Source organism: Hemitrygon akajei, chromosome 7, assembly GCF_048418815.1.
Source record: "Hemitrygon akajei chromosome 7, sHemAka1.3, whole genome shotgun sequence".
NCBI classification, from domain to species: Eukaryota; Metazoa; Chordata; class Chondrichthyes; order Myliobatiformes; family Dasyatidae; genus Hemitrygon; species Hemitrygon akajei.
The window spans coordinates 16,626,039-16,770,217 of NC_133130.1; the positions used below are offsets into that span (position 1 = coordinate 16,626,039).

Here is a 144,179-nt window from a genome sequence, read left to right on the forward strand (position 1 = left end):
TTGCTGGGATTGTTGAGGGCAGCTCGAATGGCCAGAAGGGCCCACTCCACACTGTACTGCTAAAAAAAATAATGAAATTACCATATGGAGCTGAATCATGGACCACCTACAGCAGACACCTGGTAAACTTGGAACAAGTTATGAAAGATTCTGAGGATCAGCTGGAAGGAGAGGCGCGCTAACACCAGTGTGTACTGGAAGAGACCAACTTAAACAGCATCTCCACCTTGATAAACGATGATGGATAGGTCATATCATTTAGACGTCTAACTGACGTCTCCCCAAACAGATCCTTTACTCTCAGTTGAAGGAAGGTCAGTGCGCCCCAGGTGGGCAAAGGAAAGGCTTCAGATTTAATATGAAAATGAGCCTTCAATCCAACATTACATCTGAAAACTGGGAAGATATTGCACTCAGTAGATACACCTGGAGGAAATCTGTTCATGAGGGAGCTGTGCTACATTGGAGCAACCTCCACTGTGTAGCAGAGAACAAGTGGCAGCTGTGAAAGGAGAGAGTGGACAACCAAAAGACCCAGCCACTCACCACAGCCACCACTTACTCTTGTCCACACTGCACCAGACTATGGGGAACCTGGACTGGCCACTACAGTTCCCTGAGAACCCACCAATAGACAACCCATTAGGACAGGGATTGCCAACTTTTTGACCCTTACCCTTACCAGGTTGGAAGGGTAAGTTGGAACTGCCAACTTACCAGATCGCCAGTTGGAAACCCTTGCCTTAGGAGAACATCAAGTGATCGCATGATGTATGGAATGATCTGTCTGGATGGCATGCCAACAAAAGGTTTTCATTGTATTTCATTGGCCGTGACAATAATAAACTAATTCCAATTCGGAGAAAAGTTTGCTCATGAATGACACAAACAAAATGCTGGAGAAACTCAGCCGATTGGGCAGCATCTCTGGAGAGGAATAAAGAGTTGATATTTCAGGTCAAGACCCTTCATCAGGATTTGGAATTGGTCCAGCATTGTGTGTGTGTGTGTGTGTGTGTGTGTGTGTGTGTGTGTTAGTTAGCCTGGATTTCCAGCACCTGCAGAATCTCTTGTGCCTATGATTAAGATCCCGTAGCAACAATGTGGGCCAAATAACCTCAGTTTCTGGTGGAAGGCAGGCAAAGAGTTAATAAAAATTCCCCAATCACAGAATCCAGGCTCTTGATCCTTCCTGCTTCAGGCATTGGACTAGAACAGAGAGATTTGCAGGAGTAGGCTGTGTTCACGTTGTGCAAAACATGGATATATGATGAATGTGGAAAATCTGCCAGTCACCACCCCACCACTTTCATTTTCTCCTACACTGGGAAGATTTATTTTCCCTAGGCCTAGGAGTGATTGGATAATTGTACCCTTTTCCTTTCTTGCAGCTGTATATCTCAATGGAATTAAAGACTTGAATGCAAAGGTGTCATCAAGCGGTCTCCTCCCTAACAAGGCAATGTGTAACACCAGAAGATAAAAAATGGTGAATAAACATCTGCGAAGGTCAAAATTTACATCTGTCATTTTTCCCCCCAGATTTCTCAAATCATTCTATATATAGGAGCCCAGGTTACATTCTCCCCGTACACGTTGTTGCTTCTCTCCTCTGCCCAACAGACCTTCTCAATTCCTCAACTCCACACCCTTCTTGACTGTCCCCTCCCACTGTCCCTCCCTCCTGCTCTACACCCTCCCCGCCCACGGTTTGCACTCTTCTCCCTGACGATAGCTGCCTCTGCAGACTCCGCCCTCCGTCACGTACTGCCCCAGTGCGAGTGGGGGAGGGTGAGGGTTACCGGCAGACAGTTGAGGAGGGTGGGACGGAGGAGGGGATAGGAGTCCCCCTGCGTGCTATACAGCTCCAACCACCGCCATCTACCATTGCCTTCTGGCAGGGATCACTCAGTGCAGGAGGGAACTGGATCTCTGCTTAAAAATGGGCCGTGCAAACAAAGCTAGGCCTTGCACCATTTGGACTAGCCTTCCACAGGGCTAGAACAGCATGACAGGTGCTGAATGGTCTCTATAACAGTTAACCAGAACATAGAACACAGAGCATAGAATATACAGAACATAGAACATAGTACAGGACCTTTGACCCATGATGTTGTGTCAAGCCTTTAATCTACTCCAAGTGGCAGAGTGGTGTAGTGGTTAGTGCAATACTTTACAGGCAACCCATGTTTAGCTCCGCTCCTGTTGCAGCCCGTAAGGAATCTGTATGTTCCCCCTGTGATCGCTTTGGTTTCCTCTGGGTGCTCCGGTTTACTCCCAACGTCCAAAGATTCACTGGTTGGTACATCTATGTGACTATCCAAGAGTAACTTAAATATCCCTAATATATCTGCCTCTACCACCACCCCTGGCTCCTATGGATGATTTCCCCTTACTTTGCTCTCATGATTTTTTGGGTGCCACAGTGGTGTACCGCTTAGCACGATGCTCTTACAGTTCAGGGCATTTCGAAGTTTGGTGTTCAATTCCAGCACAGTCTGTAAGGAGTTTGTGTGCTTTCCCCGTGACTACGTGGGTTTCCTCCGGGTGCTCTGGTTTCCTCCCACAGTCCAAAGGTGAACTGGTTAGTAGGTCAATTGGTCATTGTAAATTGTCCTGTGATCAGCCTAGGGTTTAACCAGGGGTTGCTGGGAGATGCAGCACTGGAAGAATGGACTGGAGGGGTGGAGTGAAGTCAAAGTGGTGCTAAACAGCAACTCCTTTGCTTGCATCTTGGGAAACAGCTCTAATTCTATCTTTGATATCTCTATTTCCCTTCTCAAGGCTCTTTTGAAGACCCTGAACTGGATTTACACTCTGACTTTGGTTCTTCGCGGGAATGGAACCCACAATCAGGGCCTCACGACCGGCAGCTTTTTGATATCCCAAGGATGTGGCCTAGAAGGTGAGCGAGCCTGCAGGGTGCCGAATTTTCGTGGCTTTGGATACGTGCTGATTCTAAGCCACTGCCCCGACTGAAACGGAACATCGGGAGCAGCGGGTTAGCTGCCACGGGTTGTGCGTCTAGAGAGCTGCGCCATTTTGGTGCTGGTTCTCTGGGTGCAGAGCTCAGAAAAAGTGATGCAACAGACTTCTAACATTTCAAATGAGCGAGTTGTTTGTTATGTCTCCATTCTCACTGTGAAATGGGAACACCTCTTTTTCCCTTATTAGGGAGAGAGAGAGAGCCTGTGGTATGTCAAATACCGGGTGAATGAGTAGTCTTTGGGGTGCTGCAAGTCTGTATCTTTATTGATGCTTTGCTGCACGCTTGAGAGCTCGGTGGGGGGTGCTGATGCTTTTTTGCTGGTGGGGGAGGGCTTATCGTTGCTTTGCTGCTGCTTGTGCATGAGAAGGGGGAGCTGGGGGGGGCTTTGGGGTTCTAACATTTACCTGTCATTCATTCTTTGGGGCACTTCTCTGTTTCCGTGGATGTTTGAGAAGAAAAAGAATTTCAGGATGTATATAGTATCCATTTCTCTGACATTAAATGTACCTTTGAAAGAGCCTGTTCTGAGCTGTATCTCTAAATAAATAAGCAACATTTCTCTCTTTTCCATCTCATTATCCTCCCCCCTGTATCCAGAGATACCGGCCACGTGATAGACGCACTGCCACCTGGCTGGTCGGAGGACACACCACATGCCAATCAACATTTGGTCCCTCCCAACTAATCAATGCACACCTAAATTATTGGTCACCTTAATTGGATAATCTCGCTCAGCTCCATGCTATAAAAGGTAAGACTTGGCCCTGGCTCGGTCTCTCTTACAGACCACCTCATTGGAGGTAAGTGCATTGATTTATGTTTGGGAAGGTCTATCGTTTGTCCTGGTAAGGGAGCTGCAGCTATCCAAGGTCAAGGGGGATAGCTGTTGTAGTGTTTTTCCCTTGTTCTTTGTATGTGTAACCATACCCTGTCCCCACACCACTTCCTCTGTATTGTAGTTGCTTGTGTTGACCCGACTTCCCCTTTAATAATAAATTCCTTATTGTTAAAACTGTGTGTGTCCAGGCCTCTACTGTTGAGACTCAAAGAACCAGTTATTTCCATCACAACACCCCCCTCTCTCACTCTACATCTTGCTTTCTTTCCCCTCCCATCACTCCCACTGTGCCCCCTTTCCCCCTTGTGGCTCACTGTACCTATCACATTCAGTCTCTTTCTCTCTTGTCCCCTCATCCTGGAGGATGTTAGCCAACATCTCAGAGGATGGGAAATTTTGTTGACCCCCTCGGGGGTGCAACTCCAACCCAACTACTGATTGTAAGTGTCGGAGGCTGAGGGGAGACCTTACAGATGTGTCTAATATGATGAGGGCCATCGGACAGCCGCAGTCTTTTCTTTCACTGGTTGGGGAGGCCATAACCAGGGCAGAGGCCTGGAAAAGACCTGAGGGGTAACTTCTTTAAACCGAGGGAGCTGCCAGAGGAAGAATCAGGTTTATTGTCACTGACATTTATCTTTTATTCAGAGATACAGAGCAAGATGCCCGGATTGCCCAGTTACACGCATGTGACCAATTCATCCACTAGCCATTGGTCTTTGGACTGTGGGAGGAAACCAGAGCACCTGGAGGAAACCCACATGGCCACGGAGAGTATGTACAAACTCCTTACAGGCAGTGGTGGGAATCGAACCCAGGTCACTAATAGTGTTACACTTCCCGCTATGCTACCTGAAAATCTGTGGTGAAATTTGCTTTGTGGTAGCAGTCCAGTGAAAATCAAAGAAAAAGTTTGAAGAGTCAGCTAGTGTTTAAAGCTTCATGGACAAATCAGAAATCTGTGGTGGGGGAAGAAGCTGTTCTCAAAACATTGAATGGGGCCCTTCAGATAGGAATGAGAAGAGGGCATGAAGTAGTTGATAAGAACAAGGGATTCTGCAGATGCTGGAAGCCTTGAGCAATGCACACCAAATGCTGGAGGAGCTTAGCAGCATCTATGGAGTCCCTAACCTGGTCTCACTTATAGGCGACCAGCTTGTGCCCCCTCCCTCCCAACCTTCTTGTTGCACTCTGCCCTCTTCCCCTCCAGTCCCGATGAAGGGTTTCCACCTGAAACATCGTCTGTTTACTAAATTCCACAGATACTGCCGGATCTGCTGAGCTCCTCCAGCATATCATGTCTGAAGTAGTTGAGACGTTCGCAGGTAGACGGATGGGTGAAGGTGGTGACGTATACGTTCTTTGAGGGTAAACTTACTTTGAACTTTTGAAACTTGAGGAAAGGTTATGGGTAAATGGGACTAGCTTAGGTAGGCATCTTGGTCGGCAGCGACTAGCTGGGCGGAAGGGCCTGTCCCCTGTGCTACCTACCCCAACGTCGCTAGGGGAGTCGTGAGACAATACACGCCAGTTTAGGGCCGGAGTGAGTCGGGTCACCCGGCCGCTCTGGGAGAGGTAAAGAGAGGAGTCGTTGTCCCATGAACTCCTCCCCTCCCCACCTCTTCAGCGCTCCCTCCTGCCCCCTACCCTGACCATAGCAGGTGGCCCTCGGTATTTCGCAGTGGGTGGGTTTAGAAAAAAAGTTACTTAGAGATAGGGTTACTGCTGAGGGAGGAGCTAAAAGCGAGCTGGAGGGATAGTGGAGAGAGAGAGAAAGAGAGAAGGAGCTTCCTGTTTCTGGGAATCGCTTGGATTAAAACAAAAATCACCGAAGTCTGCCCTGGTGCACGATCTACAGATGTGTCGAGCGAAGGGGAAGAGAACTTCCATAGCGAGAACTTCGGTGTAGAGCAGGGCTGTCGGTGCAGCTTCACTCCATTCTGACAGCTCTTTCATCGCGCGTGTGCTTATCTATGTGGTCGCGATGAATGTCTTCATCTTCATCTTCTACGCGCAGGCGATCGCTTGCCTACTGGCCACGGGAGGTGAGTTGCTCGGGGGCTGGGGCTGGGGGTGCCCAGTCGTCGAGATTAACCGGCCAAGCGTTTTACCCACGCCGCTCTCCTCCCCCCCCCCTCCGAAGTAGTCGCGTTACATAAACGACCTGGCGTGATGAAAGTTTGGAGCAATTGCGCACAGTTTTTTTTCCCGAGCTTCGCTGCTGTTGAATGAGTTGTAGCAGGTCATCTCGTTAAACAATGACAAATTATCCTTCTGGTCGTTTTCTGTCAGAACTTTGCAACTCAATTCTGTGTCTGCATGTAACTGGGTCCAAGTGTTCATATCCTTGTCGCTTAATGCGAACAGCTTCGAGATGTTTCAGACTAATTTTACACTCCCCCCCCCCCCCCAGTCCATTAATCCGCGCACCTTTGAGATACCTGTAGTTCTGTGGGTCGTCTCTGTTCACACGGTCTTTCCTTTGATGTCAGCGGGAAAAGACTCCTTCTCTTCCCCCGCTATGGAAGTGCGATATATATCTGAGAGAGCAGGCGGCCCGGGGGCTGATCTTTCTGTTAAGAGGGAGAAAGAGAAGAAGGAGGGGTGGGGGAAGCTTTTGAAACCGCCACGTTCCGGATGCAAAAAAAGCCGATCGTGTTTCGGCGACAGGTGACAGTCCCTCGTTGCCATTCCTCGAGGCCCGAGGAATGCGTCTGCCAGAGGCTACACATGTCCCGGGACGGGTGCCTGGCTCAGTAAGCCTTCTCCACCGACCCCCACACCCCTCCCTGAGCAAGGATCCCGTGATATCTCTCCCTACCTCTGCTGCACGAAAATAGTGTGTGATAATGGGAGTGGGGACTCTGTGTGTGTGTGTGTGTGTGTGTGTGTGTGCTTGTCTGTGTAGGTGTGTGTGTACCTGCCTGTGTGTGTAGATGTCTGTGTGGGTGTGTGTGTGTTAAGAAGGGGATGTCCCCTGAAACTAGAGCTACACCACAATGGAATCTTTCTTAGATTCTCAAAATTGTGAATTCCAGCCCCCCCCCCCCCGCCCATAAAATGTCCCCTGACACCTCACCTTTCCAAACAGGAGTCTGCTTGAATGTTTGGTTCAGTGGGATTTTTATGTGAGTATTGTTGTCCAAGGGAGCTGGTGAACTGTGAAGATCCCATTCTGGTCCGCTTCTGTTAAGTGAAATGCAATGCTTACAGTGCCGATTCTGCTAGTAATGTGGCCAGAGGAAAGCAGTAATAATTGTGTGTGTGTGTGTGTGTGTGTGTGTGTGTGTGTGTGTGTGTGTGTGTGTGTGTGTGTGTGTGTGTGTGTGTGTGTGTGTGTGTGTGTGTGTGTGTGTGTGTGTGTGTGTGTGTGTGTAGTTTTGCATGCCTTGTGAATCAGTTGAAACTAGGACCTTACACATGAGAGTTAGAACACAGGCCATTTGGCCCAGAATGTTGTGCTGCTATTAAATGTCTAACTAAATTAATCCCTTCTGCCTACACAATGTCCATATCACTCCATTCTCTGCACTGTCGTGTATCTTCTGAATGCTTCTATTATATCTGCCTTCACCACCACCCCCCAGGCAGACTCTTCCAGGTGCCCACCACTCTCTGTAAAAAGTAAACTTCCCCCACACATCTCCTTTGAACTTACCCGTCTCACCTGAATTCCATGCCCTATGGCTTTAGGCATTTTGACCCTGGGAAAAAGATACTGGTTCTCTATCCTAACTATGCCTCTCATAATCTTATAAATCTCTATCAGGCTCCAATGCTCCAAAGAAAACAGCCCAATTTGTCTGACCTCCTTGTAGTTCTAACCTAGGCAGCATTCTAGTAAACTTCTGCACTCTTTCCAACTCCTTCATATCCTTCCTATGATGGGACAGCCAGAATTAAATGCAATAAATCAAATTGCAATAAAGATCAGCTTTATTTGTCATTTGTACATCGAAACATACAGTGAAACCCGCTGTTTCTATCAGCAACCAGTACCAACCGAGGATGTGCCGGGGGCAGCCCGCAAGTGTTCCCAAGCTTCTGGTACCAAAGTAGCATGGCCACCCTAGCCTGTACTCCTTTGGAACCGGAGGAAGCCCACTGTGTCATGGGGAGAATGTACAAGCTCCTTGAGAATCACTATCAAGTTTACAGAATGTCGTGAAATTTGCTGTTTGCTGCAGTACAGAGAAGTACATAAAATATGCTCTAAATTACTGTAAGAAATATAAAATTCATAAGAAATTTCTTGTCAAAGTACATGTATGTCACCTTGTACAACCCTGAGAGTTATTTTATTGAGGGCATGCTCAATAAATCTATAGACTGCAACCATAACGGATTCAATGGGGCATTCAAATGGAGTGTAGGAAATCCAAAAAGAAGGAAAACTAATAATAAATAAGCAATAAATATTGACAACATGAGATGAAGAGTCCTTGAAAGTGAGCCCATTGGCTGTGGGAACATTTCAATGATGAGGCAAATGAAATTAAGTTTTATAGATATTTAGAAAATAAATAATTTTAGGATAAGACCATTTAACTCATATGAAAATGTTGAATAAGTGGTCTCCAGGTTTCTTCAAATTTAACTGAAGATTCAAAAACCACGCTTCTAATTTTTTCTAAACTCAAACAAGAGATAGTTTGAGAAAACCACTGAAATACAGTTGGAGGGTTAATTTCTTTCCAATTCAGTAAAATAGATCTTCTAGCCATTAATGTAACAAATGCAATCATTCGTTGAGATGATTATTATAGATAGATTATTATAGACGATTATTATCTATCATTGGTAAACCGAAAATTGCAGTAAAAGGATGCGGTTGGAAATTGATATTTAAAACTCTTGAAATAATATTAAAAATATCTTTCCAATAATTTTGTAAACAAGGACAAGACCAGAACATATGAGTCAATGAAGCAACATCAGAATGACATCTGTCACAGGTTGAATTAACATGAGAATAAATCTTACTTTTATTATCCCTAATTATTTGGATGGAGGTTCGGAGTTATTGGCACTACTGTATGTATTTAACATTATATAATGGCCCATGTTGGTTAGTTTTTCTCTTTTTTTTAGGGGTTTTTTTTTCTCTCTTTTTCGGTTTCTTTTACATAAATACTATGAGTTTGGGAGGCCTTATATATTGATTATTATATATCTGATTGTCTATTTAAACTATTAATTATGTGCTCTCAAATGCTTTGTATTCATATTTCATCTATGTTTTTCTTAAAATTAATAAAAATATTTAAAAAGAAAGAAAGAAAATAAATAATTAGTGCAAATTTTACACAGCACGGGAATTGAACCCTGATCTTAAACCTGGTGCTGTAAAGCATTACACCACTTTGCTGTCCTCTAGGTCGGCTGCATCTGAAACACAAAGCAAAGTTTACATGGATATTGCTGAGACTTGAGAACCAAAGTTAAAAGTAAAGATTGGCTAGGTTAGGACTTTATTCCCTGGAGCGGTGGAGAATGAGAGGAGATTTGATAGAGCTATACAAAATTAAGAGAGGTATACATTGAGTAAATACAAACAAGCTTTATCCCCCTGAGGTTCGATGGGATGAGAACTAGAGGTCATAGGTTAAGGGTGAAACAAGAAGTGTTTAAGGGGAACATGAGGGAGAATTTTTTTATTCATCGTGAGAGTGTGGAATGAGCTGCCAGTGGAAGTGGTGGATGTTGGTTTGATTGTAACATTTCAGAGAAGTTTGGGTAAGTACATGGATGAGAGGGGGATAGGGTCCCTACTTTCCAGCCCTGAAGAAGTGTTTCAGCCAGAAACATCAACTGTTTATTCATTTCCGTAGACTCAGCCTGATTTGCTGAGTTCCCCTAGCGATCCGTGTGTGATTGACCAGGAGTAGGCAGAAAAACATTTTGCCACAGACTAGATGGGCAGAAGGACTGGTTTCTGTGCTGTGGTGTTCTCAGTCAGAGACCCGGGCTCAATGCCAACCTCCAGTGCTGTATGTATGGAGTTTTCTCGTCTGCCTATGACCAGCCGGTTAATCCCCTGCTGCCTCAGTTTCCTTCTAAATTTCCAAAGAAGTTTAGGTAGGTTTATCAGCAACTGTACACGGTGTGCAGATAAGGGACAGAATCCATGAGACATGGGGGAGGATAAAATGGGATGAATGTAAGTGCGGCTTGATAGCACAGACTTGATGGGCCGAAGGTCCTGTTTCCCTGCTGCATGACCCTGTGACAAGTAAATGGACTGCAGACATTCTATGCAACACACACAAAATGCTGGAGGAGCTCAGCAGGCCAGGCAGCATCTATGGCAAAAAATACAGTCGATGTTTCAGGCCGAAACCCTTTGGCAGGACTGGAGAAAAAAAGATGAGGAGTAGATTTAAAAGGTGGGGGAGGGGAGAGAAAGACACACAAGGTGAAAGGTGAAACCGGGGAGGGATGAAGTAAAGAGCCGGGAAGTTGATTGGTGAAAAAGATACAGGGATGGAGAAAGGGGAGTCCAATAGGAGGGAACAGAAGGCCACGGGGAAAAGAAATGTGGTGGGGGGGAGCACCAGAGAGAGGATGTTCTATACCTGGAGCAAGAGACATAGGAGCTGGGGGAACTCCGCGAGTCAGGTTGTCAGTGCTGCGGAGTCTGCACGCTCTTGCAGGAGGCAGCTGAAAGAAGACGGCAATTACAAACATGAGAATGCACATATTCCAGCCAACTAGAGTTCCTTTATATTGTACTTAACTCCCTTCCCTCTTGTCAAGTCTTGAGTGATATTAGACCACGCCCGGGAAAAAAAGTTCTGTGATTTTGAAAGACGCTATTAAAGGAGCTGCACAGGGGAACTAAATTAGTTGTAGGTTACTGCTTTCGTGCCGCAGTGACGGCGCTAGTTTGAGAGTTTTTAATGGGTGGCCCTGTTTCTGTGCCTTGTGATGCATTGGGCGGCATCCTTCCTGTTTCTTTAGCAATTTTGTCTGTTTTTTAACAAGGCCAAGATGGTAGCTCAACACTTGACCCAGCACAGATGAGAAGCGTGCAAGTAGATGACTGGATTTGAGACCAACACTACATCTCCTCAGGGTCCGGTGTAAATGCCACTACATCACCGGCTGGCTAGTGGCCCTCTTGGCCTAATGTTTATTGTTTTCCAAAGTTCAGTACAGTTCGTATTAAAACCTAATAAACAATTAATTCCATGTCTGTGTCCCTCTATCTGTATTTGGGCCATCACTGAACTGTCACAGGTAGCATAATGGAGGCAAGTAAAGGTTATCTAATCTTATAGGGTTTTTTAAGGCAGTTTCCAGGAATGTTGATGAAGGCAAGGCAGTGGATGTTGTCTACATGGACTGTTGTAAGGCATTTGACAAGGTACCACAAGGGAGATTGGTCAAGAAGGTTCAGTCGCTTGGCATCCAGGATTAGGTAGTAAATTGGATCAGGCATTGGCTTTGTGGGAAAATCCAGAGAGTGGTAGTAGATGGTTGTGTCTCTGACTGGAGGCCTGTGACCAGTGGTGTGCCTCAGTTGTTTGTCATCTCCTGTCAGCGATCTGGATAATGTGGTTAACTGGATCAGCAGTTTTGTGGATGACTCTAAGATTGAGGGTGTGGTGGACAGTGAAGAAGGCTATCATGGCTTACAGCAGGATCTGGACCAGCTAGAAAAATAAGCTGAAAAATGGCTGATGGAATTTAGTGCAGACAAGTGTGAGCTGTTGCACTTTGGGAGGACCAACCAGGGTAGGCCTTACACAGTGAACAGTGGGGCACTGAGGAGTGCGGTAGAACAAAGGGATCCGGGAATACAGGTCCATAATTTGTTGAAAGTGGTGTCACAAGTAGGTAAATCACAAACAAGAGAAAATCTGCAGGTGTTGGACATCTAAGCAACACACACAAAGTCCTGGAGGAACTCTGCAGGCCAGGCTGCATCTATGGAAAAAAAGCACAGTCGATGTTTCGGGGTAAAACCCTTCATCTGGACTGGAGAAAAAATGCTGAGAGTAGGTTTAGAAGGTGGGGGGAAGGGAGAGAGAAACACAAGGTGATGGGTGAAACCTGGACAGGGAGGGATGAAGTAAAGAGCTGTTTGGTGAAAGAGGCAGAAGGCCATGGAAGAAAGAAAAAAAATGGGGTTAGGGAAAGGAGCACCAGAGGGAGGCAATGGGCGGGCAAGGAGATAAGGTGAGAGAGGGGAAAGGGAGGGGTGGGGGCATTACCAGAAGTTTGAGAAATCAGTGTTCATATCATCAAGTTGGAGGCAACCCAAATGAAATATACTGTGTTGTTCCTCTAACCTAATTGTGGCCTTATCACAACAGTGGAGGAGGCCAAGGATGGACATATCGGAATGGGAATGGGAAGTATCTTCCATTCATTCAGAGCGCGCGCTCTCTCTCTCTCTCTCTCTCTCTCTCTTTTTTCTTCTTTCCCCCCCCCCCCCCCACTCCCTCTCTGACCGTCTGAAGTTTGCATCAATGGCTAGATTTTCCCTTTAGGAGTCTTTCTGGATTTTTGGAGGGTCTTGAGAGTGATTTCCATGATAGTTGCCAGGACTTGGTGTATGAGCATTTCTGAAGATGTTAGCATAGTTAGATAGAATAGAAGGCATGCATGATGCTTGCCTTTTTCGTTGTAATCTGAGCTCTGAAGCAAGCATGCCATATGTCTTCTTTACCATCCTATCTTCCTGTCAAAGTCAAAGTTGAGTGCTTCATGCACAGGTAGAGGTGCAATGAAAAGCATACTTGTAGCAGCGTCACAGCATGGGGTGAGCAGCATTCACAAAAAACATCTATTAAACTTAAATTACACGACTTTTACAAGAAATAACAGAATTAGTGCAAAGAAAAATGTTAGTTGTAGTCCAAAATGGTCAGTGTTGTTTTGCTGAGGTAGTGATTAGGGTTGCATTTGTTGGTTCAAGAACCAAATGGTGGAAGGGAAGTAGCTGCTCCTGAACCTGGTGATATGGACTTCAGGTGTCTATACCTGGTGCCCTGTAGGAGCTGTGAGAAGATGGCATGGCCCAGATGGTGGGAATTGTTGAGTTGATGATGGATTTTCCCTCTTGAGACAATGCCTCCTGTAGATACAGCCGATGGTACCATGATTTATGGGCTAGAGTCCACTCCTCTCTACAGCTTCTTACATTCCTGAGCATTCGAATTGTTCTGCACATTATGTAACCAATCAGAAAACTTCCAGCAAACAGGAGAAAATCCGCTGATGCTAGAAATCCAAGCAATGCACACAAAATGCCAGAGGAACGCAACAGGCCAGGCAGCATCTATGGAAAAGAGTACAGTCATTTCGGGTAGATCTGTAGGTATTTATTTTTTCTCCAGTGCTGCAGAAGGGTCTCAGCCTGAAACGTTGACTGTACTCTTTTCTATAGATGCCGCCTGGCCTGCTGAGTTCCTCCAGCATTTTGTGCATGTTGCTTGTGTAACACCCTGGGAAAGGTTTCACTGCTAATGTAATGGTCTTTCCGTAGAAGCAGTGTTTGGGTTATAGTTAGAGATAACAGGTACTTTGGAATGTGAGGAGGGTGTTTTCGTGCCATGTGCCTGACCCCAGGGTGATCTGGGTCTTTGGTTTGGTGGGTGATGAAGAGGGAAGGCACTGGAACGGGGCTGTGATGCGACGAAGGCTGGGGAGATCGAAGGAAGATTGGCAAAGGGGACACTGTGAGCTCCAACTTGTGCACATTAGACTGTTCATTAAAATGGGCCCTTTGCTTTTTCTTCACTGACCCTGTAGTTAAACTAAGACTTATAAAGCTGTTACGTACCCCGTAACTGGGTCACTTACCAGCAAAGATAGAGAGGTCCGTTGAAGTCTGATGGTACTATTTTTAACAGTATTTATTGATAAAAATACACAAAAATAATATCAATGCAAACACACAGATAAGATACGTCGTCAATACTAAATCTAAAAGCGCGGGTATAATAATAATCACTAAGAAATAGCTCTATCGTTGTCTAGGGGATAATGTATTGTCCGATGGAAATATAAAAGTCACTTTAGTTCATTCCAGCTGCAGCTCTTTGGTTAGAGCGAAAGACGGGTTAAAACTTGCCCATTCCTTTTATGATGTCAATCCTTCAAGAGTCGTTGGGAGTTGATTTCCCCGTTGTTAGCTAAAAACCGTTCTTCCGTGGTAAAGGCCACCGATTCTGGGGCAAATGGAAACGGACGCACGTGACCCTCCCACTGGCTTTCGCTATTACGGGATCGCTAGCGTTTCTTCTGGTGCGTCTGAGGGGCTGTTCCCACAGACCCTCTTTTTATCCTGACTCACGGGGTCTCAGATGTCAATCAGGTTGGGATGATGCAATCCTTCCACCAACCTCCCCCTCGGTTCATTGCCTGGGGCTTCGATGCATCGTACAGGATGCAATACACAAGTCCGTCTCCAAGAGACAATAGCCGGTATCAATGGGTCCGCCTTTCGGAGGCCAGGACACATTCCAACTCTTCGTGGATTCTGCATGTCTTTCTCTCATTTCCTGGGTCTCCCGAACTGACTTAATAGTGATCTTGCGATTCTCAGAAAGAAGGGGGCTACCCCGCACCCTTCGGCCCCTCAGAACTGTGGCACATTCGTAACAAAGCTAAATTGTTTAATTGTATGCGGTGTACTGTCTGTTATTTCGTGGTACTGATTTGTAATTGGGTAACAAATCTCACAGCATCCACACAAACAGAGGGGTTTTGGGGTGGACTCACGACTCACATCTCAATCTCACCCGTTTGGCAGGGCCAGAGATTGTCTTCCCCAGACTTACACAGCCAAAGGAACCTGAGGGTTATACTTGGATTTCCAGAATCTGTAGATTTTCTCGTGTTTGAGATACTTGCTGGATTGGTGTCCAGCCAGACCTCCTTCACTTTGTTAGCAGCAACAAGTTGCTGGAAGAGCTCAGCAGGTCTGGAGGGGAATAAACAGACGATGCTTCAGGCTGGGACCCTTCACCAGGACTGGAAAGGGTGGGGGAAGAAGCCAGAATAAGGTGGTGGGGGAAGGGAAGGATCACAAGCTGGCAGGTGATAGGTGAGACCAAGTCAGACGGGAAGGTAGGTGGGTGGGGGAAGGAGGTGGGATGAAGTGAGAAGCTGGGAGGTGATAGCTGGCAGGGGTAAAGGGCTGATGAAGAGGGATCCTGATAGGAGAGGGGTGTGGACCATGGGAGCAAATGAAAGAGACGTGGCACCTGAAAGAGGGGATGGGCAGGCGGGGAGATAAACAGTCGACACCAGGCCAAGACCTGTCAACAGGACTGAAAAGGAAGGGGGCAGAAGCCAAAATAAAAAGAAGTGGGGGGAGGGGAAGCTGATAGGTGAGAACAGCTGACGGGGAGGTGGGTGTATGGGAGGGGGAGGGATTTTGTTTTGCCAGTTTAAGGGTGTCTGAATCACAGCCAGCAGCCGGCTCTGTAGTGACTTCCCCTCACGTGACTTTCCTCTTTCGGTTTCCGCAGGAACCTGCAGACCACTTGCGGGCGTGGTGGTGGAGTCCGCAAGAGCCGGTGACCAGCAGCCGGGACAAGTGCACATTCCTGCCCGCCGGGAGAAACGATGCTCCTGCAGCAATATGCAGGACACAGAGTGCGTCTATTTCTGCCACGTTGGCATTGTCTGGGTCAACACACCAGGGTAAGTGACCACTGCAGCTGGTCAGGCGACTATACTCAGTGCCTTTGGATAGCTCTGGTGTTATCGCTCTAAAGATTTAAAGATTAGCTTTATTTGTCGCATGCACGTTAAAACATTGTGAGTAACATTTTGGATACGTCTCTACCAAAGGAGCTGTAAGGTGCTCCGTCTCTCTGCCAGCCTGCAAGTCATCCTTGGGCAAGGTGTAGCACCTGATTAACTGCCCCCCACTCCCCCCTGATCAGGGTCACATGAAGCCATGGGAGCAGGTGGTGGATGGTTGAATAAACAGCTGGTTCGTATCACAAGTCCTGGTTATGTGACCACTGATGCCAGGCTGACAATCTCTGAAGAGTATTGATAATGGCTGGGGTCACCCATCTTGTAAAGACACTGCCCCAGAAGAAGGCAATGGCAAACCACTTCTATAGAAAAAATTGCCAAGAGCAATCATGGTCATGGAAAGACCTCGATCGCCCACATTTAATGGCATGGCACATAACGATGATGACGTACATTGAACCATGCTGTGAAATGTGGCTTTTGAGCCAGCAATCAGTACAGTGGCCTCCACAGCTGCCTGCGATAATTAGTTCCACAAATTCACCACCCTCTGGCTGAAGAAATTTCTCCTCATCTCTGTCTTAAATGGACACCCCTCTATCCTGAGGCTGCATCCTCTTGTCCTTGATGAGCTGGGGGCAGCCCGCAAGTGCCACGATGATTCTGGCGCCGATGTAACATACCCATAACTTGGTAAACCTTACCAATATGTCTTTAGACTGTGGAGGTAACCTGGTCTCAGAGAGAACATGCAAAATCCCTGCTGACAGCAGCAGCAATTAAACCCCAATCAGTTATCGCTGATGCTGTAAAACGTTGCGCTCATCGCTACACTACTGTGTCACTCTGTGCATTTCTGGGATCTTTCGACCGGCCTCTCACCTTTCACCTGCCTGATGTTGACTGCAGCTTATCGTTCTGCGTACCTTTCACTCTACACTGCCCAATCCTGATTAAGCTATGCCTCACTTTCAAAATTTTCATACCCACTAGATTTACAGAGATACTGTCACGACTCAAGAGACCGTATTGGTATTGGGTTGTTGTTGTCACAGGTACAGAGATACAGTGAGAAGCTTGTCTTGCATACTCTCCATACAGATCAGATCATTACACAGATAGAACAAAGTAAAAGAATAATAATGCAGAATGAAGTGTAACAACTCCAGAGGAAGTGCAGTGCAGGTAAATAATAAGGTGCAAGATCATAACAAGGTAGATTGTGAGATCAGGAGTCCATCTTATTCTTCTCAGGAACCATTAATAGTCTGTTAATGAAATATCATTTCTAATGCTGACACAATCTCTAACACTGCCTCTTTCAGAACCCTAGGGGGCACTTCATCTGATCCAGGTGACTTATGTACTTTGAGATCTTTCAGCTTTTTGGCATCTTCTCCCTTATAATAGTACCTGCACCCGCTTCTCTTCCTTCACACACTACAATATCTGGCACACTGCTAGTGTTTTCCATGGTGAAGACTGATGCAAAATACTCATTTAGTTGATCTGCCATCTCCTTTTCCCCTGTCATTATTTCTCCTGCCTCATTTTCTAGCGGTCTTGTATCTATTCTCATCTCTCATTTATTTTTCACACACTTGAAAAAGCTTTTGCTATCCACTTTGATATTATTTACTAGCTTGGTTTCATATTTCATCTCTCCCTTCTAATGATTCTTTTCGTTGCTCTCTGTAAGTTTTTAAAAACTTCCCAGTCCTCTGTCTTCCCACTAATTTTTGTTTTGTTGTATGCCCTCTTTTTTGTTTTTACACTTTGACTTCTCTCATCAGCCACCATTGTACTGTTTCGCCATTTGAGTCTTTCTTCACTTTTGGAATACACATGTCCTGCACCTTCCTCATTTTTTCCAGAAATGCACACCATTGCTGCTCTGCTGACATCTCTGCCAGCAGCTCCTTCCACTTTTCTTTGGCCAACTCCTCTTTCATACTACTGTAATTTCCTTTACTCCACTGAAATACTACTATGTCAGACTTTACTTTCTCTCTATCAAGTTTCAAGTTGAAATCGATCATATTGTGATCATTGGTTCCTAAGGGTTCTTTTACCTTAAGCTCCATTATCACCTCCAGTTCATTACATAACACCCAATCCAGTATAGCTGATCCCCCAGTAGGCTCAACGACAAACTGCTCTAGAAAGCCATCTCTTAAGCATTCAAAGACTCACTCTCTTGAGATCCATTACCAACCTGATTTTCCCAATCGACCTGCACATTAAAATCTCCCATGACTACCATAACATTGTCCTTTTGACACGCCTTTTCTATTTCCTGTTGTAACCTGTGGTCCACCTCCCAGCCGCTGTTCGGTGGCCTGTAAATAACTGCCAGCCACGTCCTTTCATCCTTGCAGTTTCTTAACTCAACCCACAAGGATTCAACATCTTTTGATCCTATGTCACATCATTCTACTGATTTGATACCATTCTTTACCAGTAGAGCCATGCCTCCCCTTTTGCCTACCTTCCTATCCCTCTGATACAACGTGTAACCTTGGACATTCAACTCCCAACTACAACCACCCTTTAGCCACGATTCAGTGATGGCCACAACATCACACCTGACAATCTGTAATAGTGCAATAAGATCATCCACCCTATTTCTTGTACACCACACATTGAGATACAACACCTTCAGTACCATATTTGCTACCCTTTTTGATTTTGTATCCCAAATGTTTTGATACTCAGCCTGTTGGCTGTGACTATGTCCCATCACCTGCCTGCCCTCCCTGACAGTTTGACTGCACGCTATCTTTACTTTGTCCTATCCTGAGTCCCATCACTCCGGTTCCCACCCCCTACCAAATTAGTTTATACCCTCCCCAACAGCTCTAACAGACCTTCCTGCGAGAATATTGGTCCTCCTCAGGATCAGGTGCCACCCGTCACTTTTGAACAGGTCACACCTTCCCAAGAAGAAATCCCAGTGATCCAAGAATCTGAAGCCCTGCCCCCTGAACCAGCTTATCAGCCACACATTTATTTGCTAACTCATCCTGTTTCTACCCTCACTGGCACGTGGCACAGGAAGCAATCCAGAAATTACTACCTGAGAGGTCCTGCTTCTCACCTTTCTACCTATTCCTCTAAAATCTCTTTTCAGGACCTCTTTGCTTTTCCTTCCTATGTCATTGCTACTAAAAATGTACCAGGACATCTAGCTGCTCTCCCTCCCTCTCCAAAATGTTGTGAATGTGATCTGAGGCAACGTACCTTTTGGGTGTCCCATTCACATCCACAGAAACACGGATTTTATTCCTTAGAGCATAGGAATCCGAGGGATGACCTTATAGAGGAGTGTAAAATCACGAGGGGCATACATTGGGTGAATGTGCACTGCCTTTTTCCCAGTGTGGGAAATCAAGAGTGACAGAACATAAGTTTAAGATGAGAGGGAAGAGATTTAAAAGGGTGCCAACATCTTCATACAGAGGGTGGTTTGCTAAAGGGAGTGGTTGAGGCAGGTACATTAATAACATTTAAAAGACATTTGGATAATTAGATGGATAGAAGGGGTTTAGGTAGAGATGGGCCAAACACAGGCAAATGGGACTGGCATGGTAAGCATGGACAGGCTGAGCTGAAAGGTCTGTATTACTATGAGTGTGTTCTTTTACTATGATCTCTCTCCTCTCCATCTCCTCCGGTTATACAACCCCTCGGAAATCTTGATTTCTGCCTTTGGATCATTCGAATTTTCATCGTTCTGCGCCACTCCTGGGCTCGAAATTCCCACAGCACACCTCTTCATCACTCTCCCTCCTGTATCCTTCAAAGACAGTGGATTCCAGTTAGCTGGTACACCAGCACCAGTACATTTTGGCCCAATTAAGTAGCCACCCCAATTAGCCGAAGTTTCATAGAAATAGTTACTAAGGTACAAAAAAGGCAAACTGAGTAACAGATTATGTATTTAACTGAAATGCAAAAATTAGAACACTACCGACACTACTACTGTATATCGAGAAGATTACAAGGCTAATAGGAAGGAGCTCAAGAAGGGAATTAGGAGAGCCAGAAGGGCCATGAGAAGGCCTTGTCGGCAGGATTGAGGAAAACCCCAAGGCATTCTGCAAGTATGTGAAGAGCAAGAGGATAAGCCATGAAAGAATAGGACCTATCAAATGAGACAGTGGGAAAGTGTGTACGGAACCGGAGGAAATGGCGGAGGTACTTAATGAATACTTTACTCAGTATTCACTATGGAAAAGGATCTTGGTGATTGTAGTGAGGACTTTCAGCAAACTGAAAAGCTTGAACATGTAGATATTAAGAAAGAGGATGTGCTGGAGCTTTTGGAAAGCATCAAGTTGGATAAGTTGCCAGGACTGGATGAGATGTACCCCAGGCTATTGTGGGAGGTGAGGGAGGAGATTGCTGAGCCTCTGGCAATGATCTTTGCATCATCAATGGGGACGGCAGAGGTTCTGGAGGACTGGAGGGTTGCAGATGTTGTTCCCTTATTCAAGAAAGGGAATAGAGATAGCCCAGGAAATTATAGACCAGTGAGTCTTACCTCCGTGGTTGGTAAATTGATGGAGAAGATCCTAAGAGGCAGGATTTATGAACATTTTGAGAGGTATAATATGATTAGGAATAGTCAGCATGGCTTTGTCAAGGGCAGGCCGTGCCTTACGAGCCTAATACAATTTTTTGAGGATGTGACTAAACACATTGATGAAGGAAGGGCAGTAGATGAAGTGTATATGGATTTCAGCAATGCATTTAATAAGGTACCCCATGCAAGGCTTATTGAGAAAGTAAAGAGGTATGGGATCCAAGGGGGCATTGCTTTGTGGATCCAGAACTGGCTTGCCCACAGAAGGTAAAGAGAGGTTGTAGATGAATCATATTCTGCATGGAGGTCGGTCACCAGTGGGGTGCCTCAGGGATCTGTTCTGGGACCCTTACTCTCCTTGATTTTTATCAATTACCTGGATGAGGAAGTGGAGGGATGGGTTAGTAAGTTTGCTGATGACACAAAGAGGTGTTGTGGATAGTGTGGAGGGCTGTCAGAGGTTACAGCAGGATATTGATAGGATGCAAAACTGGGCTGAGAAGTGGCAGATGGAGTTCAACCCAGATAAGTGTGAGGTGGTTCATTTTGGTAGGTCAAATATAATGACAGAATATAGTATTGATGGTAAGACTCTTGGCAGTGTGGAAGATCAGAGGGATCTTGGGGTCTGAGTCCATAGGACGCTCAAAGCTGCTACGCAGGTTGACTCTGTGGTTAAAAAGGCATATGGTGCATTGGCCTTCATTAATCGTGGAATTTAATTTAGGAGCTGAGAGGTAATGTTGCAGCTATATAGGACCCTGGTCAGACCTCACTTGGAGTACTGTGCTCAGTTCTGGTCGCCTCATTGCAGGAAGGATGTGGAAGCCATAGAAAGGGTTCAGAGGAGATTTACAAGGATGTTGCCTGGCTTAGGGAGCATGTTATGAGAATAGGTTGAGTGAACTCAGCCTTTTCTCCTTGGAGCGATGAAGGATGAGAGGTGACCTGATAGAGGTGTATAAGATGATGAGAGGCTTTGATCGTGTGGATAGTCAGAGGCTTTTTCCCAGGGCTGAAATGGTTGCCACAAGAGGACACAGGTTTAAGGTGCTGGGGAGTAGGTACAGAGGAGATGTCAGGGGTAAGTGTTTTTACTCAGAGAGTGGTGAGTGCGTGGAATGGGCTGCCGGCAACGGTGGTGGAGGCAGATACGATAGAGTCTTTTAAGAGATTTCTAGATAGGTACATGGAACTTAGTAAAACAGAGGGCTATGGGTAAGCCTAGTAATTTCTAATGCAGGGACATGTTTGGCACAACTTTGTGGGCTGAAGGGCCTGTATTGTGCTGTAGGTTTTCTATGTTTCTATGTTTCTAAAAAATTGTGTATTAGTTTCTGTTATTGGAAAATGAGTTTGTTCACACTGTGTTCCATTTACTGAAAGTAAAGTAAACCAGTCCAGACACCTAGTGTAAATAATGGACTGCCTTCAAACACTGCTGTCGACAATTGTATCCTCCTGGTCTTCATTTTCATTGTAATTTTCAACATGATTATCGATACCTTCAAACCCTTTGCAGTTCCTAACTTGGTGAAATAGTGAAATCCTTTCACTTTCACTCCGGGTTTTTTCTGGCATCTCCAAGTCTGGAAGCTTGAAACAGCAGTGAACAAAATGGTTTGGAATTGTGTTTCTGCTTATTGCTATCAATTATCGGTGAAAAAATTCACTGCTTGTTGAACACAACCATGCAAGTGACACTATTTGAAAGCTAATTGTTCCAAACACAGTGTAGTGTCCAAAGGCCACACGACTGATGCTAGTTAGAAGCCTTTCGGCAAAAGTCTCCTGTTCCAATTAAGAGGCATAATGTTCCAAATAAACATAAGGAATCTTAGCTATTTTCTGAATTAGCCTTGGTTCTTTAAGAGTTATCCTGAATAAGTGGCTGTCCCGATTAACCAATGCCCCAATTAACCGGAATCCACTCTATTCTGTAATATTGAACTCATTGTCCAAGCCTTGGTCTCTGCCCTGAGCTCTTTGTATATAACTCAATGTTGGATTGTTTGTAAATCTGCCTGAGTTTCTTTCATTGATCATTTAGTTCAAAGTTCAAAGTATATTTGTGATCAAAGTTGTTTTTATTATAGTTTAGTTAGTAATGTCACATTCTCAAGACACAGTGAAAAGCCTCATTTTGCAAGCCATCCCGACAGATTAGTGGGTACATAAATACTCATCTACTCTGTGCCGACCCATTTAAACTGCCCAGGCCCATCGACCCGGGATTATATCTCTCCATACCCCTCCCATCCATTTCATCCAAACTTCTTTTAAACATTGAAATCAAAATTCCATCCACCACTGACAGCTTGTTGCACACGCCCATCATTCTTTGACTGAACAAGATTCCCCTCATGTTCCTCTTAAGCACCTTTCACCCTTAAAGGCATCAAAGTTTATGGTAAGAAGGCAGAAGAATGGGGTTGAGAGGGATAATTAACCAGCCATGATGAAATTACAGAGCTGAGTAGCCTAATTCTTATGATCTTACGAATTATACTCTCATTCCTGTTTTTATTGTTGTATGAACATGTTGAAGGGTAACACATTCACACTCTGTGGGGTCTGAGGCTAGGTTTCAGGTTAGCCCATCAATGCAAGAAAGGCTAAACTGTTACCACTGACAGCTCTTTGTTTCATGGTGGACACATCACATGAACGGGGTACTCTGTCAGTCTTGTAGGATCATAGAGAGTCACTTACTCACTCGCCATGCTGCTCCTTGGGCATTGTGCCAACCACCTCTGACGAGAGGTATGAAGGGTCTTGGCCCAAAATGTCGACAGTTCATTTTCCTTCAGAGATGCAGTCTAACTTTCTGAGTTTCTACAGCATTGCATGCGTGCTGCTCAAAATCTCCAGAATCTGATGAATGCCTTGCATCTCTGAAGAGGGACACTTCCATTGAAAGAGAGGAACTCAAACAGAACCTAGATGTCCACGACATGGATCTATGCCACCATACAGAGGCAAAACTCAGAAACTGTGACAATAGAGATGAAATGTAGGTGGAACTCTGCAAGTCAGGCAGAATCTACGAAGTAGAATAAGCAGTCGACGTTTCAGGCTGAGACCCGTCATCAAGACTCAGAATCCATTGTCACAGAGTTATACAGCATTGGAAACCTCACCAGTGGCCCACCAACTCCATGACTGTAAACAAATTCCTGTGGTGAGATGGAGATACGTCTCTACCAAAGGAGTTCTAAAGTGCTCTTTCCCTCTGCTAGCCTGCAGGTCACCCTTGGGCAATGTATAGCACCTACATAGCCCACCCCACACTCTGATCAGGGTCACATGAAGCCATGGGAGTAGGGGCTGGATGGTCACATGAGTGGCCGGTGCATATCACAAGTCCTGGTTATGCGACCACTGACACAATCTCTGAAGAGTATTGATAATGGCTGTGGTCACTCATCTTGTAAACACAGAAGAAGGCAATGGTAAACCACTTCTGTAGAAAAATTGTTCATACAGATCAGATCATTACACAGTGCATTGAGGTAGAACAAGGTAAAATAATAACAAGGCAGAGTAAAGTGTAAACGCTCCAGAGAAAGACTAAAGTCATAAATTTGGGGACTGCTTCATCAAGCACCTCTGCGCCATTCACCACAAGGGAGACTTCTTGGTGGCCAAAAATTATAATTCCGATTCCAATTCTGGTTCCGATGTGTCAATCCATGGCCTCCTCTCATGCCAAGGTGAGGCCATCCTCAGGGTGGAGGAGCAACACCTTATATTCCTTCTGGGTAGCCCCCAACCTGAATACATGAATATTGATTTCTCTTTCCGGAGAATAGATTCCCTCCCCCTCTATTCCCTGCTCTGACCTTTCACTTCTTCTCACCTGCCTATTACTTCACCTGGTCCCCTCCTCCTTCCCTTTCTCCTAGGGTCCACTCTCCTCTCTTATCAGATTCTTTCTTCTCCAGCCCTTTACCTATCCCACCCACCTGCCTTCTAACTAGCCTCCTTCCCCTCCCCAACCCATTTTAGTATCCCCCCCCACTTCATTCAGAGTCCTGAAGAAGAGTCTCGGCCCGAACCGTTGACCGTTTACTCTTTTCCATAGATGCTGCCTGGCCTGCTGAGTTCCTCCAGCATTTTGTGTGTGTTCCATCTAGCAGGTATTGTTTTATTATTGTCACGTGTTCCAAAATACAGTGAAAGAACTTGTCTTGCATTCTGTTCATGCAGATCAAAATCATTTCACAGTGCAGAGTCACACACAGAAAACGCTGGCGGATCTCAGCAGGCCAGGCAGCATCTATGGAAAAAAAGCGCAGTTGACGTTTCGGGCCAAGACCCTTCGGCAGGACTGAAAGCAGAGTAGAATGTTAATGGTAGGATTCTTAGCGCTGTGGAGGAGCAGAAGGATCTTTAAGTCCACATCCATAGATCCCTCAAATTTGATATGGTGGTTAAAAAGGCTGCAGCACGCAGTGCTCTACTATTCGATGTTCTGTTTCCAGATCCTGAGAGGTTATCTCCCCTTGTGGGCAGGCTAGAACTCGGAGGGGGGGCATCATTTGATACGGGTTGTCCATTTGAGACTGGATTGAGAACTAATTTCTCCTCTCAGAAACCTTGCAGGGAGGCATAGAAGCAGAATCTCTGGATATTTTCAAAATCAGAATCAGGTTTAATATCACCAGCATATGTCGTGAAATTTGTTAACTATGCGACAGCTGTACAATGCAATACATGATAATACAGAAAAACTGAATTATAGTAATTATGCATTATGTGTATCTTAAATAGTTAAATAAGTAGTGCACAAACAGAAATAAAAATATGTTTTTAGCGTTCTTGGATTCAACGCCCATTTAGAAATCAGATGGCAGAGAGGGAAGAAGCCTTTCCTGAATCGTTGAGTGTGTGCCTTCAGGCTTCTGTACCTCCTTCTTAATGATAATAGTGAGAAGAGGGCATGTCCTGGGTGGTGGGGGTCCTTAATGATGGACGCTGCCTTTCTGAGACACTGCTTACTGAAGATGTTTTGTCAGATAGATTTCTGATCTTTTGGGAAGTCAAGAGTAATGGAGAACAGGCAGGAAATTGGAATAGAGATGAAAACCAGTTTGGTCTTGTGTTTATTCGATGTAGGAGATGATAATCCTTCTCCTACTGCTTGTGCTGTGGTAGGGGGTAGTCGGCTCCAGATCTGTAACTTAAACCATCCAAGCGTGTCGACGTGAAACTCTGAGAGAGCTGAACTGTCACAGCAGAGGGCAGAGAGCCTCAGCACGCATGTCTGAAGCCACTGTGTTTAACCAAAGCTATTCCAAGACAGGCAAATCCCCCACGTTGCTATGGAGAGGGGGAGGGTGTGCCAATGTTACATTCCCAGAAAAACATCTGTATTATGTATTTCTGCAGTGTGAGGTCACATCATCAGCATGAGAGCCAAGATAGGGAATTAAAATTGACACACAACTTCAGAATCAGAATCAGCTTTAGTATCGAAGATTATATCCTCGTATGTCTTATGCAATGAGAGCGCGGAGCGGGTTTACCAGGACGTTGCCTAGACTAGAGAGCTTGCCTTATGAAAATAGGTTGAGGGAGCTAGAGCTTTTCTCTTTGGAATGAAGGAGGATGAGAGGGGACCTGATAGAGGTGTAGATGATAGATTGAGTGAATAGCCAAAGACTTTTTCCCAGGGAGGGAATTGCTAATAAATATAGGCATAATTTTAAGGTGATTAGAGGACAGTATGGGGATGGGGATGTCAGGGGCAGTTTTGTTTAAATTACACAGAGAGCGGTATATGCATGGAATGTACTGTTAGGGTGATGGTAGAGGCAGATACATTAGGGACATTTAAGAAACGTTTGGATAGGCACATAGATGAGAGAAGAATGGAGGGCTATATAGGAGAAAAGGGTTAGATTGTGGCGACCCACTTCCCAGCGCACTCGAACCGGCTCACAAAGTGGCGCGCGCCGGCATTGAGGCCGGTCCCAAAGAGGGCGCCAAGCCTTCTTCACCAGCAAGGGGAAAAGCCCGCGCGCGGGACGGGACTGTGAATACGTGCCCCCTACAGCACTCCCGCCCGGGGAGGGCAGGAGCAGGAAGGCTTTAAAGCGAGGCCGCGAAGTTTGAATAAACCTCTTTTTGCAACTGCAGCTCACCGACTCCGTGTCGTTATTTCAGCGCTGCGTGTAGCACACCACTACAATTGGTGACCCCGACGGCCCAAACGCTATTTGGACCGGAGATGAATGACACCACATCTGTTCATGCAGTTTCATTAAAACTGCCAAGCTTCTGGAAGCTGCGACCTCACCTATGGTTCCAGCAAGCAGAAGCCCAATTCCACGTTCAGCAGATAACCTCGGATGCCACACGTTACTACTACATGGTGAGCTCCCTCGACCAGGAAACAGCAGCCCAGGTTGAGGAGTTCATACAGTCGCCCCCGGAGGACAGCAAATACACAGAATTCAAAGCCCTGCTCATAAGGACTTTTGGACTCTCAGGGCGCGAGCGAGCTGTCCGCTTACTGCAACTGGATGGTTTGGGAGACAGGCCACCGTCGGCCTTGATGAGCGAGATGCTGTCCCTGGCCGGAGGACACAAGCCCTGCCTCGTTTGAGCAGGCATTCCCGGAGCAGCTGCCCGAGGACATACGCCTGCTGCTGTCCGACGTGGATTTTAGCGACCCCCAGAAGGTGGCAGCCCGGGCGGACTTGCTGTGGAAAGCCAAGAAGGTGAGTGGGGTGTCCGTCGCACAGATCACCAGGCCACGCTCCTGGCAGCAGACCAGACCAGGCCCGGCAGCAGAGCCCACTAACCCCAGAGGCAGGAGTGAGGAGACCAACGAACAATGGTGCTTCTACCACCAACGGTGGGCCACAGAAGCCCACTGCTGTAGCCCACCCTGCAAGTTCCCGGGAAACACCAGTTCCAGCCGACGCTGATGGCTACGGCGGCTGGCCATCGGGATAGCCTCCTGTATGTCTGGGACAAGCGGTTGGGATGCCACTTTTTGGTCGACACCGGAGCTGAGATCAGCGTCTTACCTCCGATGAGTTACGACACCCGCAACAGAGAACCAGGTCCCACCCTGAGGGCCACGAACGGCAGTACAGTAAGGACCTATGGCACCCGTATGATGCGGCTACAGTTCGGCTCCAGCCGGTTCATGTGGAACTTCACACTGGCTGCCGTAGCTCAACCAAGATTGATTTTAGAATAGGTTTAAACATTGGGACGACATTGTGGGCCAAAAGGACTGTGCTCTCTATGTCCTGTCACTGACATGTCATGAAATTCATTTTTTGCAGCACTACAGTGAAAGACATAAGCATTATTTTAAGTTAGAATATAAAAGAGAGATAATGAGTTAGTGTTCCTGAGTTAATGGATTGCTCAGGGATCTGATGACAAAGGGGAAGTAGCTGTTCCTAAAATACTGAGTGTGAATCTTCAGGGAATAAAAATTCCCTGAATTAAACAAAATTGTTTTGTTGCTTGTTGTGTTCTCTTTTGCTGTGTTCTCTGTTGTTCTGCTAGCATTGTGAGAAGCTGTGTTGGTGCCAGATTGTGTGCTCACACTTACAGCCTGCCCCTCCTCGTGCATCCTTGGGTGTGTTGGTTGTTAACGGAGATGAAGAGGAATTTCTTTTGCCAAAGTGGTGAATCTGTGGAATTTGTTGCCATGGACGGCACCGGAAGCCAAGTCTTTATGTATATTTAAGTCGAGGTTGATAGCATGACGGGATACGGGGAGAAGGCAGGAGATTAGGGCTGAGAGGAAAATTGGATCAGCCATGATGAAATGGCAGAGCAAATTCGTTAGGCCAATTGGCCCAATTCTGCTCCTATATGTTACGGTCTTAACACAAATGACACATTTCACTGTAGGTTTTGATTTCCATGTGATAAATAAATCTGAAGTTGAATCTGAATCAAGCATTGATATAATTTCACTTTATTGCTTTATTGTTGCCAAACAATTGATACTAGAGCGTACAATAATCACAGCGATATTTGATTCTGCGCTTCACGCTCCCTGGAGTACAAATCGATAGTAAATACAATAAAAATTTAAATTATACATCATAAATAGAAAATGTAAAGTAAGGTAGTGCAAAAAAAACAAGAGACAGGTCCGGATATTTGGAAGGTACAGCCCAGATCCGGGTCAGGATCCGTTCAGCAGTCTTATCACAGTTGAAAAGAAGCTGTTGCCAAATCTGGCTGTATGAGTCTCCAAGCTCCTGAACCTTCTCCCGGAGGGAAGAGGGACAAAAAGTGTGTTGGCTGGGTGGGTTGTGTCCTTGATTATCCTGGCAGCACTGCTCTGACAGCGTGTGGTGTGAAGTGAGTTCAAGGACGGAAGATTGGTTTGTGTGATGTGCTGGGCTATGTTCATGATCTTCTTCAGCTTCTTCCAGTCTTGGACAGGACAACTTGCATACCAGGTTGTGATGCACCCTAGAAGAATGCTTTCTACGGTGCATTTGTAAAAATTAGTGAGGGTTTTAGGGGACAGGCCAAATTTCTTCAGCTTTCTCAGGAAGTAAAGGCACTGGTGGGCCTTCTTGGGAGTGGACTCTGCTTGGTTAGACCAAGTCAGGTCATCTGTGATATTGACCCTGAGGAGCTTAAAGCTTTTGACCTGTTCCACCTGCGCACCACTGATGTAGATGGGGTCGCGCAGTCCGCAACTCCTTCTGAAGTCAACAACCAATTCCTTCATCTTGCTGATGTTGAGGGATAGGTAATAATAGGAATCCATGCAAAAACGAGTTCATGGATACCCACAGGGATTGTGGTGTAGCAGCAAGTAGAGGCACTGCCGCATAACTCCCAAGTTCAATTCTGCCTCTTGCTACTGTCTGTGTGGGATATGTACATCCTCCATGTGAGCATGTGAGATTCTTTGTGCTCCGGATTCCTCTTGCATCCAGACAAACAGTCTTTGATTATGCCGACTGCTTTACTGAGGTTGTGTAGACGGAGTCCATGGAGGGGCGGCCGGTTCCTGTGATGTGCTGAGTTGTGGTCAGAGCTATCTGCAGTTTCTTGTGGTCACGTGCAGAGCAGTTACTATAGCAACCCTATTACATCCAGGTAGAATGCTTTCTGTGGTATATATATAAAAATAGGTAAGAGTTGACAAAGACATGCCATTTCTTTTTTAGCTGTCTGAAGAAGTAGAAGCATTCATGAGCTTTCTAAACAGTGGCTTCAGTGTGGTGAGACCAGGAGAGTCTATTCATGATGTTCACATCTCAGAACTTGAAATTCTCAATTCACTGGAAGAGTCGAGGGAGTTAATGAGGTATACGAGTGGGAATAGGTTGCAGAGAGGTCTGTGGTTGCTCTGACAGCTGGCATAGATTGTAGAGGCAATGAACTGTAGTTGGTTCCCCTGTCGGAAATTTGTAATGAGAACAAGGATAGCCTGCAATAGTATGTTACCGGTCAGTCAGAGATGGGACGTCTCTTGCAATATGGCCTACTATTGGCTGAATCCCAGAAACATCATCTCCAAAGTAGATGCATGAGAGTGTGACTCCAGAGGATATATAAAGATCTTAATGAAATGCAAGCAGCGAGCTAAGACAGCTCAGTATGGGATTGACATCCAAAAATATTGTGGTTTAAACTTTAAATCTATGGCAAGGCAACACTGCCAAGCAAGATATATCTTGCACAAATCAACAAATGCTAAAACAAATGAAGTCTCCATGACTAGGCAAACTCAAAGGTCTTAAGTTGGATAAGTCACCTGGACCAGATGGACTACATCCCGGAGTCCTGAGAGAGGTGCTGAAGAGACAACTGGAGCGTTGTTCATGATCTTTCAAGAATCACTCGATTCTGGCATGGTCCCAGAGGACTGGAAGATTGCAAATGTCACTCCACTCTTTAAGAAGGGAGGAAGGCAAAAGAAATGAAATTACAGGCCAGTTAGCCTAACCTCAGTGGTTGGGAAAGTGCTAGAGTCCATTATTAAGGATGAGGCTTCAGGGTACTTGGAGACTAATGATAAAATAAGTCAAAGTCAGCATGGTTTCTGTGAACGGAATCTTGCCGGACAAATCAGAGTTCTTCAATGAAGTAACAAGCAGGGTGGACAAAGGAGAGGCAGTGGATGTCAGTTACTTGGATTTTCAGAAGGCATTTGATAAGGTGCCAGACACGAGGCTGCTTAACAAGTTAAAATCCTATGGTGTTACTGGCTTGATAGAGGAATTGCTGACAGGCAGGAGGCAGTGAGTGGGAAGAAAGGGGGCCTTTTCTGGTTGGCTGCCAGTGACTAGTGATGTTCCTCAGGGTCAGTATTGGGACCGCTACTTTTCACATTGTTTGTCAATGATTTGTATAATGGAATTAATGGCTTTGTGGCAAAGTTTGCAGATGATATGAAAATAGGTGGAGGGGTAGATAGTGCTGAGGAAGCAATGAAATTGCAGCAGGATTTAGACAAATTGGAAGAATGGGTAAAAAGTAGCAGATGGAATACAGTATTGGGAAATGTATGATAATGCATTTTGGTAAAAAGAACAATAGGAACAACTATTATCTAAATGGGGAGAAGGTTCAAACAACAGACTATAAATAAATAGCAATAAATAATAAGCATGAAGTAACAATATAACAGGGTCCTTAAATAAGTGTACCTAACCCCGTTTGTTCAAGTGCCTGATGGATGAGTTATTGAACCTGGTGGTGCAAGTCCTAGAAGGTACCTTAGTACCTCAAGTCAAGTCAAGTCAAATCACTTTTATTGTCATTTCGACCATAACTGCTGGTACCGTACATAGTAAAAATGAGACAACGTTTTTCAGGACCATGGTGTTACATGACACAGTACAAAAACTAGACTGAACTACGTAAAAAAAAAACACAAAGAAAGCTACACTAGACTACAGACCTACACAGGACTACATAAAGTGCACAAAAACAGTGCAGGCATTACAATAAATAATAAACAGGACAATAGGGCAAGGTGTCAGTCCAGGCTCTGGGTATTGAGGAGTCTGATAGCTTGGGGGAAGAAACTGTTACATAGTCTGGTCGTGAGAGCCCGAATGCTTCGGAGCCTTTTCCCAGATGGCAGGAAGGAGAAGAGATTGTATGAGGGGTGCATGGGGTCCTTCACAATGCTGTTTCCTTTGCGGATGCAGCGTGTAGTGTAAATGTCCGTAATGGCGGGAAGAGAGACCCTGATGATCTTCTCAGCTGACCTCACTATTCGCTGCAGGGCTTTTTGATCTGAGATGGTGCAATTTCCGAACCAGGCAGTGATGCAGCTGCTCAGAATGCTCTCAATACAACCCCTGTAGAATGTGATGAGGATGGGGGGTGGGAGATGGACTTTCCTCAGCCTTCGCAAAAAGTAGAGATGCTGCTGGGCTTTCTTTGCTATGGGGTTGGTGTTGAGGGACCAGGTGAGATTCTCTGTCAGGTGAACACCAAGAAATTTGGTGCTCTTTACAATCTCTACCAAGGAGCTGTCGATGTTCAGCGGGGAGTGGTCACTCCATGTCCTCCTGAAGTCAACAACCATCTCTTTTGTTTTGTTCACATTCAGAGACAAGTTGTTGGCTCTGCACCAGTCTGTTAGCCACTGCACCTCCGCTCTGTAAGCTGATTCATCGTTCTTGCTGATGAGACCCACCATGGTCGTGTCATCGGCAAACTTGATTATATGGTTTGAGCTGTGTGTTGCAGCACAGTCGTGGATCAGCAGAGTGAACAGCAGTGGACTGAGCACACAGCCCTGGGGGGCCCCCATACTCAGTGTGATGGTGTTGGAGATGCTGCTCCCAATCTGGACTGACTGAGGTCTCCCAGTCAGGAAGTCTAGGATCCAGTTGCAGAGGGAGGTGTTCAGGCCCAGTAGGCTCAGCTTTCCAGTCAGTTTCTGAGGGATGATTGTGTTGAATGCTGAACTGAAGTCTATGAACAGCATCCGAACGTATGTGTCTTTTTTGTCCAGGTGGGTTAGGGCCAGGTGGAGGGTGGTGGCAATGGCGTCATCTGTTGAGTGGTTGGGATGGTACGCAAACTGCAGGGGGTCCAGTGAGGGGGGCAGCAGGGTCTTGATATGCCTCATGACGAGCCTCTCAAAACACTTCTACCCAATGGCAGCAGCAAGAAAAGAGCATGGCCTGGGTGGTGAGGATCTTTGATGATTAATGCTGCTTTTCTTCAGCAATGTCGCATGTAGGTGTGCTCAGTGTTTGGGAGGGTTTTACCATGATGTACTTGACCAAATCCACTATTTTTAGTGGATTTTCTACTCAAGGCATTGGTGTTCCTGTACCAGGCATCCAGTCAGCACACTTTCCACCACACATCTATTAAGGGTTTGCCAAGGTTTTTGATGGCCTGCCAATCTCCGCAGACTCCCGAGGATGCAGAAGTGCCGTTGTGCGTTCTTCGCAATTATATATATATATGATGAGCCCAGGACAGGCCCTCCGAGATAGTGACACCCATCTCATGACCCTGTCCACCTCTGATCCTCTGATGATTACTGGCTCATGGACCTTTGGTCCATCTGGAAGTGAAGGTCTGCTGTCCTCTATGTCACAGGATTTAGTTTTGTAGGAGGTTATGGTGAGGCCATGGTAAAAAAAATGGAAATCTTCACACATTTCACACAAATCTTCACACATTTGTCATTATTAAACTGGCTGCCTGTATCCTTTAGGGTCAATTTAAAAAATACTTTTAATTGTATATAAGGCACTGAATATTCTAGCTCCTCCACATATTTTGGATTAGGGATCCCCTTACATCCCTAATCGTAATCTTCGATCTGTGAATATAGGTTTGCTTAGTGTTGGTAGAGCAAAGCATATTAGAACTGGTGGTATCTCCTTTTGCTCGTATGCAACAAAAATCTGGAATAAAGTACCAACTGAGATACGTCAGGCTTGTACCATGGAGTGTTTCAAAACACTTCTAAAAACCTACTTCAAATTTGGCTTACTTATAGGATTGCATAATCCCTGTTGATTACACTTATATATTGTAATTTGGTACCTTTGATTACATTTTATTCTATAGAATGATTGTCTTTACTTGTGATTTTTAATTGTCTCATATTTGTATGACTATATTGATTTTTCTTTAAAACCTATGTAAAATACTTTGAGCCTGCGTCTTAAAAGGTGCTATATAAATAAATGTATTATTATGCCTTTTCAACTCAAGCTGGTAAAAGCTGAGGGACAGGCTTAGCCAAGTACACTTATTTGCCAATTAGCACTTTCAGACTAGTCTAATGGTGTTTAGTATTGTGGCTCTCTGGAGGTTTATATGGATGTTACTGTGTAGCCTGAATTGTTTAATGCTATTGTGTAGTGACTTTGTGATGATACCAGTTGTCAATATTAATATTGGGACAATGTTTACCCTGTTCATGTTCCATAATCTTTCAATTTCCTCTTTTAATTCAGCATATTTCTGGCGTTTTTCACTTACTGATTTTTGTATGTGTGTTTGAATGGTTTTATCTATTAAGTAAGTTGTTTTTGCTTCTTTATCCTGTAATATTTCATCCGGACTGTTGTTATGGATTGTCTGATCTGTAATTGTGGATCAGTCGCAATATAATTTGTAGGACTCTTGACTCTAAAACAGGATCGGGCTGGTGTTTATAGTAAGCTACAGTGTCTTTTATGAGTTTGTATTTTGAAGCAAGATTTTGGTGAACGATGTTTGCCACTAGATTGTGCTTGTGTAAGATCAGGGAGGAGTTAAGCTGCTGCTGGATCCTGTAATGTGATGGATTGTTTCTGGTTTTTCTTTGCATTTCCTACATTATTATAATTGTTAGAGGCCTTTCAGCTCACAGTGTTGTGTCAACCATTTTAAAAACTCTAGGATCAACCTAACACATTTTACTTTCATCCATGTGCCCATCTAAGAGTTTCTTAAATGTTCCTAATATATCTGCCTCTACCACTACTTCAGCAGGGTGTTCGTATGCCCACCACCCTCTGTGTAAACATAATTTCCTCCAGTCACCTTAACGTTTTGCAGAGTCCCTGGTCTAGGAGTTTGGAGATGAGTTTGCTTGGAATTATTCAGTACTGTGCAAAAGTCTTAGGCACGTTAGGATTTGTCAGTGTGGAGCGGAGAGTGAGTTTGTAAATCTGGTGGGAGCAAAGGACATTGGGAATGGTGGGAGTGGAGTGCCACAGGAGGGGTGTGGGACAGGTGGCAGAGGAGGAGTGCTGGGGAGAGTGGGTGGTACAGGTACAAGCACACCCATTCCTAAGAAATCAGGCAAGGTCATTTGATTCCAAACAATTGATTTATTGTTCAGACACTCTATTGATAAGTGTAGGGTAGGAGCTCCCAACCTGGGGTCCACAGACCCCTTGGTTCATAGCAGGGGTCAATGTCATAAAAAAGGCCAGAAGCCCTGGTGTAGGGCCTAGGTGAGCTCAGGCTTTTAGCAGAAACATCGATATGCAAAACAAGCAGATCCTTCTTTGTTGCAGTCGCTGTGCACACATTTCTCCTGAGTTAGTTAAGACTCGGTTCATGGAATTATGACCACGAGTATTCACCATACTCCTTCTTAATTCGCTCAGGTGTGCTGTGTGTTCTGACACGTTGAGGAATGAAAGAATTTGTGCGTACAACCAGCCCAGGAGACAGCTTCTTAGTGCTTCTTGGCTTCCAACTCTGCCTTCCTGAGTTTGGCTTCGCTCCATCGCCATTCCAAATATAACTACTACTCTTTCACTTTGTGAGGCAATTGTCTGAACTTAGTTGGAGCCCTGGACTTTCTAGAACCTTCCACTGCTTCCAAGTGATCTCAGTCATGGTCTTTGCTATCCACTCCACAATTCTAAAAGTCTTCAATGAGAGGGTCAGCACAACATTGTGGGCCGAAGGGCCTGTAATGTGCTGTACTATTCTATGTTCTATGTAGATGAACAGTAGCCTTAGGGAGTATACACTCAAGGGCCAGTTTATAAGGTACCTCCTATACCTAACAAAGTGGCTATTTAGTGTACGTTCAAGGTCTTCTGTCGATATAAGCCATTCCTTTCACGGTTTGGCATGTTGTACACTTAGAGATGCTTTCTTACACACCACAGTTGTAAAGTGTGGTTCTGTTAATGGCAGCTTCCTCCCAGTCTGGCCATTCTCCTCTAACCTCTCTCATTAACAAGGCATTTTCACCCTCAGTACTGCTGCTCACTGGATAATTTTTATTTTTTTGCACCATTTTGCATCCCTGTAAGTTCTAGGGATTGTTGAGTGTGAAAATCTGAGGAGACCAGCAGTTTGTGAGATATTCAAACCACCTCGTGTGGCACCAACAAACATTCCACAACTCAAAGTCACTTAGATCACATCTCTTCTCCATTCGGATGTTTGGTCTGAACAACAGCTGAACCTCTTGACCATGTCTTCATGCTTTTATGCATTGAGCTGCTGCCACACGATTGGCTGATTAGATACTTGCATTAACGAGCAGGTGTAGCAGTGTACGTGGTAATGCAGCCGCTGAGTGTGTGTGATCTTGGATGTGTGCATTATGTTCACTGGTACTTTATGTCTGATGCATTCAGTACACATTACATCACTGAGTGAGCACATGGTTTGGGGACGTGTAAGAATAAACATGTTCTGAGCTAACACATCAGAGTGTAAAAATTTAATTAACAAACAGTGCTTCGGAAAACAAGATGGAACATGATCACAGTCGTTATCGGAGTCAAACATCCAGGGAAAGAAATGTGGTAACTGTCTAATATAAATCTACACTAGCCTGTGATATTGACAGCACTGCATCTTATAGAGCATGGAAACAGGTCCTTCGGCCCATCCTGTCCATCCTAACCACCGAGGTGGTCCCATTTGAAAGCGTTTGGTCTAAACTCCTCTGAAGCATTCCTATTCATACACCCATGCAAAAGTCTTTTAAATGTTGTGTTGTACCTGCCTCAACCATTTCCTCTGGTGGCTCGTTCCTCAACACTACCCTTTGTGTGGCATTCATTAATGGTAGGGGTCCATAGCATTAAGAAGTTTGGGAAACCTGCTCTAAGGAATAAAATCAAAGCCTCTTGAGTTCCAGCAACTTAATAGAGACCTAGAGACTTAGAACACTGAAGCACAGTACAAGCTCTTTGGCCCACAATGTTGTGCCGACATTTGAACCTAGTCTAAAATCAGTCTAACACTTCCCTCCGACAACCCTCCATTTCTCTATCAGCCATGTGCCTATCTAAGAGTTTCTTAAATGCCCCTAATGTATCTGCCTCTACTACCATCCTTGGGAGAGCGTTCCACACACTCATCACTCTCTGTGTTTAAAAAAAACCTACCTCTGACATCTATCACTTTAAATTTTCTGAGGATGTGACTAAACACATTGATGAAGGTAGTGCCATGTAGTGTATGTGGATTTTAACAAGGCATTTGACAAGGTACCCCATGCAAGGCTTATTGAGAAAGTAGTGAGGCATGGGATCCAAGGGGACATAGCTTTGTGGATGCAGAACTGGCTTGCCTACAGGAGGCAAAGAGTGGTTGTAGATGGGTCATATTCTGCATGGAGGCCGGCGACCAGTGGTGTGCTTCAGGGATCTGTTCTGGGACCCCCACTCTTTGTGACTTTTATAAATGACCTAGATGAGGAAGTGGAGGGATGGGTTAGTAAATTTGCTGATGACACAAAGGTTGGGAGTGTTGTGGATAGTGTGGAGGGCTATCAGAGATTAAAGCGGGACGTTGATAGAATGCAAAACTAGGCTGAGAAGTGGCAGATGGAGTTCAATCCAGATGTGTGAAGTGGTTCATTTTGGCAGATCAAATATGATGGCAGAATATAGCATTAATGGTAAGACTCTTGGCAGTGTGGAGGATCAGAGGGATCTTGGGTCTGAGTCCACAGGACACTCAAAGCTGCTACGTAGGTTGACTCTGTGGTTAAGAAAGCATACGATGTATTGGCCTTCATCGATCGTGGGATTAAGTTTAAGAGCTGAGAGTTAATTTTGCAGCTATATACTGTAGGATCTGGTCAGACTCCACTTGGAGTACTGTGCTCAGTTCTGGTCGCCTCACTACAGGAAAGATGTGGAAACCTTAGAAAAGGTGCAGAGGAGATTTACAAGGATGTTGCCTGGATTGCGGAGCATGTCTTATGAGAATAGGTTGAGTGAACTCGGCCTTTTCTCCTTGGAGTGACGGAGGATGAGAGGTGACCTGATAGAGGTGTACAAGATGATGAGAGATATTGATCATGTGGATAGTCAGAGGCTTTATCCCAGGGCTGAAATGGCTAGCATGAGAGGGCATAGTTTTAAGGTGCTTGGAAGTAGGTATAGAGGAGATGTCAGGGGTAGGTTTTTTACGCAGAGAGTGGTGAGTGCGTGGAATGGGCTGCCAGCAGCGGTGGTGGAGGCGGAAACGATAGGGTTTTTTAAGAGACTCCTAGATGGATACATGGAGCTTCGAAAAATAGAGGGCTGTGGGTAAGCCTAGGTAGTTCTAAGGTAAGGGCACATTTAGCATTGCTTTGTGGGTCAAAGGGCCTGTATTGTGCTGTAGGTTTTTTATGTTTCTATGTTTCATACATCTTTGGAACGAGGGTGGAAACCCATGCAGTCATGGGGAGAACGTATAAACTACTTATGGACAGAGGCGGGAATTGAACCCCGACTGCTGGCACTGTGAAGCATTACGCTAACTGTTACATTACCTATATCCTGCCGTTTCAGGTATGAAGGATTTGAATATTTTCAATAGCTGGGAGGGAAGTGAGTCAAAAGAAAGAACTCTGATAAGATTTTTGAAAACTGCAGCACATAACTTGAACTGAGACACCAGGAGATAAAGTAGACAGGAAATGCTGGAATCCCAAGCAGCAACAGAATAAAACAAATTGCGGGAGGAGCTCACAGAGAGTGAAGCAACATTTGTGGAGGCAGATGGACTGTCAATGTTTTGGGTTGAGACCCGACATCTGGACATCTTTAAACCGCAATGTTTGATGGAAGCAAGTGGTGGGGCTTCATTAGAAACATGGAGCTTGCTGCTCACAGCTACAAAAACCCAAGTTCAATCCCCACACCAGGTGCCACCTGCACTGTATTTGCACATCTTCCCTGAGATTGTGTGCGCTTCCCACCAGGTGCACTGATATCCTCCAACATTCCCAAAGATGTGTTTAGGAAGGCCCCTTAGGAAGAGTAAATGACAAAATGATTAATTTGGAGTATTGACTGCAGTCTGGTCATCTACAGGAAAGATAACAATTAAGTTTGAAAGAACATAGAGAAAATTGACAGCGATGCTTTCGAGACTTGAGTCATAGAGTCATAGCAAAATACAGTACAGAACCAGCTCCTTCGGCCCATCTAGTCTGTGCTGAAACCATTTTAAGTGCCTAGTCCCATGGCCCTGCACTGGAACTATAGCCCTCCATACCCCTACCATCCATGTACCTATCCCAACTTCTCTTAGATGTTGAAATCGAGTTCGCATCTACCATTTGTGCTGACAACTCGTTCCATACTCTCACAACCCTCTGAGTGAAGAAGTTTCCCCTCATGTTCCCCTTAAACTTTTCACCTTTCACCATTAACCCATGATCTTTAGTTGTAGTCTCACTCAACCTCAGTGAAAAAAGCCTACTTCCCTTGCCCTATCTATATCCCTCATAATTTTATATACTTTTATAAAATCCCTTCTCAGTCTTCTACATTCTGAGGACCTGAGTTATCGGAAAAGGTTGACTAGATTAAGACTTTATTCCCTGGAGTGCAGGAGAATGTAGAGTGTGTAACAGAACACTGCAGGCCCATTGGCAAATTGTGTTGTGCTGACCTTTCAAGCTACTCAAGATCAATCTAACCCTTCCCCCTCACATAGCCCTCCATTTTCTTCATCTATGTGCCCATCTAAGAGTTTCTTAAATGCCTCTACCATCATCCCTACATTGTGTGCCACACACCTTCCATTCGCTATGTAAAAAAAAAGACCTCTGACATTGTCCCAATCACCTGAAAATTATACCCTTATTTTACTAGCCCTTGCCACTCTGGTAAAATACATTGACTGTCCACTCTATCTGTGCCTCCTTACATCTAGTACACTCTTATCAAGTCACCTCTCATCCTCCTTTGCTCCAAAGAGAAAACACTAGCTTCCTCAACCTACCTTCATAAGTCATGCTCTCTAATCAAGGCAGCATCATGGTAAATCTCTTCTGCAGCTACTATAAAGCCTTCACATTCTTCCTATATTGAGGCAACCGGAGCTGAACACAATACTCTAGGCGTGGTCTACCCAGAGTTTTGTAGAGCTGCAACAGGACCTCACTGCTCTTGAACAGTCCCCTGACTAATGAAGGGCAATACACCATACCTTTTACATCTTAACATCATAAATCTGTGAGTTGTTTATTATGTCTCCCCTCTCACTGTGAAACGGGGGCACCTCTTTTTCCCTTAATAAGGAGAGAGAGAGAGAGAGAGACTTGTGGTATGTCATATTACCTGGTGAACGAGTAGTCTTGGGCTGCTGCAAGCCTGTGTTTTTATTGATGCTTTGCTACATACTTGAGTTCCTGGAGGAGGGCGTTGATGTATTTTTACCAGTGGGGGTGGGGGGGCCTTGCTGCTGCTTGTGCGTGGGAGGGGGGAGCTGGGAGGGGCCTTGGGGTTCTAATGTTTAACTGTCATTCAATCTTTGGGGGCTCTCCTGTTTTTATTAATGTTTGTGAAGACAAAGAATTTCAGGGTATATATTACATACATTTCTCTGCCATTAAACGTACTTATTGAACCTAGACCTCTTAACCATCCTATCAAGTTGTATGGTGGACTCTAAGCACACCCCTCCCCAACATCGATAGTAATTACAGGAGGTGCTAGCTCAAAAACAGTTATTGAAGCAGTTATTGAAGATTCCCATCATCTGTGCCCATGCCATCTTCTTACCACCACCATCGGGCAGGAGGTACAGAAGCCTGAATTCCCACATCACCAGGTTCAAGATGAGCTACGCCCCTTCAAACCTTCAGTTCTTGCCCAACCGGCAAAACCCTCATCCCTACTGCAGTACACAACCATGAAGACCTCTTTTCACCACAATGGATTTTGTTTATCCTGTTCCACAGTATGTTCTTACTTGCTGAACTTCAATGGTTCCATTTAATATCAGAGAATGTATACAGTATACAATCTGAAATTCTTACTCTTCACAGATATCCTCAAAACAGAACAACATCCCCAAAGAATGAATGACAGAAAACAATGTAAGAACCCCAAAGCTCGCTGCCCCCCTCTCGTGCACAAGCAGCGGCCAAGCAGCATCACCCCTCCTTCACCCCCTCTCCCTACTTATTCTAGCAGAAAGTATCAGCACTCCCACCACCCAAGCAACAGCAGAGCCCCAGAGAGTAGTTTCCAAACTACAGTCCATCAAAACTCTAATGTTCATCACAACAGTTTGACATCCTTCAGGCGCTCTCTCTCACTGACAAGGCTTATCAACGAGAGGGGAGACAAACAGTTGCTGTTTCAATATTACAGTCTGTCTGTGCTGACACTTATACTTACCCCGACTCAGGAATTGGCAGCAAACTCTCACTCACCATCGAGAGATCACCCGAGTACAGAGGCTTCCGTTAGATCATATATGTCAAACTCAAGGTCCGCGGGCCAAATCCGGCCCGCGGTGGAATTATCTTTGGCCCGCGAGATAATATCTAATTACTATTAAAGCTGGCCCCAGTAATCGAAGCGCCTATGGCGTATGATATGGCTAATGCTGAGTTTATTCAGGTACCAGGTTTTCAGGGTTTTTAGTGTCCATTCGGCAGTCTTGCTCGGCAGTCTTCTTCATAAGAAACGGAATTTGTAAAGTGAAACACTTTGTAGTTATATCAGAGACTGAGACACATGAGAGCAGGCTGAAAAAACGGAGGCAACGAAAGCTGCATTCGCACGCGTCCGACTGATCCGGCCCGCATGAAGCTGCATTTTGCTCAATCCGGCCCGTGACCTAAAATGAGTTTGACACCCCTGCATTAGATGCACCTGCTGTCTCGATATTCCGGTACCCGCAGAGCTTCAGTTCACAACACTGCACAACTTAGGTTCGATTCATGTTTCTCAAAATGCTAGAAGGATTCTATATGCATTGTCTGAGGTCAATCCTTGGCATCGTTGGCAGGATCAAGTTGCAATCCTTGAGGTCCTCAACAGGGCAGGGACCATGAGTGTGGAGGCTATAATGGTAAAAGCTCAGCTTCAGTGGACAGGGCATGCCATACACATGAAGGATTTCCGAATCCTAAAGGGGCTCCTATATTGTGAGCTTTCAATGGGCAAGAGGAATCAAGGCAGGCCCCAGAAGATGTTCAAGGACTGCATAAAAGCTAACGTTGGACACACTGGGCTTGTATCTAAATGGTGGAACAAAGTATGCAAGTCTGGAGTGGCTGGCAAGCCTTGGTTAAAACTACTCACAACAACCTGCAGGATGCTGAGCTGCCCAACAGGGAAGGAAAGGAAAACATAGAAACATAGAGACATAGAAAACCTACAGCACAATACAAACCTTTTGGCCCACAATGCTGTGCCGAACATGTACTTACTTAAAAATTACCTAAGGTCACCCATAGCTCTCTATTTTTCTAAGCTCCATGTACCTATCTAGGAGTCTCTTAAAAGACCCTATTTTATCTGCCCCCACCACCGTTGCTGGTAGCCCATTCCATGCACTCATCACTTCCTGTGTAAAAAAACTGACATCTCTTCCATACCTACTTCCAAGTACCTTAAAACTGTGCCCTCTCGTGTTATCCATTTCAGTCTTGGGGAAAAGACTCTGACTATCCACACGATCAATGCCTCTCATCATCTTATACACAGGAATAGCAGCATCTCCACTTCCAGATCCATCACAGTTTTCATCTCCCTATTGTGGACATCTATGTTGCTCACAGCTTGGACTCCCAATGACCCTGGCCTCCACAGCTGCCTGTGGTAATAAATTCCAGAATTCAACACCCTCGGGTTAAAGGAATTTCTCTGCATCTCTGTTTTAAACGGATGCCCCTCTATCCTGAAGCAGTGTCCTCTTGCCCTAAACTCCCCCACCATGAGAAACATCCTTTCCACATCTACTCTGTCTAGATCTTTCAACATTTGACAGATTTCAATGAGATCCCTCTTCATTCTTCTAGATTCCAGTGAGTACAGACCCAGAGCTATCAAATATTCCCCGTATGATAACCCCTGCATTGCTAGAATCATCCTTGTGAACCTCCTCTGAACCCTCTCCATTGCCAGCACCTTTTCTCAGATGAGGAGCCCAAAACTGTACTCAAGGTGAGGCCTTACCAGTGGCTTATAAAGTCTCAGCATCTCATCCCTGCTCTTGTATTCTAGATCTCTTGAAATGAATGCCTTCCTCACTACTGACTCAAACTACAAGTTAACCTTTAGGGTGTTCTGCACAAGGACTCCCAAGTCGCTTTGCATCTCAAATTTTTGGATTTTCTCCCCATTTAGAAAATAGTTTGCACATTTATTTATTCTACCAAAGTGCATGGCCATGCATTTTCCAACATTGTATTTCATTTGCCACTGTCTTGCCCATTCTCCTAATCTGTCTAAGTCCTTCTGCATGCTACCTGTTTCTTCAACACTACCTGCCCCTCCACCAGTCTTCGTATCATATGAGTCTGTGATTCTGTTGCAAGTATGTTTTTCCTTGCACCTGTATATACATGTATTTGTGCATCTGACAATAAATTCTACTTTGAATGCCTTTTCATTTTTTCATTGTCCTATAGAGGACTACAGAACAGAAATAGGCCCTTTAGTCCATTCAGTCTACACTGGCAAGATCTTCTGCCTGGCCCCATCTACTTACACCCAGACTGCTCTCATCCATGTGCTCATCCAACCTTCTCTTCAGTGCTACAATTGAACACTCACCTACCTCTTCTGTTAGCTGCTCAGCAGGCAGCACCTGCTGCAGTGTGGAGAAACAGAGGGCAACAGAAAGCAGGAGCAGTCAGAGGAGGAACTGGATAGATCAGGAGGTGAGAGAAAAAGGGACAGAGGGGAGCAGCTTTCAGCCCTTCCAGCCCTTAAAATCACAATGCCCAGCAACCCCTGACAATCCTGATTTAATTGCGGGGCAATTTATGATGACCAATTATCCTGCCTGGTATCTCTTTGGACTGTGAGAGGAAAACAGAAGACCCAGAGAAAACCCACGCATTCCACGGGGAGGTTGGACTGACTCTTTACCCGGGATGCTGGGATCGAACTCCAAACTCCGATGCCCTAAACTGTAATGGTGTCCCAGTTACTGCTACGTTACTATGGCACCCTTATTTCTTGCAATAAATAAGTCTCATCGCAAGAAACAGCAGAGAGATGTGGACACAACTCAGCACATCAAAGTAACCAGCCTTCCCTCCATGAATACACTTTTTACTCCCTTAGTAAAGCAGGCAACCAATGAACATAATCAAAGACTCCTCCCATCCTGGATATTCTCTTTTCTCCCCTTTCCTATTGGGCAGAAGACACAAAAGCCTGAAATATGTATCACCAGCCTCAAGGACAACTTCTATCCCATTATTATCAGACTGTTGAATGGACCTTTAATGCAATGAGATGGACTCTTGACATCACATTCTACCTCATCGTGGCCTTGCACCTTATTGTCTACCTGCACTGTGCTTTCTCTGTAACTGTTTTACTTTCTTCTACACTTAGTTACGTTTTCCCCTTGTACAAGCTCAGTGCGATGATCTGATGAAATGATCTGTATTGGCTTGCAGTGCGAACTTTTTTCACTCTCCCTTGGTACAGGTGACCATCATAATCCAATTTACTTGTTCAGTTTTTAAACTTATTTTGCTAAGGTTTTAATGATCCTCCTTTCCACGATTCTATTACTCAGCAAATTTCCTGCCTCCTTTTGCTGTTATTGCGGGATCTGGCATCGTCAACAAAAAATAAAATCGTGCCACATCTTGGTAGTGACTCACCAGGTTTTATAACAGGTGTGATTCACTCGGATGTGAACTCCTCCAAAATGGCATTTATTTGCATGTGCTTCTTTGCTTTAGTTACGCAAACGTTCTGATATTTTCAAAAGCAGCGCATTCTTGTCTGTAATTTTCATTTGCGATACATTGATGAATTATATTTTACGGTGGTACATTTTCAGACAAAACATTACATTTATCATTCTGTGATAATGTGACATACTGAGGCAAGACATTTTCCGGTGTGTTTTTGTATGTGATGTTCAAAGGACACCGAAGATATTTTCAGGTGGAATATTTAAGCATGGTCTCAACGGTTTCAGATGTGTCATGTACTCTGTGATGCAACAGTCTGTAAGCAATCTTTTTCATGCCAATACCATTAAACAAGAGGTCCCTGGACCCCAGGGTGGCACCCTGTGGTGAACTACATATACCTGTCTGGACACGCTGCTGACTGCTCCTGTGGCTCCTCCCACTGACCGTGGCTCCTCCCACTGACCCCGGTATAAAGGCGATTGGCACCTGAGCCCTGCCCTCAGTCTCCAGGATGTAGCATGTTGGTCAATTGCTGCTTGTTCTTTCTTCCAGTCAATAAAAGCCGATATCTCGCCTCACGTCTCAGAGAGTTATTGATGGTGCATCACACCCCCTGCAAGTTTACAGTGAATGGAGTGAGAAACAAAAAAAAAACATCCAGTGAGCGGCAGTTCTATCGGCAAAAATGCCTCGTTAATGAAGGAGGTCAGAGGAGAATTGGAAGACTGGTTCAAGCTGACAGGAAAGCAAGAATTACTCAAATAACCGTGCGTTGTTACAGTGGTGTGAAAAAGAGCATCTTTGAATGCACAACACGATGAAATGTCAAGTGGATGAGCTACAGCAGAAGAAGATCACGAAAGTACCACTTTGAAAGTGACCACTTTGTTAGGAACAGGAGTTATATAATAGAGAAGCCGCTGAATGTATATTGAATTGAATTGAATTGACTTTATTACTTACATCCTTCATATACATGAGGAGTAAAAATCTTTACGTTACATCTCCACCTAAATGTTAAATGTGCAATTTATAGTAATTTATAATAAATAGTATGTACAATTGGATAGTCAATATAACATAGAAATACAGTTGTCAGCATGAATTATTCAGTCTGACAGCAGGTGGAAGAAGCTGTCCCCGGAGCCTGTTGGTCCTGGCTTTTATGCTGTGGTACCGTTTCCCAGATAGTAGCAGCTGGAGCAGTTGGTGGTTGGGGTGACTCAGGTCCCCAATGATTCTTTGGGCCCATTTTACACACCTGTCTTTGTAAATGTCCTGAGTAGTGGGAAGTTCACATCTATAGATGTGCTGGGCTGTCCACACCACTCTCTGCAGAGTCCTGCATTTGAGGGAAGTACAGTTCCTATACCAGTCAGTGATGCAGCCAGTCAGGATGCTCTCAATCTTGTCCCTAGAGAAAGTTCTTAGGATTTGGGGGCCCATACTGAACTTCTTCAACTGTCTGAGGTGAAAGAGGCGCTGTTGTGCCTTTTTCACCACACAGCCGCTATGTACAGACCACGTGAGATCCTTGGTGATGTTTATGCTGAGGAATTTACCAGTAAAGCTGTTCACTCTCTCAACCCCAGATCCATTGATGTCAATAGGGGTGAGCCTGTCTCCATTCCTCCTGTCGTCCACAATCAGCTGCATTGTTTTTGTGACATTGAGGAAGAGGTTGTTTTCTTGACACCATTGTGTCAGGGTGATGACTTCTCTATAGTCTGCCTCATTATTATTTGAGATTAGGCTAATCAGTTTCGTGTTGTCAGCAAATTTAATGAGCAGTTTGGAGCTGTGGGTGGTGACAGTTATGGGTATACAGAGAGTAAAAGAGGGAGCTTAGTACACAGCTCTGAGGGTCAGAGGGGCAGAGGTGAGGGAGCCCACTCTTATCACCTGCCGGCGATCTGACAGGAAGTACAGGTTCCAGCTACACAAGGCAGGGTGAAGGCCGAGGTCTCTGAGCTTCTTGTCGAGCCTGGAGGGAACTACGGTGTTGAATGCTAAACAGCATTCCAAGAACAGCATTCTCCCATAAACATCCTTCTTCACCAGATGTGTAAGGATGGTGTGCAAAGCTGTGGCTAGTGCGTCATCTGTCAATCGGTATCCAAACTGTCTTTTAAAAGTTTTGGCTAAGCAACATGAAGTGGATGGGCTGCAGCAGCTGAAGAATACGGACATACACACAATGGGCACTTTGTTAGGTAGAGTGGGTAATGAACTGTCCACTGAACATGTGCAAAGGGGCATGGGTGCATTCCAATAACAAAACACAGAAGTGACAGAGGCAAGACCTTTGACGAGTCAGAAGTTTGGCCCAGGAGGTAGAATTGGTTCGGTGGGAGTCGTCTGTGATTACCCGATACCATCAGATGTACATTGGCCACCAGTGTGGCAGCCCACCTTCGTCCAGTTTCCTTTGCTCCATGTGGTGTAAAGAAACAGACAAAACCCCTGGCTTTGGGATTAGGCAATCTTGCAGCGGTGAAGAAGATAAAGGTTAAAAACTAGTTTTATTGGTTACCTGTACTTTGAAATATCGAACCGTAAAGTGAAATACGTCATTCTGAATCAACAACAAACACAGGCTGAGGATGTGCTGGGTGGTACAGTGAATGAGTCACCCTGCTTCAGTTGCCAACATAGCTTGTCCACAACTGACTAACCCTAACCCTTACGTTGTTTTGGAAGGTGAGAGGGAATCGGTGCACTCGGATGAATCCCATCAATCGAGGGATGAACGTACAAACTCCTTACAGACAGTGGAGAGTTGAGTCCGATCGCTGGTGATGTAAAATTGCTATGAACTGATACCAGCAGTGAACTTCAAGTTCTGCCTCCAGCTAAGCTGTTCATGTACAGTCACAACATTGGCATCTTCTTGAAAATGTGGGAGATGTTCAGGCATGTCCTGTTCCCCCGTTACTGGAAGAATCCAATCCAGCTAATTGCTGCCCAGTCAGTTTATTTCCATCATCCACATGGGGATGAAGCATGTGGTGGACATTACTATCCAGGGGTACTTGCAATCACTGTTGTCCAGTCTGTGTTTCCCCAGGATTTTGTAGCTTCATCCTCTCCCTATAACTCCCTATAGACCTCTTCCTATAACTCTGACCTTCTAGCGCAGGTGACATCCTTGTATATCTTCTCTGCACTCTTCCCAGTTTAACCACATCTTCTGCATAGCAGGGCGACCAACTCTGTAAACAGTACTCCCAAGTGCAGCCTCACACTCTGGACATTGTCCGTTCTCCCCTTTCCTTTCGAGTAAAAGATATAAAAGCCTGGAAGCATGTGCCACCAAGTTCAAGAACAGCTTCTATCAATTGCTATCCGAATCATGTGCGATAAGATGAACTCTTTGCCTCACAATCTAGCTGGTTATGATTTTGCTCTTCATTGTTTTCCTGCTCTGCAATTGTCTTGGTGGATGTTGACTGTTTATTGTTTTACCTCAATGCACTTTGTAATGATTGGATCTGTATGAACCACATGCAAGACAAGCTTTTCAATGTAAACAAGAGATTTTACAGAGATACTGGAAATCCAGAGTAACACACAAAATGCTGGAGGAACTCAGCAGGTCAGGCATCAGCTTGGAAATGAACAAGCAGTCGACGTTTTGGGCCGTGACCCTTCATGTCCTTTGTTTCACGGAACCCTGGTTAACCCCTTCCATACTGGATGCAGTGATTCAGATCGAAGGGTTTACTATACACCGTCAGGATAGATCTACAGAGTCTCTCAAAAGCAGAGGTAGAGGAGTATGCCTCATGATCAACTCTTCTTGGTGCACAGATATATCAGTGTTGTCCCAATTCTGCTTATCAGACCTGGAATATCTAGCAGTTAAGGTCATCCTTTTTACCTATCACGAGAGTTCTCCAGGGTCATTTTGGTAGCGGTATACATTCCACCTCAGGCCAATGTCAAACAGACTTTAGATGATCTGAACAATGAGATCAACATGCATGAAACAACGCACTCTAACGCCTTCACCATTGTTTTGGGAGATTTGAACAAGACCAGTCTGAAAATGTCACTAAGCAATTATCATCAACCGATCACTTGCAATACCAGAGGAAACAACACACTGGGCTATTGCTACACCACCATCAAGAATACCTACTGTGCTATTCCATGCCCTCACTTCAGTAAGTCTGATCACCTGGCTGTACTTCTGCTCCCTGAGTATCGGCAGAGACTGAAGACTGCAGCACCAGCAGTGAGGACCAAGAAGTTATGGACAAGGGAAGTACAGGAGCACCTACAGGACTGCTTTGAATCGGTGGACTGGACTGTATTCAGGGATTCATCTTTGAACCTGGATGAGTCTGCTGGAGTTGTTACTGACTTCATTAAAACCTGTGTGGATGAATGTGTCCCTACAAAGACTTACTGTACATTCCCAACCCAAAAGCCCCCGATGAACCAGGAGGTACGCCGTCTGCTGAAGGCTAGATCTGTGGTATTCAAGTCTGGTGACCTAGAACTTCACCAGAAAACCAGGTATGATATGCAGAGGGCTATTTCAAGGGCAAAGAGACAATTCTGAATGAGGTTGGAGGGACATCGGATGCACAACTCAGGCAGGGTTACTTCCTACAAAGCGAAACCCAATAGCATGAATGGCAGAGATACTTCACTACCAGATGAACTCAATGCCTTCTATGCCCGCTTTGTAAAGGAGAATACAACTACAGCTGGGAAGATCCCTGCTGCACCTGATGACCCTGTGATCTCTGTCACAGAGGTCGATGTTAGGCTGCCTTTAGAGAGAGTAAACCCGAGTAAGGCGGAAGGTCCCAATGGAGTACCTGGTAAAGCTCTGAAAACCAGTGCCAACCAACCGGCTGAGGAAATTCAAGGACACAACTCTCACTGCTACAGGTGGAATTTCCCACTTGTTATACCAGTGCCTAAGAAGAATAATGTGAGCTGCCTTAATGACTATCGCCCAGTAGCACTCACATTGACAGTGATGAAATGTTTTGAGAGGTTGGTCATGACTAGACTGAACTCCTGCCTCAACAAGGACCTGGACCCATTGTAGTTTGCCTATCGCCACAATAGGTCAACGGGAGATGCAATCTCAGTGGCTCTTCACACAGCTTTAGACCACCTGGACAACACAAACACCTACATCAGGATGCTGTTCATCAACTATAGCTCAGCATTTAATACCATCATTCCCACAATCCTGATTGAGAAGTTACAGAACCTGGGCCTCTGTACCTCCCTCTACAATTGGATCCTTAACTTCCTAACCACAGATTGGTGATAACATATCCGCCTCGCTGACGATCAACACTGACGCACCTCAGGGGTGTGTGCTTAGCCCACTGCTCTATTCGTTATATACCCATGACTGCATGGCTAGGCATAGCGCAAATATCATCTATAAACTTGCTGATGGTACAACTATTATTGGTAGAATTTCAAGTGGTGATGAGGGGGTGTACAGGAGTGAGATATGCCAATTAGTGAAGTGGTGCTGCAGCAACAATCTGGCACTCAACATCAGGAAGACGAAAGAGCTGATTGTGGACTTCCTGTAGGGTAAGACGAAGGAACACATACCAATCCTTACAGAGGGATCAGAAATGGAGAGAGTTAGCAGTTTCAAGTTCCTGGGTGTCAAGATCTCTGAGGATCTAAACTGATCCCAACATGTTGATGCGGTTATAAAGAAGGCAAGACAGCGGCTATACTTCATTTATAGATTTGTATAGATTTGGTATGTCAACAAATACACTCAAAAACCTGTATACTGTAGTTGTACCATGGAGAGCATTCTCACAGGCTGCATCACTGTCTGGTATGGAGGGGCTACTGCACAGGACCGAAAGAAACTGAAGAGAATTGTAAATTTAGTCAGCTCCATCTTGGGTACTAGCCTACAAAGTACCCAGGACATCTTCAGGGAGCGAGCGGTGTCTCAGAAAGGCAGCATCCATTATTAAGGACCTCCAGCACCCAGGGCATGCCCTTTTCTCACTGTTACCATCAAGCAGGAGATACAGAAGCCTAAAGGCACACACTCAGCAATTCAGGAACATCTTCTTCCCATCTGTCACCCAATTCCTAAATGGACATTGAACCCTTGGACACTATCTCAATTTTTTAAAATATACAATATTCCTGTTTTTGTGCATTTTAAAAATCTATTCAATATATGTATACTGTAATTTATTTATTTTTTATTATTATTAATTTTTTTCTTCTATATTATGTATTGTATTCAACTGCTGCTGCTAAGTTAACAAATTTCACAACACATGCCAGTGATAATAAACCTGATTCTGAGTGTTGGCATGATTGGACATGATGGATTCTAAAGGGATTGGACAGGCTAGATGCAGGAAGATTGTTTCCGCTGTTGGGGAAGTCCAGAACGAGGGGTCACAGTTTAAGGATAAAGGGGAAGTCTTTTAGGACCGAGATGAGGAAAAACTTCTTCACAGAGAGAGTGGTGAATCTGTGGAATTCTCTGCCACAGGAAACAGTTGAGGCCGGTTCATTGGCTATATCTAAGAGGAAGTTAGATATGGCCCTTGTGGCTAAAGGGATCAGGGGGTATGGAGAGAAAGCAAGTACAGGTTTTGAGTTGGCTGATCAGCCATGATCATACTGAATGGCGGTGCAGGCTCGAATGGCCGAATGGCCTACTCCTGCACCTATTTTCTATGTTTCTATGATCGTTATGAGTGCCAGCTGATTTTATTGCAGATGCCACAACCGCCTGGTCGGCATCTCAACAGCATGCCTCCCTCCTCAGTACATTCAATTCCTTCGCACCTATTCCAACCTCCCATCAGGCGTACAGCACTCTTGGGTCCCTTCTGACCTACTTTCCGCCTTGTTTGTTTCCATCTGCCATGATGCACAGCAAAATCCCCTTAAACCCATTTACATTAGCTCGTTTTGCATTTTGGAATGAGAGAAAAACTTTTATCATTAATAAGAGAGGAAAACTTGAAAGTGTTTCATTAGATCACATTGAACCAGCCAGACTAGATTTGAAGGATTCCACGACCATTTCCCTGCCATCATGACATATCAACAGACCTCTGGACGAGCCAGGGGCAGCTGCTGGTCCCCCGCCCATGGAACACAGAACCAAACACAGAGAGCTCATCCAAACTCCAGACAAGCTCACAATGCCGGTTTTAGTGAATTCTGGTGGGGGGGGGGGGGGGTCATGTGTTGGGTAATGTAATTGGTGAAAATGTACATAATTTACAAATTCACAACCACCAACGTTGAGTTGTGGTTACCAGGGGTCCAGTCATACGCACTATGAAACAGCAAATCAGGAGTCCAGTCGTACTCAATATCAAACATCAAACCAGTGAACCAGTCGTACTCAATATCAAACATCAAACCAGTGATCCAGTCGTACTCAAGATCAAACATCAAACCAGTGATCCAGTCGTACTCAATATCAAACATCAAACCAGTGATCCAGTCGTACTCAATATCAAACATCAAACCAGTGATCCAGTCATACTCAATATCAAACATCAAACCAAGGGTCCAGTCGTACTCAATATCAAACATCAAACCAGTGATCCAGTCGTACTCAAGATCAAACATCAAACCAGTGATCCAGTCGTACTCAATATCAAACATCAAACCAGTGATCCAGTCGTACTCAATATCAAACATCAAACCAGTGATCCAGTCATACTCAATATCAAACATCAAACCAAGGGTCCAGTCGTACTCAATATCAAACATCAAACCAGTGATCCAGTCGTACTCAATATCAAACATCAAACCAGTGATCCAGTTGTACTCAATATCAAACATCAAACCAGTGATCCAGTCGTACTCAATATCAAACATCAAACCAGTGATCCAGTCGTACTCAATATCAAACATCAAACCAGGGGTCCAGTCGAACTCAATATCAAACATCAAACCAGTGATCCAGTCGTACTCAATATCAAACATCAAACCAGTGATCCAGTCGTACTCAATATCAAACATCAAACCAGTGATCCAGTTGTACTCAATATCAAACATCAAACCAGTGATCCAGTCTTACACAATATCAAACATCAAACCAGTGATCCAGTCATACTCAATATCAAACACAAGTCAGAATAAGAACGTGTGGGAGGGGAGGAGGAAGCACAAGGTGGCAAATGATAAACAGAATTTGAAGGGGGAGGGAATGGAGTACTAGTTAGAAGACAACAGATAAAGCCAGGTGGGTGGGACAGGTGAGATGAAGTAAGAAGCTGGGAGGTAATAAGTGGAAAATGTATAGGAATCTGACAGAAGAGGAGAGTGGACCATGGGAGAGAGAGGCATCAGGGGAGGCGATGGGCAGGTGAGAGGTGGCAAAGAGATAAGTTGGGGAGTCCTAGAGTGGGGAATAGAAAAAGAAGGAAGGTTGAGGGGGAAGTATTTCCAGAAGTTGGAGAAATTGATGTTCGTGTATTCAGATTGGAGTCTACCCAGATCCAATATGAGATGTTGCTCCTCTAACCTGTGAGTGGCAGTAGAGGAGGCCATGGACCGACATGTTAGAATGGAACGGGGATTGGAATTAAAATGGTTGGTCACTGGGAAATCCAGCTTTTTCTGGATGGAATGAAGGTACTCGACAAAGTGGACCCCAATCTATGTCGAGTCTCATCAATGTAGATGAAGAGCTTTTCACTGTGCCTTGGAACATGTGACATTTCCTACACCAATGTCTTAGACATAATCAGAATCAGATTTAATATCAATACTTACATTGTGAAATTTGTTAACTTCACGGCGACAGTGCAATGAAATAAATGATTGTAGCGATGTGCTACACACAGCGCTGAAATAACGACACGCAGTCGGTAAGTCATTTCAAGACTAGTTTATTCAAACTTCGCGGCGCTGGCATTTAAATCCCTAGCGCCCACCCTCTCCAGGCGGAAATGACGTCAGAGGTGCATTACCAAAGTCTCTCCCCGCGCGCTGGCTATTTGTGAGCCGGTTCGCCTGCGCAGAAAGTGGGTCGGCACATAACCCCCCCCCCCCCCAGAACTGGCGATACACCCCAAAAATGTCCACAGTCTGGATCAGCCTCTGTTTGGGAGGTCTGCCTCTGCGCCGCGGTGCCTGAACCTCGACCGGCTGCGCCAAGTCCACATGGGCTGGTTTGAGTCGGTCCACCGTGAAAACCTCCTCTTTCCCCCCAATGTCCAGAACGTACGTGGACCCGTTGTTGTTGATCATCTTGAACGGCCCCTCGTACGGCCGCTGTAGCGGTGCCCGGTGTCTGCCCCTTCGTACAAACACAAACTTACAGTTCTGCAGGCCTTTGGGTACATGAGTCGGGGTCCGTCCGTGCTGTGAAGTTGGTACGGGGGCCAGGTTGCCGAGCCTTTCGCGTAGTCTGTCCAGGACTGCTGCAGGTTCTTCCTCTTGCCCCCTTGGGGCTGGTATGAACTCTCCCAGGACGGCCAGGGGCGCGCAGTACACCAACTCAGCCGTCGAGGCGTGCAGATCCTCTTTGGGCGCTGTACGAATTCCAGGCAGGACCCAGGGAAGCTCGTCCACCCAGTTAGGTCCTCTCAGGCAGGCCATGAGAGCCGACTTCAAGTGACGGTGGAAGCGTTCCACTAGTCTGTTCCACTATGGGTGGTAGGCAGTTGTGTGGTGTAGCTGCGTTCCCAACAGGCTGGCCACAGCCGACCACAGGCTGGAGGTGAACTAGGCGCCTCTGTTGGAGGTAATGTGGGCTGGTACCCCGAAGCGTGCTACCCAGGTTGCGATCAGTGCTTGGGCGCAGGAATCAGCAGATGTGTTGGTGATTGGGACTGCCTCTGGCCACCTCGTGAACCGGTCTATCATAGTTAGGAGGTACCACGCTCCTCGGGACACCGGTAGGGGGCCCACGATATCCACATGAATGTGGTCGAACCTCCGGTGGGTGGGTTCGAACTGCTGCGGCGGGGCTTTAGTGTGCTGCTGCACCTTGGCTGTTTGGCACTGCGCGCACATTCTGGCCCATTCACTGACCTGCTTGCGAAGTCCGTGCCACGCAAACTTGCTGGAGACCAGCCGGACGGTTGTCCTGATAGATGGGTGCGCCAAACCGTGTATGGAGTTGAAAACTCGCCGCCTCCAGGCTGCCGGGACGATGGGGCGAGGTTGGCCGGTAGCCACGTCGCACAGGAGAGTCCTATCACCTGGACCTATGAGAAAGTCCTGCAGCTGCAAACCCGAGACTGCAGTCCTGTAGCTGGGCATCTCGTCGTCTGCCTGCTGCGCCCTCCGCCAGTGCTGCATAGTTCACCCCCAGGGACAAGGCCTGGACAGCTGGTCTGGAGAGTGCGTCTGCCACGACGTTGTCCTTTCCCGAGATATGCTGGATGTCCGTCGTGTACTTGGAGATGTAGGACAGATGTTGCTGCTGGCGAGCCGACCAGGGATCGGACACCTTCGTGAATGCGAAGGTCAACGGTTTGTGGTCCGTGAATGCGGTGAACGGCCTGCCTTCCAAGAAGTACCTGAAATGCCGGATTGCCAGATACAGTGCCAACAGCTCCCGGTCGAAAGCACTGTACTTGAGTTCGGGTGGTCGTGGGTGCTTGCTGAAGAACGCCAGGGGTTGCCAGCGCCCCTCGATGAGCTGCTCCAGCACCCCACTGGCTGCTGTGTCGGATGCATCCACCGTGAGTGCGGTCGGAACGTCCGTTCTGGGGTTCACCAGCATCGCGGCATCTGCCAAGGCTTCCTTGGCTTTAACGAAAGCGGCCGCGGCCTCCTCGTCCCAAGTAATGTCCTTGCCTTTATCCGACATCAGGGTGTACAAAGGGCACAAGATACGGGCTGCTGAGGGGAGGAAACGGTGGTAGAAGTTCACCATACCAACAAACTCCTGCAGGCCTTTGACCGTGTTGGGCCGGGCAAAGTGGCAGATCGCGTCTACCTTGGCGGGCAGAGGTGTTGCCCCGTCTTTGGGAATCCTGTGGCCCAGGAAGTCGATGGCATCGAGACCGAACTGGCATTTGGCCGGGTTGATCGTGAGGCCGAAATCACTCAGGCGGGAGTAGAGCTGGCGGAGGTGGGACAGATGCTCCTGACAACTACAGCTGGCTATAAGGATGTCGTCCAAATAGATGAACGCAAAGTCCAGGTTGCGTCCCACCGCATCCATTAGCCGCTGGAACGTCTGTGTGGCGTTCTTCAGGCCGAACGGCATTCAGAGGAACTCAAACAGGCCGAACGGGGTGATGGGTGCTGTTTTGGGGATGTCTTCAGGGTGCACCGGGATTTGATGGTATCCTCGGACGAGGTCTATGTTGGAAAATATTCTTGCCCCGTGCAGGTTTGCTGCAAAGTCCTGTACGTGCGGCACGGGGGTAGCGGTCTGGAGTTGTAGCCTCGTTCAGTCTGCGGTAGTCGCCGCATAGTCTCCAACCCCCTGGCTGCTTTGGGCACCATGTGCAGGGGGGAGGCCCATGGGCTGTCGGACCTCCGTACGATCCCCAATTCCTCCATCCTCTTGAACTCCTCCTTCGCCAGGCGGATCTTTTCCGGGGGGAGCCTTCATGCGCGGGTGTGGCGGGGTGGTCCCTGGGTCGGAATGTGGTGCTGAACCCCGTGTCTGGGCATGGCTGCCGTGAACTGCGGTGCCAGAATCGATGGAAAGTCCGCCAGGATTCTGGTGAATTCGTTGTCCGACAGCGTGATGGAGTCCAGGTGTGGGGCCAGCAACTTTGCTTCACCCAGGGAGAATGTCTGGAAAGTCTCGGCATTTACCAGTCTTTTCCCTTGCAAGTCGACCAGCAGGCTGTGAGCTCGCAAGAAGTCCGCCCCCAGGAGTGGTTGGGCCACGGCGGCCAGTGTGAAGTCCCACGTGAACCGGCTGGCGCCGAACTGCAGCTGCACTGTGTGGGTGCTGTAGGTCTGGATTGTGCTGCCGTTTGTGGCCCTCAGGGTGGGTCCTGGCTTCCTGTTGCGGGTGTTGTACCCCGTCGGGGGCAAGACGCTGATTTCCGCTCCGGTGTCAACCAAGAAGCGACGTCCCGACTGTTTGTCCCAGACGTACAAGAGGCTGTCCTGGTGGCCAGCTGCCATAGTCATTAGCGGCAGCTGGCCCTTGCAGGGCGGGCGACAACGGCGGGCTTTTGTGCCCCACCGCTGGTGGTAGAAACACCACTGTCCACTGGCCTCCTCACCCCTGCCTCTGTGTTGTGTGCGCCCCCCTGCTGGGTCTGGTCTGGTCTGCTGGTGGACGCGTGGCCTGGTAATCTGACCGATGGACGCCACGCTCTCCCTCTTGGCTTTCCACAGCACGTCTGCCCGGGCCGCCTCCTTCCGGGGGGTCGCTGAAATCTGCGTCAGCCAGCAGCAGATGTATGTCCTCAGGCAGTTGCTCTAGGAATGCTTGCTCGAACATGAGCCAGGGCTTGTGTCAATCATCCAGGGTCAGCATCTCATTCATCAATGCTGACGGCAGTCTGTCTCCCAAACCGTCCAGGTGAAGCAGGCTGGCACCTCGCTCACGCCATGAGAGGCCAAAGGTCCCAAAGAGCAGCACTTTGAATGCTTCATATTTGCCTTCTTCCGGGGGCGACTGTATGAAATCCGCAACCTGGGCGGCCGTCTCCTGGTCAAGGGCGCTCACCACGTGGTAGTAACGCGTGGAATCAGAAGATATCTGCCGAATCTGGAACTGGGCTTCTGCTTGGCTAAACCACACGCGTGGTCGCAGCATCCAGAAAGTCGGCAGTTTTAGTGAAACTGCGTGAGCAGATGAAGAGTCGGTCATCTTTGGTCCAAATACCATTTGGACCGTCGGGGTCACCAATGTGGCAATGTGCTACACACAGAGCGAGAGACAATGACACGCAGTCGATAAGTTGTTTCGAGACTAGTTTATTCAAACTTCGCGGCGCTGGCATTTAATCCCTAGCACCCACCCTCTCCAGGCGGAAATGACATCAGAGATGCATTACCGAAGTCTCTCCCCGTGCGTTGGCTATTTGTGAGCCGGTTCGCCTGCGCAGAAAGTGGGTCCCCACATGATAAATAAATATTGAGAATAAAAAACTGTGTAACATTAAGTATATATATCTTTATTAAGTAGTTAAATTAAAATAATTAGTGTAAAAAAAGAAAGAAAAAAGTAATGAGTTAGAGTTCATAGGTTCATTGTCCATTTGGAAATCGGATGGCAGCAGGAAAGAAGCTGTTCCGGAATCACTGACTGTGTGCCTTCAGGCTTCTGTACCTCCTTCCTGATGGACTATTACCTAAATGGGGAGAAGGTTCAAACATCAGAAGTACAGAGGGACTTAGGAGTCCTCGTGTAAAACTCCCAGAAAGTTAATTCACAGGTTGAGTCTGTGGTAAAGAAGGCAAATACAATGTTGGCATTTCTTTCAGGGGGAATAGAATATAAAAGCAAGGAGATAATGCTGAGACTTTATAAGGCACTGGTCAAGCTGCACTTGGCGTATTGTCAACAATTTTGTGCTCCATATCTGAGAAAGGTTGTCATTGGAGAGAATCCAGAGGAAGGTTGTAAGGATGATTCTGGGAATGAAGGGGCATTTGGCAGCTTTGGGACTGTACTCATTGGAATTTAGAAAAATGCATGAGGATATCATTGAAACCGATCAAATTTTGAAAAGACTAGATAGGGTGGATGTGGAGAAGATGTTTTTTAGAGTGGGGGTATCCAGAATTAGAGGGCACAGCCTCAAAACTGAGGGGTGGACTTTTTAGAACAGTGGTAAGGAGGAATTTTTTTAGCCAGAGAGTAGAGAATCTGTGCAAAGCTCTGCCACAGACTTCGGTGGAGGCCAAGTCTGTGGGTATATTTAAGGCGGAAGTTGATCATTTCCTATTCGGTCAGGGCATCAAAGGATACGTCGAGAAGGTAAAGGGTGGGTTGGCGAGTTTGCAGATGACACAAAGGTTGGTGGTGGTGTAGATATTGTAGAGGATTGTAGAAGATTGCAGAGAGACATTGATAGGATGCAGAAGTGGGCTGAGAAGTGGCAGATGGAGTTCAACCCGGAGAAGTGTGAGGTGGTACACTTTGGAAGGACAAACTCCAAGGCAGAGTACAAAGTAAATGGCAGGATACTTGGTAGTGTGGAGGAGTAGAGGGATCTGGGGGTACATGTCCACAGATCCCTAAATGTTACCTCAAGGTAGATAGGGTAGTTAAGAAAGCTTGTTAGCTCAGTACAAGAGGACATGGCTTTAAGGTAAGGGGAGGAAAGTTCAAGGGGGCTATTAGAGGAAGGCTTTTTACTCAGAGAGTGGTTGCTGTGTGGAATGCACTGCCTGAGTCAGTGGTGAAGGCAGTTACACTAGTGAAGTTTAAGAGACTACTAGACAGGTATATGGAGGAATTTAAGGTGGGGGGGTTACATGGGAGGCAGTGTTTGAGGGTCGGCACAACATTGTACTATTCTATGTTCTATGTTCTAAGGTAAGTATTTGGGGCTGTGTGGGATCCAGGATCAGCCATGATAGAAAAGTAGAGCAGGCTGAATGGTCTTATGATAACAATGTGAAGAGGGCACGTCCTGGGTGGTGGGGTCCTTAATGATGGACACCGCCTGCTTGAGGCACCTCTCCTTGAAGATGTCTTGGATTCTACAGAGGCTAGTACCCATGATGGAGCTGACTAATTTACCATAACATGCCAGCTCCTATAATCAAAGCCCCAACTAGTGAAGGCGAAGTTCTGTGTAATGTCCATGTTTAATTGATAACCCTGCTGATGAAAAAGATCTAGGGCTTTTCTCTTTGGAGCGAAGGAGGATGAGAGGTGACCTGATCAAGGTGCACAAGATGATGGGAGGCATAGATTGTGTGGACAACCAGGGATTGTTTTCCCAGGGTAGAAATGATTAATATGAGGAAGTAAAATTTTAAGCTGATTGGAGGACAGCATAGTGGGTGTGTCAGAGTTAAGTTATTGGTAGTGGTGGTGGTAGAGACAGATACATTAGGGATATCTAAGGGACTCTTAGGCACATAGATGATAGAGAAATTAAGGACTATGTAGGAGGGAAGGTTATATTGATATTAAAGTTGTAGGATCAACACAACATTGTGGGCCGAAAGGCCTATATTTTGCTATTCAGCTCTATGTTCTCTGTTTGATACTCTATGAACCTGCAGAAAAGAGTAATAATAACATGTTAAATTTTCACATTCAGTGTGAGAGACAGTATGCGTGACTGAGGTAGTAACAGCAAAGCACCTGGGAAAACATAATATGGTTTAGCAAAGTCTGTGGTTTTACTGAAAATGAAATCATGTTTGTTTTTCCTTGATAGTGTCAAAAGGATTTTTCCATTAGTGTTAACTGTAATTACAATGTGACATTTTTCAGTATAACTTTTCTCGAGTAATGTGCTTGACTAAGAGGGATAAAGGTGTGATTGTTGAGATATTGATGGATACAGTGCTTTCAAGTGTGTAAGTGTACACGTTTGCTGGTAATCTCAGATGCAACATGTTCTGACAATTCATCCAGCTGAAATAATTTAAGGATTAATATACATTTACCTGAAACACTCTGTAGGGGTGTCAAGCTCATTTTAGGTCATGGGCCGGATTGAGCAAAATGCAGCTTCATGCGGGCCGGATCAGTCGGAAGCGTGCAAACGCAGCTTTCGTTGCCTCCGTTTTTTCAGCCTGCTCTCATGTGTCTCAGTCTCTGCTATAACTACAAAGTGTTTCACTTTACAAATTCTGTTTCTTATGAAGAAGACTGCCGAGCAAGACTGCCGAATAAACACTAAAAACCCTGAAAACCTGGTACCTGAATAAACTCAGCATTAGCCATATCATACGCCATAGGCGCTTCGATTACTGGGGCCAGCTTTAATAGTAATTAGATATTATCTCGCGGGCCAAAGATAATTCCACCGCGGGCCAAATCCGGCCCGCGGGCCTTGAGTTTGACATATATGCTCTATAGGCACTTTCTCCTGTGTTTTACGAGCAAGCGAGTCACAGAGTGCAGCAGCACAGAACAGGCCCTTCAGCCCATTTAGTCCTTGCTGACCTGTTATTATGCCTAGTCCTATTAACTCGTACTGGGACCATATCCCTTCCTATCCCTCTCATCCTCGTACTTATCCACCACATGTTGAAATCCACCGCAACCACTACTTCCACTGGCAGGCTGTTCCACACTAGCTTCACTCCCTAAGTGAAGAGATTCTCTCTCATGTTCCCCTTAAATATTTCACCTTTCACTTTTAACATATAATCTCTATTTATTGTCTCATCTAACCTCCATGGAAAAAGCCTGCTTACATTTACCCTATGTGTACCCTTCATAATGTTGTATGCCACTATCAAATCGTTCTCAGAACAGATCCCTGCGGAGCACCTCCATGCAGAATACGAACCATCTACAACGCTTGTATAACCACCCTTTGCTTTCTGCGGGCAAGCCAATTCTGGATCCACAAAGCAAGGTCTCCTTGGATTCCGTGCCTCCTTACTTTCTGAAGGAGCCTTGCAAGGGGAATCTTATCAAATGCCTTACTGAAAAACTAACACTACATTCACTGCCCTACCTTCATCAATGTGTTTTGTTACATCATCAAAGAATTAAATCAGGCTCGTAAGTAATGACCTGCCCTTCACAAAGCCATGCTGACTATCCCTAATCAGATTATATCTCTCCAAATGCTCATAAATCCTACCTCTCTAGATCTTCTCTAACAACTGTCCCACCATGAAAGTTAGGCTCACTGTTGTATAATTTCCTGGGTTATCACTACTCCCTTTCTTGAACAAGGGAACAACATTTGCAACCCTCCAATCCTCCGGTACTTCTCCCATCCCCATTGCAAAGATCATTGCAAGAGGCTCAGCAATCTCCTCCCTCACTTCCCACAGTAGCCTGGGGTATATCTCATCCAGTCCCGGTAACTTATCTAAGTTAATGATTTTCAAAAGCTCCAGCATGCCCTTTTTCTTAATGTCTATATGTTCAAGATTTTTAGTCCACTGTAAGTCATCCCCACAGTTGCCAAAGTCTTTTCCCTGGTGAATACTGAAGCAAAGTGTTCATTAAGTACCTCCACTACATCCTCCAGCTCCGTGCACATGTTTCCACTCTCACTCCTGATTGGTCCTTTTCTCACACAGCTCATCCTTTTGCTCTTCACATACTTGTAGGATGCCTTGGGGTTTTCCTCAATCCTAACTTTATAATTTTCTAGGGCTCTAATATTACCTAGTTTCATGAACCTGTGGTAAGCGTTTCTTTTCTTCTGAACTAGATTTTTCTACATACTTTGTACACCATGGTTCTTTAACCCTATCATCCTTTCCCTGCCTCAATGGAACATACCTATGCTGAACCCCATGTAAATATTCCCTGAACATTTGCCACATTTCTGCAGTGTATTTCTCTGAGAACGTCTGCTCCCAATTTGTGCTCCCAAGTTCCTGCCTAATAGCATTATATTTACCCCTACATCAATTAAATGTTTTCCTAAATTGTCTGCTCCCATCCCTCTCCAGCGCTATGGTGAAAGGGATAGAGTTGTGGTCACTACCTCCAAAATGCTCTCCCACTGAGAGATCTGACACTTGACCAGGTTCACTTCACAATACCAGATCAAGTACAGCCTCTCCTCTAGTTGGCTTATTTACATATTGCGCCTGGAAACCTTCCTGAACACACCTAACAATCTCCACCCCATCAAAACCCCTTGATCTAAGGAGACGCCAACCAATATTAGGAAAGTTAAAATCTCTCACCACAACAACCCCATTATTATTGCACCGTTTCAGAATCTGCCTCCCTATTAGCTCCTCAATATCTCTGTTACTATTGAGGGGTCTATAAAAAACACCCAGTAGAGTTATTGCCCCCTTCCTGTTTCTGACTTCCACCCACACTGACTCAGTAGGCCATCCCTCCTTTCCTGCAGCCGTGACACTATCCCTAATTAGCAATACCACGCTCCCACCTCTTTTGCCTCCCTCTCTGTTCTTTTTGAAACATCTAAAGCCCGACACACTCAGCAGCCATTCCTGCTCCTGAGGCATCCAAGTCTCTGTAATGGCCACTATGTTACAGTTCCACGTATTGATCCATGCAGTAGTTTGTGGTATTTTGAAAGGTTAGAGAATGATTAGCTTTATTTGTCACATCTGCATAAAAGCGTCAAAACAAGCAAGGGTGTGACGCTACGGCTTTATAAGGCATTGGTTAGACCACACTTGGTAAATTGTGAGCCGTTTTGGTGTTACAAGGGGGCGTTGGGAGTGGACCCAAGTGCAGGACACAGACACAGGGGTGGTATAAACAGAACAGTGTTTATTTATAGTTACTAGGAAGGCCAGAAAGCGAGGACAAAAGTTTCAACATGGACGTAAACGCTGGATAACAAACTGGTAAAACCTGGACTAGGACTTGGACTCAGACTCGAAACTTGGATCTTGACTTGGACTCGGAACATAACTGGGACTCAGGCTGAACTCGGAGCCTAGAATTGGAACACAAGGCCTGGAACTGGGACATGGACCACGAGCCTGGAACTGGGACACGGCTTGGAGCCTGGAACTGGGACATGGACCATGAGCCTGGAACTGGGACATGGACCATGAGCCTGGAACTGGGACATGGACCATGAGCCTGGAACTGGGACATGGACCATGAGCCTGGAACTGGGACATGGACCATGAGCCTGGAACTGGGACACAGCTTGGAGCCTGGAACTGGGACATGGACCACGAGCCTGGACTTGAAAGACTTGGACAATGAGGAGACAGAATACCCAACTCAGAGTAGCGGCCAATGGCCGAACCTAATCAGCTGGAAAGACTAGGACAGCAGGCTCTCAACTCGACCCAGGAACAGTGGACAGCGGACGACAGGTTCTCGACTCTACCCAGGAACTGCGTGTGGCAGGGGCCCCACTCAACCTAGACTCAGCCGGCCATAAAACCAACAGAATTTGTATCTTACTTGGAGTAGCGGCAAAATAGCCAGCAACTCAGCTGGACACGAAAATGACTGAATTCACTAAGTGGCCATGGCACTGAAGCAACCCGAGTCCACGATTCTCAGCGGCCCTGAGACAAGCATAGCCACCTTGCTGAGATGACTGGCTTCCGGTGACTGGTTACCGGTGACGAATTTCTGATGACGGTCCAGCAAAACTCAGTAGCTGTAACCCGGAGCCTTTTACGCTGCCGGTTTGAAATGAAGATCAGGTGCCCAATGGAACACAGGGAAAAGGAAATAACTGGAATGCAGAGTCCATGGACCGGACCGTGACATTTGGGCCCTGTGTCTAAGAAAGAATGCATTGGCATTGGAGAGGGTCCAGAGGAGTTTCACAAGAATGATCCCAGGAATTGAAAGGTTAACTTAACATTTAACGTCTCTGGGCCTGTATTCATATGAGTTTAGAAGAATAAGGCATGATCTCATTGAAACCTATTGAATATTGAAAGGTTTTGATAGAGTGGATGTGGAGAGGATGTTTCCAAAAGTGGGAGAGTCAAGAACAAGAGAGCATAGCCTCAGAATAGAAGGAAGTCCCCTTAGAACAGAGTGAGGAGGAATTTCTTTAGCTGAAGAATAGTGATCCTGTGCTTGTCTTGCTTCTTGTAGGCTGCCCCAACCCATCCTTGGACTATGTGGGTCATTGAAGCAATCAATGTATTTCACAGTATGTTTCGATATATCAAGGTACATGCAACAAATAACAATAATCTAATCATTCAGAATTAGAGTCAAAGTTAAAAGTAAATTTATTATCAAAGTACACACAGTACCAGATACAATCCTGGGACTTTTTTTCTTGTGGGCTTATTCAATAAATCCATACCTGAATAATAACCATATCAGAATCAGTGAAAGGCCACACCACAAACTGTGCAAATACCAAAAAGAAAGAAGTGATAAATAAATAAATACACAATAAATATTGAGAACATGAGATGTAAAGTTCTTGAAAGTGAGTCCATGGGTTGTGGGGACATTTCAATGATGGGGTAAGTGAAGTTATCCCCTTTTTTGGGAGCCTGAGGGGTAATAACTGTTGCTGAGCCTGGTGGTGTGAGTCCTGAGGCGCCTGTACCTTCTTCCTGATGGAAGCAGCAAGAAGAGAGCATGGCCTGGGTGACAGGGGATCCATGAGATGGATACTGCTTTCCTGTGACAGCGTTTTGAGTAGATGCACTCAGTGATGGGGAGGACTTTACCCGTGATGGACTGGGCTGTATCCACTACTTTTTGTAGGTTTTTCCATTCAAGGGCATTGGTGTTTCCATACCAGGCTGTGATGCATCCACTAAATATACTCTCCAACACACATCTATAGACATTAATGAAAGTTTTGGATGTCACGGCGAATCTTCAGAAACTCCTAAGGAAATAGAGGCACCACCACGCTTTCTTCATTGCTTGGCCCAGGACAGGTTTTCCAAAATAATAGCAGTGAGGAATTTAAAGTTGCTCACCCTTTCCACCTCTGTTCCTCCGATGAGGACTGGCTCATGAACGTCTGGTTTCCATCTCTTGAAGTCATTAATCAGCTCGTTGGTCTTGCTGACATTGAGGGAGAGGTTTTTGTTGTGGCACCAACCAGCCAGACTTTCTGTCTTCCTCCTATCTGCTGACTCATCACTATCCTTGATTTGACCAATGACAGTAGTGACAGCAGTGTCACCAGCAAACTCGAATATGGCAATGGAGCTGTGCTTGGCCACGCAGTCATAAGTGTAAAGTGAGCAGAGCAAGGGGGCTGAGCACACAGCCTTGTGGTGCATTTGTGCTGATGGAGATCATGGAACAGATATTGTTGCCAATCTGAACTGACTCAAGTCTGCAAGTGAGGAAATCCAAGATCCACACCCTTGGTTGTTAACTCAAACAACACATTTCACTGTTCTGAGTCTGAATCTGAATCTGAGTCCATGAGAGTGCAAGAGTCGGTCTGGAACGTTCCATTGCTGAGGTAGAGTTAGGGTCATGCGGGTTGGTTCAACAGCCTGATACTTGTCGGATAGTAGCTGCTCTTGAGCCTGGTGGTGTGGGACCTCGGGCCTGGTGGCAGTGAGGAGAGGACAAGGCCTGGATGATGGGGTTGTCTGATGACAGAGGCCATCTTCTTGAGGCATCTTCTCCCGCAGATGCTGTCCCTGGTTGGGAGGGTTGTGCCCATGATGGACCAGGCTGTGTCCATGACTCTCTGAACCCTCTTGAGTTCCTGTGTATTGAAAGTGCCCATACCAAGCCATGACGCAACTGGTCAGGATAACTTCAACAACATCTCTGTAGAAGGCAGTTAGAGTGTTTGGTGATGTACCAAATCTCATTAAAGCTCTAAAAAAGTAGAGGTGCAGGCCTCCCTTCTTTCTGAGCGTATCTCTGTCCTGGGCCATCTGAGGTGTTAACTCCCTGGAATTTGAAGCCACTTACTCTCTCCAGAATAAAAAGACATCTTGAATATGCACTCAAGGAGAAGCAGGCATATTTTTGTTCTACGGGGGTGGGGGAATTGGGCAGGAACGTGATCTAAAACTAAACTCAGCAAGTCTGGAGGTAGAGTTCCTAAAGGTTGAGTCTGCATGCATGAGCCAGAGAGATGGTGAGTTCTAAGAGTCAGGGGCATCTCTGAGTATAGGCCCAGAGATGGCCTGTCGTGGGGTTGGAGGCCTGTCTGTCTGTGTGTGTAGAGGGGGGGGGGAGCTGGTTGAGTGGGAGAGGGCTTAATTTGCTGTTTTATTTAGGTCTGTTGTTGTTGTTGCTTGTGTTGTTGTGTTGAATGTTGTCGTCGTTCTATATTGGCTCCAGGATGTGTGGAGGCACTTACAGGCTGTCCCCAGCGCATCTCCCTGCCTCCTGGTGCATTTCGCTGTATGGTTTAATGTACTGTACATGTGACAGATAAATCTGAATCTGAAATCCTCACTGATCCTAGTGGCTCAGTGGGCCACGTAGTTCCTGCTCTTATTTCCTTTGCTATAATCTTCTAAACCCAACCCTCAGGCCCTAATTCCCTCCCAGAATCCTTTATGTAAATACCTTTTCATGATCCATAATCTCCCTTGGTTTCCCTGATACCTCCTGCTGGGTAGAGTCTCAAAATTAGTCAACCATGGTTTTCCCATCATAAAACCATGCCTACTGGGTTTAATTGTTTACCCCATTCCAGGTGATGAATTCCAGCATTCTTCAGAAACCAACGGCAGAGTAACTCCAATATAATTCCCTACAGTTTCATCATTTTGGAGTCAGATTCAGAATTATTTACCAAAATAAACAGTTAAATGCACCATTTGTGTTAACAACCAACACAACCTAAGGATGTGCTGGGGGCAGCCTCCAAGTATCACCACATGTTCCGGTGGTAAGCGTGCCCACAATGCTCAACAGAACAATAGTATGACTTTAACTGTCTTGTATCCTGCCTGGACTGTTTGAGAGCTGGAGGATATCAGAGGACAGTTTCAATCAGATTCAGGTTCATTATCACTAACATACAGTACTTCATGAAGTACGTTATATAAATATTATATATTTATATAATTTAAATTATATAATATTAAATTAATAATATTTAAATATTATATAGCTTTGTGGCAGCTATATAATGCAATACATAAAAATGCTGTAAATTACAAATATAAATATAGAAAAAAGTAAATTAAATATATCATCATCATTATGCGCCATGTTGCATGACATGGGTACATGGGTGATCAGGGTCTTGGATTGGGTCCAGGATTGCTCTTGGCAAATTTTTCTACAGAAGTGTTTTGCCATTGCCTTCTTCTAGACAGTGTCTTTACCAGACGGATGACCCCAGCCATTATCAATATTCTTCAGAGATTGTCTACCTGGCATCAGTGGTCACATAACCAGGACTTGTGATATGTACCAGCTGCTCATACGACCATCCACCACCTGCTCCCATGGCTTCACATGACCCTGATTGGGGGGGAGGGGGCTAAGCAGGTGCTACACCTTGCCCAAGGGTGACCTGCAGGCCAGCCTTACACCTCCTTTGGTAGAGATGCATCTCCACCCCACCACCTGTTTAAATAAGTGGTGCAAAAGAACAGCAGAAGTAGTGAGGTGTGTTCATGGATTGGTTCATTGTCTGTTCAGAAATCTAATGGCAGAGGGGAAGAAGCTGTTCCTAAAGCCTGGAGTGTGTTTCTTCAGGCTCCTGTAGCTCCTCTCTGATGGTAATAATGAGACTGGTGTTGATGGTCCTTAATGATGGATGCTACCATCTTAAGAAAATGTATTTATAAAATGTTCTCGATGCTGGAGAGGCTAGTACCCACGAGGGAACTGGCAGAGTCTACAACCCTCTGCAGCTTTCTCCAATCCTGTGCGGTGGACCTTCCATACAGTGATGCAACCAGTTAGAATGCTCTCCACCGTACATCAGTAAAACTTTGTTATGGTGGTGACACACAAAATCTCCTCAAATTCCTAATGAAATATAACTGTGGGTACGCCTTCTTCATAGTTGCATCAACATGTTGGGCCCAGGATAGACTTTCAGAGATGCTGACACCCAGGAACTTGAAACTGCTCACCCTTTCCACTGCTGATCCCTCAAGGAGCACGGGTGTGTGTTCCCTCAAACTAGAACTAGTTTGCTGTCTCAAACTGGAGTCAGTGAAAAATGTAGATTGGAAGCAAGTCCTTTGGCCATCGAGTTTGTGTTGACCGACAACCACTGGCTCACACTAAATGCTACAATAATCCCCTTATTAGTCTCCTCATGGAGGGTCTCAGCAGGTCAGACAGCATCTACAGAAACGAATAAACAGTTGACGTTTTGGGCCGAGACTCCATTTCAGGACTGGAAAGGAACGGGGAAGACACCAGACTGAAAAGGTGGGGGGAGGCAAAGGAGGACAAGCTAGAAGGTGATAGGTGAAGCCAGGTGAGTGAGAATAGTCAAGGACTGGAGAGGAAGGAATCTGATAAGAGAGGAGAGTGCACCAAAGGGGAAAGGGAAGGAGGAGGGGACCCACAGGGAGGTGATAGCCAGGTGGGAAGAGATAAGAGGCCCTAGTGGAGAATACTTTTCAGCAACAGTACAATGCATTGCCACAAAAATTACTATGTTACAAAAAGAATATATTAAGAATAGTGCAAAAAGAACAAATAGTGGTGTTCATGGGTTGTTCAGAAATCTGATGGTAGAGGGGAAGAAGCTGTTCCTAAAGCGTTGATTGTGTGTCTTGAAGCTCCTTTATCTCCACCGGGGGTAGTAGGCCTCCGTTAGTCTCGATAGACCATGGATTTGTGCCTTGGAAAGTTTCCAGGGCACAAGCCTGGGCAAGGTTTTTTTTATGGAAGACCAGCAGTTGCCTAAGCTGCAAGTCTCCCCTCTCCACGCCACCAATGTTGTCCAAGGGAAGGGCATTAGACCACCAGAAGTACATGAGTAATGAGAAGACAGCATGTCCTGGATAGTGAGGGCTCTTAATGATATATGCAACCTTTTTGAGGCACAGCCTTCTGAAAACATCCCTTGATTGTGGGGATGGTAGGGCCCATGCTGGCGGAGTCTACAACCCTCTGCTGCTTTCTTTCAATGCTGTGCAACAGAGCCTCCATATCAGACAGCGATGCACCCAGTCAGAATTCTCTCTGCAGCACAGATACAAGCCTTTGGCCCAACCGATCCATACCAACCACATTTTCCATCCAGCTAGTTCCAAAATCCTGCATTCGGCCCATATCTTTCTAAACCAGGGGTTGCTTATGCCATGAACTCCCTATCATCATAACTGAGGGGTTGTGGGCCCCAGTTTGGGAACCCCTGCTCTAAGCCCTGTCCCTCCATGTACCTATCCAAGTGTTAATTGATACTGTTGCACCTGCCTCAACCATTTACTCAAACATTCAAAGGTTCAAAGTAAATTTGTTATTAAGGTATATTTATTTCACCATATACAATCCTAAGATTCACTTTCTTGTGGTGACTTAGTAAATCCATAAAACCATATGTCAGTACCCCCAGTTGAACTCTTGTCTTTTTGTGTGTTTCCCCCTTGCTGTCAGTCTGTGGTTTTGTATTGCCATGTGCTCCTGTCCCCACTCCTGCTCTACTCCAGCCCCTGTATCACTGAGTACTCCGTCTCTCATCTGTTTCTCATTACTACCTGTTTTGCTGCCACCCGTGTCTCATTGTGCTCCACCTATCATCTGCCTCTCTGTTTACTGCTCAGTGTATCTCAGTCCTGTGTTTTCACCTGTTTGTTGCCAGATTGTGCCAGTGAATTTTCCTGAGCCTTCCCAGCATTTGTATCTAGACTCTGGCCATCTGAATATCGACTCTGCCTGTTTCCTGATTCTGGTTTTTGGATTTCTCTGGATGTTTTGATCTCTGCCTGAACTTTGATGCCAACTTTGTTTGCAACTCGGGATTGTACTCTATCTGTCTGAGTATTGACTCTGCCTGTTTCCTGATTCTGTTTTTTTTATTAATATATTTTATTATTTTATGTGAACAGATTTGGGAAAAACTAACAAAAAAACTAACATTAAAAAATACAGCACATCCACAAAAACCACAACCATAGCAAAATCAAATTAAAGATGGAGCAGCAAAAGAGAAAAAAAATAAAGGCAAAAAGTAAACATACACAGCAGAGGTGCACCACACCAAAAAACTTCAGTCCTCACCCCGTAAGAAAGTCCAATACAGGGCCCCATATCCTTTCAAAGATGTCCCCTCTGTCCTCAACCCCTCTCTCTCAGTCTCTCCAAATGTAAAGTATTTGCCAGTTCTCTCAGCCACAGATCGTACATAGGCACAGAGTCCATTTTCCACATTTGCAGGATTAAATTCTTAGCAATCACCATTCCAAACAATAATAATAATAATAGACATCCGTTAGTCTCGTGAGACCGTATGGGAGACCGACAGTTGCCCATGCTGCAAGCCTTCCCCTCTCCACGCCATTGATGTTGTCCAAGGGAAGGGCACTAGGACCCATGCAGCTTGGCACCGGTGACATCGCAGAGCAATGTGTTGTTAAGTGCCTTGCTCAAGGACACACCGCGCTGCCTCAGCTGAGGCTCAAACCAGTGACCTTCAGGTTAATAGTCTGATGCCTTATCCACTAGGCCACACGCCAACACTATTCCAAACAATACAGCCACTTTTTCATACATATTGGCTGAAGATAAGGAGCTTGTTGCTCCAAGGATGGCTATGAGTGGGTCTTGTTCCCACCGCTTCTCAAAAGCCTCAGAGAAACAGTGAAAAATACTTTTCCAGTATGCATAAAGCTTACAACATGACCAGAATGAATGTGACAAGTTACTGTTCACAGATTTACATCTATTACAAATTGGCAAAACATCTGAGTAGTAACTATGCAACTTTTCTTTAGAATAATGGAGTCTATGTAATGTTTTAAACTGTATGAGTCTGTGTCTAACGTTGACCGAACAATTACGTATACTCTTTAAACACTCATCCCAGATCTCCTCTGTCAGTACTATACCCAATTCATTCACCCATGCCTGTTTAAGACCTGCAGTATTCACCCGAGCTCCATTATGTAGGATCTGATAAAAATAGGATACCGCACTGCGAGTAACTGGATCAAATTTATTTATTGCCTGCAGGGACTCATGTTTGTCTAAAACCTCAAAGTTAGGTATATATTTCCTAACATAATCGCGAATTTGCAAATATCTAAAAGAACTAGATGCAGGGATATTGTAAACTGCCCATTTTTTGTTGTAATGAAATGTAGATAATTTCTCAAAGGACACGTGGGTTGGCAGGTAAACTGTAAACTGCTCCTTGTGTATAGGTGGGTGGTAGAATCTGTAGGAGTAGAGGTAACCTGATTTCTAAACAGAGAACAAGTTGAGAATGACTTGGGATTCCCTAAAGGTTAACTTGCAGTTTAATTCAGTGGTGAGGAAGGAAAATGTAATGTTAGCATTTATTTTGAGAGGACTAGAATACAAGAGTGAGGGTGTGATGCTGAGGCTTTATAAGACATTGGTCAAACCGCGCTCAGAGTATTGTGAGCAGCTTTGGGTCCCTTTTCTAAGAAAGGATGTGCTGACATTGGAAACAGTCCAGAACAGGTCACAAGTAGAATTGTGGGAATGAAAGAGTTAATGTATGAGGAGCGTTTGATGGCTCTGGACATACACTCACTGAAGTTTAGAAGAATGAGGGAGGATCTTATTGAAGCCTATCAAATATTGAAAGGCCTCTATCGAGTGGACATGGAGAGTGTTTCCTATAGTGGAGGAGTCTAGGGTCAGAGCACACAGCTTCAGAATAGAGGGACATCCATTTAGAACAGAGATAAGGAAGAATTTCCTTAGCCAGCTGGTGAAGAATCTGTAGAATTCATTGCCAAAGACAGCTGTGAAGGCCAAGTCACTGGGTATATTTATAGCTGAAGTCAATAGGTACTTGATTAGCCAGCGTGAGAAAGGCAGGGTTGAGAGGGAAAATAAATCAGCATTGAAGAAATGGCAGAGCACACTCGATAGTCCAGATAGCCCAATTCTGCTCCTGTCTACTGGTCTATTACTTTATGTACCCATTCTGACTGTCCCTGGTTTATCGGTGAAATAAAATTCCACAAAAAGGGACAAAATTAGTCTTCCACCATAAGTGTTGTATCCAGGGAGGAATAAAAAATGATGGTCAAGCTCCCAACAGTCTTCCCCCTCACATCAGGGTGACACGGTAGCATAGCTAGTGGCCCAGGTTCCCCAGTGGGTCTTGTATCTTTAAATAACTAAATTCTATGCAAACACCTTAGTTCCTTTATTATGAATAAAAGAACAATTTAAATTTAATCAGGAGGAGGCCATTCAGTTTCCGCAGTTCTCTGCAGACTTAATAAGATCACCATATACACAGGCCCCTCAGCCCATCCAGTCCATGCTAACCACAATGACCACCCAGCTCATCGCATATCCCTTCATGTACCTATCCAAGTGCCTCTTCAATGACCTGCCTCAATCGCTTTGTTCCATATACTCAAGGTTCAAGGTACATTTATTATCAAAGTATGCATGTAGTGTACTACTCTGAGATTTGTCTTTTCCAGACCGCCACGAAACAAAATAAAACTCAAGCCCCCAACCCCCTTTGTGCAAAAAAAAACAAATAGCGCAAACGGCAACAAGAAAGAATGGATGAAAATACAGAATATAAAAACATAAAACTGAATAAGTCCAAGTGAACTACAGTTCATTCCATAATTTGCAGATCCTGAACTTCAGTACCACCCTCTAACAGCACCAAGGGCAAGAGAGGCCACTTGAATGCAGACACCTTCCTCTGGCAGCAGAGAGTGAGAGGCTGATTGACGGTGCTGAACACTTGCCCGCCTTCCGCACTCACTTTGTAGTTTCAGTCTTCCTCGATTGGGAAGAAATTAAGTCTATGACGGGCTTGCGCCCCATTCTCTAAGATTCTAGGCTTTGAGGGTGCTCACCTCCTGGAATCTCCCCAGAGACAGCAAAGCACCAGATCACTCAGTCAATCTTCAAACTGTAGATCACAGGAACTGACAGTAGCAGAAACACATTGAAAATGAAACCGAGATGTAAGAAGGGTGAAAGAAACAGTTTTGTGGACTATCTGGTAGACATCATCCAAGGTAGTGTTGCTGGCTGACTCCATCTTGACCGGAAATATACTCACCACCCTCTGTGAGGAGTAACCACCCTACCTCATCACAACTCTCCCGCTAGTAGAAACATTTAATCGCCTATCCTGTTATATCCCCTCAGCATTCTGAATGTTTCAATCAGATCACTCCCTCATTCTAAACTTGAAAGGAGATAGAGCTGCAGCAATCAGATTGCATGTGGTGTCAACGTTCTTGGCATTGTAACCATAGCCGGTTCACTTCAGCCCACTGGGTCCTTCAACCCTCCGGTTAACTTTCACCCTTTCCTCATTTTAACCCTTACATACTGTTCGGGTCAAATTTACCCATTTTGACATTTGACAGCAATAAAAACACCCTAAATGCCATTTTTTTAGCCGAAATTTGATGACTTTTCCTAAAGTGACCCAAAATGCGCAAAAATGAAAATATTTTAAAATTTTATACTTTTGTACAGGTGCTACAAATTTTTGTACATTGAGGCTGTTCTGGGTCAGATATGACTATTATTGAAATGGATTTTAGATCTCTGAAACATATATTAAGAATTAATGACCCATTTATTAATGTCAGATAGGCTATTTATACATTCTAAATAGATCTGTGGTTCAAAATATGGTATAGACACTTGTTATGAGGGGGTTCTTGGGCCAGGTTAAAATTGACCCAGACCATACTGTGAAGGTATAGAATATGAACAGGTTGCCTGGGTTAGCTCATTCACAATATTTATGTATGTTTGTTGTAACTTATAGTAATGTGCTATTCCTGCATAGTAGTAGTGCGATCATTCGATTCCAAAGGAGCTGTTTATTGGTTGGTCCTCAAATGGCTGTAGAAGCCGATCCGGGATGACCACATAACCAGGATGTTAGGGTGTATTCCCCTCATGAAGAATACTTGTGTGTGACTTTAATGTGGGGTGGGGGAATTCATGGCCAGCCGCCACACAGTCCTTCATAGATCAAGGTCAGGATCCAGTTCCTTGGAATGCAACATATCTGGGGACCCTTCACTGTAGCAGTTCCACTGAAGAGTCATTATCTTCTGCCAGCTCCACTGTTGAGGCCTTGTCTGGATCCTCCCCCTTGACCTTACCCTACATGGAGCCAAGTGCCAGATGACCAAACTCCAGACAACACCGCTGTTGGGATCTCAAACTCATAACCTTCTCCATCACGACAAGGAGACAGCCATTGGCGAAGATTACCTGCATTGTCCTGCCTCTGTAAAACTACAAGTTACGCGACTTCTGCCAGTAGCAATGATGCTGATTCTGATCATTCCCAGTGGCACAGTAACATAGAAGCTCTTGTAGTGCTGTACATGCCAGCAGTAAGGTCAGGGTTCAATTCCCACCACTGTCTGTAAAGAGTTTTTGCATTCCCCCCCGTGAGTTATGTATTTCCTCCGGGTGTTCCAGTTTTCTCCCACAGTCCAAACACACATGGGTTAGGGTTTGTAAGTTGTGAGCATGCTATGTTGGCACCGGAAGCATGACAACACTTGTGGGATACCCCCAGCTCAGCTTTGGACTGTGTTGGCCATTGACGCAAATGACGCATTTCACTGCATGTATTGGTGTTCCTCAGGTCCCTGTTAAATCTTTCCCCTTTCACCCTAAACCAGTGTTTTGGATTTCTCTGCCATGGGGACAAGACTATTACTGTCCATTTTCTCTATACATCTCACCATTTTACGCATTTCTATGAAGCTGCCTCTCATTCCTACTATCACAGTCCAATGCTTATGATGGTGTCCAAAATCAGCCATGATCAAATGGTGGAGCAGATCTTTTGGGCTAAATGGCCTAATTATGCTCCTATGGACTAAAATTCCATTGATCCCAGCCCTGAATAAGTCCTCTGGGATGTAAATCTCTGAAGATTCACAATACTATACATAAACAGATTTCTCCTCATCTCCCGCAGTCCAAGTCTCTCCAATCAACTATGTCGTTTCCTGAAAATGGGATACAGAATCTGTCCCCTCATTTGCCAATGTCCTGAGAAAGAGATGTTGAGACAGCATGTTATAGTTGTACAGTTCATTGGTGAGACTGCATTTGGACTCAGCTGTGAGCATTTCTGGTCACTGCACCATAGACAAGGCCTGGTTAAGCTAGAGAGGGTGCCAAGGAGATTCACAGTGATCTTTCCTACATTTGAGGGCATGAGTGAGCAGGAGAGATCGGAGAAACTGGTCTCCTTCTCCTGGAGTGTACGCAGTTGAGAGGTGACATGATAGCAGAGTATATTGGGGTGGCACGGAAGCTTACAGGGGCAGTACAGTAGCATTTGAGGCAGAAAGGTAGTGTAGCAGTCAGCGTAACATTTACCAACACCAGTGATCCAACTTCAAATCCCTCCACTTTCTGTACATTCTCCCCATGACTGCACGGGTTTCCTCACACGCTCAGGTTAGTAGGTTAATTGGTCACATGGGTGCAATTGAATTGAATTGAATTTATTACTTACATCCTTCATATACACAAGGAGGAAAAATCTTTAATTACATTATGTCTCAGTTTAAATGTGCAATGTGTAATTTATAGTAATTTATAATAAATAGAATATATAACATAGAAATACAGTTGTGTCAGCATGAGTTAATCAGTCTGATGGCCTGGTGGAAGAAGCTGTCCTGGAGTCTGTGGGTCCTGGCTTTTATGCTGCGGTACCGTTTCCCGGATGGTAGCAGCTGGAACAGTTTGTGGTTAGGGTGACTCGGGTCCCCAGTGTTCCTTTGAAAGCACATGCTTGTTTGGCCGGAAGACACTGTTATCATGCTATATCTCTAAATAAATAGAAATAAAATAAATAAATAATAAAATTTTCAGAGGCACAGCTAGACCAGAAGGTATGAATCTGTTCTTATGGTAGGGCAGTCTAATGCTACAAGGCACAGGTTTAAGGCGAGAGGGAGCAGGTTTATAGGAGGTTGAGTCATAAGTTTTTCAGACAAGGTATAGTTGGTATCTGGAATAAGCTGCCAGAGGAAGTGATGGAGGTGGGAACAGGAACAACATTTAAGAGACAACTAGACAGGCTTTGGAATGAACAGGACATCGGCAGGTAGGAGGTCAGAAGTTGAGAAGTCAGGGTACAGCTGTACAGGGTGTGGGTAAGGTCACACTTGGAGTATTCCATTCATCTTTGGTCTGCTGGAACAGCAAGGATGTTATGAAACTGGAAAGAGCGCAGCAGAGACTTACATTGCCAGTTCTTGAGGGACTGAGTTTTAGGGAGAGATTGGGGACACTAGGACTTCATTCGTTAGAGCGTAGGAGACTGAAGGAAAATCTTATAGTTTGTGTGTGTGTGTGTGTGTGTGTGTGCGTGCGTGCGTGCGTGCGTGCGTGCGTGCGTGCATTTTTTTTCCTCACCCCTTATAGGTGGTGTGTATGTGTATTTTTCCCTCAATCTCAGGTCCCCAACAGAGGCCTGTGAGCTTAGCTGTTTGGCACAGTATTCTTGCTGTTCTAGTAGTCCACCCTTCTGGACCGAGATCTCAGAGTTTGTTCCTGGGATTTATTGGAGACACTCTCCCAGTTCAGGTGTCACAGCTCCAAGTGCTCCTGTCCCCACCGGGATTACTCTGGCTTTAACATTCCACATCCTTTCTATCTGCTCTTTCAAGCCCTGGTATTTCTCCAGCTTCTCATATTCTTTCTTCCTAATGCTACTGTCACATCTATTACTGTTGCTTTCTTCTGTTCCTTGTCCAGTATTACAATGTGTGGCTGGTTGGCCAGTACCTGCGTATCAGTCTGTATTTGGAAGTCCCACTGGACCTTAGCTCTGTCATTCTCCACTACCTTCTCGGGTGTTTCCCATTTGGACTGGGGAGTGTCCGATCCATACTCAGTGCAGGTGTTCCTGTACAATTCCTGCAACTTGGTTGTGCTGTTCAGTGTATGCTGTCTCTGCCTGCATCTTGCACCCTGTTACTATGTGCTGGATGATTTCTGTATCTTGGGTCGTGTCTGGTGTGACAGACCCCTGCTTCTATCGCTTGTGCTCAGTGCCTGTCTTGTGCAGTCATGAGCAATACCTCTGTGCCGTCCCTCAGCCCTGCCGTTTCCAGCCACAAACCAGACGTACAGGACAGCTACGGATACCTGGGGATCCTACAGGTGCATGGAAGCCACGATGGGGACACAAGGAAGGCTGCAACAACCAAGTACCTCCAAAGAATGAGATCCTAAAAAGCCATCTGAATGGGAAGAACAATATCAGAGCCATCAACACATTCGCCTTACCAGTCAACAGATACCCAGCTGCAATAGTGCACTGGCCGTTGATATCAAGACCTGGAATCTTCTAACCGAAAGTCCAATGTTGAACGATTGTATACCCACTGGAATAAAAGAGGACGGGGACTTGGAAGTGTCAAGGTCACAGTCCTGGAAGAAATGCGAAACATTTCTGAGTATGTCAGGAAGACATACTAAGGACGACCTGCTAGGAGAAACCTCAGACAGCAGGCAGGGGACATGGAAATGGAAGTGGGTGAAGCAGAGTCAGAGGACCAGAGGCCACGTCAGGACAAGCCACTGCACAGGATGTACCATCGCCAGATGGCAGAGGTGGCTGACGCAAGAAAGTCCTACCAATGGATGGAAATCACTCGGCTCAGGGACAGCACAGAGGCTCTGCTCATGGCTGCACAAGAAGATATATTCATATACATATATATACATGAAGATATATACATTAGTGCCTATAAATAGTACTCAAACCACCCCCCCCCCCCCCGCCTTGGAAGTTTTCATGTTTCATTGGTTTACAACATTGAATTACAATGGATTTAGTTTGAACTTTTTGACTCTGATCAATAGAAAAGATCCTTTCATGTCCAAGTGAAAATAAATTCCTACAAATTGTTCTAAATGTATTGCAATTATTAAACACAAAATAATTCATTGCATTAGTATTCACCCCCTTCAAGTCAGTATTTAGTAGATGCACCTTTGGCAGCAATTACAGCCTTGAGTCTGTGTGGATAGGCTTCTATCAGCTTTGCACATCTGGACACTGCAAATTTTTCCTCATTCTTCTTTACAAAACTGCTAAAGCTCTGTCAGGTTGTATGGGGATAATGAGTGAACAGCCCTTTTCATGTCCAGCCAAGATTCCCAATTAGATTGAGCTCTGGACTCTGACTAGGACATTAACTTCGTTGTTTTTAAGCCATTCCTCTGTAGCTTTGGCTTTATGCTTCAAGTCAATGTCTTGCTGGAAAACAAATCCTCTCCCAAGTTCCAAGTCTCTTGCTGATTGCATCAGGTTTTCCTCCAGGATTTCCCTGTATTTTACTGCATTCATTTTACCCTCTACCTCCATCAGCCTTCTAGGGCCTGCTGCAATGAAGCATCCCCACAGCATGATGCAGCCATACCATGCTTCATGGTAGGGATGGTGTGTTTTTGATGATGTGCAGTGTTTAGCTAACGCCAAACATACTGTTTAGTCTGATGGACAAAAAGCTCAATTTTGGTTTCATCAGATGACAGAGAATGGGCCACTCAAGGCAGATTTACAGCTGTGTCATATTATTTCTATTTCTTGATGATTGACTTAACTGTTCTCCAAGGGATATTCAGTGACTTGAAAATGTTTTTGTATCCATCTCCTGGCTTGTGCTTTTCAATAACCTTTTCACAGAGTTGCTTGGAGTGTTCTTTTGTCTTCATGGTGTCGTTTTTGCCAGGATACTGACTCACCAGCAGTTGACCTTCCAGATACTGGTGTATTTTTACTACAGTCAATTGAAACACCTTGACTACACATGGTGATCTCCATTTAACTAATTATATGATTTCTAAAACCATCTAGCTACACCAGTGACGATTTGGTGTGTCATATTAAAACAGGCAAATAACTATGCAATCAATTATTTTTTGTTTTATATTTGCAATTGATTTAGCTCACTTCTGGGGAGGGGAGGTGAATACTTTTTATAGGCCCTGTGTATACAGTACTGTGCAAAAGTGTTAGGCACATATATATACATAGGCCATGAAATTTGTTTTTTTTTTAAAATATATATATAGCTAGGGTGCCCAAGATTTTTGCACAGTACTGTAGTAATTTTACGTATTGCACTGTACTGCTGCCCCCCAGAAAAAAAAACAAATTTCATGGCCTATGTGAGTGATGATAAACCTGATTCTGATCTGGGTCTCTATTGTGGACTGAGAGTGGGAAAGGGGCCAGGGAGAGGGGAATCATGGTTAGAAAAGGGGAATGGAGAGGGGAGGGAGCAGGAAACACCAGAGACATTCTGTACTGATCAATAAACCAGTTGTTTAGAATCAAGTTACCTTGCCTGTTGTCTCAGGGCTGGGGGAGTCTGCCCCTGTACTCTTTCTCTGCCGCCTGTCCCACACTCCTTCCACAGTGCTGCACCCTCACCATTCCCAACATCAGGATTTTGGATTTACAAACTTGCCTTCTGCTCCATGTTCACAAATGCATTACTGTGCAGAAGCCTCAGGCACCTTAGCTATATATATGTATGTGAGATTTTTGCACAGTACTGTGTGTGTGTGTGTGTGTGTGTGTGTGTGTGTGTGTGTGTGTGTGTGTGTGTGTGTGTGTGTGTGTGTGTGTGTGTGTGTGTGTGTGTGTGTGTGTGTGCGTGTGTGTGCACCTCACCACCATTCAGGGCCCCAGACAGTCCTTCCAGGTGAGGCGACACTTCACCTGTGAGTCGGCTGGTGTGCTATGCTGTGTCTGGTGCTCCTGGTGTGGCCTTTTATATATTGGTGAGACCCGACACAGACTGGGAGACCGTTTCGCTGAACACCTACGCTCGGTCTACCAGAAAAAGCAGGATCTCCCAGTGGCCACATATTTTAATTCCACGTCCCATTCTCATTCTGATATGTCTATCCATGGCCTCCTCTATAGTCAAAATGAATCCAAACTCAGGTTGGAGGAACAACACCTTATATACCAGCTGGGTAGCCTCCAACCTGATGGCATGAACATTGACTTCTCTAACTTCCGTTAATGCCCCTCCTCCCGTTCTTACCCCATCCCTGACATATTTAGTTGTTTGCCTGTTCTCCATCTCCCTCTGGTGCTTCCCCCCTCCCCCTTTCTTTCTCCCGAGGCCTCCCATCCCATGATCCTTTCCCTTCTCCAGCTCTGTATCCCTTTCGCCAATCACTTTTCCAGCTCTTAGCTTCATCCCACCCCCTCCGGTCTTCTCCTATCATTTCGCATTTCCCCCTCCCCCCACTACTTTCAAATCTCTTACTAGCTTTCCTTTCAGTTAGTCCTGATGAAGGGTCTCGGCCCGAAACGTCAACAGCGCTTCTCCCTATAGATGCTGCCTGGCCTGCTGTGTTCCACCAGCATTTTGTGTGTGTTGTTTGAATTTCCAGCATCTGCAGATTTCTTCATGTTTAAAGACAGTTGGGCAGGTGTATGGATTGGAAGTATTTATCATCTTCCAGCTTCTTACCTCATCTTCCCTCACCCACCCACCTACCTTCCCCCTCATCTGACTTCACCTATCGCTTTCCAGCTTGTACTCTTTCCACTTCCCCCAACTACTTATTCTGGCTTCTGTCCCCCTTCTTTTCCAGTCCTGATGCAGGGACTCGGCCTGAAACTTTGACTGTTTACTCCTCCCTATAGATGCTGCCTGACCTACTGAGTTCCCTCAGCAATTTTGTGTGTGTGTTGGTCTGGGTTTACAGTATCTGCAGAACCTCGTGCGTTGGTGCCCTGCTGTACTCCCCCGTTCTGGAAATGTTCAGAATATTATGGGCAAAACACTAGCAATTGGGATTAGCTTAGAAGGAGCATATTGGTGGCGTGAGCAGATGGGGCAAATGGTTGTTTCTGTTACTTGTAACTCCAAGGACTTTCTACAGGGGCATGATTGAGAGCACCCTGATTGGCTGCATCACTGCCTGGTATGGGAACTGTACTTCCCTCAATCGCAGGACTCTGCAGAGAGTGGTGCAGACAGCCCAGCGCATCTGTAGTTATGAACTTCCCACTACTCAGGACATTTACAAAGACAGGTGTGTAAAAAGGGCCCATAGGATCACTGGGGACCCAAGTCACCCGAACCACAATCTATTCCAGCTGCTACCATCTGGGAAGTGGTACCACAGCTTAAAAGCCGGGACTAACAGGCTCTGGGACAGCTTCTTCCACCAGGCCATCAGACTGATTCATTCATGCTGACACAACTGTATTTTTATATTATATTGATTGTACTGTTGTTCATACTATTTAGTATAAATTACGGTAATTGGACATTACACATTCAGATGGAGACGTAACATAAAGATTTTTACTCCTCATGTACAGTATATGAAGGATGGAAGTAATAAAGTCAATTAAATGCAATGACTCTGTAGGTGAAAGAGCGACCACTCTATCAATCGCGTTCAGGATTTATTTCACTGAGATCGTAGATTATTCCTTCCTGCCTCAAAGACAGACAAAACTGATGAAATTTAGCACATTGCATGACTAATGATATCATAGGAACAATGCGCTGCTCTCTTAGTGTTGACAGATATAATCAGGACGTGCAAAGGTTCAAAACTCTCCCGAAGGGCTGCGCTCAGAAATCTGTGTATTCAGCTGGTGAATCTTTGAGTCAGGCACTTTTGAGTTATCACTGTTGAGATGTTGATTTAAAGCAGAGAAGAGACCCGATATCCTTGAAGAAACAAAAAAAAGAGGGATTGAACCTTAATGGCAGTCACGATGTGACCTGTGTCACTGAAGATTTATGGCTTCTTCATCACTCCTTAATTGCAGGAGATGGGAAAAGGTATTTCACTAACATCCTGAGATGTTGTTTTGAACCCAAGCTGTGGTCTCTGTTAAAGTTATGACTGAGAAATACACTCAATGCCCATTTTATTAGGTACACCTGCTCATTAATGTAAATATCTAATTAACTTATCATGTGGCAGCAACTCAATACATGTAGACATGGTCAAGAGGTTCTGTTGTTATTCAGATAGAATGGAGAAGAAATGTGGCCTTAGTGAGTTTGACTGGACTGATTGTTGGTGCCAGACAGGGTGGTCTGAGTATTTCAAAAAATGCTGATCTCCTGGGATTTTCGCGCACAACAGTCTCTAGAATTTACAAAGAATGGCACAAAATACAAAAAAAAACATCCCGTGTGCACAGTTCTGTGGGCAAAAATGCTTTGTTAATGAGAAGGGTAAGAGGAGAACGACCAGACTGGTTCAAACTGACAGGAAGGTGGCAGTAACTCAAATAACCATCTGTTACAACAGAGGTAGTGTTTCCATATTATGCCATGACGCAACCAGTGAGTATGCTCTCCACCATCATACTCTATTGCAGTGCTCTATGTTCTATGCTGTATTTGAATAGGTGCTTTCTTGGGCCCTTAGCTCCCAGTGGAGCATAGGCTCCCATCTCCATTATCCTCTGGAGTCAATATATGCTTGGGATTCATCAGTGCTTCCGCAATCCATGACATCCACTGTACAGGGAATTGGCTTATACAGCATCACATGAGCCTTGTTGGCTGACCCTACCCATTCCCACCTCTCACGACAGGGACACGGGGTTGGACTTTGAGAGGCTACTTGGGCAGGTTTATGGATAGGAATGATTTGCAGGGGTCCTTAACAGAATTCACAGATCCTGTGTTAATGGAAGGCGTCCATGGCATAAAAAAGGTTGGGAACCCCTGGTTTAGAAGGATATGGGTGAAAGGAAGTCAAATGGGACTACAACACACACAAAATGCTGGTAGAACACAGCAGGCCAGGCAGCATCTATAGGGAGAAGTGCTGTCGATGTTTCGGGCCGAGAGAAGGGTTTTGGCCCGAAATGTCGACAACGCTTCTCCCTACAGATGCTGCCTGGCCTGCTGTGTTCTACCAGCATTTTGTGTGTGTTGTTGTTTGAATTTCCAGCATCTGCAGATTTCCTCGTGTTTGCTCAAATGGGACTAGCTTGGATGGGAATCTTGGTGAGTAGGGACTAAATGGGCCAAAGGGCCTGTTTTGTGTTGCATAAATCACTTCAGGAGTTAAAGCATTAACTGTTTCTCTCATCACAGTTGCTGACTGACCTGCTGAATACTTCCAGAACTCGATACAGTTAGTTCACTATTATTGATACTAGCTGTTAATTTCTGGTACAATTAACAAACATAAATGCCGCAGCTGTTAATAATGCGAGTGAAATTTGTAAATCTGGATCTGGGTCTCAACATGTTTATCCAATAATTGAATGTTTCTGTGATTCTTGTATTCCATCAGGGAGTGGTGTGGTCATGACTAATTGACAAGCAGTGTGCAATTAGGAACATTGCCAGAGCATGAACCTTACTCTTTGGGATACTGAAACACAGGAGGTTCTGCAGATACTGGAAACCCAGTGCAACACACACAAAATGCTGGAAGAACTCAAGAGGTCAGGTAGTATCTATAGAGAGGAGTAAACAGTTAATGTTTTTGGCCGAGGCCTTCATTGGGACTTGAAAGGGAGTAGAAGCCAAAATAAGAGAGTGAGGGGAAGGGGAAGGAGTAAATGCTGGCAGGTGATAGGTGAAGCCAGGTGAAACCAGTCGAGGGGGAGAGTGGGTGGGTGAGGGAGAGGGAATGAAGTAAGAAGTAGGGAGGTGATAAGTGGGAGCAACCCAGAGGTCAGCAAAGTTCGGAGGGCAAAGCTGAAGGTCAAAGTCCAAAGTGTGATGAGTCTGGAAGTAGAAGGCCGAAGGTGGAAGACTAAAGTCGGCAAGTTGGAAGGTAGAGGCTCAAAGGTCAAAGGTAGTCCAGGGCTAAGGACTGGAACCCTCACTGATCCACCCACTTCCCCTCACCTGGTTTCACCTATCACCTTCCAGCTCTTTACCCATCTTATTCCCTTCCTTTCCAGTCCTGATGAAGAGTCTCAGCCCAAATCGTCAACTGTTTGTTCCCTCTCCAGAGTTGCTGCCTGACCTGCTGAGTTCCTCCAGCAATTTATGTGTTGGTTGGGAAAAGAGGTTGGCCAAGATTGAATGGTAGACCACCTCAATGGGCCGAATGGCCTGATTCTACTCCTGTATGTTACAGTCTGATGGTTGTTCTCAACCTGAGAATACATGACAAAAATCTGCAGTCACCTGGCATAGTGAACTCTAACCACCATCTTCTTCTTTGCAGGCAGGTTGTTCCGTATGGTCTGGGGCACCCAGTGATGCGCCGAAAGCGGGAACTGAGGCGGTGTTTATGCGCTAAGAGCAGCGACGCCGAGTGCCAGAGTTACTGTCGGTCGGTGAGCAGAGAGCCACGGTACGGAGCAGGTTTCAGCCGGAAGCGGGAACTGAGGCGGTGTTTATGCGCTGAGAGCAGCGACGCCGAGTGCCAGAGTTACTGTCGGTTGGTGAGCAGAGAGCCACGGTACGGAGCAGGTTTCAGCCGGAAGCCTGTATCATGTTTATGGTCTTTGTAAATTATTTGATTACTGTTAAAAGTCATGCAGTGTAGGTCTGGACAGTGGGAAAAGCCCATTAGATCGAGGATAAGACATTGAACACTGAACATGGAACATTACAGCACAGTGCTGGCCCTACGGTCCTCAAAGTCCTGCCCAGCTCAATCTAATCCTTCCCTCCAGCATAACCCTCAATCTTTCTATCATCCATATTCCTATCTAAGAGTCTCTTGAATGTTCCTAATGTATCAGTGTCCACCACCACCTCTGGCAGCCCATTCCGCACATCCACCATTTTCTGTGTGAAAATCTTACTTCTAACCTCCCCCTGTACTTTCCTCTGCCTCCCCCTCTAAAATAGGTGTCCTCTGGTTTTGGCCTCTGCTGCCCTGGGAAAAAGGTGTTGGCAGTCCACTCTTTGTGTTTGCCTTTCCTAAACATATACACCTCTATCAAATCACCTCTCATCCTCATACGCTCCAAAGAGAAAAGGCCCTTGTTTGCACAACCTATCCTCATAAGACAGGCTCTCTACTCCAGGCAGCATCCTGGTAAAAGTCGTATGCATCCTCTCCAAAGCTTCCACATCCTTCCTATAATTAAGCAAGTGGTGTCTTTAAGGAGAGAAATACCAAGATGCATCACCTGCAGCAGAACTGACCAGTTGTAAATCAACACGAGTTTGATAAGTAACACTCCATCTTCTGCCTGGGCTCATTTACAGTCTTCCAGAATCAATATTTAATTCTGCAAATTCAGATATTTCACTTCCTCTATTGTTATTGTCAATACTATGTTAAAATTTGATTTACTAATTAAAGAACTAGTCATATTGAGAGTCAAATAAATGAAGTTTTCACAAAAAAAGCATGATGGAGACATAGAGTCATAGAAAAGCACAGTACAGAAACAGGCCCTTCAGCCCATCTAGCTCATGCTGAACCATTTAAACTGCACACTTCCACCAACCCACACTAGGACTATATCCCTCCATACCCCTACCATCTATGTACTTATCCAAATTTCTCTTAGATGTTGAAATCGAGCTCACATGCATCACTAGCATTGGTAGCTCATTCCACGCTCTCACAACGCTCTGAGTGAAGACGCTTCCCTCATGTTACCCTTAAACTACACACCTTTCACCCTTATCCCATGAGGTCTAGTTGTAGTCTCCCCAACCTCAGTGGAGAAAACCTGCTTGTATTTATCCTATCTATGACCCCTCATAATTTGTATACCTCCAGCAAATCTCCTCTCAATCTTCTATGTTCCAAGGAATAAAGTCCTAACCTATTCAGTCTTTCCTTATAACTCAGGTCCCCTAGACCCAGCAACATTTTGGTAAATTTTTGCTGAACTCTTTCAACCTTATTTACATCTTCCCTGTAGGTAGGTGACGAAAACTGCACACAATATTCCAAATTAGGCCTCAGCAACGTCTTGTACAACTTCAACATAACATCCCACCTCCTGTACTCAGTACATTGATTTAAGAAGGCCAATGTGCCAAAAGCTTTCTTTCTGACCCTGTCTACCTGTGATGCCACTTTTAATGAATTGTGGACCTGATCCCTTTGTTCTACCGCACTCCTAAGTACCCAGCAGTTCACTGTGTAAGACCTACCCTAGCTGGTCCGACTGAAATGCAACACCTCACACTTGTCTGCATTAAATTCCATCTGCCATTGTGTGATGTGAATTGGTAAGCTGGTTTATTATTGTCACCTCAGCATCAGAATCAGGTTTATTATCACTGTGTGAAACCTGATGCTTTGTGGCAGTGGTACAGCATGAAGAATTAAAATTACTGCGGATTTCAAAAGAAGTAAATGGGCCAAACAAATGAACGACGAGGTAGTGTTCATGCATTCATGGACCATCGAGAAACCTGCTGACAATGGGAAGGACACTGTCCCTGAATGGTTGAGGGAGGACTTCAGACTCCTATACCTCCTCCCTGACAGTAGGGTGCCAATAAGAGGACATGTCCTGTGCGACAAGTTACACAGGAAGTGCAGTGCAGACAGACAATAAGGTGCGAGGGCCCATAACGAGGTTGATTGTGAGGTCAAGAATTCATCTTGCTTTCCTTGGAGAAGAGGACGTGGAGGGTGAATCTGATTCAAACAAACAATAACATATGACAAATATTTATTCAGTGGCCACTTTATTAGGTACACCTGTACATACGTACTTTATTGTAAATATTTAAGATTTTTGCATAGTTGGGGAATTAGGTTATGGGGAAAAGGCAAGTAGGTGGAGATAAGTCCATGGCTAGATCTGCCATGATCTTATTGAATGGCGGAGCAGGCTCAACGGGCCAGATGGTCTACTCCTGCTTCTGTTTCTTATGGTCTTATGTTCTAATCAGCCAATCGTATGGCAGCAACTCAATGCATAAAAGCATGCAGACGTGGTCAAGAGGTTCAGTTGCTGTTCAGACCAAACATCAGAATGGGGAAGGTGATCTAAGTGACTTTGACCGTGGAATGATTGTTGGTGCCAGATGGGTGGTTTGAGTATCTCAGAAACTGCTGAGCTCCTGGGATTTTCACACACACACAGTCTCTAGAGTTTACAGAAAGATTCAGTGAGGGGAAGATCTGTAGGTGAAAATGTTTTGTTAATGGAAGTTCAGAGGAGAATGGCCAGACTGGTTCAAGCTGACAAAGAGGCGACTGTTATTCAAGTAACCACGCGTTACAAGAGTTGTGTGTGGCAGAGTGTCTCTGAATGCACAACATGTCAAACACTGAAGTGGATGGACTACAGCAGCAAAAACTACGGAGTACACGCAGGGGTCACGTTATCACATACAGGAGGTATCCAATAAAGTAGCTTCTGAGTGAATGTTTCTTATTGTAATCTCTTGATTATGTACTGCTGTTGCAAAACATCAAATTTCACAACATATGTTAGTGATAATAAGCCTGATTCTGATTCCTAATGTTTGAAGGGAAGTAACTGTTCTCAATCAGTCAAACTGAGTGCTACAGAACTACCATTCCACACCAGCAATTTACCAGACACATTTTTTTGCCATCTTTGGATAACTGTACGCATGGAAACAGTCAGTGTCAAGCCTGAATATGCAGTCTCCTCCCAGACTCCTTCCAGCTACCAGGAGTCACCTGCCATTCAGTTCCTAATCATCACCCACAGCCTATTTAAACCAAGCTCTCATTCACAGTCCTTGGTCACTATCGAACCAGCCAGTTTCTCCTAGCCTTCGGTCACCTTGTTGCCTGTGGTGTTTAGTAGCCGTTCTCTCTTGTTTCGTGGCCCATTGTGGCTTGTTGTTTTGAAGTTTATTAGTAAAGTTATCGATCACCACTAAGTTGTCTCTGCTGCTCTGCATTTGAGTCAAGCCTCTTCGACAGCTCCTGACAGGATGGGTGAACTGTCGATTGACCCAGCAGAGTTTGCTAGCCTAAAGGAAGTTGTCTGCCAACACAAGTACCAGGAAACCACTGACCACCTGCTTGTCGCTCTCTTCCAACTCTCCGTCATGATACAGCCACCCAGTTCCAGTCAGCCTCCTCCCTCTGAGCCCTGGATTCTGGTGGCTGAACACTACGACGGAATCCCAGCAAAATTCCTGTCCTTGTGTGCCTTGCAGTTCAATTTCCCGTCATCCCTGTATCCTGCAGACCAAGCCAAGATTGCCTTCCACATCTCCTTCTTGACTGGGTAAGCTCTGAACTGGGTCACCACTAACTGGGCCAACAGAACCTCCATTTGTAATAACTACGGGGAATTCACCATTGAGATGCACCGGGTTTTAGACCATCCAGAAAATGTAAGGGGGTAGTGAATCAGATACTTCACCTGATAACTCCATGGAATTCAGGCAGAGGTGCAGCTGGATTGTGGAAGCACTGCTGGCCTGTTACCATCACAGCCTCTCAGAGCACTTGAAAGATGAGCTGTCTGCCCAAGAGGTGCCCACTGACCTTGAAATCCTCATAACTCAGGCCCTCCGAACTGACAAGCTTCCTGTGGAACTACCCCCCAGATCAACCACCAGAACCCCTGGTCCATTCCCAGAACCGCTGCAGGCTTCACGCCCCTCATCATAAACACCTCCAGAACCCCAGCAGTTTGGGAGAGTGCCCTTAATTCCCAAGAGCGTGAGCGTCTGTGGAGAAATAACTTTGTGCCCTTACTGCCTCCGATCACCCACATAAGGGGCCTTCTATCTGATAAGCTCCCCTGGTCCTTCATTCTAGTACCATAGCCCAAGTCACTCTCTCTCTGACCTCCTCCACACCTTGATGGCTCTACACACACAGGAGACTCTGGAGGGCTTTGCGCAGCAGGCAACTTTCTGGACCGGACTCTGTGTGTGCAGCTCTGACTCCCTACTGAGTCTATCTCTCCCCCTTCCACACCATGGCCGTTGAAGGACATCCCTTGGATCTGGGATGATCAGAGCGTGCACATGGCCAGAGTACATGATTATCAGAGAGCGCTGCATGTCCACTCAGTCCCTCCTGATTGACTCACCCAACACTCATCTCATCTTGGGCTACCCCCGACAACCCTCACATTGATGGTCAATCCGGTTCACTGCTGAGTTGGGTACCCATCTGCTGGAATACTTGCCTGCAGACTTAGCTGACTGTACCCCATAAATCTGTAGAGCAGGAGGAAACCCTTGACCTCATCAAACTCCCACATGACTTTGTCATCGTCTTCAGTGAGAGGGAGGCTAGCATCCTGCCACCTTACAGACAACACAACTGTGCGATCAGCCTCCTCCGAGGCACCACCACTCCCCGAGGTTGCCTGTTCTCCCACTCCCCTCCTGAGTCACAGGCCATGAATGAGTACATCATCAAAGTGCTACAGCGGAGTCTTGTTCACCCATTCCAGTCTCCAGCCGATGTTGGATTCTCTTTTGTCGAAACGAGTGATGGGAGTCTTTGTCTCTGCATCAGCTAGTGTGATCGTAACAAAATCACTAGCTCTGTCCCCTTGATGGATAATGCATTCGAAGTACTCTGGGAGGCTCAGATCTTTACCAAACTGGATCTAAGGAGCCCCTGCACTGTGGTCCACATTCCCCAGGGGATGTGAGTGGAAGATGCCATTCATAACACCCAGTGGCCACTACAAATACTTGGAGATGCATTTCAGTCTTTCCAACCCTCCAGCCATTTTCCAGATCTTCATTGAGATTCTCTGAAACTTGCGACGCAGATCCGTGTTCATTTATCTTGTTGACGTTGTCGGCTTCTCAAGGGTCTCCCAAAGTCACATCTCTTCAGTACTTCAGCATTCCTTTGAAAGCCAGCTGTACTGCAAGTTAGAAAAATGCCAATTCCACACCCCAGTCATTTCCTTCCTTGGTTACGTTGTTTCATCCCAAGGCATAACCAGTCACCCAGAGAGAGTGAGCACCATGGCTGAATGGCCCTGAATATGCTCCCTCAAACAGCTCCATCACTTCTTGGGCTCCTCCAGCTTCTGTTCCCAACTGCTGTTTCATCAGGAACGGCAACAAAATTACTCCTCCTCTCATCTCCCTCACCAAATCACCTACCTCACAATAACAAAGAGAGAATCCACAGGTGCTGGAAACATTTTTGGCTCAAAATGTCAACAATACTCTTTTCCATAGATACTGCCTGGCCTGCTGAGTTCCTGCAGCATTTTGTGTGTGTTACCTGGTCTGTTGTAGCAGATCATGCTTTTGAGCAGTACCACCACTCAAATTCTCTGCCTCTCAAAACCCTCTGGACCTTTTGTGGTAGAGGCAGATGCATTTGATGTTTGCATTGAGGCAATGCTTTCCCAGCAAGGACTGGGAGGAAAGACACACCCTTGCAACTTCTCCTTTATGCAAGTTAAACTCTATACAGTGCCATAATGGACTAGGAAGCAGGGAGGCTACTCGCCACTAAATGGGCCTAGGAGAAATGGAGATATTAGCTGAGCCCTTCCTGATTTGGATTGATTATCAAAACTTCATATCTATTTAAAAGACCCAGCAATTCAACACAGATCAGGGTAACTGGTCCCTCTTCTTCAAGTAATTCATCTTCACCTTCCTCCTTCTTTGAGCAATTCATCTTCACCTTCCTCCTTCTTCGAGCAATTCACCTTCACCATCTCCTACTGACCCGGCTCCGAGAACACTAAAGTAGATGCCCTGTCATGACAGTTCAACCCAACAAAAATGGAGATCGCCCCACAGCCCATTATTCCATCTTCACAGATATTCTCCCCGATCGTCAAGGATTTTGAGGACCATATCTGCCAGGCCTACAGCATGTGCCTGCTCCGGCTGACACACCTGACAACTGTATGTGCTGGCAACCGTGCACTCTGAGGAACTCCAGTGGGCCCACTCCTCACCCCTCTATGGCCAACCAGACACATGACAGACTCTGGATTTGTCTACCAGTTCTGGGGGCTCACCTTGATCACAGGTGTATGTCAGTACATCGCTGCCTGCTCTCAATGTGATCAAATTCCTCCAACTAGTCTGCCCTCAATGTGCTCAAGTCTAATTCCTCCAACCAGTGCAGCCCCTACTGATCCCCTGATGTGATGGTCCCAGATCGGCATGGATTTCATCACGGGTTTGCCATGGTGAGGCTTCGGTGATCAGGAGTGTGGTGGGCTGGTTCTCCAAAGTGGCCCATTTCACTGCCCTCCCCAAACTTCCATCAGCCCCCGAGACAGCGGGCCTGGTTCTTCAATACATAGTTCACCTCCGCGGGTTCCCTCAGGACATTGTGTCAAACCGGGGCCCACAATTCATCTCCAGCTTCTGGTGAGTCTTCCTTTGCACCTCAGTGAGTCTGTCCTCTGGCTATCATCCACAGACCAATGGTCAGTTACAGAACCAATCAGCAAGTGGAGAAGTCTAACCCTTCCACATGGAAGAAGTATCTGCTCTGGGCTGAGCTGTGGCACAAGCTACACACCTCGGCCCCAGGTATGTCCCCATTCAAAGTGCTTCCTGCCACCAATCTCCATTGTCAACCGCGGGGGATCCAACCATGTAGGTCTCATCTGCCAGGGGTTTGGTATGCCGATGCCAGAATCTTTGAAAGAGGACATGGAGGGCTATCCTAGCTGCTAACCGCACCAACTGCCACCAGGTTTATCGGCGCTCAGTCAGACTACTCCAGCCTGGGGACTACTGTCCACCTGAGGTCTGTCCATGTTCATCGAATCCTGCAAACTCTTTATTGGCCCCTTTAAGATTATGCATCACATTAGCCCAGTCACTTGTCTTCAGCTGCCACCATCCCTTGGGATCACACCAACCTTCCATGTTCCCTGCCTTAAGCATGTTCATGGACTGTCAACCCTCCCGAGCCTGCACCTATGGAACCAAGGATGGTTCACTAACGGATGGATTCGCACCATTGTGGACGAGGTGTGCAGTACCTTACTGAATGGGGAGGGTATGACCCGCAGGAGAGGTCTTGGGTGCCGTGCAGTTGCACCTCGGGTCCATTGCTCATCGAGGAGGTCATCCAGATCATCGTGGGTCATCGGGAGCCAGCTGTGTGTTGGGGGAAAGGATCCTGTCAGGCCAGCACATGCAGACTCCACCCAGCTAACAGGAGTCACCAGCCACTCATTTCTAACTCATCGCCAGCATCCTATTTAAACCCAGCTCTCATCCGCAGTCCTTGTTCACTCATCAGACCAGCCAGACTCAACCAGTTGCTGCTAGCCTTTAATTACCTTGTCGTCTAGTATCTGTTCTCTCTTGTTTTGTGGCCCCTCGTGGCTTCTTATTTTGCAGATTTTCTTAAAGTTATCACTGCTGTCAGCTCCATTGCTCTATATTTGGGTCAAGCCTCCTCTACAGCTCCGGACATCCAAGCAGAAAAGGCCAAGGAGGGGTTAGTTGGCATAAGCGACTGCTGTTCAGCATGGATGTGATAGACCAAAAGATCTCTTTCTATGCTCTCCCTACTTTCTCCTACTCGATCAGTACATCACAGGAACAAACTGGCATTGCTATGTCAGTTTAATGAAGATATGGAAGCCTCATCCCTTCCCACACAATATCCATATCCTTCCATTCCCTACACATTTATGTAGGGTATGCGTTTGAGCTGAGAGGGGGCAATTTCAAAGGAAACATGAGGAGTGTTTTATTTAAACAGAGTGGTCAGTGCCTAGAGGCAGAAACATTAGAGATTCTTAAGAGATGTTTCAATGGAGATGTGAATGTGAGGAAAAAGGAAGCATATGGACACTGTGTAAGCAGAAGAGATTAGTTCATTTGATTACTAATTTAATTGGTTCGGCATACCATTGTGGGCCAAAGTGCCTGTTCTGTTCTGTGTCTTAAAACCTCTGTCATGTCAGCCTGTACCACCACCCTGGCAGCACATTCCAAGCCCCCCAGCACCCTTCGTGTTTCTGTTACAAAAAAGCGAGTCACACATATCAGATATGAAAATGGGCTTGAGGGGGAAAATCAATCAGCCATGGTCAAATGGAGGAGCAGACTCAATGGGCCAAATGGAGCTAATGCTGCTCATATGTCTTATGGTCTTATCTCCTTTTAACTTCCCCCTCTCACTTTAAAACCGTGCTGCCTGGTATTAGACATTCCAACCCTGGGGAAAAGATACCTATCTATGTCTCGTGTCATTTTACACGTTTCTATCAGGTGTGCATTCATTCGTTATGATGAAACCACATGGTATTTTACTTGGAGTCGGGGATTCAGAAACTAGGCTTAAGGTGAGGAGGGAGAGATTTAAAAGAGACCTGAGACACAGTGGATGCTGTGTATCTGAATGAGCTACCAGAGGGACTGGAATTGGTTCACTATTGTCTTTCGTACTGAGATGCAGTGAAAAGCTTGTCTTGCAGACGGCTCACACAGATCAGATGATGACACAGTGCACTGAGGTAGAGCAGGGCAAATCAATGTCAGAATGTAGAATGAAGCGTGGCAGCTGCAGAGAAAGTGCAGTGCAGGTAAAAAGTCAAGTGCAGAATCATAACAAGGAAAGTTGTGAGGTCAAGAGTCCATTTTCTCGTACTAGGGACCTACATAGTTGTCCTACAACAGTGGGGTAGAAGATGCCCTTTAGCTGGCGCTGTGAGCATCCAGATTTTTATATTGTAAGTTCAACCAGATAGGAGAGGGGAGGAGAGGGAATGACTGGGGCTGGTGGAGTCTTTGATTAAACCAGCTGCTTTACGGAAGGGCCGCTTTCTGTGCTGTTTAGTCTATGACTCTATTCTCCAGTGGTCTTGCATCACTATCTTATTCAAGTTTAAAACCAGGCTAGAAGTAGCAAGGGGAAACTGCCCAGGAGTGCATGTCATCCCACTGAGATTTGTCTCTTGTTCCTGGATGAGAAAAGACAGATGCATTTTACCCATAAGCCCAGGCGATTTGCCAATGCAGAAGATGCAGGTGGGCCTGCAGTAGACTATAAGACATAGAAGCAGAATTAGGCCATTCGGACCATTGAGTCTTGTCCGCCATTCTGTCATGGCTGACTTATTATCCCTCTCAACCCCATTCTGCTGCCTTCTCCCCAGAACCATTGATGCCCTGACTAATCAAGAACCTGTCAATCTCTGCTTTAAGTATACCCAATGTCTCGGCCTCCACAGCTGTGTGTGACAATGAATTCCACAATGGTCCGCGCTCTGCTTGCTAACTGAGATGCCTTCTGTTGTGCTTTGCAGACACGTCAGAGACACAAGAGTCAGAATGCTCTGGAAGCTGGCGGGAAAGCGGGCGCGGAGAGCGACGGGTGAAGCTGCCCTGCAAGGGGACTTGTGGCATGTGGAAGAATAAATGAAGAGCCTGTTGAAACTGGAATGGCACAGTTGATGGGGTGGTGGGGGGGTGGGGTTGGGGTTCGGGGGGGTTGTTGCAGAGTTGGGGGAAGAGATGGTGGGAGGGAGTGGGACAGCATGGTGGGGGCGGGGGCTGTTACCTTGGTCCAATGAGGCAGTATCTCCCAGGATCCTGCACCTCGGTCAGACGTGTCTCTGGCACTATTGTTACCCCTCTCACCTCCCTCCCCTTACCCGAGCCCGAGATGTCTTTACAGATATGCAGCAGCACCCTATAACTGGCACTTTAACATAACCCAGATAGAACAATGTTACAACAATCCCAACATCCCCCAGAATAGACAAGGAACAGAAGGCCAACTCTTCCATCAAGCCCTCCCCACCTCTACTGCAGCTTGGAATACTGTGAATGGACAGTTCTTATTCCCTCATCCAAATGCTCCCAAAGGCACAGGACATTTCTCCTCTCAGAGTACAGAAGGAGCCTGCGTTTCCTTAAACTTCAACACAATGCGCTCTCAATCTGTTCGTTCTGTGCCATGTCGTATGATGGCGATGCTCTTTCCATGACCATGATTGTTCTTGGCAAATTTTTCTACAGAAGTTGATTGCCAGTGCCGCCTTCTGGACAGTGTCTTTACAAGACAGGTGACCCCAGCCATTATACATAACCAGGATGTGATAGGCACTAGCTGCTCATAAGAGCATCCACCACCTGCTCCCATAGCTTCACATGACCCTGATCGGGGGACTAAGCAGGTACTACACCTTGCTCAAGGGTGACCTGCAGGCTACTGGAGGGAAGAAGCACCTTACACCTCCTTTGGTAAAGGCGCATCTCCACCCTAGCAGCCGGCACTCTGAAAACACAAAAGGAAGCCCAGTAGATCGCTGCTAGCATTGTAACTCTGATCTCACCATCTCAGCTTCCCCCAATGCCAATCAACTTAACCACTCTATCAATACAAATTCCATCATCGCCCGGGCAAAGAAAATTCTCCAAAGTTTCCTCTTGGCAAACGGGTTCATTGTTGCCTCACGTGCCAAGGTGCAGTGAAAAACATATCTTCCATACCATTTGTATGGATCATTTCGTTACAACAGTGCTTCAAGGTAAAGCAATAACACAGTGCAAAGTGTTCCAGTTACAGAGGAAATGCAAAGCAGGTAAACGATAAGGTGCAAGGTTGTAATCAGCTCAGCATCCTTCTTTAATTAGATTCTGGCTACGTCAGTCATCTGTCACTCTACTAATCTGGCTTGGGCAAAATAGCTCTTGGTAAATCTTTTGTCATTATTATTGTCACATGTACTGAAGTACAGTAAAAAACTTATATAGAACATTATAGCTCCGTATAGTCGGCCCTTTGGCCCATGATTTTGTGCCAAACTTTTAACCTACTCTATGATCAATCTAACCCTTCCCTCCCATATAGCATCTATTTTTCTATCAAACACGTGCCTGTCCAAGGGTCTCTTAAATGGCTCGAATGTATCTGCCTTCTCCACAACCCCAGACAGCATGTTCCATGCACCCACCAATCTGTATATAAACAGAAACTTACCTCGAACATCCCTCTCTACTTTCCTACAATCACTTTACAATTATGCCCCATGGTATTAGCCATTTCTGCCCTGGGAGGGCGTCGCTGGTCATTCACTTGACCTCTGCCTCATCATCGTGTACTCTCCTGTTAGGTCATCTTCGCTCCAGAAAGTAGAGCCCTAGCTTGCTCAGCCTTTCCTCGTAAAGCTGCAATCCAGGCAGCACCCTGGTAAATTTCCTCTGCACCCTCTCTAAATCTTCCACATTCTTCCTATAAGAGATGACCAGAACTGTACACAATATTCCAAGTGTGGTCTAATCAGGGTTTCATCGAGTTGCGACATTACCTCATTGTTCTTGAATTCTATCCACCGACTAATGAAGGCCATCATACGCCTTTGACCAGAAGATATAGGAGCAGAATTCGGCCATTTGTCCATCGAGTCTGCTCTGCCATTTCATCACGGCTGATTCAAGTTTCCTCTCAGCCCCAATCTCCTTTCTTCTCCCCATATCCTTTCATGCCCTGACCAATCAAGAATCTATCAACCTCTGCCTTAAATATACATAAAGATTTGGCCTCCACAGCTGCCTGTGGCAAAGAATTCACAGATTCATCAGTCGATGGCTAAAGAAATTCCTCCTCATCTCCATTCTAAAAGGACGCCCCGCTGTTCTGAAGCTCTGTCCTCTGGTCTGAGACTCTCCCACCAAAGGAAACATGCTCTCCACATCCACTCTATCAAGGCTTTTCACTGTCCGATAGGTTTCAATGAGGGCATCTCTCATTCTTCTGAATTCTAGTGAGTGGTCAGACACTCTTCATATGTCAAGCCATTCAAACCTGGAATCATTATTGGAACCATAGAACCATAGAACATTACAGCACAGAAACAGGCCTTTTGGCCCTTCTTGATTGTGCTGAACCATTTTTCTGCCTAATCCCACTGACCTACACCTGGGCCATATCTCTCCAAACCCCTCTCATCCATATACCTGTCCAAGTTTTTCTTAAATGTCAAATGTGAGCCCGCATACAACACTTTTTTGTGAACCTCCTTTGAATCCTCTCTAGTTTCAGCACATCATTTCTAAGATAAGGGGCCCCAAACTGCTCACGATACTCCAAGTGCGGCCTCATCAGTGATTTATAAATTCTCAACATTACATCCTTACTTTTATATTCTAGTACTCTTAAAATGAATGTTAACATTGCAGTTGCCTTCCTCACCACAGACTCAACCTGAAAATTAATCTTTAGGGAATCCTGCACAAGGACTTCCAAGTCCCTTTGCAGCTCCGTTTTTTTTTTGTATTTTGTCTTCATTTAGAAAATAGTCAACTCTTTCATTTCTTCCACCAAAGTGCAAGACCGTACACTTCCCAGCACTGTATTCCATCTGCAGTTTCTTTGCCCATTCTACTAATCTGTGTAAGTCCTCAAATCTACCTGCCCCTTCCGCTGACTTCATATTGTTTGCAAACTTTGCAACAAAGCCAGCAATTCCATCATCCAAATCATTGACATATAACGTGAAAAGAAACAGTCCCAACACAGACCCCAGTGAACACCACTAGTCACCAGCAGCCAGTCAGAAAAGGTTCCCTTTATTCGCACTCTTTGTCTCCAGCCAATCAGCCACAATTAGCTTCTCCTCAAACTTCAGCGTGAATTTGATGATATTATGGTCACTTCCCCCAAGGTCTCTTTTACCTTAAACTCTCTAATCAATTCTGGTTCATTGCTCAACACGCAATCCAGAATAGCTGATCTTGTAGTGGCTCAAGCACAGGCTGATCTAATAAGCCATCTTGTAGACATATTAGAAATTCTCCCTCCAGAAATCCAGCACCAACCTGATTTTCCCAACCTACTTGCATAATCGGTTTCCCCTATGATTACCGTAACATTGCACTTTTGGCGTGCATTTTCTTAATCCTATTATAATTTGTGGACCACATCCTAACTACTCTTTGGAAGAGTCTATAAACAACTCTCTTCAGGTCCTTTTTACCCTTGCAGCTCCTTAGCTCTATCCACAATGATTCAACCTATGTCACCTCTTTCTAAAGATTTGATTTAATTGTTTTATCAATAGAGCAAAGCCATCCCCTCTACCTTCCTTCCGGTCCTTTTTATACAGTGTGTATCCTTTGGTATTAACCTCCCATCTATAATCTTCTTTCAGCCATGATTCAGTGATGCCTACAACATCATACCGGCCAATCTGAAACTGTGCTGCAAGTTCATCTACCTTATTCCATATACTGCACTCATTCAGATACAACACCTTCAGTCCTGAATTCACCCATTTTGATTTTGTCCACCTTTTACGTTTCAACTCATCGTATTGACTGCAAATTTGTACTAAACTCACTCCACATTGTCTCTGTTTGTAAACCAGCTACCTCATTTTTAGCACGATTATCTGCCTTTCCTATAGCAATTCTTGCATTGAAATATACACAGCTCAGGACACTAGTCACACCACGCTCAACCTTTTGACTCCTAACTTTGTCTGAGGTCTTACCAACATCTGCCTCCAGAACCTCTCTGGCACTCTGGTTCCCATCCCCATGCAACTCTAGTTTAAACCCCACTGTGCATTATTAACAAACCTTCCTGCTGGGATATAGTCCCCCTCCAGTTCTGTTGTAAACTGTCCTTTCTACACCGGTCCCACCTTCCCTGGAACAGAGCACAATGATCAAAAATGTTATGCCTTCCCTCCTACACCAATTCCTTAGCCCCTTGTTAAACTGCATAATCTTCCTTGTTCTAGCCTCACTAGCACATGGCACAGGTAGTAACTCTGATATCACAATCCTGGAAGTCCTGCCCTTTAACATAGCATCTAATTCCTTGAAATCCCTATGCAGAACCTCGTCAACTCATCTCACCCATGTTATTGGTACCTACATGGACCACAGCTTCTGGCTGTTCACCCTCCCACTTAAGAATGCTGAGGACTCGATCTAAGATATCCCAACACACCATCTGGAATCTCATTCTCGGGCACAGAACCTCCTGTCCGTTCCTCTAACTAACGAATCCCCTCTCACCACAGCATGCCTCTTCTCCCCTCTTCCCTTCTGAGTCGCAGAGGCAGACTCAGTGCCAGAGACCAACCACTGTGACTTTCCTCTGTTGGTTCATTCCCCCCACCCCCCTCCCCCGGACAAGATCCAAAGTGTTATTGAGAGGGGTGGGTACAGGGGTACTCTGCAATGGCCCCTAACCCCTTTCCCCTTCCTGACAGTTACCCAGTTTCCTGTGCTCCACACCTTGGGTGTAACTACATCTCTATATGTCCAAACTATCACCCCTCAGCCTCCTGAACGAACCAGAGTTCATCCAGTTCCAGCTCTAACTTCATAACATAGATTGTTAGGAGCTGCAGCTGGATGCACTTCTTGCAGGTGTAGTCATCAGGGACACCGGAGGTCTCCCTGCCTTCCCACATCCCATAAGAGGAGCATCCCACTATCCTGCCTCTCACTTCTACGTCCTAGCTGAGCAAATATAAAGACCACAAGACATATGAGCAGAATTAGGCCATGTGGCCCATCAAATCTTCTCTGCCATTCAATCATGGCTGATCGTTTTTATTCCCTCTCAGTCCCACTCCCCGGCTTCTCCCCATAACCTTTGATGCCGTGTCCAATCACAAACCTATCAAGCTCTGCCTTAAATACACCCAACAACCCGGCCTCCACAGCTGCCTGTGGTAATAAGTACCATAAATTGTACCTCTGGCTAAAGGAATTTCTCCGCATCTCTGTCTTAAATGGATGTCCCTCTATCCTGAGGCTGTGCCCTCTTGTCCTAGACTCTCCCGCCATGGGAAACATCCTTTCCACATCTACTCTGTCGAGGCCTTTCGACATTCAAAAGGTTTCAAAAGATCCCTCCTCATCCTAAATTCCAGTGAGTACAGACCCAGAATATTTAAACGTTCCTCTTATGATAACCTTTTCATCCTTATGAACCTCTTCTGGACCCTCTCCAATGCCAGAACATCTTTTCTGTGATGAGGAGCCCAAAACTGTGCACAATACTCAAGGTGAGGCCTCACCAGTGCCTTATTAAACCTCAGCATCACATCCCTGCTCTTGTACTCTCGACCTCTTAAAATGAATGCTAACATGGCATTTGCCTTCCTCACCACTGACTCAATGTGCAAGTTAACCTTTAGGGTGTTCTGCACAAGGACTCCAAAGTCCCATTGTTTCTCAGATTTTTGGATTTTCCACCCAATTAGAAATTAGTATGCATGTTTATTTCTACAAAAGAAGGGAAGAGAAAAATATTTCACTTAGAGCTTTCCTCTCCTTTTCTTCCTTGGACTGAAGCCTCTCTTCACAGAAGCCTTGAAGAGCCAAAGTCTCATATCACCACTCTGACTCTGTCCACTCGGACAATGGCCTCTGCACTTGCCCCTGCCTTCCTTTAACTTGCTCTTGCTATTCAATCCCAAACACTGTTTGATCGCTGGTTAAAGCTTTTTTTCCCATTGTAGTGACCAACCTGCTGCTCCCTTTTATACTTGGGCAGTGAAGTTAATTCAAGTCCCCTCCTCTCAAAATTTCCAGTGTCAAGATTGGTCGCTGGTCAAAGCTCTGCTTAGCCACCCTATCAACCTGCACAACATCTTTGAGGGATCTATGAGTATGAGCCTAAGATCCCTCTGTTCCTTCATAAGACAATGAGAGGTTGAGCGAGACTGTTGCCATTTGAGTTCTCCAACAAATCGAAACGTTTGTCAAAAACGTCAAAAACGTGTGTCAAAAACTCTAACTCCTTCCTGAGTGCAGTTGTCTGTGAGTCCCTTTCTGCATCTCCTGTACTCCCAGCTGCCTGAACGTGCTATGTTATCCCGTCTTGTGTAATGGCCGTACACCATTTTGTGTTTATTGCGTTACTCGCTGCGTCACTTGACGAGTTAACAAATGAGTGGGAGCACAGAGATCAGAGAAGGAGAAGGATCTGAGGGACACTTGTTAAATTAGCTTGTATAAAACTCCTTCCTGTAATTAGACATAATTGAAATAAGCCATTTTATCCCAGGTGTGATTGATCCATCATTAATAATTTGCCCTGAGGCCTACGTTCAAGGTCTTTGAGTTTAAGAGATGTGTAAATACTTCAAGAGCTTGTGGTCATGGTGTTAAATTCGACACATTAATGCTGTGGCTTGCCTTATTGACAAATATGAAAGGAATGTTACTATAGAGACAAAGCCTAAAGGTGTTACAAGAAAGATTCTATAACACAGCTTTTGAAAAAAAATTCACTCTTTTGCCCAGCCCAGTTCTTGCATCTTTGTTTGCTTGAGTGTAAAGGCAGAGAAGGTAAATTGTTACCCGCTTCTACCACTGCCTGTGTAACAAACACAAAATGCTGGAGAAACTTAGCAGGTCAGGCAGCATCTGTGGAGGAAAATGAACAGTCAAATGCATTAAAAGTTCAGTGCAGGTAGACGGTAAGGTCATAGCGAGGTAGATTTTAAGGTTAAGTCTATTTTATTATACGACAGATCATTCAGGAGACTGATAACAGCAGCATAGAAGCTGTTCCTGAGCCTGGTAGCTTTGAGTTATTCAATTGTAATTAATCAGTTGGAGGAGCTCCTTGGCTGAGGTTTGGATGCATAGGCCAATCAAATGATGATTCAGTTGGTTGCTTCAATACTGTCTTTAAAGGCAAATCATTCAGCAGAAACTAGGAGTAATCTAAGGCACATTAAGTAAATTTGTTTTAAATATAAAGCTTATTTTAATTTTTTTTTATTAGTATATCATTATCTGGAAAAAAAATTAAGAATCAACTGGAATGTTAATTTTAAAAATAGCCAATCGGATATCAGGAGTGCAGGGCAATAAGACAGGCATGTTCAGTGACCAGTGGTAGGAGTGTTGGTGTAAGATGGTCATGTGACAATCATGCCTCCTCAGTGGACTTGGGCTTGACTCGACTCTTATTCTCAATTTGTGGTTCAGTTACTGGGCTAATACCGCAGAGATGCGTGCTAACAACCCAGACCTGAGTTCCGATCCCATTACATCCTGCAACTACGGGTTTTCAGTTCAGTCAACAATCTCTGAAATTTCAAAAGGGAAAGATTAAAGTTAAATGTAAAAATTGAGCTTTATTTCGTCACATGTATATTAAAAACAAAGTGAAAACATTATAGTTTAGTGGTTAGCTCAGTGCTCGGGGTGCTCGGAGTTCAGAGTTCAATTCCAGTGCGGTCCATAAAGAGTTCGTATGTTCCCCCCTCCCCCCCCCATGTGCATGTGGGTTTCCTCCAGGTGCTCCAGTTTCCTCCCACAGTCCAAAGATGTACGGATTAGTAGATTAATTGGTTATTGCTATGATTGGGCTGGGGTTAAATAGGTGGTTGCTGGGCGGTGTGGCTCATTGTTACATGCTGTATCTCTAATTAAAATAAGTAAATGCTTTGTTTGCGTCAAATCGAATCAGTGTGGATCATGCTGGGGGCAGCCGGCAAGGTGTTGCCATACTTCCAGTGCCAATGTAGCAAGCCCACAACTCACTAAGGGTAGCTCTTTTTTCTTTGAGAGGAAACCGGGTCACCCGGAGGAAACCCACGTGGTCATGGGGAGAGCATACAAACTCCTTGCAGACGGCAACGGGAATCAAGCTTCAGTCACTGGCGCTGAAAAGCATTATGCTGACTATTGTGATAATGTGGGCCAGCTAGTTTTGGTAGCCAATACCACAGAAACTACTGGTTTGTTGGAAAAAGCCTTCAGATTCACTGATGGGCTTCGGTGGGTGGGGAGGAAAACATGATGGGTCAAATGGCCTAATTCTGTTCCTATTTTTTATGGTCTTGTGCAGTCCGAACCATATGTGACTCCAGGCCCGTTAATATGATTGACTCCAAAATGACCGAGAAGGCATTACTTTCACGGCCACTTTGGGATGGGGAATTAACTTTGGCCTTGCCAGAGCCTCTCTGATACAAAAAGATGAATAAGAAGAAAAATATGTTGCGAGAGAGTGAGCAGGGATTGTGTAAAGGTTATTTTTAAGTTAAATGTACTCTCTTCTAATTGCCACTGTTTGAAGCAACAGCCCACATTCAGTGATATCATGTTTATAATGCCAACTGACTAATTTTTGTATAAATTCATATTTTTCTCTGTTGTGCTTGTTTAACTAAGACAGATATTTGTAATTGCTATTTGAAATTGTTATTAAAATATCTATATCTGTAAACTGCTTGCTGCTGGGACAGTTTGTTTTGTTATGAGATTATGTGTGTGTGAAGTGTGTGTGTGTGTGTGTGTGTGTGTGTGAAGTGTGTGTGTGTGTGTGTGTGTGTATGAGGCTATATGTGTGTTTTAGTGTGTGTATATGAGATGTGTATGTATGAGGCCATGTGTGTATGATGTGTGTGTGTGTGTGTATGAGTTGTGTATATTAGATACTGTGTGTGTGTGAGAGTGTTGTAAAAAATGCTACTTATAACGATGATTCGTGAGGCACAGAGAGATCTGTATTTACTGACAAGTACTTTTATTGTTTAAACTAACAAGTACGTGAATTCATACACTAAATTCCTTGTGTGCACACCTGCCACGTATCCCTGACTTTCCTGAATAATCAAAGAATAGCAAAGGTATTACCCAGGCAAAGGAGTTTACACTGGCCAGGAGTTCCTCGTTGTCCCGATTCACTCGCCACGTGTTTCACACAGGGTTGCGCATGCTTGTATCTGCGATGGTTATTCTTCAAAGTTACTGCTACCAGCACACACAAAGCATCCACGTTTATATCCATTCCTTATCAATTCAAATATCGCATTCCAGTGTCATTGGCCACAGGTAATGTGTTTGTCCTTGAACACCTTGTTATTGACTCTGCCCATTTTCCTCAGTATCCATGCCTCATTAAGTGTGGGTTCAGTGGGATCAAACATTTCTAATACCCTTTTAGATTCATCAGTAGAGTGAGACACCAATGTCCTTAACCATCTATTTGAGGGCTCTGTCTAATGCTGTTCCATATACTCCTTGGAACACAGTCCATAAACGGGACGCAAACACAGTGGGATGCTCACCTCTCCTCTGGTAATATTTGGCGTGCTCTACCTCTACCGGGTCCCCTCAGTTAATACCCATAACAGTCAATATTGCCATCTTTGATTCCTCATTTGATGGAGGAAAGTCTTACAATTCAATGAACTAATACCGATCGATATTTGTGTGACTGAGTTGCCACTGATTCCTCATTTGACTGCAGACTGAACACGAGTTGTGGAAGAGGCAAAGGAGATAATTCATCAATGGACTGAACATACAAAAGTTATCAAGACCCATGCTGATAAGGCAAATGAAATATTGAGTGACTCAGACTTTTGGAATTGGGGATCGAATGTTCAAATACATCCATGGGTGAGGATAATTTCACACGCTGCTGTAATGTTATTTTTTTGTACACTGATAATTGTAATATTTAATGTGTATCAACTTAGAAGATGGAAAGTTGAAATTATGCAGAAGGTAGAGAGTGATGATTTTGTATAACTGAAAAAATGTTGGCCAGTATAAAAATTGTATGAATTTAGTAAGTAAATGTTCTAATGCAAGTGCAGCATAGCACACCTGCTGGGGATCCTTGGCAATCCAATGGATAGTCAACAGAATAGAGGAGGATAGTGATCCTAAGATGAATATCTTTGGATCAAGAGGCAGGAGATGTTGGCCAGAAAGAATGACAATTTATGAATTCAAATGGATCAAGCACAGTGGAAGCAGACAGACTAATTGTCTTTGTTCTTGCTGCATGCTCAGGGATGGAGGCTTCCATTTTGTGAAGACACTCTGTTCTTCATTTTGTGAGCTTGACATGCTGGGCTTGATTAATATTTTAAAAGAAGACACAATGAATCTTCAGGTAATCTGCCGGGTCAGTTCCAAATAAGAAGTTATTTGTGAGATGTTCTTTGGTTGGCTTAACATGCAGGTTTGTGAATGTTGGGTCTGATACCTGCCTGAAGTGATCCCAGCTCATTGCTGATTGAGAACAAAGAGCCATAAGTTACTTGATGGGAAATGGGCAATAATTCTCCAGCAGCCAGAGATAAGGAGGACCCCAAGGACAGGTGGAGATCAGAACCACGAGGAACACCTTGCCAATCCTTTCCCGGGTAATACCTTTCCTCTTCATTGACTGTTCATGGAGTGTCAGGGGTTCCAATAGGGAGCGCACAGGTAGATAAGAGTATGAACCCATGTGCTTTTTTAGTTGAAATAATAAAAGTTATTTGTTGATAAGTACAGATTCTCCATACCTTACTGAGCATTATTACAGGGAGCAGTTCTTGTAACAGTGGATGAGGCTGTGTGTGAATCAGGCTGAGTTTATGGTGGGGGGGGGGCAGTGTGTGTTTGTGTGTGTCTCAAATACTGGTGCTGCTATTGGTTTTTTATTATTGTCATGTGTACCAAGCTTGCTTTGAATACTGTTCATGCAGATCAAACCATTACACAATCCACTGAGGTCGAACCAGGTAAAGCAATAACAATGCACAATAAAGTCTAAAAGATACTGAAAAAGTGCAGTGTGGGTAAACAATACAGTGCAAGCTCGTAGCAAGGTAGATTGTGAGGTCAGGAGTCTGTCTTATTGTACAAGAGGTCCATTCAACCGTCTCATAACGGTGGGATAGAAGCTGTCCTTGAGCCTGGTGGTACATGCTTTCAGGCTTTTGCAACCTCTGCCCAGTGGGAGAGGGGAGAATATCTGGGGTGGGTGGACTCTTTGATTATATAGCTGATTCACTGCGGGAGGTGTAGATGGGAGTCCATGGAGGGGAGGTCAGTTGCTGTGATGTTACCCTTAGTAACAAAGTCCATTGAACATTGCTGGAGTTTTGTGTGCCTTTCTGGTCATCACACTACAGGAAGGATGTGCTTAGGCTGGACTGACTGCCAGAAAAATTCAAAAGTTATCACTGGGACTGGAGAGCTTGAGTTATGAGCAGCAACTGAATAGGCTGAACTGGTTTCCCTGAAGTGAAGGAGGGTGCAGAGTCATCTTACAGAGGTTTATAAAACTATCGGGGGGGCTTAAGTAAGATAAAGATCAGCTTTATTTGTCACATGTACATTTAACATGGAAACAAGTCAAATGTGCCACTTACATCAAAAACAAACTCAGCAAGTATGTGCTAGGGAAATCCCGCAAGTGTTGCTTTGCTTCAAGCACCAACACAGCATGCACAACTTGCACAAGTTTGTCCGATCTCTCGTTATAGCACATGCCTTCTAATTCAGGCAGCATCCTGGTAAATCTCTTCTGCACCCTCTCCAAAGTCTTGATATCCTTCCTGTAATGTGCCAACAGAACTGTATGCAGTTCTCAAGATGTAGCCTAACTTGAACGTTATAAAATTGCAGCATAACTTCCTGGCTTTTGAACACAATGCCTTGACTAATAAAAGCAAGCATGCCATAAGCCTGCTTAACCACCCTATCAGACTGTATAGCCACTTTCAGGGAGCTACTGTATGAACTTGGTCCCCAAGTCTCTCTGCTCAGCAACACTGTCTCTTTACATTTGACCTACCAAGATGCAACACTTCACATTTGGCTGGGTTAAACTGCATCTGCCATTTCTCTGTCCATATCTGAAATTGATCTATATCCCACTGTATTCTTTGCCAGTCTTCTACACTACCAACAACACCACCAATCTTTATATCATCTGCATGCTTACTAGCCTACCATCTACATTTTCATCCAGGTCATTTATACGCATCACCAACAGCAGAGGTCCCAGTACAGATTCCTGTGAAACACCACTAATTACAGAACTCCAACTAGAATAAGTCACTTCAACCACTACCTTCTGTCTTATTTGCGCAAGCCAGTTCTGAATCCAAACGACCTATTTGTCGTGGAGCCCATACATCTTAATCTTTTGGCAAACTTCTCAGGAAGAACCTTGTCAAACACCTTACTACAATCCATGTAGGCAGCATCCACAGCTCTACCTTCATCCATCACCCTCATCAGCTCATCAATAAATTCAATCAAGTTAGTAAGTCCCGATTTGCTCCGCATGAGGCCATGCTGCCTCTCCCTAATGAAGCCATGGTTTCCATGGCTTACAAATCCTATCCTAAGAACTTGATGAGAACTGATGTGGGAATCACCGGTCTATAGTTTTCTGGATTACCACTGGTTTCCTTCTTGAGTAATGGAACAACGTTAGCTACTTGCCAGTCCTCTGGGGCCTTGCCTGTGGCTGGAGAGGACACAAAGATAGTGATCAAGGACCCTGCAATCTCTTCATTTCTCTCAATAATATGGCATCAAGCCCTGGGGACTTATTCACATTAATGCTCTTCAAAAACCTACCACTACCTCCAACATTACTTCAAATTATCCTACTATATTAATATGCTCGACACTCATCTCCCTGTTCTCCACATCTTTCTCCTTGGTAAGTAGTGATGTAACATATTCATTTAGGACTTCACCCACATCCACCGCGTCCAAGCAAATGTTCCCCACCTTAATCCGTGAGTGGTCCCACACTCTCCCTAGTTATCCTCTCGCTCTTGATGTATGTATAGAATGTATTGGGATTCTCTTTATTCCTACTTGCCAAGAATTTTTCATGGCCCCTCCCCCTAGTTTTACTAATTCCCTTCTTAAGATCTTTTTTGGCTTCCTTATAATCCTCTCTGTAGGAGGCAGGATGAAAGTATGTCTCTACCACAGGAGGTGTAAGGTGCTCCTTCCTTCTGCTGGCCTGCTGGTCACCCTTAGGCAAGGTGTAGCACCTGCTTAGCCCCCCCCAATGAGCATCATGAGAGGCCATGGGAACACATGGTGAATGGTCGTATGAGCAGCAGGTGCATATCACAAGTCCTGGTTATGTGACAGTTAACGCCAAGCAGATAATCCCTGAAGAGTATTTATATTGGCTAGGGTCCCCCATCTTGTAAAAGACACTGCCCAGAAGAAAGCAATGACAAACCACTTCTGTAGAAAACTTTTCCAAGAACAATGACATGATCACCTACATCATACAACATGGCACAAAATGATGAAGATGATGATGATGATAATCTCCAAATATGCATATAAAATAAATCTGGGATTAAATTATCTTCTAGCTTCCTTAGTTGATGAATCAGACTGTCAGATACGTTGATGTCCTTATCCTATGAATAAGTCTTTTGAAAGGCACCTTATCGAAAGCCTTCTGGAAATCCAAGTAACATTAAGATTTAAGATTTAGATTAGGATCACCTTTATTTGTTACATATTCATCAAAGCACATAGTGAAATAAATTGTTTGTGTCAATGATAGACACAGTCTGAGGATGTGCCAGAGGCAGCTCATAGATGTCATCAGACATCTGGTGCTAACGTAGCATGTCCATAACTTCCTAACCCTAATCTGTATGTGTTTGGTATGTGGAGGAAAGTGGAGTACCTGGAGGAAGCCCACATGGTCACAGAATATACGTACAAACTGAATTGAACTATCCAATATAGAACAAACACAATATAAATAGTGTATACAACATCTGTCCATTCCTGTCTATCAACTGCACTAATTATATCCTCAAAAAGCCGCAGTTAAGTTTGTCAAATAGGACCTGCCCTTCATGAATCATTGAATCCCTGCAGCGTTTTCTGTGTTGCACAGTATCTCTGTATGTCTCTGTGTAACTGTGGCCACTGGAGTCATCATATAAGACCATAAGATATAGGAACAGAATGAAGCTATTCAGCCCACCGAATCGGCTCCACCATTCCATCGTGGCTGATTTATTTTTCCTCGTATACCCATTTCTCTGCCTTCTCCCCATAACCTTTGACACCCTTACTAATTAACAACCTATCAAGCTCCACTATAAATGTACCTCATCACTCGGCCTACTGTCTGTGGCTATGAATTTCACAGATTCATCATCCTCTGGCTAAAGAAATTTCTCCTCATCTCTTTTCTAAAGGGACTTCTTTGTAATTTGAGGCTGCACCTTCTGGCCCTTGACCCCACCACTCAATGGCTACTTAATTAGGTACACCTGTACATTGGTTGTTAATGCAAATATATTATCAGCCAATCATGTGGCAGCAGAAAAGCATGCAGACATGGTCAAGAGGTTCAGACCAAACATCAGAATGGAGAAGAAATGTGATCTAAGTGACTTTGACCCTTGAATGATTACTGTACTGGTGCCTGATAGGATGTTTTACAGGTCTCAGAAACTCCTGGTCTCTTGGGATTTTCACACATAACATAGTCCATGAGCCAGGACCCCAAAATTTGGGCTACCAGTACCATCTGGGAGGAATAATTCTTATAGTGATTTTTAGCAAGGTATACATCCCTAGTGCTGGAAAATATGTGACGGCATTGCAGCAGTGGTAGCTGCTTCAAATCATTCTTAGACCATGTGAATGACATGGCCAGTGACTTGAACCAACAGAAGTTGAACAATCTGCTGCAAAGTCCACTCTTAGCTGAGCTGATAACCCTATGGATAGACTTTCTGGAACACCTCCGTCACAACAATGGAGAGCTATCCGCATTCTGGATATCATACATTGACATGGTAGAGAATGTAGTACTTGGGTTTCTGCGTGCCTCTTATGACTGGGACTGGGAGTTGCACCTCCATGCTATAAGGACCATGATCCCATGGTGTTTTGCCTATGTTAAGATGAATTATGCCAGGTACCTGTCCCCTTACTTTGCTCAGATGATGAACCTCCCAGAGAAGAATCCTTCTGAGTATGAGGCCTTCAAGACAGGCCAATTCTCAGTGCAGCTGTCAAGTAACAACCCCTTTGGGCAGATCCCTGTGGACCAGGCTATTGAAGCCACAGTGAACAAAGACACACAGACTCCTGGAGGCACATCACGGTTCAGCCCGAATGCTGGAGCTATCAAGCGTTACTACATAACCGCTGAACACCGCGGTGCATTCCTGGGACAGTTAAAGGAGATGGTACAAGGCAACAAATCAGAGCTTTGTCGTGCGGAGCTACAGTGGCCAAGAATCCAGAAAGATGAGGAAGCAGCTTCAGCAGTGGTTAGCCTCATACGTGAATGTGTCAACCCATTTTCAGAGAAGCAGGACTCATTAGCATCTCTACAGCAAAGGCAGCCCCCAAGGACATTGCCCCCGACCTAATGAAGGCATATGAGATTGGTGAGCAATGCTATGCAACCTTCAAGGATGAGAGACTAGAGGAAGACCCACCAGCAAAGAAATTCCTTGACCCAATGAAAACCAACAAGCTGAAAACATTCAGTGACATGTGTAAGAAGAGAGAAGTGAAATCAAATGGGAGGGCAATCATCTTGAAAGCAGATGGGTCTTTGTTTGGATGCATCATAGTGATGGCACAAGAGTGCAGTCTACGTATGGAGGATATCCTTTCTCATCCCCTTGGACCATTGCCCTGAGCCCTGTCCACACCAGAAGGATTGCTGAGAAAGACAAATAAAGCTACTTTAGCCACAACCTTGCAGAAAAAATGGAGCAGTAGAAGAGCAGCTCCCAGGAAACTCTGCTACAGTGGCTGATGGAAAGAACTTGGTCCAAAGAGTGAAAGTTACTTTCAGAGATGTTGCCATAACGATTCTGGGTATGGCTCTGAGGGAAGGCAGTCAGAGTAGCAGAATAGATGTGTGTTCGACACATACAAGGAGAACTCTATCAAGAATAGTGAAAGATCTCTGTGGGGTGAAGAGACTGGTCATGAGTTGCAAGGTATCACAGGCACACAGATGGTGAGGCAGTGGAGGAGCCTCTTGACCAAAGTCAGCAACAAAAATAGTCTCATTAGCTTCATAGTCTATGAATGGAGGAAGGCGGAGTACAGGGCAAAGCTACAGGAGCAGATTCTGTATGCAACTGTGAATGACAAAGGTTACAGAATCACATCTCAAGACAGTGAGGTGTCAGCTCTTCAGTGCCAAACAAGAGAAGCAGATGGCTGCCTACTTCTCCATGCTGCCCATGCCACAAGAGAGGGATACCAATCTAAATATCTGCTCAGAATACACAGTTATCTTTATCATGTCTTTAGCATTTTGTGACAAGATTGAGGACCCATTGTTTCAGAAGTGTGGCACTAGAACCCGTACAAGGCTTGTAGACATCAGGAAGGTTGCTGCCACTGTTGGGACGAAGGTTTGTAGGGCTCTCATCGGGTTGCAGCATATACAGGATGTGACATTGTAAGTGCTTTTGCAGGCTAAGGGAAGACAAGTACCCTAAAACTTCTGACCAGCAACAGAGAAACTCAGGACACATTCTTAGAGCTGGGTCAGGAATGGGACCTCTCCCCAGAACTGATGGACAAACTGGAGGCATTTACATGTCTCCTGTATGCCCCAAAAGCATTGACCACCAAGGTCAATGAGCTCAGGTATCACCTTTTCTGTGCCAAAAAAGGTGAAATCGAAAGTCATCAACTCCTACCATGCAAGGGCTGCTTAACAAAACATGCGCAGCGAGCCAACTACCAGGCTGGAATGTGGAGAAGATGTTTGGAGAAGGACCCACAAGTGCCAAGCCCTGTTGGCAGAGGATGGAAGATGGAGAGAGAAGAGGAAGCTGAACAGTTGGTGGTGCACTGGATGGAAGGCCAGCCAGCACCCGATGCCATCCTGGATCTACTGGCCTGTAGCTGTCCAAAAAATGTTCACTCCCACGATGTACGTGTGTTGTAAATAGGCTCAGGTGTACTGACATGTGTAGAGTGGCAGACTGTGAGAACCAGGCATCCACCTCAGAGAATGTGGAAAGTTCAGATGAAGATGTGGAAGCCGTGGAAAATTACTATGATTATTAATAGGTTATGAAAGTATGGAGAACAAAGTATGGAAAGCAGTCTTTGATTAAATATATTCATTTTACAACTAAATGGGGCCTAGGTTATGGCCGTGTGGAACCCCGCATTTGAATTATTGTACAGTAATTCTATATGCTATGGCAAAAGCTTAAGATTGTTTTCATTTGATACAACAGTGCGGAAAATATCATGACATTGATAAAACTCCAGAAATCTCTCCAAATGAGGTTTTTTTTTTACCTTTTGTGGGGAGGGGGTAACATTTTCTATTATACTGGTTAATATGGAATATATACAAAAAGTGATTACTTATTTGAATTCCTGAATAAATTCTCTACAAATCCATGTGATTATTTGTGTCCTAGGGTTTTTATTGACTTTTCCAACATAAACAACAGACAAATATTTTTCAAAAAAATGAAATGATTCACTCAACTGAAATTGGGCACTACACTGCGAATGCCACCAATGACATAGTTTCCAATGTAGAATTTTATAACAACATTTGATGAAAAGTGCTTGAACTCAGCTATCATTGTGACAAACTTTAATGCTGAGGGATCACTGATGACAAAATACCACGAGGTTGAATATATATGTTGTACTTTATATTGGCCACTTTTCAGAAATGCTTATTTTAGGGTAGTGTTATAAAATGCATGATAGCACACATAAAGCTACCACTGGTGCAATGCTATCACATATTTTCTAACTCTAGAGATGTATACCTTGCCAAAAATCACTATGAGCATTATTCCCCTCAGGTGGTACCGACCAACCCTACTGGCTCACAGACTGACAGTCTAGAGTTCACAGAGAATGGTGCAAAAACAAAAAAAGATTTATGACCACAGGTTTTGAATTGAATTACTTAATAGTAAAAAGAAAAACTTTATTTATAGAGCACTTTTAATACAGGTGATGTAGCTCCAAGTGCTTTACAATAGGATAAAAGTACAAATATGAACATAAAATAAAAAATAAAAATGAACATGAAAATAAAAGACAACAAAGATGCTAATTAAAAGCAAGATTAAATAAATAGGTTGTGAGCTGGTTTTTAAAAATGTCAAATGAGTCTGCATCCCTTATTGTTTAAGGTATTGAATTCTACTGCTTAGGAGTGTAGCTCAAAAAAGCTGACCTTTTGAGGGAGATCGCTTAAATTTAAGAGATCAACGGAAGAAGACCTGAGAGCTTGAGCAGGATTATGAAACCAAACCAGTTTTGTGATGTACACCAGGACCAGACCATAGAGAATTTTAAAAACAAGTCAGAAAACTTTAACATCAGTTCTAAAAGATACAGGGAGCCAATACAGAGTAGCTAATAAGGGGGTGTTATGTTCCCTCCTCCTGGTTTCAATAGTTTAATAAGTACATTTGATGTCAGAGAAATGTATAAAATACACATCCTGAAATTCTTTTCCTTCACAGACATTCACAAGGACAGAAGAGAACCCCAAAGAACAACTGGCAGTTAAAATGTTAGAACCACAAAGATCCCCCCCAACTCCCCCCTCCCACGCACAAGCAGCAACATGGCAATGACTTCCCCACCCCCACCAGCAAAAAAGCATCTGCACCCTCCACCGAGCACTCAAGTGTGCAGCAAAGCATCAATAAAGACACAGACTTGCGGTACCCCAAAGACTACTGCTACGAACCCACAGGCTTTGTTTACTGCAGACTGTCGCTTAAGAGCCTGAGTGAGGCGGGGACTATGACGTCACAGGCTTCTGCGAATTTAAACTGAGAGAGAGAGAGAGAGAGAGAGAGAGAGAGAGAGAGAGAGAGAGAGAGAGAGAGAGAGAGAGAGGGAGAGGGAGAGGGAGAGGGAGAGGGAGAGGGAGAGGGAGAGGGAGAGGGAGAGGGAGAGGGAGAGGGAGAGAGAGAGAGAGATTATCAAAACTGGGCTTGGAACTCTCCTATGCCCACGAGGGTGGGTTAATCAGGCTTAATCTCACTGGCATACACTGTGAAATTTGTTGTTTTGTGGCAGCAGTACATTGTAATGCACAAAACTATAAATGTTAAGAAGTACATGAAATCCTGGAGCTCCATCACCAACAATGCTAGCTGTGTCAATGTCTTCCTTCATTCAGCCCATTCAAGATTGTTTAATGTTTGTCTTATATTTGGAACAATAAAAATCCTAGATTAAGTAAACCTCTATTGCAGAAATTAAAAAAGCATGGTGGTATAGCTTTGCCAAATTTTAGAATGCATTACTGGGCAATTAATGTTCGATATATTTTGTTTTGGATTCATTATTCAGGCATGCATGACTGTCCTTTATGGATGGATTTGGAGAAAAACTCAGTGAAGGGGTATTCTTTGGCCTCTTTACTGGGAGCTCCTCTTCCTTTTTTTGCTTTCTAAGATTGGTAGTCAAGACCTCAATCCCATTATTAAACATACATTAAGAATTTGATTTCAGTTTTGTAGATTTTTGGGGTTTAATAACTTTGTTCTTTCTAGTAAAATCTATCTTAATTTTTTTTTTAAACCATCAATTTCCGATCAGACCTTTTTAATTTGGAAAAACAAAGGAATAATAACTTTTTTAGACTTGTTTAGGGGGGATTGTTTAATCTCTTTCAGTCAGTTAGAGGACAAATATGACTTATCTAATGCACACTTTTTAGATATTTTTTACATAGTTTACATCCAAATTTTCCCTCTGCTTATTCAGATTCAGTTTATTGTCATTTAGAAACCACAATTGCAATGCAGTTAAAAAATGAGACAACGTTCCTCCAGAATAATATCACAAAAGCATATGACAAAACAGACTACACCAAAAAATCTACATAACATTTGGCAATCCCCAATCCAGAGTCCAGAGAGGCTGCTGCGTATTAATATCGCGCTACCGTCTTAGCGCATTCCCCAGAAAGGAGCTCCAAATCCACCAGACAAACAAGACCGAAAACTAAACCTACAAGACCTGCACAAAACCACATAGTTACAACATATAGTTACAACAGTGCAAACAATAGCATAATTGATTAAAAAAACAGACCATGGGCACAGTAAAAATAGTCCAAAGATGTTAATGGACTATAAATTCAAAAGAAATCACCACACAGTTTCCACAAGTCCCCAGGGTCCCCAACAGACTCATCATCCCACACTGGCGGCAGAAGGGAATACCCCCGCTATGGACATCCACGGCGCTGCCCGACCCAGCCTCGCAGACACAGCACACACCGAAAGCGACCTGACCGTAGCGGACTCCGAGTCCGTCGAACCTCCGAGCCGACGACCATCCCCTCCGGCACAGCTTCTCTGAGCACCATCCTCTACTGAGCGTATTAAGACGGCCCCACCAACAGCCATCGGCAACGCAACCCCAAGGACTGGGGGCCTGTTCTTCCTAGCAGAGTCCTGGACCTCACAGCAGCAGCGCCCAATATGATAGATACCCTTTTTCAGGTTAAACCATTTCAAAAAGGACTGATAGCTATAATTTATAAATTTGCGAATGGTATTTAACAATAAAATTAAAGGTGCATCAGAATTGGAATTTCAAGAGTCACTTTCAGATAATCAATGGGATAAAATTTTTCATTTGGTAAATACTTCATCCATTTGTGCCCATCATTCCTTGATACAGTTCAAGGTAGTACATCAGGCACTTATGTCAAAGGATAAATTAGTCCGTATCTTTCCCAATATTAATCCTATTTGTGACAGATGTAATATTGAGGTGGCTACTTTTACTGTTTTGGTCTTGTATCAAGATAGATAATTTTTGGAAAGATGTCTTTAATATAAAAAGTCTTGAATTTGGACCTACAACAGAATTGATTTACAGCAATACACAAAAATACAGCAATTTTTGGGATCACTCCAGGATATATTCCTGTTTCTGCTCAATGGATGACAGCTTTTACAACTTTATTGGCTAGGAGAGCCATTTTGCTCAAATGGAAGGACTCTAATCCACCTATTGCTTTTTTATTGGCTTACCTCCATTATGTTGTGTCTAAGTTTAGAGAAAGTAAGAAGTTGGACATTTGATACATCCTTTAAATTTGAAGAAATCTGGTGACCTTCTATTCAATATTTTCATATAGTTTGATTTATTACTCTGTCAATTTCTTTCTCGAAACTTTGGATTTGATCAGAAAGTTTCTTTTTTTTTCTTGCATTTACCCTCAGTATGGGCTGCCCGATCCCTTTTTTCCCCTCTTTTACTTTTTTTTTTGTTTTTTTTGTTTAGTGGGTTTTTTTATGTATATAAAAATTATAACAGTTTCTTTATCTTTTTTCTTCTTTTCATGGAATGATAAGAGGAGAATTGATTATCTTATTTTTTATTATATACTATTAGATTAATACTATCTATGATCTTAATAATATTTATTTTACCTTTTATATGAACTGTTATTGATATTGATATTTGAGATAATTCTCCTCTTGTTTATATATGTACCTTTTTAATTAATAAAAAGATTGATAAAGATAAAAAGATTGTTTAATGTCATTCCCTGTATACAAGTGTAAAGGAGAATAAAATAACTGTTACTCCAGATCTGATACAACACAAAAGATAAAGAACACAATAATAATAAAGCAGTCATAATAAATATAAAAGATAAGATAGCTTATATACTTTGATTGTATGTTCATAAAGTGATGCTAGACTGTACATAAGGTGTGTGCGTGCGTGCGAGTGGGTGTGCGTGCGTGCGTGCGTGCGTGTGTGTGTGTGTGTGTGTGTGTGTGCCCTTAACTCCTGGTGGAGTCGTCGGGGCGCCGTCATGACGAGCTTTTTGCACCGATCTTTTTGGTGATTGCTCATTGTACGACGTGTCTTGGGCATCTGAAATGTGGAGGAGCCCGTCCCTCTCCAGATGTACATAAGGTGACTGACAGGAAATAATAAAGTAGTGGTGCAGTTAGTGGGTGGAGGTGTTGATCAGCCTTACTGCTCGGGGAAAGAACCTGTTTTTGAACCAGTTAGCCTGACATCAGTGGTGGGGAAGATGCTGGAGTCAATTATAAAAGTTGAAATAGCGGCACATTTGGATAGCAGTAACAGGATCGGTCCAAGTCAGCATGGATTGACTAAGGGGAAATCATGCTTGACTAATCTTCTGGAATTTTTTGAGGATGTAACTATGAAGATGGAAAAGGGAGAGCCAGTGGATGTAGTATACCTGGACTTTCAGAAAGCCTTTGATAAGGTCCCACATAAGAGATTAGTGCGCAAAATTAGAGCACATGGTATTGGGGGTAGGGTATTGACATGGATAGAAAATTGGTTGACAGACAGGAAACAAAGAGTAGGGATTAACAGGTCCCTTTCAGAATGGCAGGCAGTGACTAGTGGGGTACCACAAGGCTCAGTGCTGGGACTACGGCTATTTACAACATACATTAATGATTTAGATGAAGGGATTAAAAGTAACGTTAGCAAATTCGTAGATGACACAAAGCTGGGTGGCAGTGTGAAAGGTGAGGAGGATGTTATGAGAATGCAGGGTGACTTGGACAGGTTGGGTGAGTGGGCAGCTGCAGGTTAATGTGGATAAATGTGAGGTTATCCACTTTGGTGGCAAGAACAGGAAGGCAGATTACTAACTGAATGGTGTCAAGTTAGGAAAAGGGGAAGTACAACGAGATCTAGGTGTCCTTGTTCATCAGTCACTGAAAGTAAGCATGCAGTACAGCAGGCAGTGAAAAAAGCTAATGACATGTTGGCCTTGAGTATAGGAGCAAAGAGGTCCTTCTTCAATTGTACAGGGCCCTGGTGAGACCACATCTGGCGTATTGTGTGCAGTTTTGGTCTCTAAATTTGGGGAAGGACATTCTTGCTATTGAGGGAGTGCAGCATAGGTTCACGAGGTTAATTCCCAGGATGGCGGGACTGTCATATGTTGAAAGATTGGAGCGACTGGGCTTGTATACACTGGAATTTAGAAGGATGAGAGGGGATCTAATTGAAGCATATAAGATTATTAAGGGATTAGACATGCTAGAGGCAGGAAACATGTTCCCGATGTTGGGGGTGTCCAGAACCAGAGACCACAGTTTAAGAATAAGGGGTAGGCCATTTAGAATGGAGTTCAGGAAAAACTTTTTCACCCAGAGAGTGGTGGATATGTGGAACGCTCTGCCTCAGAAAGCAGTGGAGGCCAAATCTCTGGATGCTTTCAAGAAAGAGTTAGATAGAGCTTTTATAGATAGCGGAGTCAAGGGATATGGAGAGAAGGCAGGAACGGGGTACTGATTGTGGATGATCAGCCATGATCACAGTGAATGGCAGTGCTGGCTCAAGGGCGAAATGGCCTACTCCTGCACCTACTGTCTATTGAATCTGATGGTCCTGGCATGGATGCTATGTAGCCTCCTCCTTGATGAGAGAGGGACAAATAGTCCATGAGCAATGTAGCATCTCACAGCATCTTTCTGCATCTTTCATGATCAAAATAAGCCACAGAGAGTTGTAAACTTAGTCAGCTCCATCATGGGCACTAGCCTCCATAGTATCCAGGACATCTGCAAGGAACGATGCCTTAAAAAAGACGGCGTTCTTCACTAAGGACTCCCAATACCCTGACATGGCTTGTTCTCATTGCTAACAACAGGGAGAAGGTATAGAAGCCTGAAGGCACATACTCAACAATTCAGGAATAACATCTTCCCCTCTGCCACCAGAATTCTGATTGAACCTTGAACCCATGAAGACTGCTTCACTACTTATTTCTATTTTTACACTACTTATTTAACTATTTAATATCTATAAATATTGTGTGTTTATGTAATGCATGTTTTTTTCTATTATGTATTACATTGTACTGCTCCCACAAAATCAGCAAATGTCATGACATGCTGAATGCTGGTGATACTAATCCTGATTCTGGTGCTGATTCTAACCTGTCCTTGTAGAGACTTCTTGTCCGCTGCAGTGCTATTTCTGTACTGTGCAATCATGCAGCAGGCAGTCTGCAGCCATTCAAGAAGGCAGCTCACTGCCACCTTCTCAAGAGCAGTTGGGGATGAGTAATAAATACTGGCCTTACCATTGATGCCTGCATTCCACTTCCACCGTGGGATTGAGTTCGAGAGCCGAGAGGTAATGTTACAGTTATATAAGACCTTGGTCAGACCCCACTTGGAGTACTGTGTTCAGTTCTGGTCACCTCACTACAGGAAGGATGTGGATACTACAGACAGAGTGCAGAGGAGATTTACAAGGATGTTGCCCGGATTGGAAGGCATACCATATGAGAAAAGGTTGAGTGCACTTGGCCTTTTCCCCTTGGAGCAACGGAGGATGAGATGTGACCTAATAAAGGTGTATAAGAAGATGAGGGGCATTGATTGTGAGGACAGCCAGAGGCTTTTTCCCAGGGATGAAATGACTAACACAAGGGGTGATAGTTTTAAGGTGCTTGCAAATAGGTACCAAGGGGATGCCAGGGGTAGGTTTTTGATACAGACAGTGGAGGGTGCATGGAATCACTGCTGGTGGCAGTAGTGGAAACAGATACAATAAGGTATTTTAGGAGCCTCTTAGATAGGTATGTGGAGCTTAGAAAAATAGAGGGCTATGGGCTAGGGAAATTCTAGGCGGTCTCTAGAGTAGGTTACATGGTCGGCACAACATTGTGGGCCGAAGGGCCTGTGATGTGCTGTAGATTTCTATGTTCTATGTTTTATATTAATAGGTTTAAGTAAAATGCATACAGCCTGCCTTGAGCACTCATCCAGAATATCAATGTTTCTTTATTTAAGCCACATGGGCCGGTCAATTATATATTCCAGCCTGCAATTCACTTCCAGGTATCCATTAATTTATATATAAACCACATGAAGTATTTTATTAAATTCCACCCTACAAATTGTTTTCTTCTGTCAATAATTCTTTGTATAAACCAAAAAGGATGGTTAAGTATAAAGAAAGGTAGCTGGAGCTAGATTTGCGTGTTTTCTGTGGTGGCCCGCTAATGTAGTAGCTAGAGTAACAATTTACAGCACCAGCAATAGGAAGATTGGAGTTCAATTCCCGTCGATGCCTATAAATAGCTTGTACGTTCTCGCTATGACTGTGTGGGTTTCCTCTGGCTGCTCTGGTTTCCTCCCATAGTTGAATTGAGGTGTTTCAAACATTGATAGATTGGAATGGAGGGAAATGTTACAATTAAGGCCACAGGAGTAAAACCAAGATGTTCTTTACTTGGTGCACGGGAGAAAATGGTTTGTATCTCCCCAGTTGCAGTTCAGTTGAAGAACGTCACAACTGAGATCTTAAGATCTGTTTTGATCCATCAAGGTTGAGGAAACATCTTGGACTGGAGTGAGTGGAGAAATTAATATGGAATGTCAGATTGCAGAGAGGCCATCTAGGAGTGGTTCGGTGACAACTTTAACAGGATCGCCCACATGTGAGGTGGTGTTATCCAGCACAGTGAAGCCACCCCACATCTCCAGTTCTGACCTCGGGTGTTTATAGTGTCATGGTCTCATAGGATACTATGGCACAGAAGCAGACCCTTCCACCCATCCAGCCAATTCCAACCTATTCTTCTGGCCAATCTCATCAACCTGGTCCCAAACTATAGCCCTCCCTACCCCTTGCATTCGTGTACCTATCCAAATTTCTCTTAAATGTTGAAATTGAACTCACATCCCTCTGGCAGCTCATTCCACTCTCTCACCACCCTCTGAGTGAAGAATTTTGCCTTTGAACTTATTGTGTAGAGAAAATTACAAATATGTTGCCAGGTCTTGAGCAAACAGAGTTTCAGGGAAAGGTTGAATAGGTTGGGACTTTATTCCCTGCAGTGTAGGAGAATAAGGGGAGATTTGACAGAGGCATATAAAATTATGAGGGGTATTGGCAGGGTAAATGAGAGCGGGCTTTTTCCACTGATGTTGGGTGAGATGAGAACTAGAGGTCATGGGTTAAGGGTGAAAGGAAAAATGTTTAAGGGGAACCTAAAGGGAAACATCTTCACTCAGAGTGTGATGAGAATGGGGTTTGAGCTGTCAGCAGCAGTCAAAGACACAAGAGGTATTTCAGATACAGGAAATCCAGAGCAATCCACACGATACGCTGGAGGAGCTCAGCAGATCAGTCAACATCTATGAATGGGAAAGAACAGTCGACATTTCAGGCTGAGACTGTTCATCAGAACTCTCATGAAGTCCTGATAAAGATTCTGGGCCCTAAACAGTGACTGTTTATTCCCATTCATAGATGCTGCCCGATCTGCTGATCTCCTCCAGCACGTTGTGTGTATGGCCAGCAGAAGTGTTTAACTTAGCTTCAATTCCAACACCTAAGAGAAATTTAGATAGGTACGTACATTTGGTGGACTGCAATCAGTGCAAAAGGTCATTTGTTGTTAATGCAGTGTGAGGTTTAAAAAGAATTCACGTGCTTTCAGGCCTTACAGTACATTGCACTCATAACAATCTACTAGCCACTCAGCAGGGGTCAATAAAAGGAAACGAGTTGTAAACAGAGCAGCCATTGTGTGAGTGGACAGTATTGGAGTGGTCTGGCTTTGGTTCAACAGGCTTGGGCAAGCACAGGTGGAGGCATTTATCCAGTAAGTTTTATTTCTGTTAGCATTTGTAACACCCTGGGAAAGGTTTCACTGCTAATGTAATGGTCTTTCTGCAGAAGTGGTGTTTGGATTATAGTTAGAGAGAACGGATGCTTTGGAATGTGCGCTGTCCAATGATGGGAGGGGTGTTTTCGTGCCTTGTGCCTGACACCAGGGTGATCTGGGTCTTTGGCTTGGTGGGTGATGAAGAGGGAAGGCACCGGAACGGGGCCGTGACCCGATGAAGCCCGGGGAGATCGAAGGAGGATCGATGAAGGGGAAACCGTGAGCTACAACTTGTGCACGTTAGACTGTTCATTAAAATGGGCCCTTTGCTCTTTTTTTTTGCTTTTTCTTCACTGACCCTGTAGTTAAACTAAGAACTATAAAGTTAAATCGTTTAATTGTATGCAGTGTACTGTCTGTTACTTCATGGTAGAAATTTGTAAATGGGTGACAAATCTCACAGCATCCACACAAACAGGGAGGTTTTGGGGTGGACTCACATCTCAGTCTCACCCGTTTGGCGGGGCCAGAGGTTGTCTTCCCCAGACTTACGGAGCCGACGGAACCTGAGGGTTACACACATGCAGTAGCTAGTGCATGAGAATGGGTCCATAGTTAGTGATACCTGCATGATGTGCATCGAACTGCAGCTGCTTAGAGACCGTGTTCAGGGACTGCAGCTGTAGCTCACCGACCTTCAGCTCATACAGGAGAATGAGGAAGGGATAGATGGGAGCTATAGGGAGCCAGTTAGCCCTAAGTCGCAGGAGGAAGGTACCCGAGTCACTGTCAGAAGAGGAAAAGGGATTAGGCTGCCAGTGTGGGGTACCCTTATAGCCATTCCCCTTAATAATAAGTGTACCTCTTTGGAAACTGTTGTGTGAGGCGGTAAGCAGGGAGAAGCCACAGTAGGCAAGTCTCTGTCTCTGTAGCTCAGGAGGGAAGGAGGGAGAATTGGAGTGTAGTAGTGGAAGGGGATTCCATAGTCTGTGGACATGAAAGAGACACCGGACGGTATGTTGCTTCCCAGGTGTCAGAGTCAGGGTGTCTTGGATTGGGTCCACAGCATTCTAAATGGGGAGGTGCTAGGGATTTAGAGGAGTACATATGTGGAGATATTGCAGACTGTTTCAAGGAACATAATGTCATGGTACATATTGGAACCAATGACAAAGGTAGGAAAAGGGAAGAGGTCCTGAAGAGAGAGTATAGGGAGTTCAGTAGAAAGCTGAAAAGCAGGATCTCTAGGATAGTGATCTTTGGATCACTACCTGTGTCATGCACCAGTGAGGGTAAGAATAGGATGAACTGGCAAGTGAACGCATGGCTGATGAACTGGTGCAGGGGCAGCGTTTCAAATTTCTGGATCATTGGGATCATTGGGATCTGCCGGAAGTAAATTCCTTGTATGTGCATAGGTACTTGGCGATTAAAGTCTGATTCTGATTCTGATTCTGATTCTGATTCTGATCTCTTCTGGGAAAGTATGACCTATGAGTTATCTATGAGAAAGTATGAGTTATCTACAGGCCCCCAAACAGCAGTCTGGATGTAGGGGGTAAGTTGAATGAAGAGTTAAAATTGGCATGTCACAAAGGTAATGATACAGTTGTCATGGGGGATTTCAACATGCAGGTAGACTGGGAGAATCAGAATGGTACTGGACCCCAAGAAAGGGAGTTTGTGGAGTGCCTCCGAGATGGATTCTTAGAACAGCTTGTACTGGAGCCTACCAGGAAGAAGGCAATTCTAGATTTAGAGTTTTGCAATGAACCGAATTTGATCAGGGACCTCGAGGTAAAGGAACCATTAGGAGATAGTGACCATAATATGATAAGTTTTAACCTACAATTTGAGAAGGAGAAGGGAAAATCAGATGTGTCAGTCCTACAGTTGAACAAAGGGAACTATGGAGCTATGAGGGAGGAACTGGCCAAAGTTCAATGGAACAATACCCTAGCAGGGAAGACACTGGAACAACAATGGCAGGTATTTCTGGGAATAATGCAGAAGGTGCAGGATCGGTTCATTCCAAAGAGGAAGAAAGATCCTAAGGGGAGAAAGGGGCGGCCGTGGCTGACGAGGGAAGTAAAGGGCAGTATAAAAATAAAAGAGAAGAAGTATAACATAGCAAAGATGAGCAGGAAACCAGAGGACTGGTAAGCTTTTAAAGAGCAACAGAAGATAACAAAAAAGGCAATACGCTAAGAAAAAATGAGGTACGAAGGTAAACTAGCCAAGAATATAAAGGAGGATAGTAAAAGCTTCTTTAGGTATGTGAATAGCAAAAAAATAGTTAAGACCAAAATTGGGCCATTGAAGACAGAAACGGGTGAATTTATTATGGGGAACAAGGAAATGGCAGATGAGTTCAACAGATACTTCGGATCTGTCTTCACTAAGGAAGACACAAACAATCTCCCAGATGTAATAGTGGCCAAAGGAACTAGGGTAAAGGATGAACTGAAGGAAATTTATATTAGGCAAGAAACGGTGTTGGATAGACTATTGAGTCTGAAGGCTGATAAGTCCCCGGGACCTGATGTTCTGCATCCCAGGGTACTTAAAGAGGTGGCTCTAGAAATCGTGGACGCATTGGTAATCATTTTCCAATGTTCTATCGATTCAGGAACAGTTCCTGCTGATTGGAGGGTGGTTAATGTTGTCCCACTTTTCAAGAAAGGAGGGAGAGAGAAAACAGGGAATTATAGACCGGTTAGCCTGACGTCAGTGGTGGGAAAGATGCTGGAGTCAATTATAAAAGAGGAAATTACGACACATTTGGATAGCAGTAGAAGGATCAGTCCGAGTCAGCATGGATTTATGAAGGGAAAATCATGCTTGACTAATCTTCTGGAGTTTTTTGAGGATGTAACTATGAAAATGGACAAGGGAGAGCCAGTGGATGTAGTGTACCTGGACTTCCAGAAAGCTTTTGATAAAGTTCCACATAGGAGATTAGTGGACAAAATTAGGGCAGATGGTATTGGGGGCAGAGTACTGACATGGATTGAAAATTGGCTGGCTGACAGGAAACAAAGAGTAGCGATTAACGGGTCCCTTTCGGAATGGCAGGCTGTGACCAGTGGGGTACTACAAGGTTCGGTGCTGGACCACAGCTGTTTACAATATACATTAATGATTTAGATGAAGGGATTAAAAGTAACATTAGCAAATTTGCCGATGACACAAAGTTGGGTGGCAGTGTGAAATGTCAGGAGGATGTTATGAGAGTGCAGGGTGACTTGGACAGGTTGGGTGAGTGGGCAAATGTATGGCAGATGCAGTTTAATGTGGATAAATGTGAGGTTATCCACTTTGGTAGCAAGAACAGGAAGGCAGATTACTATCTAAATGGAGTCAAGTTAGGAAAGGGGAAGTACAACGAGATCTAGGTGTTCTTGTACATCAGTCAAGCATGCAGGTACAGCAGGCAGTGAAGAAAGCTAATGGCATGCTGGCTTCTATAACAAGAGGAATTGAGTATAGGAGTAAAGAGGTCCTTCTGCAGCTGTACAGGGCCCTGGTGAGACCTCACCTGGAGTATTGTGTGTAGTTTTGGTCTCCAAATTTGAGGAAGGACATTCTTGCTATTGAGGGAGTGCAGCGTAGATTCACAAGGTTAATTCCCGGAATGGTGGGACTGTCATATGTTGAAAGATTGCAGCGACTGGGCTTGTATACACTGGAATTTAGAAGGATGAGAGGGGATCTGATTGAAACATATAAGATTATTAAGGGATTGGACACACTGGAGGCAGGAAGCATGTTCCTGCTGATGGGTGAGTCCAGAACTAGAGGCCACAGTTTAAGAATAAGGGGTAGGCCATTTAGAACAGAGATGCGGAAAAACTTTTTCACCCAGAGAGTGGTGGATATGTGGAATGCTCTGCCCCAGAAGGCAGTGGAGGCCAAGTCTCTGGATGCATTCAAGAGAGATTTAGATAGAGCTCTTATAGATAGTGGGGTCAAGGGATATGGGGAGAGGGCAGGAACGGGGTACTGATTGTGCATGATCAGCCATGATCACAGTGAATGGTGGTGCTGGCTAGAAGGGCCAAATGGCCTACTCCTGCACCTACTGTCTATTGTCTATTGTCTATTGACCTGTACAAAAAGGATGAGTTACATCTGAACCCAAGGGTGACCAATATCCTGGTGTGCAGGTTCACTAGAGCTGTTGGGGAATGTTTAAACTAATCTGGGCAGGGGATGGGAAACAGAGTGATGGCACTGAGACTGAGGCAGTTGGTATGCAAATAGCTGCAGTGTGTTGTGAGACCATGGGGAAGGACAGGCAGATGACAGGGCAAAATTGCAGCCAGTGGGATGTGTTAAAGTGCAACAGAAGGCCAAAGTCAAAAAGGATCATGAACAGAGGAATGAAGATGTTATATTTGAATGCACACTACATATGGAATAAGGTAGATGATCTATTAGCACAATTAGAGGTTGATGAGTATGAAGGAATCAAAAAGTCAGGCCTAGTGCAACTAGAGTTCTGAGCTGCATATATTTAAGTGCAAGAATTATTGTAGGAAAGGCGGGTGAGCTCAGGGCATGGATCAACACCTGGAATTATGATACTGTCAACATTAGTGAGACTTGGCTGCAGGAAGGGCGGGACTGGAAGATCAGTATTCTGAGGTTCCATCGATTTAGATGTGACAGAGTGGGAGGAATTAAAGGAAGCCAAACAGAGTTTCATTGTACCTATTGTTGGGCTTGAAATTCTGCCCTGTGTTCGTTTAGGAAGAGAGACAACCAACACTGGAATATTACAAAACTTGGGTTTATTGCAGAATACGTAACTGGCACAGCGAATCCACGGAGTCGCTGGAGAAGGCGCGTTCCGACTTCCCCTTACAATCTGCTCTTATTTATACCCCTTTTCCCCCCAGCACAGCCCCCCGCTACATATTAGGTAATATCGGGCACTTGTGTCCATCTTATTGGCCCGATGCCATACATTCACGAGTTACCTGTTTCTTTTGTTTACTGAATCGCGTGACACTAGTAGTTTCGGTGTAGCGGAATCCCCAGTTTCGCTTCCCCCCCTCCCTCGCATTCCGGTCTCCTAATATTACGTGAGCCACTCCTGACCTGTAATGGCAGTCTCGAATTAACCCTAACATTAACCCTAACACTATGTATAATGACAATAAATATCATTCATTCATTAATTCATTCAGGAAGAGGGATGGCATTACTAATTAGGGAAAATGTCACAATCGTGCTCAATCAGGACAGACTGGAGAACTTGTTGTAGGTCAGTATGGATAAAACTAAGATATACAAAAGTTTTGACCACATTAATGGAGTTATACTACAGACCATCCAACAGTGCTAGGGATCAGAAACGATCTGGCAAGTGTGGATTAGGACAGGCTGTTTTCTGGCTAAGATGTACATGGTAAGTGGGAGGCATTTAAAAGTAAAATTTTGAGAGTTGAAAGCTTGTATGTGTCTGTCAGAATAAAAGGAAAAAATAACAAGTATAGGGTGCCTTGGCTTTCAAGAGATATCGAGATCCTGGTTCATAGAAAAAAAAGGAGACGTATAGCAGGTAAAGGTGAGTAGGAACAAATGAGGTGCTTATGGAGTACAAGAAATGCAAGAGGACACTTAAAAAAGAAATCAAGATGGCTGAAAGAAGGCATGAAGTTGCTCTAATGGACAAAGTGAAGGAGAATCCTAAGAAATCCAAGGGGATTCAACAGATATGTTAAGAGTAAAATGATTGCTAGGGACAAAATTGGTCCTTTGCAAGACCAGTATGGTAATCCATGTGCGTATTCAAAACAGATGAAGGAGATCTTAAATGATTTTTTTGCATCTGTATTTATCTAGGAGATGTACGCAGAGCCTATAGAAATGAGGCAAAGCAACACTAGCTTCATGAGCCCTGTACAGATAGAGGAGGAGGAGGTATTTGCTATCTTGAGGTAAATCCGGGTGTACCATACGGGAGGCAAGTGCAGAAATTGGTGGGGCTCCAGCAGAGATATTTAAATCATCATTAGTGAAATGTGAAATGTCAGAGGATTGGATGATAGCCAATGTTGTTCCGCTGTTTAAGAAAGGCTCTAAAAATAAACCAGGAAGTTATAGGTTGGTGATTCTGACATCAGTAGTGGGAAAGTAAACACAAAGTACACTGCAGATGCCGTGGTCAAATCAAGACGTACAAAAAAGCTGGATGAACTCAGCAGGTCGGGCAGCATCCGTTGAAAGAAGCAGTCAACATTTCGGGTCGAAACCCTTCGTCAGGACTAAGAATTTGAATTCTCCAACTTCCGGTAATTCCCTCCCTCTCCCTTCCCCATCTCACCTCTGCTCTGTCTCCTCTTCTAGCTGCCTATCACCTCTCATGACTCTGCCTTCTTCTACTACCCATAGTGCTTTCCCCTTAGATTCCTTCTTCACCTCTCTGGCCTATCCCCTCCCCCACCCCTTGACCTTTCCTCTGATTGGTTTTCCACTCTCCCCCCACCTTCTTTATAGGGCCCCTGCCCCCTCCTTCTTTAGTCCTGACGAAGGGTTTCGACCTGAAACGTTGACTGCTTCTTTCAACGGATGCTGCCCGACCTGCTGAGTTCATCCAGCTTTTTTGTAAGTAGTGGGAAAGTTATTGGAAGGTATTTTAAGGGACTGGAGATGAAAGTTTTTTGGATAGACATGGACTGATTAAGGATAGTCACCATGGTTTTGTGCAAGGTAGGTCATGTCTAACCCATCTTACTGGATTTTTTTGTGTAAGTTACCAAGAAAGTGAATGAAAGCAAAGCAGTCGATGTTGTCCACATGGACTTCAGCAAGGCACTTGAAAGATCCTGCGTGGGAGGTTGGTCAGAAAGGTTCAGTCACTCAGCATTCAAGATGCGGTTGTAAAATGGATTAGACATTGGCTTTGTGGGAGAAGCCAGAAAGTAGTAGTAGATGGCTGCCTCTCTGATTAGCGATTAGTGATGCGCCGCTGGGATTGGTAATGGGTCTGTTGTTGTTGTCAACAATCTGGATGATAATGAGGTTAACTGGATCTGCAAGATTGAGGGTGTAGTGGACAGTGAGGAGCATGGATCTGCATCAGATGGAAAAATGGAGGATGGAATTTAATGCAGACATGTGTGAGGTGTTGCACTTTGGGAGGACCGACCAGGGTAGGCCTTACACAGTGAGCAGTAGGGCACTGAGGAGTGTGGTAGAACAAAGGGATCTGGGATACAGGTCCATAATTCATTGAAAGTGATGATATAGGTAGCCTTCATAAATCAATGTACTGAATACAGGAGATGGGATGTTCTGTTGAAGTTGTATAAGATGTTGGTGAGGCCTAATTCAGAGTACTCTATGCAGTTTTGGTCTCCTACCTACAGGAAAGATATAAACAAGGTTGAAAAAGTGCTGAGAAAATTTGCAAGGATGTTGCCGAGTCTGGAAGTCCTGATTTATAAGGAAAGATTGAATAGGTTAGGACTTTATTCCTTAGAACATAAGAGATTGAGAGGAGATTTGATAGTGGTTTACAAAATTATGAGGGGTATAGATAGTATTAACGCAAGCAGGCTTTTTCCACTGAGGTTGGGTGGGACTACAACCAGAGGTCATGGTTTAAGGGTGAAAGGTGAAAAGTTTAAGGGGAACATGAGGGGAAACTTCTTCACTCAGAGGGCCATGAGAGTGTAGAATGAGCAGCCAGCACAAGCAGTGCATGTGAATTCAATTTCAAAGTTTAAGCAAAGTTTGGATAGGTAGGGGTATGGAGTGCTATGATCCCAGCGCAGGTTTATGGGAGTAGGCAGTTTAAATGGTTTCAGCATGGACTAAATGGATCAAAGGGCCTGTTTCTGTGCTGTACTTTTCTAAGACTCTATGACTCTACATTGTGGGCATCACTGACTCGTGGCTGAAAGAACATCATTATTTGATGCTTACCGTCCAAGGATACACATTGTATTGAAAGGTCAGTCAAGTAGGAAGATGGGGTGGGTGGCTCTGATGGTAAAAAATGAAATCAAATGCTTAGAAAGAGATTACACAGGAACAGAAGATGTAGTATCCTTGTAGGTAGAGTTAAGAAACTACAATGATAAAAAGACCCTGATGGGAGTTCCATACAGTGAGTCCTCCAAACAGTAGCCAGGATGTGGGCTGCAAATTACAATGAGAAATGGAAAAGGCATATAATGAGGGCAATGTTATGATAGCCATGGGGAAATTTCAACATGCAGATAAATTGGGAAATCAGGTTGGTGCTGGATTCCAACAGATGATCTACATGACTACAGATCTACAGATCTAGATGACTACAAGCTAGCTTTTTAGAGCAGCTTGCAGTTGAGCCCACTACAGGAAAGGCAAATCTGGCTTGGGTGTTACATAATGACCCAGATTTGATTGGTGAGCTTAAGATAAAGGAATACATAGGAGAAAATGATCACTTTTTGGATAGAATTCACCCTGCAGTTAGAGTAGAGAAGCTAAAATCAGATGGATTAGTATTACAGTGGAGTAAAGGAAATTACAGAGGCAAGAGAGAGGAGCTGTCCAAAGCAGGATGTTGTTTATTTGGATCTTCAGAAGGCCTTTGACAAGGTACTGCAGGTGAGGTTTCTTAACACAATAAGAGCCCATGGTATTACAGGAAAGATGGCAGACTGGCAAGAGACAAAGAGCGGGAATAAAGGTGCCCTTTTCTGGTTGTTTTCCAGTGACCAGTGGTATACTTAGGCCTGTATTCACTAAAATTCAGAAGAATGAGGGAGGGATGACCCTCATTGACATTTATTTCAAGGGGAATAGAATATAAAAGCAAGGAGATAATGCTGAGCCATTATAAGACACTAGTCAGGTCACACCTGGGACATTGTCAACAGTTTTGGGCTCCATTCTCAGAAAGGATATATTGTCATTGGAAAGAGTCCAGAGGAGGTTCATGAGGAAGATTCCAGGAATGAAGGGGTTAACATATGACAAGCATTTGGTAGCTTTGGACCTGTACTCACTGGAAATTTAGGTAATTGCATAGGGCACTCTTTGAAACCTACTGAATGTTGAACAGACTAGATAGGGTGGGTGTGGAGAGGATGTTTCCTCTGGGGGTGGGGAGGTATCCAGAATTAAAGGGCACAGCCTCAAAATTGAGGGGCAGCCATTTAGAACAGATGTAAGGAGGACTTGTTTTAGCCAGAGAGTAGTAAATCTGTGGAATGCTCTGCCAGAGACTGCGGAGGAGGCCAAGTCCATGGGTATATTTAAGGTGGAAGTTGATCATTTCCTTATCGGTCAGGTCATCAAAGGATATGGTGAGAAGACAGGTGAAGAGGGTTGAGTGGGATCTGGGATCAGCCATGATGGAATGGCAGAGCAGACTCAATGGGCTGAGTGGCCTAATGCTGCTCTTATGTCTATGGTCTTATGGTTTTATGGACCTAATTAAAACCTATTGAATGGTGAAAGGCCTTGACAGAGTGGATGCAGAGAAGATGCTTCCTATGATGGTAGAGTCTTAAACCAGAGGACTCAGCCTCAGAATAGAAAGCCGTCCTTTTACAATGGAGATGAGGAATTTCTTTAGCCAGAGTGAATCTGTGGAATCCTTTGTCACGGGCAGCTGTGGAGTCCATTTTTATGTATATTTCTTTTCTTTATCAATCTTTTTATTAGTTAAATAAAAGAGTACATATATATATAAAAACAAGAGGAGAATTATCTGAAATATCTATCTCACAAATATCTATATCAATAACAATTCAAATAAAAGGAAAAATAAACATTATCAAGATCATACATAGTATGTATACACAGTGTATAATAAAAAAAAGAGAATTGATTCTCCTCTTCATAAAAAGAAGAAAAAAGATAAAGAAACTTTTATAATTGAAATGTATGCAAAAAAACCCAAAACACATAAAAAAACAAAAAGAAAAGAAAAGAAAGAACTGGGCAGCTCAACTGAGAGTGAGAGCAAGAAAAAAGGAAGCACTTTCTGATCAAACCCAGAACTTCAGAAAGGTAACTGGAAGGGCCATAAGTCAGAGCAAATGAAAATATTGAATAAAAGGTTGCCAAGTTTCCTCAAATTTAGAGGATGTATCAAATGTCCGACTTCTTATTTTTTCTAAATTTAAACAGGACATAATGGAGGTAAGCCAATAAACAGCAGTAGGTGGATTAGAATACTTCCATTTAAGCAAAATGGCTCTCCTAGCCAATAAAGTTGTAAAAGCTATCATCCATTGAGCGGAAACAGGAATACCTCCTGCTTCCAATGGAATGATCCCAAAAATTGTTGTAAGTAAATTTGGTTGTAGATCCAAATTCAAAACCTTTGATAAAGTTTTAAAGACTTCTTTCCAAAAATTATCTAACTTTATACAAGACCAGAACACATGTGTTAAAGTAGCCAGCTCAGTATTACATCTATCGCAAATAGGATTAATATTAGGAAAAATATGGGCTAATTTGTCCTTTGACATATGGGCCCAATGCACTACCTTGAACTGTATCAAGGAATGACAGCATTTTTATGTATATTTAAGGCAGAGGTTGATAGTTATAGTGGGGGAGTGGGGTGGTTACGGCACAGGATGGAAAGAAGCTACAGAAAGTTGTACAATTAATCAGCTCCGTCACGGGTACTAGCCTCCGTAGTATCCAAGACATCTTCTAGGAGTGGTTCTTCAGAAAAGTGGCATCCATCATTAAGGATCTGTTACGAGCAGCTTTCAACCATGCCAGCTTTTAGGATCCAAATGCTCAAACTCTCTGGAGTATGATTACCTGGCACGGCCCCTTTAAGGATTCAGGATGGTCCCACTAATTGACAAAATCATGTTTTGGGTGCCAAGGATTGAGCATTTAAGGGGCATCTGAACTGAGGTTCAGTGCTCAATCGTAAGCCTATTAGTGGTTTTGTCTCGTGTTTGATTTGAACTCAGATCCAGTGTGGTACCACGTCTCACACCTTGCTTTGGATATCCCAGGACTCATCCTCTTCAAGGACTTCCATCACAGGACCACCATCCCTTCACCCAGGACATGCCCTCTTCTCATTGTTACCATCAGGAAGGAGGTACAGATGCCAGAAGGCACACACTCAGCGATTCAGGAACAGTTTCTTCCCCTCTGTCATCCGATTCCTCGATGGACATTGAACCCTTGGACACTACCTCACTTTTTTATTATTTCTTTTTTTGCACTATTTTTAATTTAACTATTTAATATACATATAAATATTTACTGTAATTGACTTATTTTCTTATTTTGAATTGTATTGTACTGCTGCTGCTAAGTTAACAAATTTCATGACAAATGCTAGTGATATTAGATCTGATTCTAATCTGAGGAACTCATTGCCACAGACAGCTGTGCAGGCCAAGTCATTGGGTACATTTTAGGCCGAAATTGACAGATTCTTGATTAATCAGAACATCAAAGGTTACATGGAGAAGGCAGAAGAATGGGATTGAGAGGGCTAATAAATCAGCCATGATGGAATGGCGAAGCAGATATAATGGGCTGAATGACTTAATTCTGCTTCTATGTCTATTGATCTTATGGTCTGACATAGATGGAAAGTGTATCTGGGAGCAGGTCAATGGAACTAGGTTCATTAACAGTTCAGGACAGACTAGATGGGCTGAAGGGGCTGTTTTGTGTTCTATGACTGTACTGTGAGACAGTACCTAGTTCAGGACACCCCTTGTAAAGTAACTATCAACCTTGCAAGCCCATCTATGAATTGTGTGCACTTCACAGAAATAACCTCTCATCCTCCCAAACAAGGAAAGAACCCATAAACACTACCTCAAAATTTTGCTCTCATTAGCAGAACTCATTTATTTTTATAAAAATAAAATGCTATCCTCAGGCTGGAGGACGAACACCTATTATTCCATCTGAACTGATAGCATTTCTGCAATTTCTGGTAATTTCTGCCCCTCCCCTTCTTGCATTTTCTATTCCCCATTCTTACTCCCCTCTCAACACTACCCTTCTCCTCACCTGTGCACTTCCTCCTTCTGGTTCCCCTCCTCCTTACCTTTCTCCCATGGTCCACTCTCCTCTCCTATCCAATTTCTTCTTCTTCAATTCATTACTTTTACCACCTATCAATTCCCAGTCTCTCACTTTCCCCGCCCTTCCCCTCCCCTACTCACCCATTTTTTCCCTCACCTGCCAACTTGTACTCCTACCCCTCCGCTTAGCTCCTTATTCCAGATTCTTCCTCCTTCTTTTCCAGTCCTGATGAAGGATCTCAGCCTAAATGTCGACTGTCTATTCCTCTCTGTATATTGCTGCCTGACCTGCTCAGTTCCACCAGCATTTTCTGTGTATTGCCTTGGATTTCCGGCATCTGCAGAATCTGTCATGTTTACTTTTTGTATATTCTTATTTTAAAAATATTATTATTGTAATTGATATGTATTGCACCTAATAATGTGGCCATTGAGAGTATGTTGTGAATTTTATTTGGTATCTCGTGTACCTAATAAAGTTGCATCTGAGTGCATGCTTATGATCTATGAAGGTAAACAGCCAATAATATCAAAGAGGATACAAGGCTTTTTTTTCTGGTATGTAAGCAGTAAAAGAGAGGCAAGAGTAGATATCAAACCATTGGAAAATGACACTGGAGAGGAAGTAATGGGGGATAAAGAAATGGTGGATGAACTGAGTAAGTACTTTGCATCAGTCTTCACTGTGGAAGACACTAGCAGTGTTCCAGAAGTTCAAGAAGGTAATGGGGCAGAAGTGAGTGTAATTGCTGTTACTAAAGAGAAGATGCTTCGAAAACTGAAAGGTTTGAAGGTAGAGGTATCACCCATATCAGATGAACTACGCCCCAGGTTTTGAAAGAGGAAGCTGAAGAGATTCTGCAGGCATTAGTAATGATCTTTCAAAAATCATTAGATTCTGGGATGGTCATGGAAGACTGGAAAACTGCAAATATCTCTCCACTCTTCAAGATAGGAGTGAAGCAGATGAAAGAAAAGTATAGGCCAGTTATCCTGACCTCAGTGGTTGAGAAGATGTTGGAGTCGATTGCTAAGGATGAGGTCTCAGGGTACTTGGTGGCACATGATAAAATAGGCTAACGTTGGCATGGTTTCCTTAAAGAAAGATCTTGCCTGATGGATCTGTTGGAGTTATTTGAACAAATAACAAGCAGGAGAAACAAAAGAGAATCAGTGGATGTTATATGCTTGGATTTTCAGAAGGCCTTTGATAAGGTGCTGCACATGAGGCTGCTTAACAAGATAAGAGACCATGTTATTAGAGGAAAGATAGTAGCCTGGATAGAGGATTGACTGATTGGAAGGAGGCAAAAAGAGGGAATAAGGGAGCCTTTTCTGTTTGGCTATCAGTGACTAGTGGTGATCAACAGGGGGTGGTGTTGAGACCGTTTCTTTTTAAGTGATATGTCAATAATTTGGATAATGAAATTGATGGCTTTATGGCCAGGTTTGCAGATGATACAAAGATAGGTGGAGGGGCAGGTAGTGTTGAGGAAGTAGGGAGGCTGCAGAAGGACTTAGACAGATTAGGATAATGGACAAAGAAGTGTATGGTCATGTGTATGGTCACTTTGCTAGAAGAAATAAAAACATAGATTTTTTTTTAAATGCAGAGAAGATTCAAGCATCAAAGGTGCCAAAGGACTTGGAAGTACTCGTGCAGGATTCCCTAAAGATTATTTGCAGATTGAGTTGGTGGTGAGGAAGACAAATCCAATTGAAGCATTAATTTCAAGAGGACTTGAATATAAAAGCAAGGGTGTAACGCAGAGGCTTTATAAAGCACTGGTGAGGCCTCACTTGGAGTACTGTGAGCAGTCTTGAGCCTCTTATTTAAGAAAGGATGTGCTGAAACTAGAGAGGGTTCAAAAGAATGATTCTGCTAATGAAAGGGTTAATGTATGAGGAGTGTTTGATGGCTCTGGGCCCGTATTCACTGGAATTTAGAAAAATGAGAGAGGAATCTCATTGAAACCTATTGAATGTTGAAAGGCCTACCTAGGCGAAGTGGAAGTGGAGAGGGACATTTCCTATAGTGGGAATCTAGAACTAGACGGTATGAACTCAGAATAGAATGATCTACATCAGCAACAGTGATGAGAAAGAATTTCTTTTACCAGAACAGAGTGAATCTATTGAATTCGTTGCAACAAGCAGCCATGGAGTGCAGGAAATTGGGTGTAGCTAAGGCAGAGGTTGAGTGATTCTTCATTGGTCATGGCACAAAGGGTTACAGGGAGCAGGCAGGAAATTGGGACTGAGTGGAAAAATGGATCAGCCATGAAAAGAAAAAGATTAAAAATGATGAAATGGCAGAGCATACTCAATGGGTCAGATGGCCAAATTCTGGTCAAAGATCTGCACTATCCATTGGCCAAATTCTGGTCAAAGATCCTCACTATCCATCCAGGCCACACTGAGGTTGGAGGAGCAACACCTTATATTCTGTCTGGCTAGCCTCCAACCTGAAAGCACAAACAGTGATTTCTCAGCCAGTCCATGGTGTCCTCTACTGCCGCGATGAGGCCACACTCAGGTTGAAGGAGCAACACCTTAGATTCAATTTGGGTAGCCTCCAACCTGATGGCATTATCATTGGTTTCTCAAACTTCTGGTAATTGCCCCACCCTTCATCATTCCCATTCCCGTTTCCCTCTCTCACCTCATCTCCTTACCTGCCCATCACCTCTCTCGGATGTTCCTCCCCCCTTCCATTTCTTCCATGGCCTTCTGTCCTCTCCTATCTGATTCCCCGTTCTCCTGCCCTTTATCTCTTTCACCAATCAACTTCCCACCTCTTTACTTCACCCCCTCCTCCTCCCTAGGTTTCATCTATCACCTACTGCCTTGTACTTCTTCCTCCTTTCCCGCTTCTTAATCTGACTTCTCATCTTTTTTTCCAGTCCTGCTGAAGGGTTTCAGCCAGAAATGTCAGCTGCTTACTCTTTTCTGCAGGTGCTGCCTGGCCTGCTGAGCTCCTCCAGCATTTTATTTTGTGTTGCTTGGATTTCCAGCATCTGCAGATTTTCTCATCTTAAGTCAACAGACACTTAGCTGAGTGTGTGTGTGGGACCTCCTCTATCTGCAGCTCTGTCCCAATAGTTCTTCAGCACTGGTCGTAAGCACAGAGTAAAGAGGAGCCCGGCAGACAAAGCTATCCTTAAACCCTTGAGACACTGGGAACCAGAAGGCTGCGTTGTGGTGTGCATTGCAACAATTGGGAACACCACTGCATCCCTCAAACGGGCTAATCAATGACAGAAGCAACTTTCAACTGACAAGTAATTTAACCCTTCACATTACAACCACAAGACCATAAAACATTGGAGCAGACCTCCACCAATCCATCTTGGCCAATTTATTGCCTCTCTCAACCACCTTCTCCCCATAAACTTTGACACCTTTATTTATCAAGAACCTATCAAGCTCCATTTTATATGCACCTAATGCTTTGCCTCCACAGCCATCTGTAGCAATGAATTCCACAGATTCACCACCTCCTGGCTAAAGAAATTCCTCCTTAGCTCTGTACTAAAGAGATGTCTTTCTATTTTGAGGTTGTGCCCTTTAGCCCTAGAGTCCATCACTAGAGGAAGCATTATTCCCATAAACCTCCTCTGGACACTTTCCAATGCCTTTCATAGAGGCATGAGAGAGGAGCTGGCCAAAGTTGATTGGAAGAGAATACCAGCAGGTGTGATGGCAGAACAGCATTGGAGGAGTTTCTGGAGGCAATTCAGATGGTGCAGATGGATAGATCCATCACAAAGTTGAAGAAGTATTCTAAAGAGAGGATGAGGCAACCATGGCTGATAAAGGAAGTCAAAGACAGCATAAAAGCAACAAAGAGGGAACATAATTTAGCAATTAGTGGGAAGTCAGAGAACTGAGAAGGTTTTAAAACCACAAGAAGGCAACTGAAAAAGATAGGAGAGGAAAGATGAAATATGAAGGCAAGCTAGCCGACAATATCAAAGAGAACACCAAAAGTATTTTCAGATATATAAAGAGTAAAAAAGAGGTGAGAATGGATATTGGATTGCTGGAAAATGATGCTGGGGAGGTAGTAATGGGGGCAAAGAAATGGCAGGCAAATGTAATGGGTATTTTGCATCAATCTTCACTGTAGAAGACACCAGCAGGATGTTATTAATTTGAGAGTGTCAGGGGGTAGAAGTAAAGCAGTTGCTTCACTGTGGAAGACACAAGCAGTAAGGTGGAAGTTCCAGGTGTCAGGAGACATGAAGTGTGTGAAGTTAACATAATTACAGACAACAACACACACAAAATGCTGGTGGAACACAGCAGGCCAGGCAGCATCTATAGGGAGAAGTGATGTCAACGTTTCGGGCCAAGACCCTTCGTCAGGACTAAACGAAAGGAAAGATAGTAAGAGATTTGAAAGTGGGAGGTGGAGGGGGAAATGCGAAATGATAGGAGAAGACTGGAGGGGGTGGGATGAAGCTAAGAGCAGGAAAGGTGATTGGCGAAAGTGATACAGAGCTGGAGAAGGGAAAGGATTATGGGATGGGAGGCCTCAGGAGAAAGAAAGGGGTGGGGGGCGAGCACCAGAGGGAGATGGAGAACAGGCAGAGTGATGGGCAGAGAGGGAGACAAAAACCAAACAACTAGATATGTCAGGGATGGGGTAAGAAGGGGAGGAGGGACATTAACGGAAGTTAGATAAATCAATGTTCATGCCATCAGGTTGGAGCCGGTATATAAGGTGTTGTTCCTCCAACCTGAGTTTGGATTCATTTTGACAATAGAGGAGGCCATGGATAGACATATCAGAATGGGAATGGGATGTGGAATTAAAATATGTGGCCACTGGGAGATCCTGCTTTTTCTGGCGGACCGAGCGTAGGTGTTCCACGAAACGGTCTCCCAGTCTGCGTCGGGTCTGAAGGTTTTTGAGAAACTGAAAGGTCTGAAGGTTGATAATGGTTCCAGAAGACTGGAAAATTTCCAATGTTATTCCACACTTCAAGAAGGGAGAGAGGCAGAAGAAAAGAAACTATAGGCCAGTTAGTCTGACCTCAGTGGTTGGGAAGATGTTGGAGTTGATTATTAGGAATGGAGACTCAGGGCACTCGGAGGCACATGATAAAATAGGCCATGGTCAGCATGATTCCCTCAAAGGAAAATCAAGATAGACAGAGGAGAATCGGATGATGTTGTATACTTGGATTTTCAGAAGGCCTTTGGAAAGGTGCGACACAAGGTGCTTAATGAGCCCATGGTATTACAGGAAAGATTAAAGTTTGGATAGAACAGTGGCAAATTGGCAGGAGACAAAGTGTGGGAATAGAGGGAGCCTTTTCTGGCTGCCATTGACTAGTGTGATCCATAGGGGTCTATGTTGGGACTGATTCTTATTTCATTATATGTTAATGATTTAGATGATGGCATTGATTGCTTTGTTGAAAAGTTTGCAGAAAATATGAAGATAGGTGGAGGGACAGGTAGTTTTGAGGAAGTAGAGAGGGTACAGAAGGTCTTAGACACATTAAGAGAATGGACAAAGAAATGGCAGATGGAGTATAGTGTCTGGAAGTGTATGATCATGCACTTCAGTAGAAGTAATGAATGAGTTGACTATTTTCTAAATGGAGAGAAAATACAAAAAGCAGAGGTGCAAAAGGATTTGGAAGTCCTTGTGCAGGATTCCCTAAAGGTTAATTTGTGGGCTGAGTCTGTGGTGAGGAAGGGAAATGTAATCTTAGCATTTATTTCAAGAGGACTAGAATATAAAAACAAAGATGTAATGCTACAACTTTATAAAGCATTGATGAGGCCTCACTTGGAGTATAGAAAGGATGTGCTGAAACTGGAGAGAGGTCAAAAGAGGTTCACGAAAATGATTCCAGGATTGAACGGCTTGTCATATGAAGAGCATTTGATGGCCCTGGGCCTGGATTCACTAGAATTCGAAGGAAAAAGGGGTGACCTTATTGAAACCTATTGAATAGTGAAAGATCTTGATAGACAGGATGTAGAGAGGATGCTTCCTATGGTGGGTGTCTAAGACCAGAAGACACACCCTCAGAATAGAGGGGTGTCCTTTTAGAATGGAGTTGAGGAGGAATTACTTTAGCTAGGTAGTGGTGAATCTGTGGAATTCTTTACCACAAGCAGAGTCTTTATGTCTAATTAGGCAGGAACTGATAGGGCATGAATGCATATGGAGAGAGGGCAGGAGATTGGGGCTGAGAGGAATATTGGATCAGCCATGATGAGATGACAGAACAGACTCGATGGACTAAATGGTCTAATTCTTATGGTCTTATTGTTAAGGAGAAAGTGCTTGGGAAGCTGAAAGATCTGACATTAGGTCAGTCACCTGGACCAGATGGACTACACCTCTGTTTACTCTAAGAGGTAGATGAGATTGTGGAGGCATTCGCAATGGTCTTTCAAGAATCACTCAATTCTGTAATGGTTCCAGAGGACTGGAAAATTGCAAATGTCATTCCACCCTTTAAGAAGGAGGGAGGGTGAAGGAAGGATACTATAGGCCAGTTAGTCTAACCTCAGTGGTTGGGAATATATCGGAGTGTATTATTAAGGATCGGGCTTTGGGGTACTTGGAGGCACATGATAAAATAGGGTAAGGTCGGGACCGATTCTTTGTGGAAATAACAAGCAGGATAGACAAAGAAGGGGCAGTGGAATCATTCACCTTGCAGTTAGAGAAGAAAAGTTAAAACCAGTTTTTGTTTCAGTATTACAGTGGAGCAAAGGGAATTCCAAGATGACAGCGCGACACAGCTTGCAGCGGCCACTCCAGAGCTGATTATCTGTTATTTGTGAAGCGGGGTGCCGTTCGCAATTGTAATCGGATGAAAAACAGACGTAGGAGCACGGAGAAACATCTGAAAATCTCAGGAAGACCTTTTTCATTGCTGCTGCTGCTGTGAGGTCCGGGTCTCTGCTGGGAAGAACGGGCCCCCAGTCCTCAGGGTCGTGTTGCTGATGGCTGTTGGCGGGGCCGTCTTAATACGCTCGGCAGAGGATGGTTCTCGGAGAAGCTGTGCCGGAGGGGATGGTCGGAGGCTCGGAGGTTCGACTGACTCTGCGACGGTCCGCTGCAATTAAGTCACTTTCACTGTGTGCCGTTTCTGCGAGGCATTATGGAGGCATTCACAATGGTCTTTCAGGAATCACTCAATTCTGTAATGGTTCGACGGAGCTTTTGCTGTGTGCTGCGTCTGCGAGGCTGGGTCGAGCAGCGCCGTGGAGGTCCATAGCGGGGGTATTCCCTTCTGCCGGCGGCATGAGAAGATGAGTCTGTTGTCTCTTAAAAGTCTGTTGGGACCCTGGGGACTTCTGGGAACTGTGTGGTGGTTTCTTTCGAACTAATAGTCTTTTGGCATCTTTGGACTATTTTTATTGTGCCCATGGTCTGTTTTTTTTTATCAATTATGCTATTGTTTGCACTGTTGTAACTATGTGTTGTAACTGTGTGGTTTTGTGCAGGTCTTGTAGCTTTAGTTTTTGGTCTTGTTTGTCTGGTGGGATTGGAGCTCCTTTCCGGGGAACGCGCTAGATGGTAGCGCGATATTAATACGCAGCAACCTCTCCGGACTCTGGATTGGGGATTGCCAAACGTTATGTAGATTTTCTTTTAATAAATTTACTTTGACTTTGAGTTTAGTAATAAAATTGAAGTGTTGCAATGTATGGGGCTTAATTTGGAAAGAGACTCAGGATATGGGTAAACCAGCCCTCAGGTTAAAATACAAAATGAAATGACAAAGAATTTATTAATCATCTCAGGGTTTCATTCAAAAAATAATTGCAACCCTTTGATCAATGGTGGATTTGCAGAGCTTTAAGTTGGGTCATTAAATATAACATTGCTTCTCTGAAAGGGATCTTAGTTGGCAAAGCAACCATTTATTATTCCCTCTCTGCCAAACTCCTTTGTGTCAAAGCCTCTAATTCTTAAAAAGTTTTTGGATTCTGTTATTGGACACAAATAGGAAAGGTTATGAGCCAAATGCAACTGAATGAGACTAGCTTGGGTGGAACATATCGGTCAGCATCAAGCAGATGAGTTGAAGCGCCTGTTTCTCAGCTGTATGACTCGATGACAGTTCCTGGCTATGTCCTGCCCTTCAGCAGAGCTGATTCACCAGCACCCACGGTGGAGAACTCTACAGGAAAGGTACAGAAAGGTATGTCTGCTTTGCTGTTCAATCTGGATGATATATTCTCCACTCCCCACGTATGTTTCTGGATGACTTTTAAATGTTACCGATGTGTCCAGCTCTATCATTATTTCTGGCAGCTCATTCTAAATATGTACCTCTCTTTCTGTGAAGAAGCTTCCCCTGATGTCCCTTTTAAATCTCTCAGTTCTGATCTAAACCATTGGCTTGTTTTTTGCACCCCCCTCTGGGAAATTGGTTGTGTACCTCACCCTGTCTATGCCCCTCATGATTTTACATACTTCAATCAGATCAGCCCTCAATCTCCTAATTTCCATGAAAAATGTCTTAGTAGGTGCAGCCTTTCATTATAAATCTGGTCCCCAATATCCTGGTAAATTTTTCTGGCCCTCTTTCTAGTTTAGTAACATCTTTCCTGTAAGAGGGTGACCAATATCGTACCCAGTAGCCCAAGGGCAGCCTCACCAACAACTTATACAACTATAATGTCACATTTCCTATACTCCTATGTGATGCACCATCAATAACTCTCTGAGACGTGAGGCGAGATATAGGCTTTTATTGGCTGGAAGAAAGAACAAGCAGCAATTGAACACCATACTACATCCTGGAGACTGAGGCCGGGGCAGTGTCTCCAATCGCCTTTATACCGGGGTCCATGGGAGGAGTCACGGTCAGTGGGAGGAGCCACAGGAGCAGTCAGCCAGCGGGGGGGGGGGGGGGTGGGGGGTGGGGGGGTGCGTGTCCAAACAGGTATATGTAGTTCACCACACTGTGTTCGTCGTGAATGGTAATGGCTAGAGCGTCGTTTTACAGTCCTGGCGATCACCGATCGGGTTTTGATTCCCGTCTCTGTCTGTAGGGAGTTTGTATATTCTGCCCGTTACAGCATGGGCTTTCTCAGGGTAATCCATTTTCCTTTCACGTTCTAAAGATGTACACGTTATGGTTAGTAAACTGTGGGCATGCTATGTTGGCGCTGGAAAAGTGGCATCTCTTGCGGGCTGCTCTCAGAACAATCCTTGCTGATGTGATTTGACTCCAATGATGCATTTCACTCTATGTTTTAAAGAACGTGTGACAAATAAATCTAATTTTTAATCTTCACTCAATGCCTTGACTGATGAAGCCACAGTGAGCAGAAGTCCTGTGGAATGACCTCGTTTCTGTGATATTCTACTGATAAAGTCGACAAACGTTTAAGGTGATTGCAAGTACAGATGGAATATCAGACATAGTATTTTAAACATTTTTAGAGAGTGATAGGTTTGAGGGGTGACTGAGAAGTTCATGGGCTATGGTAGAAGGAGTCAATTTTAGAAAACCTAGCACATTTATTTTTCAACATAGGCCCCCCCCCTACATGTACACACTTAGTCCAGCGGTCGTGGAGCGTACAGATCTTGGACCTCCAGAAAGTGTCCACAGCAGGGGTGATTGATAAGTTTGTGGCCTAAGGTAGAAGGAGATGAGTTATACAGCTCTCGTTACATGCACATGCAGGTCAACTCTTTGAGTGAAAATGCAGAAAGTTTGAAGTTAATAACTCATCTCCTTCTACCTTAGGCTACGAACTTATTAATCACCCTGATGAGTTATTAACTACTGCTCACACACTACTCTGCAAAATGCTGGTGGAACGTAGCAGGCCAGGCAGCATCTATAGGGAGAAGTACAGTCGACGCTTCAGGCTGAGACCCTTTGTCAGGATTTCCTCATGACTACTCTGCAAAGCCATCTGGCAGGCATTCTATAAATTCCCTCTCTTGGGATTCAGCATAAACCTAATTTTCCTAATCTACCTGTATTTGAAATCCCCCAAATATTGCCCTTTTTACATGTCTTTTCTATCTCCTGTTGGAATATACAATATATTTAATATTCCAACCTGGTCCCAACTTATCGATGAAGCTATGTAGAAGACAAGGCAGTGACTATACTTCACTATGAGTTTGAAGAGATTTGGTATGTCAACAAAAACACTCAAAAACTTCTCTAGATGTACTGGGGAGAGGATTCTGACAGGCTGCATCACTGTCTGGTATGGGGTGGGGGGGGTGAGGGGTGGTTACTGAACAGGACCAAATGAAGCTGCTGAGGTTCATAAATTTAGTCGCCTCCATCTTGGATTCCAGCCTGCAAAGCACCCAGGACATTTTCAGGGAGCGAGCGGTGTCTCAGAAAGGCAGCATCCATTATTAAGGACCTCCAGCATCCAGAACATACCCTTTTCTCATTGTTACCATCAGGTAGGAGATACAGAAGCCTGAAGTCACACACTCAGCGATTCTGGAACAGTTTTTTCCCCTCTGTCATCCGATTCATAAATGGACATTGAACCTTCACTTTTCAATATATATTATTTCAGGTTTTTCACGATTTTTAATCTCCAATATACATATACTGCAATTTATTTACTTATTTTAGCTGCTAAGTTAACAAATTTCAGGACATCTGCCGATGATAATAAACCTGATTCTGATATCCTATATCCTGGCCTGTATATAACTCCCATCAGGGTCTTTTCTCTCTTGCATTATTTCAACTCTACCACAAGGATTCTACACCTGAACCATTCTAATGGACTTGATTTGATTTCATACCAACATAGTCATCCAAATGTCGACTGCCTACCTGTTGGTCCTTTCAATACAGCATGTATCTTTGGATGTTAAGCTCCCAACTATGATCGTCTTTTAGCCATGACTCACTGATGCCCACAACATCATACCACCAATCTGTAACTGCACTACTAGATCATCTACCTTGTTCCATATACTGTCTGCATTTAAACATAACACCTTCAGATCTCAATTCACTGCCCTTTTTGTTTTTGGCCCCCTGCTACGCTTTAACTCATTCCACTGACCGTAATTTTTCCCTATCATCTGCCTGTTCTTCCTCACAGTCTCACT

The 144,179-nt window shown here is 44.6% G+C and overlaps 1 protein-coding gene across 2 annotated transcripts; it reads left to right on the forward strand.

Annotated features, from left to right (window-relative positions):
• The first annotated feature begins 5,609 nt into the window (after positions 1 to 5,609).
• LOC140729962 (endothelin-1) lies at positions 5,610 to 94,113 on the forward strand. Of its 2 annotated transcripts, none has more exons than XM_073050140.1 (4): positions 5,610 to 5,872; positions 15,311 to 15,485; positions 84,018 to 84,254; positions 93,979 to 94,113. In XM_073050140.1, the coding sequence occupies exons 1-4, from the start codon at positions 5,812 to 5,814 to the stop codon at positions 94,088 to 94,090; spliced, it is 585 nt and encodes a 194-aa protein (XP_072906241.1). In that variant the 5' UTR covers positions 5,610 to 5,811; the 3' UTR covers positions 94,091 to 94,113. The 2 variants fall into 2 exon arrangements, with proteins under 2 accessions (XP_072906241.1, XP_072906242.1); XM_073050141.1 differs by having other exon boundaries at positions 84,018 to 84,146.
• Positions 94,114 to 144,179: the final 50,066 nt, after the last annotated feature.

What these genes read in the sequence shown, in the direction of transcription:
- LOC140729962 (XM_073050140.1), top strand. Translation starts at nt 5,812, where the DNA reads ATGAATGTCTTCATCTTCATCTTCTACGCGCAGGCGATCGCTTGCCTA. An exon ending in TTGCCTACTGGCCACGGGAG is followed by an intron (nt 5,873 to 15,310) that starts GTGAGTTGCTCG and finishes CGGTTTCCGCAG; the next exon opens with GAACCTGCAGACCACTTGCG. An exon ending in TTGGTGAGCAGAGAGCCACG is followed by an intron (nt 84,255 to 93,978) that starts GTACGGAGCAGG and finishes TGTGCTTTGCAG; the next exon opens with ACACGTCAGAGACACAAGAG.